The sequence below is a fragment of the Salmo salar genome, chromosome 12, assembly GCF_965601325.2.
Source record: "Salmo salar chromosome 12, fSalSal1, whole genome shotgun sequence".
Taxonomy (NCBI): Eukaryota; Metazoa; Chordata; class Actinopteri; order Salmoniformes; family Salmonidae; genus Salmo; species Salmo salar.
This window is the reverse complement of record NC_138302.1, coordinates 105844557-105988735: the sequence shown is the minus strand read 5'-3', so window position 1 is coordinate 105988735 and position 144179 is coordinate 105844557. Positions and strand designations below refer to the sequence as shown.

At 44.3% G+C, this 144179-nt stretch overlaps 1 protein-coding gene across 2 annotated transcripts; it reads left to right on the top strand.

Moving 5' to 3' along the window:
- The first annotated feature begins 26223 nt into the window (after positions 1-26223).
- znf831 (zinc finger protein 831) lies at positions 26224-133195 on the top strand. Of its 2 annotated transcripts, XM_045691999.2 has the most exons (5): positions 26224-26362; positions 26609-26732; positions 101815-109498; positions 128496-128692; positions 132250-133195. In XM_045691999.2, the coding sequence occupies exons 3-5, from the start codon at positions 101863-101865 to the stop codon at positions 133138-133140; spliced, it is 8724 nt and encodes a 2907-aa protein (XP_045547955.2). In that variant the 5' UTR covers positions 26224-26362; positions 26609-26732; positions 101815-101862; the 3' UTR covers positions 133141-133195. The 2 variants fall into 2 exon arrangements, with proteins under 2 accessions (XP_045547955.2, XP_045547956.2); XM_045692000.2 differs by lacking the exons at positions 26224-26362; positions 26609-26732 and adding an exon at positions 42554-43914.
- Positions 133196-144179: the final 10984 nt, after the last annotated feature.

Below are 144179 nucleotides of genomic sequence, written 5' to 3'. Positions count from 1 at the left end.
ATAAACGATTGTTGAATTTCGTATCTAGTAGACCAATGCCATTCACCTGAATATTGCTTACAATCGGAGATATTCCAAAATATGTATTATTCTGAAGTAAAGTTTTTATCCCACTAGGTATAGCTTTAATAACAGCGTCATTGTAACGGCCGTCGTAGTGAATGGTCCAAGGCGCAGCGGGTTGAGTGCTCATTTTATAAACTTTATTAAGACACTGACAAACCAAGACCACAAACAAACAGTGTTGTATGCTAACACATAGCAGTACAACCACAACCTCCCACAACAAACATACTCCTAATTATAGGACCTTCAATCAGAGGCAACGATACACAGCTGCCTCCAATTGAAGGCCCCAATCCCAATTACCTAAACATAGAATTAAACACCCTAGAATAGACGTAGAACTATACAACATAGAACTAAACCAAAAACCCCGGAATACATAAATCAAACGCCCCTCTACATAAACACACACCCAAAACCATATAAAACAAATACACCCTGTCACGTCCTGACCAAACTATAATAACAAATAACCCCTTTACTGGTCAGGACGTGACAGTCATAATCCTTGCTTGAAACCTGCCTGGTATTGTGTTGCAATACTTTCCATGGTATTTTGGAATGTTCTATCAACTGATGCTGTATTTACATGGTAATGTAGAATGTTCATTCAAATGATGCTAACCGATGGCTCATGCAATGAAATTTATGTTTGAAAATATCAATTGAGTTAACTCAACAAATCACACAGGACAGTTTGAAGGGTGCACTTCCTGTTTTTACTTTCATGCATGGGTACACTCAAAATGGCTGCCAGTCCACCATTATGCCGTCACTGACTTGAATGGACACGCCCTTTCTATTCATTCTTATTTCTGTTTTTGCAGTGTTCCAAACAACTGGCAACTCACGAAAAAAAAAACATCAGCCATCTCCAACTGGGAAAAATAGTTTTGAACGGTCATCCAACTTGGAGTTCCAAGTCGGAAACTCGGGCATCTTTCTAGCGCTCCGACTTTCCGACCTGAAGATCACTGACGTCATTATTTGACCTCAGGTTTTTTCAGAGTTCCCAGTTGTCTTGAAAGCACCATTTGTTCCCGAGCTTCCCCAGGTAACACGAATGTCTGGTCCACATTTGGCCTGATTCCGGCATGCCAGATCTAAATCTGCTGGCCTGGGTCTGGCAGCCGGATCCGGCCTGAGTCCGAAATGAATGACGGTACAGACTAGGCCCGATCTGGCAACCTGAAAGGAGACAGAATTGGCCCAGCAATGGCCTAAATCCACTCGATTCTATATTAAATGTAAGAAGTAAATTTATATTAAATGTAAGTAGTAATATTTTATTAAATGTAGGTAGTCATATTTATATTAAATATAAGTAGTCATATTTATATTAAATGTAGGTAGTAATATTTTATTAAATGTAGGTAGTCATATTTATATTAAATATAAGTAGTCATATTTATATTAAATGTAGGTAGTAATATTGCAGCTATCAACTGAACTATGAATGAACATAAAAAAGATATTCTCATTTTAAAACTTTTACTTAAATAGATGAAGTTGACTTTCTGTGGGTGTGAATACCTATCCTATATCCCTCCACAGGCGCTATCTGTGTACAGTAGCGTGGATGTATCCAAATAAATGTCACTAGAAAACAGCTTAAACAAATGCAGCTACTTTAATTTGATTCTATACGCAGAGTTGACACGACTATGTTAGCCATAGTTGACTAGCTAGCTAGCAAGGGATCAGAACATTGCCAGCCTGCCTAGCAATCAAATAAATAGAATGAACAACAAGTCTGCTCCTCTAGCAACCAAACCGATACAACTAACAACCAGGTATAGTGGAATGATGAAATAACATTTTTACCAGTAAATGTGTGATTGTTTTCTTTGGCAACGGTGGTATAAGATAAACCCCTCTGTTCTGTACATTATCTGCAACTAATAAACACGGAACCAAGTCGTCCATTATTTCCAGATAATGTACAAAGCGTCAGTGTTTATCCCTTACATGTATGTATGTGTAAATGTGTCTACAGTTGAAGTCTGAAGTTTACATACACTTAGGTTGGAGTCATTAAAACTCATATTTCAACCACTCCACAAATTTCTTGTTGATTTGTCAGTTAGGACATCTACTTTGTGCATGACACAAGTAATTTTTCCAACAATTGTTTACAGACGGATTATTTCACTTATAATTCACTGTATCACAAATCAAGTGGGTCAGAAGTTTACATACGCTAAGTTGACTGAGCCTTTAAACAGCTTGGAAAATTCCAGAAAATGATGTCATGGCTATAGAAGCTTCTGATAAGCAAATTGACATCATTTGAGTCAATTGGAGGTGTACCTGTGGACGTATTTCAAGGCCTACCTCCAAACTTAGTGCCTCTTTGCTTGACATTGTGGGAAAATCAAAAGAAATCAGCCAAGACCTCAGAATTCTTTTTTTTTCCGTCATACCGCTCAGGAAGGAGATGCGTTCTGTCTCCTAGAGATGAACGTACTTTGGTGCGAAAAGTTCAAATCAATCCCAGAACAGCAGCAAAGGACCTTGTGAAGATGCTGGAGGAAACAGGTACAAAAGTATCTATATCCACAGTAAAACGAGACCTATATCGACATAACCTGAAAGGCCGCTCAGCAAGGAAGAAGCCACTGCTCCAAAACCGCCATAAAAAAGCCAGACTACGGTTTGCAACTGCACACGGGGACAAAGATCATACTTTTTGGAGAAATGTCCTCTGGTCTGATGAAACAAAAATAGAACTGTTTGGCCATAATGACCATCGTTATGTTTGGAGGAAAAAGTGGGAGGCTTGCAAGCCGAAGAACACCATCCCAACCGTGAAGCACGGGGGTGGCAGCATCATGTTGTGGGGGTGCTTTTCTGCAGGAGGGACTGGTGCACTTCACAAAATAGATGGCATCATGAGGCAGGAAAATGATTTGCAAATATTGAAGCAACATCTCAAGACACCAGTCAGGAAGTTAAAGCTTGGTTGCAAATGGGTCTTTCAAATGGACAATGACCCCAAGCATACTTCCAAAGATGTGGCAAAATGGCTTAAGGACAACAAAGTCAAGGTATTGGAGTGGCCATCACAAAGCCCTGACCTCAACCCTATAGAACATTTGTTGGCAGAACTGAAAAAGCGTGAGAGCAAGGAGGCCTACAAACCTGACTCAGTTACACCAGCTCTGTCAGGAGGAATGGGCCAAAATTCACCCAAATTATTGTGGGAAGCTTGTGGAAAGCTACTCGAAACGTTTGACCCAAGTTAAACAATTTAAAGGCAATGCTACCAATACTAATTGAGTGTATGTAAACTTCTGACCCACTGGGAATGTGATGAAAGAAATAAAAGCTGAAATAAATCATTCTCTCTCCGTTTATTCTGACATTTCACATTCTTAAAATAAAGTAGTGATCCTAACTGACCTAAATGTATTTGGCTAAGGTGTATGTAAACGTCCGACTTCAAATGTATGTAAATAAGGTATTTCTGTTATTAACTTTGTATTACATTTGCAAAAATGTCTAAAAACATGTTTTCGCTTCGTTATTATTGGGCATTGTGTGTAGATAGAGGACATTTTTTTATTTATTCCATTATAGAATAAGTGTCACGTCCTGACCAGCAGAGGGAGGTATGGTATCAGTTTTGGGTCAGGATGTGGCAGGGGTTTGTATGTTAAGGGGTTTGTGTTGGTGATTAGACTCCCAACTGAAGGCAGGGAGTTGCCTTTGATTGGGAGTCTTATATAGTGGTGTGTGTTTTTCTTTGGGGTTGTGGGTAGTTGTTTGTGTGCACTGCGTTTGATTTAGCCTGCCACACTGTTGCCGTTGTGAGTATTGTTTATTTTTTATTTTTTTGGTTTTCCAGTGGATACTTTACTTGTTTTCATCAATAAACATGAGTGTCCACATTCCCGCTGCGCCTTGGTCCTCCTTTCCCAACGACGGTTGTGACAATAAGGCTGTAACGTAACAAAATGTGCAAAAAGTGAAGGGGTCTGAACACTTTTGGAATGCACTGTATATATGTGCCTGTGGTCAATCTGAATGTGATTGAATATGTTGAGTATCTGTGTACCAAGTTTGGTTACAATACAAATATCAGCGTCTGATTTATATGCATTTATGTACCAGACCCACATGAATGTTGTTTGCCATACTTGTCTGGAAAATATTGCGTTGAAAGACCTTGGTCCAAAAATGCCGTAGATGAAGTTTCATCCGAATAGGGCGAATAGAAATAAAGTGGTGATCCTAACTGACCTAACACAGGGATTTTTATGAGGATTAAATGTCAGGAATTGTGAAAAACTGAGTTTAAATGTATTTGGCTAAGGTGTATGTAAACTTCCGACTTCAACTGTATACTGTACATATGAGATGAGTAATGTGAGATAGGTAAACATTATTAAAGTGGCATTATTAAAGTGACTAGTGATCCATTTGTTAAAGTGGCCAATGATATCAAGTCTGCAGGTAGGTAGCCGCCTCTCTGTGCTAGTGGTGGCTGTTTAACAATCTGATGGCCTTGAGATAGAAGCTGCTTTTCAGTCTCTCTGTCCCAGCTTTGATGCACCCGTTCTGACTTCACCTTCTGGATAATAGCAGGGTGAACAGGCAGTGGCTCGGGTGGTTGTTGTCCTTGATGATCTTTTTGGCCTTTCTGTGACATCGGGAGCTGTAGGTGTCCTGGAGGGCAGGTAGTTTGCCCCGGGTGATGCGTTGGTTAGACCGCTGTCACGGCTGTTTGAAGGAGCGGACCAAAATGCAGCGTGTTCGTAGTTCCACATATTTATTAAACGTGAAACTGAATGCAATACACTTAAATTACTTAAACACAAAACAACAAACCGTGACGCAGAGAGGAAAACACACTACTCAAAAAAGAATAACCCACAAAACAGGAAGAGAAAAACCCCTACTTAAATATGATCTCTAATCAGAGGCAATGAGGATCAGCTGCCTCCAATTAGAGATCAACCCAAACAATCCCAACATAGAAATAGAAAAACTAGAACTTAAACATAGAAATAGAAAACATAGAACAACCCAAAACACCCCCTGTCACGCCCTGCCCTACTCTACTATAGAAAATGTCATCTTACTAGGGTCAGGACGTGACAACCGCACCACCCTCTGGAGAGCCCTGCGTTTGTGGGCGGTGCAGTTGCCTTACCAGGCGGTGATAAAGCCCGACAGGATGCTCTCGATTGTGCATCTGTAAAAGTTAAGTGAGGGTTTTAGGAGCCAAGACAAATTTATTCAGCCTCCTGAGGTTAAACGCTCTTGCGCTTTCTTCACCACACTGTCTGTGTGAGTGGACTATTTCAGTTTGTCGGTGATATGTACACAGAGGAACTTGTGGGGCCACAGTGATGAGGATCAGCGGAGATGGAGATGTTGTTTCCTACCTTCACCACCTGGGGGCGGCCCGTCAGAAAGTCCAGGACCCAGTTGCACAAGGCGGGGTCGAGACCCACGGTCTCAAGCTTAGTGATGAGTTTGGAGGGTACTATGGTGTTAAATGCTGAGCTGTAGTCAATGAACAGCATTCTTACATAGGTAATCATCTTGTCCAGATGGGACAGGGTAGGGTGGAGGTGATATGATCCTTGACTAGTCTCTCAAAGCACTTCATGATGACAGAAGTGAGTGCTACGGGGCGATAGTCATTTAGCTCAGTTACCTTTGCTTTCTTGGGTTCAGGAACAATGGTGGCCATCTTGAAGCATGTGGGGACAGCAGACTGGGATAGGGAGAGATTGAATATGTCTGTAAACACACCAGCCAGCTGGTCTGCGTATGCTCTGAGGACGCGGCCGGGGATGCCGTCTGGGCCGGCAGCCTTGCGAGGGTTAACGCGTTTAAATGTTTTACTCACGTCGGCCACGAAGAAGGAGAGCCCACAGTCCTTGGTGGCGGGCCAGGTCGGTGGCACTGTATTGTCCGCGCAGAAAGAAGTTGTTTAATTTGTCTGAGAGCAAGACGTCAATGTCCGCGACGGGGCTGGTTTTCTTTTTGTAATCCGTGATTGACTGGAGACCCTGACACATACGTCTCGTGTTTGAGCCGTTGAATTGCGACTCCACTTTGTTTCTATACTGACGCTTTGCCTGTTTGATTGCCTTGCGGAGGGAATAACTACACTGTTTGTATTCGGTCATGTTTCCAGTCGCCTTGCCGTAATTAAATGCGGTGGTATGTGCTTTCAGTTTTGCGTGATCAATCCATGGTTTCTGGTTAGGGAAGGTTTTAATAGTCACAGTGGGTACAACATCTCCTATACACTTCCTTATAAATTCGCTCACCGAGTCAGCGTATACGTCAATGTTGTTCTCTGAGGCTACCCGGAACATATCCCAGTCCACGTGATCAAAGCAATCTTGAAGCGTGGAATCCGATTGGTCAGACCAGCGTTGAATAGACCTAAGCACGGGCGCTTCATGTTTTAGTTTCTGCCTATAGGAGGGGAGCAACAAAATGGAGTCATGGTTGGATTTGCCAAAAGGAAGGCGGGGGAGGACCTATGCATCGCGGAAGTTAGAGCAGCAATGGTCGAGTGTGTTACTCGCTTGTTTTACTACAATCAATATGCTGATAGAATTTAGGTAGCCTTATTCTCAAATGAGCAGCTACAATAAATGCAGCCTTAGGATATATGGTTTCCAGTTTGCATAGAGTCCAGTGAAGTTCCTTGATGGCCATCTTGGTATCGTCTTGAGGGGGATGTACACGGCTGTGACAATAAACGAGGAGAGTTCTCTTGGGAGACAATACCGTCGGCATTTGATTGTGAGGAATTCTAGGTCAGGTGAACAAAAAGACTTGAGTTCTTGTATGTTGTTACAGTTACACCATGAGTCATTAATCATGAAACATTCCACCCCTGTCCTTCTTCTTACCGGATAGATGTTTATTCCTGTCGGCACGATGCACAGAAAATCCCGTTGGCTATACGGACTCCGACAGCATGTCCCCAACTAGCCATGTTTCCGTGAACCAGAGTATGTTACAATCCTGGAGGTCTCTTTGGAAAGAGACAGGACATAGTAGCCTATTGTTGACTTGGTGATGTGAGGTCTCAATCTTCAATTAAACTTTGTCTATGTTCAGGTTCAGCAAAAATGTGGCATGCAACCTTCGGTTATGACACAGAAAAAACATTGGCAAAGTTACAGCTTAGGTGATACAATTCATAACTTACCTGTGTAACTTCTGCTTCCAACTCACACTCTCAAACACCTAGATCCCTTGAACGCAGCTCACTTTCCAGATCCCAATCACCTGAATTCTAATCACCTGTTCACACACCTGTATGTCATTATCACACACTATTTAGTTCAGTTCTTTGCACCCCATTATTGTGAGGTGTTGTTTGTTTTGTGACACACATCTATTCGGAGTGCAGGTTTTCCTATAATTTAATCCTCCTGTGTATGGTCGTTTTTGCCTGCCTCACTAACGACTGTCACAACATCCACAGAAGGGGGCGCCTCTCCTCGGTCGAGCGGTGCTCGGCGGTCGTCGTCGCCGGCCTACTAGCTGCCACCGATCTGTGTTTCAGTGTCTATTAGTTATGTCTGGTTTTTGTTTGCACCTGTTTTGTGTTTTGTCATTAGTGGGGGGGTTATTTAGTCTGTCTGTGTTTAGCTAGGATTTTGTGCGGGATTGTTCGTTGTTACGTGTGGTGTTACTTTTATTTTCTAGGCATTAGGGTTGCCGGGCTGCGCCCCGTCTGCCCTTTGAACGGAGCTTCTTTTTGTCCATTTTTCTGACTTATGCTCCCAGCCGTATGTTAAACTTACCCGTGGATTTATTAAATTAAGATTGTTCCAACGGACCTCAGTCTCCTGCGTTTGACTCACTCCTTAAACTGTTCATTCCGCTCGTGACAGAATCCCGCACCACTTATGGAGTCAGCAGGGACAGGAACATTGTCAGTGGAGGAACATGTCGGCCAACATGCCAGTCTCCTCCAGCGACTGGGCACGGCCATGGACCAGGTGCTGACCCGACTGGAGAGCTGGGAGCGAGTCGCTCCATCACCCCCACCAGGACCAATTCATCGCCCTGCGCCCCTACCGAATCCAACCGAATCCAGTACAAGCGGGATATGGATAATGGCTCCCAGGGAGTTCGATGGGACGGCCGCTGGGTGCAAGGGGTTTTTGCTCCAGTTGGACCTGTACCTGGCGACCATCCGGCCCTCTCCCTCCGATGAAGAGAGGGTGAGCGTCCGCGTCTCGTGCCTCACGGGTAGAGCCCTGGAATGGGCCAACGCCGTCTGGGAGGGCCCAGACTCAGCAAAGGACAACTACCCAGAGTTCGCTCGCTGCTTCCGGGCGGTATTCGATCATCCCCCGGAGGGCAAGGCGCCGGGCGAGCGATTATTTCATCTGAGGCAGGAGACGAGGAGCGCTCAGGACTTTGCGCTGGAGTTTCGGACTCTAGCCGCCGGATCGGGGTGGAATGAGCGGGCCCTGATTGACCACTACAGGTGTAGTCTACGTGAGGACGTTCGCCGGGAACTGGCTTGCCGGGACCATACCATCACTCTGGACCAGCTGATTGATTTGTCCATCAGGCTGGACAACCTGCTAACTGCCCGGGGATGTTCCGATCGGGGCCTATTCATTCCACCTCCCATCCCTCCTGCTCCAACGCCCATGGAGCTTGGAGGGACCGCTGCGAGGAGGACCGGAGGGGGGGGCCTCTCCTGCACCCACTGTGGCCGTAGAGGACACACTGCGGACCGGTGCTGGAGAGGTTCTCCCGGGAACTCAGAGGGCAGGCAGAGCACTCCATCGACCCCCCCAGGTGAGTCCGCACCAGTCTCACCCAGACCCCCCTGTTGACCACATGTATGTCTCTGTTTTCTTCCCTGGTTTTTCCCCTCACTCCCAGTATAAGGCACTAGTCGATTCAGGCGCAGCTGGGAGTTTCATGGACCGAAGTGTTGCTGATAAGTTAGGGATCCCCCTGGTTAAACTGGACAAACCCTTCCCCGTGCACGCGTTAGATAGTCGACCACTAGGGTCTGGCCAAGTGAGGGAGGAAACAGTGCCACTGGTCATGGTAACGCAGGGGGGTCATGAGGAACGTATCAGCCTGTTCCTTATTGATTCCCCGGCGTTTCCGGTGGTGCTGGGACTTCCCTGGCTAGCCTCTCACAATCCTCTGATTTCGTGGGGGCAGAGGGCTCTTAAGGGGTGGTCGAGGGAGTGCTCAGGTAGGTGTATAGGAGTTTCCATCGGTGCAACCACGGTGGAGAGTCCAGACCAAGTCTCCACTGTACACATTCCCTCTGAATATGCCGGTTTGGCTATCGCCTTCAGTAAAATGAAGGCGACTCAATTACCACCCCATCGACAAGGGGATTGTGTGATAAACCTCCAGGCTGGCGCGGCCCTTCCTAAAAGTCACGTGTATCCTCTGTCGCAGGAGGAGACAGTGGCAATGGAGACATACGTCACTGAATCCTTGAGACAGGGATACATTCGGCCATCTAAATCACCCGTCTCCTCGAGTTTCTTTTTTGTGAAGAAGAAGGGGGGAGGCCTGCGCCCGTGCATTGACTGTAGAGGTCTAAATTCTATCACAGTGGGGTTCAGTTACCCACTACCTCTCATTGCTACGGCAGTGGAGTCATTTCACGGGGCGTGCTTTTTCACCAAATTAGATCTCAGGAGCGCTTATAACTTGGTGCGTATCCGAGATGGAGACGAGTGGAAGACCGCATTTAGTACCACATCGGGCCATTATGAGTACCTCGTCATGCCATATGGGTTAAAGAATGCTCCCGCTGTCTTCCAATCCTTTGTGGACGAGGTTCTCAGGGACATGCTCGGGCAGGGGGTGGTGGTGTACATTAATGACATCTTGATCTACTCCGCCACTCGCGCCGCGCATGTGGCTCTGGTGCGTAAAGTGCTTGGGCGGCTGCTGGAGCATGACCTATACGTCAAGGCTGAGAAATGTGAGTTCTTCCAACAAGCCGTTTCTTTTCTGGGATATCGCATTTCCACCACAGGGGTGGTGATGGAAGATGACCGCGTTACGGCTGTGCGTAATTGGCCGACCCCTACCACTGTGAAGGAGGTGCAGCGGTTCTTGGGGTTCGCCAATTATTACCGGAGGTTTATCCGGGGTTTTGGCCAGGTGGCAGCTCCCATTACCTCACTGATGAAGGGGGGTCCGGTGCAATTGCGGTGGTCGGCAGAGGCGGACAGAGCCTTCCGTCGTCTGAAGGTTCTGTTTACCAACGCTCCGGTGCTGGCGCATCCGGATCCCTCTTTGCCATTCATAGTGGAGGTGGACGCGTCCGAGGCTGGGGTGGGAGCTGTGCTTTCGCAGCGTTCGGGCGCTCCTCCGAAGCTCCGCCCCTGCGCTTTCTTTTCTAAGAAGCTGAGCCCGGCGGAGCGCAACTATGATGTGGGGGACAGGGAGTTGTTAGCCGTGGTCAAGGCTTTGACAGTGTGGAGACATTGGCTTGAGGGGGCACGTCACCCTTTTCTCATCTGGACCACTGTAGATAGTGGTTTTATTTTCTTCTGTCTTCTCAGAATGCGAAGGCAGCGCATATCTACTGTCAAAAGTTCCATGCAGGAAAATGTTGGATGTCTCACATATGAGGTGAAAATAATAAATGTGACATTAAGTTTTACTTTTTTATCCAAAGCGACAGGATCGTTTCATGTTCGTGGCCCCGGGAATCGAACCCCCGGGAATCGAACCCCCGGGAATCGAACCCACAATCATGACGTTTCGAGCACCCTGATTTCTTTTTTTAATTGACTGTCGTGGTCATTAGTTATTTTGCTATTTTAATAGGCTATAGACTAAATTTGTAACAGTTTAATAGGCTGTAGACTAAATTTGTAACAGTTTAATAGGCTAGAGACTAAATTTGTAACAGTTTAATAGGCTGTAGACTAAATTTGTAACAGTTTAATAGGCTGTAGACTAAATTTGTAACAGTTTAATAGGCTAGAGACTAAATTTGTAACAGTTTAATAGGCTATTGCAATAGTTCAACATGCATGGTTGTAGGCTGCATCACTCAGGCTAGGTTTTTATTTAACTAGATAAGTCAGTTAAGAATCAATTCTTATTTACTACGACGGCCTACCTGGCCAAACTCTAACCCGGACGACGCTGGGCCCTTTTGTGCGCCGCCCTATGGGACTCCCATTCACAGCCAGTTGTGATACAGCCTGGAATCAAACCAGGGTCTGTAGTGACGCCTCTTGCGCTGAGATGCAGTGCCTTATACCGCTGCGCCACTCTGGTTGCAGATTATCAAATGGAAGATAGGCGTACGTTTTTAGAAAATTTTATTATTCTACGTCTATGCTACAACAACACAGTGCAATGAGGAATGTATTGTTTGCTATTATTGTCTAAACTGCAGTGATGCAGGCTAATTTGAATAACCGCTCAAACGTCCTTTTGTGTTTCATGCCAAAATAAAGTCCAGATATATACAACCATTTGGGTCAGTTATAGGTTTACTCTCGACAGTTTACAAGGTCCAGGAAATGACATCAGGCCACTCATATGGTATATTTCGTCAGGATGTATCGGAGTTTAGTATTTTACCATTAGCCGGAACCAAGAGGATTCTGCTGGACTCGGAAAGAGTCGATGCCCGAGTCCCCTGAGTCTCTGACGGAACATGCCCGAATCCGCCGTGTTGACTCGGTCAGTTAAAAGCGCTGCTCACGAAGTCAACTTCGAACAGAACAAGAGTAGAAAACTATGGCTGCAGTTGACGAGCCGCTCTCATCGGACTGTGTGACGGGGCAAAGGCCAAAGGCTCATCCGACGTCTTACTTGACGTACAGAATTGGGGACGGACCGGACAACCTTTAAATGATTGCATGGCAACATCTCCTCTGTGATCTGGTGCACGTGTACTGCTCCCTAGCGGCGACTCCCTACCCCCCGCACCCTGAATGTGTTCGCCTGCCCTGAGCCTCAGTTCAGCGGACAGCCTGCGAGATGGACAGCCTGCGAGATGGACGGTTCTGCGTTCTCAGTGTCTGGAATCAGAGGTCAGAACCAACAACCCTTTTGGTCCAGCCGTCAGGCCACGCCCTGGTTAATGGGGTGACGGGCTTATGACAGGGACGAGGAGGAGGACGGGACAAGGCCCAAGACCAGAAAGAGGTAGTGGACCCTGAGACTCTCCTACCAACCGGGACCTCCTCTGAGCTGGATGTGAGTGGCAGGCTCCAGAGACTCGGTCTGGAGGGAGGAGAGGCTCCAGGAAGGAGAGGGAGGTTCAGGGTAACATCCCCACCATCAGTGTGGAGGAGAATACAGACCTAGAGACTGCTGAGAGCCAACTGAGAGAGGATGAACAGATTCAGAATGTTTAATAGTCACATGTACAGGGTTACAGGTGATATTACAGTGTTAATAGGTACAGGGTTACAGGTGTTATTACAGTGTTAATAGGTACAGGGTTACAGGTGTTATTACAGTGTTAATAGGTACATGAACAGGGTTACAGGTGATATTACAGTGTTAATAGGTACATGAACAGGGTTACAGGTGATATTACAGTGTTAATAGGTACAGGGTTACAGGTGTTATTACAGTGTTAATAGGTACATGTACAGGGTTACAGGTGATATTACAGTGTTAATAGTTACAGGGTTACAGGTGTTATTACAGTGTTAATAGGTACATGAACAGGGTTACAGGTGATATTACAGTGTTAATAGGTACATGAACAGGGTTACAGGTGTTATTACAGTGTTAATAGGTACATGAACAGGGTTACAGGTGATATTACAGTGTTAATAGTCACATGAACAGGGTTACAGGTGTTATTACAGTGTTAATAGGTACATGAACAGGGTTACAGGTGATATTACAGTGTTAATAGGTACATGAACAGGGTTACAGGTGTTTAGGTTTTAATAGGTACATGAACAGGGTTACAGGTGTTATTACAGTGTACAGTGTTTAAGGATTGGCCCCTTTTAAAAATGTCCCCCCAAAATGACATACCCAAATCTAACTGCCTGTAGCTCAGGACCTGAAGCAAGGATATGCATATTCTTGGTACCATTTGAAAGGAAACACTTTGATTTTTATGGAAATGTGAAAGGAATGCAGGAGAATATAACACATTAGATCTGGTAAAAGATAATACAAAGTAAAAAACAACCCTTTTTATTGTACTATCATCTTTGAAATGCAAGAGAAAGGCCATAATGTATTATTCCAGCCCAGGTGCATTTTAGATTTTGGCCACTAGATGGCAGCAGCGTATGTGCAAAGTTTTAGACTGCTCCAATGAGCCATTGTATTTCTGTAAAAAATGTTGTATCAAGACTGCCCAAATGTGCCTAATTTGTTTATTAATAACTTTTCATGTTCAAAACTGTGCACCCTCCTCAAACAATAGCATGGTATTATTTCACTGTAATCGCTACTGTAAATTGGACAGTGCAGTTAGATTAACAAGAATTTAAGCTTTCTGCCAATATCAGATATGTCTATGTCCTGGGAAATGGTCTTGTTATTTACAGCCCTATGCTAATCGCATTAGCCTACGTTAGCTGAACCGTCCCGCAGGGGACCCACCTATATTTTTTACGTGTGTAGTCTGATTACTACATTATAGACTAGTGATCTATAGCGTATAGAATCCATATGAGGGCGCCGGAGTATCACAGCAGATGTTCATTCTACTGGGCTGTGAAGGATACTGTTAGAGTGGAGGGGCGGCAGCGTACATTTACATTTACATTTAAGTCATTTAGCAGACGCTCTTATCCAGAGCGACTTACAAATTGGTGCATTCACCTTATAATATCCAGTGGAACAACCACTTTACAATAGTGCATCTAAATCTTTTAAGGGGGGGGTTAGAAGGATTACTTTGTCCTATCCCAGGTATTCCTTGAAGAGGTGGGGTTTCAGGTGTCTCCGGAAGGTGGTGATTGACTCCGCTGTCCTGGCGTCGTGAGGGAGCTTGTTCCACCATTGGGGTGCCAGAGCAGCGAACAGTTTTGACTGGGCTGCGCGGGAACTGTGCTTCCTCAGAGGTAGGGAGGCGAGCAGGCCAGAGGTGGATGAACGGAGTGCCCTTGTTTGGGTGTAGGGCCTGATCAGAGCCTGAAGGTACGGAGGTGCCGTTCCCCTCACAGCTCCGTAGGCAAGCACCATGGTCTTGTAGCGGATGCGAGCTTCGACTGGAAGCCAGTGGAGAGAGCGGAGGAGCGGGGTGACGTGAGAGAACTTGGGAAGGTTGAACACCAGACGGGCTGCGGCGTTCTGGATGAGTTGTAGGGGTTTAATGGCACAGGCAGGGAGCCCAGCCAACAGCGAGTTGCAATAATCCAGACGGGAGATGACAAGTGCCTGGATTAGGACCTGCGCCGCTTCCTGTGTGAGGCAGGGTCGTACTCTGCGAATGTTGTAGAGCATGAACCTACAGGATCGGGTCACCGCCTTGATGTTGGTGGAGAACGACAGGGTGTTGTCCAGGGTCACGCCAAGGCTCTTAGCACTCTGGGAGGAGGACACAAGGGAGTTGTCAACCGTGATGGCGAGATCATGGAACGGGCAGTCCTTCCCCGGGAGGAAGAGCAGCTCCGTCTTGCCGAGGTTCAGCTTGAGGTGGTGATCCATCATCCACACTGATATGTCTGCCAGACATGCAGAGATGCGATTCGCCACCTGGTTGTCAGAAGGGGGAAAGGAGAAGATTAATTGTGTGTCATCTGCATAGCAATGATATGAGAGACCATGTGAGGATATGACAGAGCCAAGTGACTTGGTGTATAGCGAGAATAGGAGTGGGCCAAGAACAGAGCCCTGGGGGACACCAGTGGTGAGAGCACGTGGTGCGGAGACAGATTCTCGCCACGCCACCTGGTAGGAGCGACCTGTCAGGTAGGACGCAATCCACGCGTGGGCGGCGCCGGAGATGCCCAGCTCGGAGAGGGTGGAGAGGAGGATCTGATGGTTCACGGTATCAAAGGCAGCAGATAGGTCTAGAAGGATGAGAGCAGAGGAGAGAGAGTTAGCTTTAGCAGTGCGGAGAGCCTCTGTGACACAGAGAAGAGCAGTCTCAGTTGAATGCCCAGTCTTGAAACCTGACTGATTAGGATCAAGAAGGTCATTCTGAGAGAGATAGCAAGAGAGCTGGCCAAGGACGGCGCGTTCAAGAGTTTTGGAGAGAAAGGAAAGAAGGGATACTGGTCTGTAGTTGTTGACATCGGAGGGATCGAGTGTAGGTTTTTTCAGAAGGGGTGCAACTCTCGCTCTCTTGAAGACGGAAGGGACGTAGCCAGCGGTCAAGGATGAGTTGATGAGCGAGGTGAGGTAGGGGAGAAGGTCTCTGGAAATGGTCTGGAGAAGAGAGGAGGGGATAGGGTCAAGTGGGCAGGTTGTTGGGCGGCCGGCCGTCACAAGACGCGAGATTTCATCTGGAGAGAGAGGGGAGAAAGAGGTCAAAGCACAGGGTAGGGCAGTGTGAGCAGGACCAGCAGTGTCGTTTGACTTAGCAAACGAGGATCGGATGTCGTCAACCTTCTTTTCAAAATGGTTGACGAAGTCATCCGCAGAGAGGGAGGAGGGGGGGGAGGGGGAGGAGGATTCAGGAGGGAGGAGAAGGTAGCAAAGAGCTTCCTAGGGTTAGAGGCAGATGCTTGGAGTTTAGAGTGCTAGAAAGTGGCTTTAGCAGCAGAGACAGAAGAGGAAAATGTAGAGAGGAGGGAGTGAAAGGATGCCAGGTCCGCAGGGAGGCGAGTTTTCCTCCATTTCCGCTCGGCTGCCCGGAGCGTAGCCTAGTGGTTAGAGTGTAGGGACGGCAGGTAGCCTAGTGGTTAGAGTGTAGAGGCGGCAGGTAGCCTAGTGGTTAGAGTGTAGGGCGGCAGGTAGCCTAGTGGTTAGAGTGTAGAGGAGGCAGGTAGCCTAGTGGTTAGAGTGTAGAGGAGGCAGGTAGCCTAGTGGTTAGAGTGGAGGGGCGGCAGCGTAGCCTAGTGGTTAGAGTGGAGGGACGGCAGGTAGCCTAGTGGTTAGAGTGGAGGGGCGGCAGGTAGCCTAGTGGTTAGAGTGGAGGGACGGCAGGTAGCCTAGTGGTTAGAGTGGAGGGACGGCAGGTAGCCTAGTGGTTAGAGTGGAGGGGCGGCAGGTAGCCTAGTGGTTAGAGTGGAGGGGCGGCAGCGTAGCCTAGTGGTTAGAGTGTAGGGGCGGCAGGTAGCCTAGTGGTTAGAGTGTAGGGGCGGCAGGTAGCCTAGTGGTTAAAGTGGAGGGACGGCAGGTAGCCTAGTGGTTAGAGTGGAGGGGGGGCAGGTAGCCTAGTGGTTAGAGTGTAGGGGAGGCAGGTAGCCTAGTGGTTAGAGTGTAGGGACGGCAGGTAGCCTAGTGGTTAGAGTGTAGGGGCGGCAGGTAGCCTAGTGGTTAGAGTGTAGAGGAGGCAGGTAGCCTAGTGGTTAGAGTGTAGAGGTGGCAGGTAGCCTAGTGGTTAGAGTGGAGGGACGGCAGGTAGCCTAGTGGTTAGAGTGGAGGGGCGGCAGGTAGCCTAGTGGTTAGAGTGGAGGGGCGGCAGCGTAGCCTAGTGGTTAGAGTGGAGGGACGGCAGGTAGCCTAGTGGTTAGAGTGGAGGGACGGCAGGTAGCCTAGTGGTTAGAGTGGAGGGGCGGCAGGTAGCCTAGTGGTTAGAGTGGAGGGGCGGCAGCGTAGCCTAGTGGTTAGAGTGTAGGGGCGGCAGGTAGCCTAGTGGTTAGAGTGTAGAGGAGGCAGGTAGCCTAGTGGTTAGAGTGTAGAGGTGGCAGGTAGCCTAGTGGTTAGAGTGGAGGGACGGCAGGTAGCCTAGTGGTTAGAGTGGAGGGGCGGCAGGTAGCCTAGTGGTTAGAGTGGAGGGGCGGCAGCGTAGCCTAGTGGTTAGAGTGGAGGGACGGCAGGTAGCCTAGTGGTTAGAGTGGAGGGACGGCAGGTAGCCTAGTGGTTAGAGTGGAGGGGCGGCAGGTAGCCTAGTGGTTAGAGTGGAGGGGCGGCAGCGTAGCCTAGTGGTTAGAGTGTAGGGGCGGCAGGTAGCCTAGTGGTTACAGTGTAGGGGCGGCAGGTAGCCTAGTGGTTAGAGTGGAGGGGCGGCAGGTAGCCTAGTGGTTAGAGTGGAGGGGCGGCAGCGTAGCCTAGTGGTTAGAGTGGAGGGGCGGCAGGTAGCCTAGTGGTTAGAGTGGAGGGACGGCAGGTAGCCTAGTGGTTAGAGTGGAGGGGGGGCAGGTAGCCTAGTGGTTAGAGTGTAGGGGCGGCAGGTAGCCTAGTGGTTAGAGTGTAGGGGGCGGCAGGTAGCCTAGTGGTTAGAGTGTAGGGCAGGCAGGTAGCCTAGTGGTTAGAGTGTAGAGGAGGCAGGTAGCCTAGTGGTTAGAGTGGAGGGGAGGCAGGTAGCCTAGTGGTTAGAGGGGGGACGGCAGGTAACCTAGTGGTTAGAGTGGGAGGAAGGTAGCCTAGTGGTTAGAGTGTAGAGGCGGCAGGTAGCCTAGTGGTTAGAGTGGGAGGCAGGTAGCCTAGTGGTTAGAGTGGAGGGGAGGCAGGTAGCCTAGTGGTTAGAGTAGAGGGGCGGCAGGTAGCCTAGTGGTTAGAGTGTAGGGGAGGCAGGTAGCCTAGTGGTTAGAGTGTAGGGACGGCAGGTAACCTAGTGGTTAGAGTGTAGAGGCGGCAGGTAGCCTAGTGGTTAGAGTGTAGGGGCGGCAGGTAGCCTAGTGGTTAGAGTGGAGGTGCGGCAGGTAGCCTAGTGGTTAGAGTGAAGGGGAGGCAGGTAGCCTAGTGGTTAGAGTGTAGGGACGGCAGGTAGCCTAGTGGTTAGAGTGTAGGGGCGGCAGGTATCCTAGTGGTTAGAGTGTAGGGACGGCAGGTAGCCTAGTGGTTAGAGTGTAGAGGTGGCAGGTAGCCTAGTGGTTAGAGTGGAGGGGCGGCAGGTAGCCTAGTGGTTAGAGTGTAGAGGTGGCAGGTAGCGTAGTGGTTAGAGTGTAGAGGTGGCAGGTAGCCTAGTGGTTAGAGTGTAGAGGTGGCAGGTAGCCTAGTGGTTAGAGTGTAGAGGTGGCAGGTAGCCTAGTGGTTAGAGTGTAGGGGGGGCAGGTAGCCTAGTGGTTAGAGTGGAGGGGCGGCAGGTAGCCTAGTGGTTAGAGCGTTGGGGTGGCAGGTAGCCTAGTGGTTAGAGTGTAGAGGTGGCAGGTAGCCTAGTGGTTAGAGTGTAGGGATGGCAGGTAGCCTAGTGGTTAGAGTGTAGGGGGGGCAGGTAGCCTAGTGGTTAGAGTGTAGGGGCGGCAGGTAGCCTAGTGGTTAGAGTGTAGGGACGGCAGGTTAGAGGCAATCAACACTGAGACATGCATGAGAGCATCAGCTGTACCGGACGACTGTGTGATCACGCTCTCCGCAGCCGATGTGAGCAATACCTTTAAACATGTCAACATTCACAAGGCTGCAGGGCCAGACGGATTACCAGGACGTGTACTCAGAGCATGCGCTGACCAACTGGCAAGTGTCTTCACTGACATTTTCAACCTCTCCCTGTCCGAGTCTGTAATACCAACATGTTTTAAGTAGACCATCATAGTCCCTGTGCCCAAGAATACTAAGGTAACCTGCCTAAATGACTACAGACCCGTAGCACTCACGTCTGTAGCCAGGAAGTGCTTTGAAAGGCTGGTCATGGCTCACATCAACACCATTATCCCAGAAACCCTGGACCCACTCCAATTTGCATACCGCACCAACAGATCCACAGATAATGCAATCTCTATTGCACTCCACACTGCCCTTTCCCACCTGGACAAAAGGAACACCTATGTGAGAATGCTATTCATTGACTACAGCTCAGCGTTCAACACATTTACATTTACATTTAAGTCATTTAGCAGACACTCTTATCCAGAGCGACTTACAAAATGGTGCATTCACCTTATGATATCCAGTGGAACAACCACTTTACAATAGTGCATCTAAATATTTTAAGGGGGGGGGGGGGGGGTTAGAAGGATTACTTTATCCTATCCTAGGTATTCCTTAAAGAGGTGGGGTTTCAGTTGTCTCCGGAAGGTGGTGATTGACTCCGCTGTCCTGGCGTCGTGAGGGAGCTTGTTCCACCATTGGGGTGCCAGAGCAGCGAACAGTTTTGACTGGGCTGAGCGGGAACTGTGCTTCCTCAGAGGTAGGGGGGCCAGCAGGCCAGTGGTGGATGAACGCAGTGCCCTTGTTTGGGTGTAGGGCCTGATCAGAGCCTGAAGGTATGGAGGTGCCGTTCCCTTCACAGCTCCGTAGGCAATCACCATGGTCTTGTAGCGGATGCGAGCTTCAACTGGAAGCCAGTGGAGAGAGCGGAGGAGCGGGGTGACGTGAGAGAACTTGGGAAGGTTGAACACCAGACGGGCTGCGGCGTTCTGGATGAGTTGTAGGGGTTTAATGGCACAGGCAGGGAGCCCAGCCAACAGCGAGTTGAAATAATCCAGACGGGAGATGACAAGTGCCTGGATTAGGACCTGCGCCGCTTCCTGTGTGAGGCAGGGTCGTACTCTGCGAATGTTGTAGAGCATGAACCTACAGGATCGGGTCACCGCTTTGATGTTGGTGGAGAACGACAGGGTGTTGTCCAGGGTCACGCCAAGGCTCTTAGCACTCTGGGAGGAGGACACAAGGGAGTTGTCAACCGTGATGGCGAGATCATGGAACGGGCAGTCCTTCCCCGGGAGGAAGAGCAGCTCCGTCTTGCCGAGGTTCAGCTTGAGGTGGTGATCCGTCATCCACACTGATATGTCTGACAGACATGCAGAGATGCGATTCGCCGCCTGGTTATCAGAAGGGGGAAAGGAGAAGATTAATTGTGTGTCGTCTGCATAGCAATGATAGGAGAGACCATGTGAGGATATGACAGAGCCAAGTGACTTGGTGTATAGCGAGAATAGGAGAGGGCCTAGAACAGAGCCCTGGGGGACACCAGTGGTGAGAGCGCATGGTGCGGAGACAGATTCTCGCCACGCCACCTGGTAGGAGCGACCTGTCAGGTAGGACGCAATCCAAGCGTGGGCCGCGCTGGAGATGCCCAACTCGGAGAGGGTGGAGAGGAGGATCTGATGGTTCACAGTATCAAAGGCAGCAGATAGGTCTAGAAGTATGAGAGCAGAGGAGAGAGAGTTAGCTTTAGCAGTGCGGAGAGCCTCCGTGACACAGAGAAGAGCAGTCTCAGTTGAATGCCCAGTCTTGAAACCTGACTGATTAGGATCAAGAAGGTCATTCTGAGAGAGATAGCAGGAGAGCTGGCCAAGGATGGCACGTTCAAGAGTTTTGGAGACAAAAGAAAGAAGGGATACTGGTCTGTAGTTGTTGACATCGGAGGGATCGAGTGTAGGTTTTTTCAGAAGGGGTGCAACTCTCGCTCTCTTGAAGACGGAAGGGACGTAGCCAGCGGTCAAGGATGAGTTGATGAGCGAGGTGAGGAAGGGGAGAAGGTCTCCGGAAATGGCCTGGAGAAGAGAGGAGGGGATAGGGTCAAGTGGGCAGGTTGTTGGGCGGCCGGCCGTCACAAGATGCGAGATTTCATCTGGAGAGAGAGGGGAGAAAGAGGTCAAAGCACAGGGTAGGGCAGTGTGAGCAGGACCAGCGGTGTCGTTTGACTTAGCAAACGAGGATCGGATATCGTCAACCTTCTTTTCAAAATGGTTGACGAAGTCATCCGCAGAGAGGGAGGAGGGGGGGGGGGAGGGGGAGGAGGATTCAGGAGGGAGGAGAAGGTAGCAAAGAGCTTCCTAGGGTTAGAGGCAGATGCTTGGAATTTAGAGTGGTAGAAAGTGGCTTTAGCAGCAGAGACAGAAGAGGAGAATGTAGAGAGGAGTGAGTGAAAGGATGCCAGGTCCGCAGGGAGGCGAGTTTTCCTCCATTTCCGCTCAGCTGCCCGGAGCCCTGTTCTGTGAGGTCGTAGTGAGTCGTCGAGCCACGGAGCAGGAGGGGAGGACCGAGCCGGCCTGGAGGATAGGGGACAGAGAAAATCAAAGGATGCAGAAAGGGAGGAGAGGAGGGTTGAGGAAGCAGAATCAGGAGATTGGTTGGAGAAGGTTTGAGCAGAGGGAAGAGATGATAGGATGGAAGAGGAGAGAGTAGCGGGAGAGAGAGAGCGAAGGTTGGGACGGCGCAATACCATCCGAGTAAGGGCAGAGTGAGAAGTGTTAGATGAGAGCAAGAGGGAAAAGGATACAAGGTAGTGGTCGGAGATTTGGAGGGGAGTTGCAATGAGATTAGTGGAAGAACAGCATCTAGTAAAGATGAGGTCAAGCGTATTGCCTGCCTTGTGAGTAGGGGGGGAAGGTGAGAGGGTGAGGTCAAAAGAGGAGAGGAGTGGAAAGAAGGAGGCAGAGAGGAATGAGTCAAAGGTAGACGTGGGGAGGTTAAAGTCACCCAGAACTGTGAGAGGTGAGCCATCCTCAGGAAAGGAACTTATCAAGGCGTCAAGCTCATTGATGAACTCTCCAAGGGAACCTGGAGGGCGATAAATGATAAGGATGTTAAGCTTGAAAGGGCTGGTAACTGTGACAGCATGGAATTCAAATGAGGAGATAGACAGATGGGTCAGGGGAGAAAGAGAGAATGTCCACTTGGGAGAGATGAGGATTCCAGTGCCACCACCCCGCTGGCTCGATGCTCTAGGGGTATGCGAGAACACGTGGGCAGACGAAGAGAGAGCAGTAGGAGTAGCAGTGTTATCTGTGGTAATCCATGCTTCCGTCAGCGCCAGGAAGTCTAGGGACTGGAGGGTAGCATAGGCTGAGATGAACTCAGCCTTGTTGGCTGCAGACCGGCAGTTCCAGAGGCTGCCGGAGACCTGGAACTCCACGTGGGTCGTGCGCGTTGGGACCACCAGGTTGGAGTGGCAGCGGCCACGCGGTGTGAAGCGTTTGTATGGCCTGTGCAGAGAGGAGAGAACAGGGATAGACAGACACATAGTTGACAAGCTACAGAAGTGTTGTTTCTTGTATTATTGTCTCTTGTGTCTTTAGAGAACTGTTTCACTTAGATATCCTTTTTCTTCTGTCCTGATTTTCTCTTTCTTTTCTTCTGTTAACTAGATATTCTTTGTTGTTCTTCGTTAGCTAGCTAGCTTCTTCCAAAAGAGTCCCTACACCAACACCATAGTGCCCTCAAAGCTCATCACTAAGCTAAGGATCCTGGGACTAAACACCTCCCTCTGCAACTGGATCCTGGACTTCCTGACGGATGGCCTGACATTCTCCTGAATAATTCTCTGATACAGAGCAGAATTCATGGTTTCTTCTATTAAGGCAAGTCGTCCAGGTCCTGAGGCAGCAAAGCATCCCATCACACTACCACCACCATGCTGGACCGTTGGTATGAGGTTCTTACCGTAGAATGCAGTGTATGTTTTTCACTAGACATAATGGGACCCATCTCAACCAGAAAGTTGACTCCAGTTTGCTAAAAAGCACCTGGATGATCATCAAGACTCTGGGAAGAATGTTCTATGGACGGATGAGTCAAAAGTAAAACCTTTTGGACGACATGGGTCCCCATATCCTCAAAAAATGTATACAGCTGCACCATCGAGAGCATCCTGACCGGTTGCATCATCGCTTGGTATGGCAACAGCTAGGCATTCGACCGTAAGGCACTACAGAGGGTAGTGCGTACAGCCCAATACACCACCGGGGCCAAGCTTCCTGACATCCAGGACCTCTATACCAGGCGGTGTCAGAGGAAGGCCCAAAAGTAGGTCAAAGACTCCAGTCACCCTAGTCATAGACTGTTCTCTCTGCTACCGCACGGCAGGCGGTACCGGAGTCTAGGTCCAAAAGGCTCCTTAACAGCCTCTAGCCACAAGCCATCAGACTGCTGAACAATTAATCAAATGGCCACCCGGACTATTTACATTGCCCCCCCCCCCCCCCATTTGTTTTGTACCCTGCTGCTACTCGCTGTTTATTATCTATGCATAGTCACTTCACCCCTACCTACATGTACGAATTACCACGACTAACCTGTATCCTCTCACGTTGACTCAGTCCTGGTACCCCCTGTATACAGCCTCCACATTACCTCTGTACCGGTACCCCCTGTATATAGCCTCCACATTGACTCTGTACCGGTACCCCCTGTATATAGTCTCCACATTGACTCTGTACCGGTACCCCCTGTATATAGCCTCCACATTGACTCTGTACCGGTACCCCCTGTATATAGCCTCCACATTGACTCTGTACCGGTACCCCCTGTATATAGCCTCCACATTGACTCTGTACCGTAATACCCTGTATATAGCCTCCACATTGACTCTGTACCGGTACCCCCTGTATATAGCCTCCACATTGACTCTGTACCGTAATACCCTGTATATAGCCTCCACATTGACTCAGTCCTGGTACCCCCTGTATATAGCCTCCACATTGACTCTGTACCGGTACCCCCTGTATATAGCCTCCACATTGACTCAGTACCGGTACCCCCTGTATATAGCCTCCACATTGACTCTGTACTGGTACCCCCTGTATATAGCCTCCACATTGACTCTGTACTGGTACCCCCTGTATATAGCCTCCACATTGACTCTGTACCGTAATACCCTGTATATAGCCTCCACATTGACTCTGTACCGTAATACCCTGTATATAGCCTCCACATTGACTCTGTACTGGTACCCCCTGTATATAGCCTCCACATTGACTCTGTACCGTAATACCCTGTATATAGCCTCCACATTGACTCTGTACCGGTACCCCCTGTATATAGCCTCCACATTGACTCTGTACCGGTACCCCCTGTATATAGCCTCCACATTGACTCTGTACCGTAATACCCTGTATATAGCCTCCACATTGACTCTGTACCGGTACCCCCTGTATATAGCCTCCACATTGACTCTGTACTGGTACCCCCTGTATATAGCCTCCACATTGACTCTGTACTGGTACCCCCTGTATATAGCCTCCACATTGACTCTGTACCAGTACCCCCTGTATATAGCCTCCACATTGACTCTGTACCGTAATACCCTGTATATAGCCTCCACATTGACTCTGTACCGGTACCCCCTGTATATAGCCTCCACATTGACTCTGTACCGGTACCCCCTGTATATAGCCTCCACATTGACTCTGTACCGGTACCCCCTGTATATAGCCTCCACATTGACTCTGTACCGGTACCCCCTGTATATAGCCTCCACATTGACTCTGTACCGGTACCCCCTGTATATAGCCTCCACATTGACTCTGTACCGGTACCCCCTGTATATAGCCTCCACATTGACTCTGTACCGTAATACCCTGTATATAGCCTCCACATTGACTCTGTACCAGTACCCCCTGTATATAGCCTCCACATTGACTCTGTACTGGTACCCCCTGTATATAGCCTCCACATTGACTCTGTACTGGTACCCCCTGTATATAGCCTCCACATTGACTCTGTACCGGTACCCCCTGTATATAGCCTCCACATTGACTCTGTACCGGTACCCCCTGTATATAGCCTCCACATTGACTCTGTACTGGTACCCCCTGTATATAGCCTCCACATTGACTCTGTACTGGTACCCCCTGTATATAGCCTCTACATTGACTCTGTACCGGTACCCCCTGTATATAGCCTCCACATTGACTCTGTACCGGTACCCCCTGTAAATAGCCTCCACATTGACTCTGTACCGGTACCCCCTGTATATAGCCTCCACATTGACTCTGTACCGGTACCCCCTGTATATAGCCTCCACATTGACTCTGTACCGGTACCCCCTGTATATAGCCTCCACATTGACTCTGTACCGGTACCCCCTGTATATAGCCTCCACATTGACTCTGTACCGTAACACCCTGTATATAGCCTCCACATTGACTCTGTACCGGTACCCCCTGTATATAGCCTCCACATTGACTCTGTACCGGTACCCCCCTGTATATAGCCTCCACATTGACTCTGTACCGGTACCCCTGTATATAGCCTCCACATTGACTCTGTACCGGTACCCCCTGTATATAGCCTCCACATTTACTCTGTACCGGTACCCCCTGTATATAGCCTCCACATTGACTCTGTACCGGTACCCCCTGTATATAGCCTCCACATTGACTCTGTACCGGTAGCCCCTGTATATAGCCTCCACATTGACTCTGTACCGGTACCCCCTGTATATAGCCTCCACATTGACTCTGTACCGGTACCCCCTGTATATAGCCTCCACATTTACTCTGTACCGGTACCCCCTGTATATAGCCTCCACATTGACTCTGTACCGGTACCCCCTGTATATAGCCTCCACATTGACTCTGTACCGGTAGCCCCTGTATATAGCCTCCACATTGACTCTGTACCGGTACCCCCTGTATATAGCCTCCACATTGACTCTGTACCGGTACCCCCTGTATACAGCCTTGTTATTGTTATTTTAGTGTGCTACTTTTTATTTACATTTTTTGTTTATTTAGTAAGTATTTTCTTAACTCTATTTATTGAACTGCATTGTTGGTTAAGGTCTTGTAAGTTAGCATTTCACTGTGAGGTCTACTACACCTGTTGTATTCAGCATTTCACTGTGAGGTCTACTACACCTGTTGTATTCAGCATTTCACTGTGAGGTCTACTACACCTGTTGTATTCAGCATTTCACTGTGAGGTCTACTACACCTGTTGTATTCAGCATTTCACTGTAAGGTCTACTACACCTGTTGTATTCAGCATTTCACTGTGAGGTCTACTACACCTGTTGTATTCAGCATTTCACTGTGAGGTCTACTACACCTGTTGTATTCAGCATTTCACTGTGAGGTCTACTACACCTGTTGTATTCGGAGCTTGTGACTAATAAACTTTAATCTGATTATTTTCTGGCGAAAACCAAACTGCTCAATGTCCACAATGTCATCAAGCAGAAGGTGTGTGGTAAAGATTTTGATGTCAATTTTAATATGATAGTTGTGACTTGAATTCACACCGGATTCAAATATTATTTTGATATTTTTTTTTTTTTAAGAGTTAATTCAAACAGGATTTATTAAAGAGCCTTTTAAATGTTGTTTTTAAAGTTTGATCTTTCTGACAGCTTGTTGTTGCACCATGTGCAGCTTGCAGCACCCACCCACACATCTGAGCTCTCACTTCCTGCATGTGGCTTCCCACATGATTTACAGCTTGCAGAATCTCTGCCAACTGCCATTGCACAGAGCACCCTCTAATACACAGCACAACTAGGCAGCTAGGCAGTTTCACGTGATTTACCTATCACTGTAGCCACTGCAAGGAAGCGTTTCCACCTAACGGCTCTGCTTGTAAGAGATACAGGATAATCTTTGGAAAAGTAAGAAAATAAATACTATTTAATATATGAAGTGTGTCAAAATAGGTTGAATATTTGTTCGTATAATTTGATGTGCCACTTTACAAGAAAGTGTTGTTCCCTAATTATAGTACTACATTATAATCGCAGTGGTTGTAAAGAAAATACGGTATAATGTTTGAAAAAAATGCAAATAAAGGCTGTGTAATATAGGAAGTTCGCTTGTAATCCATTTGTTCATGATTCCATCTTCTGCCCAAACTCCAGAGCGGACTGAGATTGTTGGTTACCATGCCAACACTAACCATGGTTCCTCGGAGCAGCAGGCCGTTGTCGTGGAGACCAGAATCTAACAAGAGGCTTCAACCACCCAGGGAGAATAATATGAAAAGTAACTGTCTTGTCTGTCTCTCTCTGTCTCTCTCTGTCTTTCCCCATCTCTCTGTCTCCCTGTCTCTCTCTGTCTTTCTCTGTCTCTCTCTCTCCCCGTCTCTCTCTGTCTCCCTGTCTCTCTCTGTCTTTCTCTGTCTCTCTCTCTCCCCGTCTCTCTCTGTCTCCCTGTCTCTCTCTGTCTTTCTCTCTCTGTCTCCCTGTCTCTCTCTGTCTTTCTCTCTTTGTCTCTCTCTCTCCCCTTCTCTGTCTTTCTCCATCTCTCTGTCTCTCTCCACCTCTCTCTCTCCCCGTCTCTCTCTGTCTTTCCCTGTCTCCCTGTCTCTCTCTGTCTTTCTCTGTCTCTCTCTCTCCCCATCTCTGTCTTTCTCCATCTCTCTCTCTCTCCATCGCTCTCTCTCTCCCCGTCTCTCTCTGTCTTTCTCCATCTCTCTGTGTCCCTTCTGTGTCTCTCTCTATCCCCCTGTGTCTTTCCCCATCTCTCTCTCTATCTATTTCCATCTCCCTGTCTCTCCTCATCTCTCTCTGTCTTTCTCCATCTCTCGGTGTCTCTGTGTCTCTCTCCATCTCTCTCTGTCTTTCTCCATCTCTCTCTGTCTTTCTCCATCTCTCTGTGTCTCTCTCTGTCTTTCTCCATCTCTCTGTGTCTCTCTCTGTCTTTCTCCATCCCGGCCTCCGTCCCCCCCCCGTGCTCTCTCTTTCTCTCCTCCCCCTGTGTCTCTCCCCCCGTGCTCTCCCCGTCCCCGTCCCCCCCGTCTCCCACTCCGGGCCCATCTCTGGCTCTCCCCTCTCTCGGCCACCCACCCCCCAAAGATAACAATGAGTCATCCAATGGTCAAATGTAATGTAGTAGTCTAGGATGGGTCATAAAGTAACACGGAATGACATGGATCATCATTAGACAGTTGGTTCCTGTGGACAAACAAGGACACAGAGAGAGAGAAAGGGAGCGAGAAAAAGATAGTGAGAGCGAGTTAACATGTAGGATCATTCGGGCGGCAGGTAGTCTAGTGGTTAGAGCGTTGGGCCAGTAACTACAAAGTTGCTAGATTGAATCCCCTGAGCTGACAAGGTAAAAAATTGTCATTCTGCCCCTGAACAAGGCAGTTAACTCACCGTTCCTAGGCCGTCATTGTAAATAAGAAATTGTTTTTAACTGACTTGCCTAGTTAAATAAAGGTAAAATCAAATTATACAGTTGGGCGGGGGGCGGGGGGCGGGGGGCAGGGGGGGGGCAAGAATTATACCGAAAAAAAATATTAGCATGTAAAGTGTTGGTCCATGTTTCATGAGCTGAAATAAAAGATCCCAGAAATGTTCCATGTGCACAAAAAGCTTATTTTGCTTAAATTTTGTGCACAAATTTGTTTACATTCCTGTTAGTGAGCATTTCTACTTTGCCAAGATAATCCATCCACCTGACAGTTGTGGCATATCAAGAAGCTGATAAAACAGCATGATCATTACACAGGTGCACCTTGTTCTGGGGACAATAAAAGGACATTCTAACTTGTGCAGTTTTGTCACACAACACAATGCCACAGATGCTTGTTGAGGGAGCGTGCAGTTGGCATGCTGACTGCAGGAATGTCCACCAAAGCTGTTGCCAAATAATTTAATGTTAATTTCTCTACCATAAGCCCCCTCCAATTTCGTTTTAGAGAATTTTGCAGTACGTCCAACCGGCCTCACAACCGCAGACTACGTGTAACCACGCCAGCCCAGGACCTCCACATCCGGCTTCTTCACCGGCGGGATCATCTGAGACCAGCCACTCGGACAGCTGATGAAACTGTGGGTTGGCACAATCGAAGAATTTCTGCACAAACTGTCAGAAACCATCTCAGAGAAGCTCATCTGCGTGCTCGTTGTCCTAACCAGAATATTGACCTGACTGCAGTTTGGAGTGTTAACTGACATCAGTGGGCAAATGCTCACCTTCGACGGCCACTGGCAGGCTGGAGAGGTGTGCTATTCTCGGATGAATCTCAATTTCAATGCACAAAGATACCGTGACGAGATCCTGAGGCCCGTTGTCGTGCCATTCATCCGCCGCCATCGGGAGTGTACAATCAAATCAAATAAAATGTTATTTGTCACAAGCGCCGAATACAAATAGTCTGGGTAACCATTTGATTAGCTGTTCAGGAGTCCTATGGTTTGGGGGTAGAAGCTGTTTAGAAGGCTCCTGAACCTAGACTTGGCTGTACGGTACAGCTTGCCGTGCGGTAGCAGAGAGAACAGTCTATGACTAGGGTGGCTGGAGTCTTTGACAATTTTTAGGGCCTTCCTCTGACACCGCCTGGTATAGAGGTCCTGGATGGCAGGTAGCTTGGCCCCAGTGATATACTGGGCCGTTCGCACTACCCTCTGTAGTGCCTTGTGGTCGGAGGCCGAGCAGTTGCCATACCAGGCAGTGATGCAACCGGTCAGGATGCTCCTATGGTGCAGCTGTAAAACCTTTTGAGGATCTGAGGACCCATGACAAATCTTTCCAGTCTCCTGAGGGGGGATATGTTTTTTCATGCCCTCTTCACGACTGTCTTGGTGTGCTTGGACCATAGTTTGTTGGTGATGTGGACACCAAGGAACTTGAAGCTCTCAACCTGCTCCACTACAGCCCCGTCGATGAGAATGGGGCCGTGCTTTTCCTGTAATCCACAATCATCTCTTTTGTCTTGATCACGTTGAGGGAAAGGTTGTTGTCCTTGCACCACACTGTCAGGTCTTTGACCTCCTCGCTATAGGCTGTCTCATCGTTGTCAGTGATCAGGCCTACCACTGTTGTGTCTTCGGCAAACTTGATGATGGTGTTGGAGTCGTGCCTGGCCATGCAGTCGTGAGTGAACAGGGAGTACAGCAGGGGACTGAGCATGCACCCATGAGGGGCCCCTGTGTTGAGGATCAGCATGGCGGATGTGTTGTTACCTACCCTTACCACCTGGGGGTGACCCATCAGGAAGTCCAGGATCCAGTTGCAGAGGGAGGTGTTTAGTCCCAGGGTCCTTAGCATAGTGATGAGCTTTGAGGGCACTATGGTGTTGAATGTTGAGCTGTAGTCAATGAACAGCATTCTCACATAGGTGTTCCTTTTGTCCAGGTGGGAAAGGGCAGTGTGGAGTGGCAATAGAGATTGCATCATCTGTGGATCTGTTGAGGCGGTATGCAAATTGGAGTGGGTCTAGGGTTTCTGGGATAATGGTGTTGATGTGAGCCATGACCAGCCTTTCAAAGCACTTCATGGCTACAGACGTGAGTGCTACGGGTCGGTAGTCATTTAGGCAGGTTACCTTAGTGTTCTTGGGCACAGGGACTATGCTTAAAACATGTTGGTATTACAGACTCAGACAGGGAGAGGTTGAAAATGTCAGTGAAGACACTTGCCAGTTGGTCAGCGCATGCTCAGAGTACACATACTGGTAATCCATCTGGCCCTGCGGTCTTGTGAATGTTGACCTGTTTAAAGGTCTTACTCACATCGGCTGCGGAGAGCGTGATCACACAGTCGTCCAGAACAGCTGATGCTCTCATGCATGTTCCAGTGTTACTTGTCTCGAAGCGAGCATAGAAGTTATTTAGCTCGTTTGGTAGGCTTGTGTCACTTCCCTTTGTGGTCTGTAATAGTTTGCACGCCTACTCTAATCTTAAAGGGTGAATGAGAATATGTACATATAAGTATATGGACGAGCGATGGCCGAGCGGCATAGGCAAGGTGCAGTAGATGGCATAAAATACAGTATATACATGTGATATGAGTAATGTAAGATATGCAAACAATATTAAAGTGACTAGTGATCTATTTATTAAGTGTCCAGTGATTGGGTCTCAATGTAGGCAGCAGCCTCTCTGAGTTAGTGATGGCTGTTTAGCAGTCTGATGGCCTTGAGATAGAAGCTGTTTCTCAATCTCTCGGTCCCTGCTTTGATGCACCTGTACTGATCTCGCCTTTGATGGTAGCGGTGTGAACAGGCAGTGGCTCGGGTGGTTGTTGTCCTTGATGATCCTTTTGGTCTTCCTGTGACATCGGGTGGTGTAGGTGTCCTGGAGGGCAGGTAGTTTGCCCCCGGTGATGCGTTGTGCAGACCTCACTACCCTCTGGAGAGCCCTGCGGTTGAGGGCGGAGCAGCTGCCGTACCAGGATGTGATACAGCCAGACAGGATGCTCTCGATTGTGCATCTGTTAAAGTTAGTCAGGGTTTTGAGTGACAGCCTCCTGAGGTTGAAGAGGCGCTGTTGCGCTTTCTTCACCACACTGTCTGTGTGGGTGGACCATTTCAGTTTGTCTGTGATGTGTACCCCCAGGTATTTTCCACCTTCTCCGCTGCTGTCCCTTCGATGTGGATAGGGGTGTGCTCCCTCTGCTGTTTCCTGAAGTCCACGATTGTCTCCATTGTTTTGTTGATGTTGAGTGAGAGGTTGTTTTCCTGATACCACACTCTGAGTGCCCTCACCTCCTCCCTCTGGCTGTCTCGTCATTGTTGGTAATCAAGCCTACTACTGTTGTGTCGTCTGCAAACTTGATGATTGAGTTGGAGGCGTGCATGGCCACGCAGTCGTGGGTGAACAAGGAGTACAGGAGAGGGCTGAGCACGCACCCTTGCGGGGCCCCAGTGTTGAGGGTCAGCGAAGTGGAGATGTTGTTTCCTACCTTCACCACCTGGGGGCGGCCCGTCAGAAAGTCCAGGACCCAGTTGCACAGGGAGGGGCAGAGACCCAGGGCCTCCAGCTTAACCTCTTACATCTAGATGTTCCGCTAGCGGAACACCTGCTCCAATATCCAATGATGGGCGTGGCGCGAAATACAAATTCCTCTAAAATCCGAAAACTTCAATTTTTCAAACATATGACTATTTTACAGCATTTTATAGACAAGACTCTCGTTAATCTAACCACACTGTCCGATTTCAAAAAGGCTTTACAGCGAAAGCAAAACATTAGATTATGTCAGCAGAGTACCCAGCCAGAAATAATCAGACTACCCATTTTTCAAGCTAGCATATAATGTCACAAAAAACAAAACCACAGCTAAATGCAGCACTAACCTTTGATGATCTTCATCAGATGACAACCCTAGGACATTATGTTATACAATGCATGCATGTTTTGTTCAATCAAGTTCATATTTATATCAAAAACCAGCTTTTTTACATTAGCATGTGACGTTCAGAACTAGCATACCCCCCGCAAACCTCCGGTGAATTTACTAAATTACTCACGATAAACGTTCACAAAAAACATAACAATTATTTTAAGAATTATAGATACAGAACTCCTCTATGCACTCGATATGTCCGATTTTAAAATAGCTTTTCGGTGAAAGCACATTTTACAATATTCTCAGTAGATAGCCCAGCCATCACGGCTAGCTATTTAGACACCGACCAAGTTTAGCCCTGACCAAAGTCAGATTTACTATTACAAAAGTTTCATTACCTTAGTTGTCTTCGTCAGAATGCACTCCCAGGACTGCTACTTCAATAACAAATGTTGGTTTGGTCCAAAATAATCCATCGTTATATCCAAATAGCGGCGTTTTGTTCGTGCGTTCCAGACACTATCCGAATGGTAAATAAGGGTGACGAGCATGGCGCAATTCGTGACAAAAGATTTCTAAATATTTCATGACCGTACTTCGAAGCATGTCAACCGCTGTTTAAAATCAATTTTTATGCCATTTTTCTCGTAAAAAAGCGATAATATTCCGACCGGGAATCTGAGTTTCGGTAAATAGAGGGAAAAACAGAAAGACGGGGGCGGCCAGTGCACGCGCCTAAGCCCACTGTCCGCTGATCGGCCACTTGACAAACGCGATAATGTGTTTCAGCCAGAGCTTTGAATTACGTCATTCAGATTTTTCCCGGGCTCTGAGAGCCCATTGGAGCCGTAGGAAGTGTCACGTAACAGCAGAGATCCCCTGTAATGGATAGAGATGATCAAGAAGGCTAAGAAACGGTCAGACAGGGTACTTCCTGCACGGAATCTTCTCAGGTTTTGGCCTGCCAAATGAGTTCTGTTATACTCACAGACACCATTCAAACAGTTTTAGAAACTTTGGAGTGTTTTCTATCCAAAGCTAATAATTATATGCATATTCTAGTTTCTGGGCAGGAGTAATAATCAGATTAAATCGGGTACGTTTTTTATCCAGCCGTGAAAATACTGCCCCCTAGCCATAACAGGTTAATGATGAGTTTGGAGGGTACTATGGTGTTGAATGCTGAGCTGTAGTCAATGAACAGCATTCTTACATAGGTCCTCCTCTTGGCCACCGTCTCCAGAGGCTGCTGCTCTATCCTGCTGATAGAGTGTATAACTCGCCTTCTGTATTTTCTTAATGTCGTCGTTCAGCAACGAATCGGTGAAACATAAGATATTACAGTTTTTAATGTCCCGTTGGTAGGATATACGTGCTTTCAGTTCGTCCCTTTTTTTTCTCCCAGTGATTGAACTTTGGCGATCAGTACGGATGGCAAAGGCAGATTAGCCACTCGTCGCCTGATCCTCACAGGGGCACCCCGATCTCTTTCCGCAAAATCTCTGTTTGTTTCTCCAGTGAATGACGTGGATAAGGGCCTGTTCGGGTGTTTGGAGTTCCGACTCTTTTTAAAGAACAATTCTTAGGCCAATTCGAGGTGAGTAATCACTGTTCTGACTTTCAGAAGCTCTTTTCGGTCATAAGAGACGGTAGCAGAAACATTACGTACAAAATAAGTTACAAACAATGAGAAAAAACAAACAAAATAGTACGGTTGGTTATTTATAGGCAGGGGAGAGATCAGGTGGTAGACGGGGAGAGATCAGGTGATAGGCAGGGGAGAGGTCAGGTGGTAGGCAGGGGAGAGGTCAGGTGGTAGGCAGGGGAGAGGTCAGGTGATAGACAGGGGAGAGATCAGGTGGTAGGCAGGGGAGAGGTCAGGTGATAGACAGGGGAGAGATCAGGTGGTAGACAGGGGAGAGATCAGGTGATAGGCAGGGGAGAGGTCAGGTGGTAGGCAGGGGAGAGGTCAGGTGATAGACAGGGGAGAGGTCAGGTGATAGACAGGGGAGAGGTCAGGTGATAGGCAGTGGAGAGGTCAGGTGATAGGCAGGGGAGAGGTCAGGTGGTAGGCAGGGGAGAGGTCAGGTGATAGGCAGGGGAGAGGTCAGGTGGTAGGCAGGGGAGAGGTCAGGTGATAGGCAGGGGAGAGGTCAGGTGGTAGGCAGGGGAGAGATCAGGTGATAGGCAGGGAGAGATCAGGTGATAGGCAGGGGAGAGGTCAGGTGATAGACAGGGGAGAGGTCAGGTGATAGGCAGTGGAGAGGTCAGGTGATAGGCAGTGGAGAGGTCAGGTGATAGGCAGGGGAGAGGTCAGGTGGTAGGCAGGGGAGAGGTCAGGTGATAGACAGGGGAGAGGTCAGGTGATAGGCAGTGGAGAGGTCAGGTGATAGGCAGGGGAAAGGTCAGGTGATAGGCAGGGGAGAGGTCAGGTGGTAGGCAGGGGAGAGGTCAGGTGATAGACAGGGGAGAGATCAGGTGATAGGCAGGGGAGAGATCAGGTGATAGGCAGGGGAGAGGTCAGGTGGTAGGCAGGGGAGAGGTCAGGTGATAGACAGGGGAGAGGTCAGGTGATAGACAGGGGAGAGGTCAGGTGATAGGCAGTGGAGAGGTCAGGTGATAGGCAGTGGAGAGGTCAGGTGATAGGCAGGGGAGAGGTCAGGTGATAGGCAGGGGAGAGGTCAGGTGATAGGCAGGGGAGAGGTCAGGTGGTAGGCAGGGGAGAGGTCAGGTGATAGGCAGTGGAGAGGTCAGGTGATAGACAGGGGAGAGATCAGGTGATAGGCAGGGAGAGATCAGGTGATAGGCAGGGGAGAGGTCAGGTGATAGGCAGGGGAGAGATCAGGTGATAGGCAGGGAGAGATCAGGTGATAGGCAGGGGAGAGGTCAGGTGATAGACAGGGGAGAGGTCAGGTGATAGGCAGTGGAGAGGTCAGGTGATAGGCAGGGGAGAGGTCAGGTGGTAGGCAGGGGAGAGGTCAGGTGATAGGCAGTGGAGAGGTCAGGTGATAGACAGGGGAAAGGTCAGGTGATAGGCAGGGGAGAGGTCAGGTGATAGGCAGTGGAGAGGTCAGGTGATAGGCAGGGGAGAGGTCAGGTGGTAGGCAGGGGAGAGGTCAGGTGATAGGCAGTGGAGAGGTCAGGTGATAGACAGGGGAGAGATCAGGTGATAGGCAGGGGAGAGGTCAGGTGGTGGAGAGGTCAGGTGGTAGGCAGGGGAGAGGTCAGGTGATAGACAGGGGAGAGATCAGGTGATAGGCAGGGGAGAAGTCAGGTGGTGGAGAGGTCAGGTGGTAGGCAGGGGAGAGGTCAGGTGATAGACAGGGGAGAGATCAGGTGATAGGCAGCAGATCACACTGTTTTCAAGTGAGTACAAAATTCTAATCTAGGCTGTGAACTGCATGAGAATGTTATTTGAATAATGACGCTAAAGCCCTGAACATTGGGCATCTATTCAACAATGTTGAATGTTTCATTCCATTTGGATCAGTAGTGGGTTTACTCTGGACATTTTACAAGGTTTACAAAGACACAGAGGCAAAAGATTTAACTTCTGATATTGAGATGTGCTGTCTGTTGCAGATCATCAAGTCCTCCTATAATAATCTGGCCGCATACAGTTGAAGTCGGAAGTTTACATACACCTTTGCCAAATACATTTAAACTCCGTTTTTCACAATTCCTGACATTTAATCCTAGTAAAAATGCACTGTTTTAGGTCAGATAGGATCACCACTTTATTTTAAGAATGTGAAATGTCAGAATAATAGTAGAGAAAATGATTTATTTCAGCTTTTATTTCTTTCATCACATTCCCAGTGGGTCAGAAGTTTACATACACTCAATTAGTATTTGGTAGCGTTGCCTTTAAATTGTTTAAACTTTGGTCAAACGTTTCGGGTAGCTTTCCACAAGACAGAGCTGGTGTAACTGAGTCAGGTTTGTAGGCCTCCTTGCTCGCACACGCTTTTTCAGTTCTGCCCACACATTTTCTATAGGACTGAGGTCAAGGGTTTATGATGGCAACTCCAATACCTTTACTTTGTTGCCCTTAAGCCATTTTGCCACAACTTTGGAAGTATGCTTGGGGTCATTGTCCATTTGGAAGACCCATTTGCGACCAAGCTTTAACTTCCTGACTGATGTCTTGAGATGTTGCTTCAATATATCCACATAATTTTCCTTCCTCATGATGCCATCTATTTTGTGAAGTGCACCAGTCCCTCCTGCAGCAAAGCACTCCCACAACATGATGCTGCCACCCCCGTGCTTCACGGTTGGGATGGTGTTCTTCAGCTTGCAAGCCTCCCACTTTTTCCTCCCACTTTTTCCTCCAAACATAACGATCTTTGTCCCCATGTGCAGTTGCAAACCATAATCTGGCTATTTTATGGCGGTTTTGGAGCAGTGGCTTCTTCCTTGCTGAGCGGCCTTTCAGGTTATGACGATATAGGACTCGTTTCACTGTGGATATAGATACTTTTGTACCTGTTTCCTCCAGCATCTTCACAAGGTCTTTTGCTGTTGTTCTGGGATTGATTTGCACTTTTTGCACCAAAGTACGTTCATCTCTAGGAGACAGAACGCGTCTCCTTCCTGAGCGGTATGACGGCTGCGTGGTCCCATGGTGTTTATACTTGCGTACTATTGTTTGTACAGATGAACGTGGTACCTTCAGGCGTTTGGAAATTGCTCCCAAGGATGAACCAGACTTGTGGAGGTCTACAATTTTTTTCTGAGGTCTTGGCTGATTTCTTTTGATTTTCCCATGATGTCAAGCAAAGAGGCACTGAGTTTGAAGGTAGGCCTTGAAATACATCCACAGGTACACCTCCAATTGACTCAAATTATGTCAATTAGCCTATCAGAAGCTTCTAAAGCCATGACATCATTTTCTTGAATTTTCCATGCTGTTTAAAGGCACAGTCTACTTAGTGTATGTAAACTTCTGACCCACTGGAATTGTGATACAGTGAATTATAAGTGAAATAATCTGTAAACAATTGTTGGAAAAATTACTTGTGTCATGCACAAAGTAGATGTCTTAACCGACTTGCTAAAACTATAGTTTGTTAACAAGAAATTTGTGGAGTGGTTAAAAAACGAGTTTAATGACTTCAACCTAAATGTATGTAAACTTCCCACTTCAATTGTAGTTCTATGATCCCAGCAGGCCCAGTTATTCAGGAAAGCTTATGCTCCCTGCAGGCCCAGTTATTCAGGAAAGCTTATGCTCCCTGCAGGCCCAGATATTCAGGAAAGCTTATGCTCCCTGCAGGCCCAGTTATTCAGGAAAGCTTATGCTCCCTGCAGGCCCAGTTATTCAGGAAAGCTTATGATCCCAGCAGGCCCAGTTATTCAGGAAAGCTTATGCTCCCTGCAGGCCCAGTTATTCAGGAAAGCTTATGCTCCCTGCAGGCCCAGTTATTCAGGAAAGCTTATGCTCCCTGCAGGCCCAGATATTCAGGAAAGCTTATGCTCCCTGCAGGCCCAGTTATTCAGGAAAGCTTATGCTCCCTGCAGGCCCAGTTATTCAGGAAAGCTTATGCTCCCTGCAGGCCCAGTTATTCAGGAAAGCTTATGCTCCCTGCAGGCCCAGTTATTCAGGAAAGCTTATGCTCCCTGCAGGCCCAGTTATTCAGGAAAGCTTATGCTCCCAGCAGGCCCAGATATTCAGGAAAGCTTATGCTCCCTGCAGGCCCAGTTATTCAGGAAAGCTTATGCTCCCAGCAGGCCCAGATATTCAGGAAAGCATAAGGTGCGCTCTGCCACCGATCCAAGCGGCTATTCCTCGCTCACCTAGAACCATAACGCTTCAATATAGCCTAAATATTAGTCATTTTACTTTAAAAATGTATTACCTTTTATGTGTGGCATGAACACAGCCAGTCACAATGTTTTAATCTGATTAGGCTCCTTCAACAGTCTCCTGTAGGCATGTTCGTCCACTCCACTCTGATATAATTCCAGCATCCAAACCGTGCTCAGGCCATTTGAGGAATGGAAAGAGAAAAGTTGAATGACAGAGATTGTCAAGCCTTCGATACTGGGTCCAGGGTAGGGAGCAATGCATTTTGTCTTTATCAAGATTGACATAATCTATTTGATTGTGGTGTTGAAAACACAAACTCTGATGTTAATAATTCTGAAGTCGTTAACCAACACAGTTATGCTTATTGGTTGTGTGGTGTATTGGCACAGAAACCTGTTGGTGGAAAATTTGTTGCATATATTTTATATAATTACAAACATAGCATCAACATTTTTAAAATCGGTTTTCTCCCTAGCTGATCATTGTCTACAGCCCCCTCTGATTGTAGTGTAATGAGACAGACATGGAACCCAAGTGGGGAAAAAAAACATATTTTAAATATACTTAAGTCATACTTCATTCATATATTTTAATATATTTAACTATGTTTGTGATAAATATACTTCATGATGACAGAAGTGAGTGCTACGGGGCTATAGTCATTTAGTTCAGTTACCTTTGCTTTCTTGGGTACAGGAACAATGGTGGACATCTTGAAGCATGTGGGGACAACAGACTGGGATAGGGAGAGAGTGAATATGTCCGTAAACACTCCAGCCAGCTGGTCTGCGCATGCTAGGGATGGCGGTACATTATATTACCAATCAAAACTTCAGCTGCAATTAAGTTAAATATGCTTTTTTGAAAGTATACTGAAGTCAATTTTCTTGAGACATAAAAAAAAGTATACTTTCAGGAAGCATGTTCCTCAGCTGTGCATGTTCCCTTATGTGGAATAAACATTCATTATTATTATTGTCAACATTTTCTGCGCTCTTCTGAACAGGAATTCAGAAAGTACATCAGAACTCTATGCTTCAACTGAAAAACCACTCCATGTGTATTTTGAATGAATATACTAAATTATAACGAAAGCGTATGAAATTGAAATGCACTTTCAATGAGTGTGTTTAAGTGTAATGATAGTGAACATGTAGTATACTTAAACAATGAGAAACTATTCATTTAAAGGACAACTTTTAATAATTGTGTTGATAGTATGATAGTATATTTATAGTATACTTAAGATATACTAGAAAAGCACATCTCCTATTTGAAGTATATTATTTGAAGTATATTTGTAGTATATTTAAGTTTACTTTAGTATACTTGTTTTCCCTTGGGAAGGGTCCTCCTTGGAGGTCAGCGAACCCTCAACCTTTTGGCATCGAGTGGTGACATTAATATTCACCTTTATAAACACAGGGGAGTTACAGTTATTGTTATTTGTTGGGGAATGTGTGCTATTCGTTTACAGTGGAAAGGGATGATCAAAAATATGTTTTACGCTGCGGAACGGGGGGTGCATTCTTTATGACACCTCGAGTTAGACCCCCCCCGGAGATATATGCTGTCGTCGTTACTCTAGCCTGCAGATATTTCCTGTTTTCTACAGAGTCCTCTAGTCATATTCCCTGCAATGTGAAAAAGGAATAGTGATGTTTCAGAGAGAACTGTTGTTTATCAGAGAGAGAGAGAGAGAGAGAGGGGGCAGCAGGTTGCTCTGCCCACTCAGTCACACACACACACACACACACACACACACACACACACACACACACACACACACACACACACACACACACACACACACACACACACACATACACACACACACACACACACACACACACACACACACACACACACACACACACACACACACACACACACACACACACACACACACAGACTGCCTCCTGCCTCCTGCCTCCTGCCCACAAAGTCACACATCAGCCGGCCAGGCAGATGGAAGTTTGCACGCGCTGGACAACATGGTTGCACGGTGTGTGTGTCACTTCAAGCTTAATTAATAACTTACATTTTGAGCTATTGTTCTTTTTGTCTGGAGGGATCATAACATTACGGAGCAGAGATATTTCCCCCATAGCCTTGACGACACACCGCAGGAGGCTGCTGAAGGAAGGACGGTTCACACCATGTATTTCATACCATTCCACTATTCTGCACCATCTATTACCATGAGCCCATCCTCCCCGAGAGGGAGAGAGGGAGAGGGAGAGAGGGAGAGAGAGGGCGAGGGTGAGAGAGGGTGAGAGGGAGAGATGGAGGGAGAGGGAGAGAGAGAGGGCGAGGGTGAGAGAGGGTGAGAGGGAGAGATGGAGGGAGAGGGAGAGAGAGAGGATGAGAGAGGGAGAGGGAGAGAGGGCGAGAGAGGGAGAGGGAGGGAGGGAGAGGGAGAGGGCGAGAGTGAGAGGGAGAGAGAGGGTGAGAGTGAGAGAGGGAGAGAGGATGAGAGGATGAGAGAGGGAGAGGGAGAGAGAGAGGGCGAGAGAGGGAGAGGGAGGGAGAGAGGGCGAGAGAGGGAGGGAGAGGGAGGGAGAGAGAGAGGGCGAGAGAGGGAGAGGGAGGGAGAGAGAGAGGGTGAGAAAGGGAGAGAGAGAGGGCGAGAGAGGGAGAGGGAGGGAGAGAGGGCGAGAGAGGGAGAGAGAGAGGGCGAGAGAGGGAGAGGGAGGGAGGGAGGGAGAGAGGGAGGGAGAGGGAGAGAGAGAGGGCGAGAGAGGGAGGGAGAGAGGATGAGAGAGGGAGAGGGAGAGAGAGAGGGCAAGAGAGGGAGAGGGAGGGAGGGAAGGCGAGAGAGGGAGAGGGAGGGAGAGAGGGCGAGAGTGAGAAGGTGTTATGGAGGTAGAGTAGGCTGAAACAGGATGGGTACTGAGTCATTGCAGAGTTATATAGAGGTACCTACTGTAGAATGAGGTAGAGTTATATAGAGGTAGATACTGTAGAATGAGGTAGAGTTATAGAGGTAGATACTGTAGAATGAGTTAGAGGCAGAGTTATATAGAGGTAGATACTGTAGAATGAGGTACAGTTATGGAGGTAGATACTGTAGAATGAGTTAGAGGCAGAGTTATATAGAGGTAGATACTTTAGAATGAGGTAGAGTTATAGAGGTAGATACTGTAGAATGAGTTAGAGGCAGAGTTATATAGGGGTAGATACTGTAGAATGAGGTAGAGTTATGGAGGTAGATACTGTAGAATGAGTTAGAGGTATAGTTAAATAGAGGTAGATACTGTAGAATGAGGTAGAGTTATATAGAGGTAGGTACTGTAGAATGAGGTAGAGGTACAGTTATATAGAGGTACCTACTGTAGAATGAGGTAGAGGTACAGTTATATAGTGGTACCTACTGTAGAATGAGTTAGAGATAGAGTTATATAGAGGTACCTACTGTAGAATGAGGTAGAGTTATAGAGGTAGATACTGTAGAATGAGGTAGAGGTAGAGTTATATAGTGGTAGATACTGTAGAATGAGTTAGAGGCAGAGTTATATAGAGGTACCTACTGTAGAATGAGGTAGAGTTATATAGAGGTAGATACTGTAGAATGAGGTAGAGTTATATAGAGGTAGATACTGTAGAATGAAGTAGAGGTAGAGTTATATTGAGGTACCTACTGTAGAATGAGGTAGAGTTATAGAGGTAGATACTGTAGAATGAGGTAGAGGTACAGTTATATAGTGGTACATACTGTAGAATGAGTTAGAGCTAGAGTTATATAGAGGTACCAACTGTAGAATGAGGTAGAGTTATAGAGGTAGATACTGTAGAATGAGGTAGAGGTAGAGTTATATAGAGGTACCTACTGTAGAATGAGGTAGAGGTACAGTTATATAGTGGTACCTACTGTAGAATGAGTTAGAGCTAGAGTTATATAGAGGTACCTACTGTAGAATGAGGTAGAGTTATAGAGGTAGATACTGTAGAATGAGGTAGAGGTAGAGTTATATAGAGGTACCTACTGTAGAATGAGGTAGAGGTAGAGTTATATAGAGGTACCTACTGTAGAATGAGTTAGAGGCAGAGTTATATAGAGGTACCAACTGTAGAATGAGGTAGAGTTATATAGAGGTAGATACTGTAGAATGAGGTAGAGTTATAGAGGTAGATACTGTAGAATGAGGTAGAGGTAGAGTTATATAGAGGTACCTACTGTAGAATGAGTTAGAGGCAGAGTTATATAGGGGTACCAACTGTAGAATGAGGTAGAGTTATATAGAGGTACCTACTGTAGAATGAAGTAGAGATATATAAAAAAAAGTATACTAATTGTAAATAATAAATTGTTCATAACTGACTTGCCTAGTTAATAAAGGTTAAATAAAAAATACAAATAAATAAATATAGATGTAGCTATTGTACAATGGGTTAGAGATTGCTTCTGTAGCGAGGTTAGCTGAGATGGCTGGGAGAGATGTAGTTACTGTTAAAGGTAAGCCTACCTCAGAGCCTGCCACTTTACTCTACTCTGCACTTCCTCATTTTGTCAGGGTTGTTGTTGACATTTTCTCTGTCTTTTAAAATCTCTCCTGCATTTCATACTCTACCTGTCTATCTATGTTTCTCCTCTCCTGATTCTGAGCATATTGTCAACTTCTGCTCTGAAACTCTTTGTCTAACAATGCTATCATACTATCCCCCACCCTTCCGCTCTCTCTTTTTCTCTCTCTCTCTCTCTCTCTCGCTCTCACACTGTCTACTCCTGTCTCCGTCTCTCTCTCTCTCTCTCTCTCTCTCTCTCTCTCTCACACTGTCTACTCCTGTCTCCGTCTCTCTCTCTCTCTCTCTCTCTCTCTCTCTCTCTCTCTCTCTCTCTCTCGCTCTCACACTGTCTACTCCTGTCTCCGTCTCTCTCTCTCTCTCTCTCTCTCTCTCTCTCTCTCTCTCTCTCTCTCTCTCTCTATCCTTGTTCTCTAATTTGCATGAGTGCTGCTGGCTACAGGCTGTGTGTTTCCTCATCTCAGTAGCAGTTCCTCAGTTAGACCTGATCAAACAGACTACAGAGAGGAGCACAACAGAACCAGTTTGTCTGTAATACCTGATCTAACAAACTACAGAGATGAGCATAACAGAACAGCACAGAACAGATCAGCAGCTCTGAAAAGCACCATCATTGGAGAGAGAGAGTTAGCTCTGGAGGAAGAGCTGTTGTTACAGAACCCCGGTGTCTGATACCTTCATCTGGTTCTGGAGGAAGAGCTGTTGTTACAGAACCCTGGTGTCTGATACCTTCATCTGGTTCTGGAGGAAGAGCTGTTGTTACAGAACCCTGGTGTCTGATACCTTCATCTGGTTCTGGAGGAAGAGCTGTTGTTACAGAACCCTGGTGTCTGATACCTTCATCTGGTTCTGGAGGAAGAGCTGTTGTTACAGAACCCCGGTGACTGATACCTTCATCTGGTTCTGGAGGAAGAGCTGTTGTTACAGAACCCTGGTGTCTGATACCTTCATCTGGTTCTGGAGGAAGAGCTGTTGTTACAGAACCCTGGTGTCTGATACCTTCATCTGGTTCTGGAGGAAGAGCTGTTGTTACAGAACCCCGGTGTCTGATACCTTCATCTGGTTCTGGAGGAAGAGCTGTTGTTACAGAACCCTGGTGTCTGATACCTTCATCTGGTTCTGGAGGAAGAGCTGTTGTTACAGAACCCTGGTGTCTGATACCTTCATCTGGTTCTGGAGGAAGAGCTGTTGTTACAGAACCCTGGTGTCTGATACCTTCATCTGGTTCTGGAGGAAGAGCTGTTGTTACAGAACCCTGGTGTCTGATACCTTCATCCGGTTCTGGAGGAAGAGCTGTTGTTACAGAACCCTGGTGACTGATACCTTCATCTGGTTCTGGAGGAAGAGCTGTTGATACAGAACCCTGGTGTCTGATACCTTCATCTGGTTCTGGAGGAAGAGCTGTTGTTACAGAACCCTGGTGACTGATACCTTCATCTGGTTCTGGAGGAAGAGCTGTTGATACAGAACCCCGGTGTCTGATACCTTCATCTGGTTCTGGAGGAAGAGCTGTTGTTACAGAACCCTGGTGACTGATACCTTCATCTGGTTCTGGAGGAAGAGCTGTTGATACAGAACCCTGGTGACTGATACCTTCATCTGGTTCTGGAGGAAGAGCTGTTGTTACAGAACCCTGGTGTCTGATACCTTCATCTGGTTCTGGAGGAAGAGCTGTTGTTACAGAACCCCGACTCTGTTCTGCTGTTCTGCTGAGCACCTCCAGGACCTGGAATGTGAACAGAGGCAGTAACAGCAACATGAACAGAGGGATAACTCTGGTAGAACAGCAGGTCAGAGAACCTCAGTGGATAGGTGAGTGATCTGATATGATGACCTCTGTCCAGGGTTACTCATGTAGTCTGTGATGTTTAGCATGATAGTGATGGTATTTCTCTGAGAACGTAGTATTTACCATTTCATCTGAACAGTTTCAACAGTCTTAAACTTCAGCACTGTAATGTCTGATTTGATTTTACAGTGATATCAAGAAAACACAACTGATCAGACTTTACCCAGTCAGTAACATATCTGTCTATAGAGACTTTACCCAGTCAGTAACATATCTGCCTATAGAGACTTTACCCAGTCAGTAACATATCTGTCTATAGAGACTTTACCCAGTCAGTAACATATCTGTCTATAGAGACTTTACCCAGTCAGTATCTGTCTATAGAGACTTTACCCAGTCAGTAACATATCTGTCTATAGAGACTTTACCCAGTCAGTAACATATCTGTCTATAGAGACTTTACCCAGTCAGTATCTGTCTATAGAGACTTTACCCAGTCAGTAACATATCTGTCTATAGAGACTTTACCCAGTCAGTAACATATCTGCCTATAGAGACTTTACCCAGTCAGTAACATATCTGTCTATAGAGACTTTACCCAGTCAGTAACATATCTGTCTATAGAGACTTTACCCAGTCAGTATCTGTCTATAGAGACTTTACCCAGTCAGTATATGTCTATAGAGACTTTACCCAGTCAGTAACATATCTGTCTATAGGGACTTTACCCAGTCAGTATCTGTCTATAGAGACTTTACCCAGTCAGTAACATATCTGTCTATAGAGACTTTACCCAGTCAGTAACATATCTGTCTATAGAGACTTTACCCAGTCAGTAACATATCTGTCTATAGAGACTTTACCCAGTCAGTAACATATCTGTCTATAGAGACTTTACCCAGTCAGTATCTGTCTATAGAGACTTTACCCAGTCAGTAACATATCTGTCTATAGAGACTTTACCCAGTCAGTAACATATCTGTCTATAGAGACTTTACCCAGTCAGTAACATATCTGTCTATAGAGACTTTACCCAGTCAGTAACATATCTGTCTATAGAGACTTTACCCAGTCAGTAACATATCTGTCTATAGAGACTTTACCCAGTCAGTATCTGTCTATAGAGACTTTACCCAGTCAGTATCTGTCTATAGAGACTTTACCCAGTCAGTAACATATCTGTCTATAGAGACTTTACCCAGTCAGTAACATATCTGTCTATAGAGACTTTACCCAGTCAGTAACATATCTGCCTATAGAGACTTTACCCAGTCAGTAACATATCTGTCTATAGAGACTTTACCCAGTCAGTATCTGTCTATAGAGACATTACCCAGTCAGTAACATATCTGTCTATAGAGACTTTACCCAGTCAGTATCTGTCTATAGAGACTTTACCCAGTCAGCATATGTCTATAGAGACTTTACCCAGTCAGTAACATATCTGTCTATAGGGACTTTACCCAGTCAGTATCTGTCTATAGAGACTTTACCCAGTCAGTAACATATCTGTCTATAGAGACTTTACCCAGTCAGTAACATATCTGTCTATAGAGACTTTACCCAGTCAGTAACATATCTGTCTATAGAGACTTTACCCAGTCAGTAACATATCTGTCTATAGAGACATTACCCAATCAGTATCTGTCTATAGAGACTTTACCCAGTCAGTAACATATCTGTCTATAGAGACTTTACCCAGTCAGTATCATATCTGTCTATAGAGACTTTACCCAGTCAGTATCTGTCTATAGAGACTTTACCCAGTCAGTATCTGTCTATAGAGACATTACCCAGTCAGTAACATATCTGTCTATAGAGACTTTACCCAGTCAGTATCTGTCTATAGAGACATTACCCAGTCAGTAACATATCTGTCTATAGAGACTTTACCCAGTCAGTATATGTCTATAGAGACTTTACCCAGTCAGTAACATATCTGTCTATAGGGACTTTACCCAGTCAGTATCTGTCTATAGAGACTTTACCCAGTCAGTAACATATCTGTCTATAGAGACTTTACCCAGTCAGTAACATATCTGTCTATAGAGACTTTACCCAGTCAGTAACATATCTGTCTATAGAGACATTACCCAATCAGTATCTGTCTATAGAGACTTTACCCAGTCAGTAACATATCTGTCTATAGAGACTTTACCCAGTCAGTATCATATCTGTCTATAGAGACTTTACCCAGTCAGTATCTGTCTATAGAGACTTTACACAGTCAGTATCTGTCTATAGAGACTTTACCCAGTCAGTAACATATCTGTCTATAGAGACTTTACCCAGTCAGGAACATATCTGCCTATAGAGACTTTACCCAGTCAGTATCTGTCTATAGAGACTTTACCCAGTCAGTAACATATCTGTCTATAGAGACTTTACCCAGTCAGTAACATATCTGCCTATAGAGACTTTACCCAGTCAGTATCTGTCTATAGAGACTTTACCCAGTCAGTAACATATCTGTCTATAGAGACTTTACCCAGTCAGTAACATATCTGTCTATAGAGACTTTACCCAGTCAGTAACATATCTGTCTATAGAGACTTTACCCAGTCAGTAACATATCTGTCTATAGAGACTTTACCCAGTCAGTAACATATCTGTCTATAGAGACTTTACCCAGTCAGTAACATATCTGTCTATAGAGACTTTACCCAGTCAGTAACATATCTGTCTATAGAGACTTTACCCAATCAGTATCTGTCTATAGAGACTTTACCCAGTCAGTAACATATCTGTCTATAGAGACTTTACCCAGTCAGTATCATATCTGTCTATAGAGACTTTACCCAGTCAGTATCTGTCTATAGAGACTTTACACAGTCAGTATCTGTCTATAGAGACTTTACCCAGTCAGTAACATATCTGTCTATAGAGACTTTACCCAGTCAGGAACATATCTGCCTATAGAGACTTTACCCAGTCAGTATCTGTCTATAGAGACTTTACCCAGTCAGTAACATATCTGTCTATAGAGACTTTACCCAGTCAGTAACATATCTGCCTATAGAGACTTTACCCAGTCAGTATCTGTCTATAGAGACTTTACCCAGTCAGTAACATATCTGTCTATAGAGACTTTACCCAGTCAGTAACATATCTGTCTATAGAGACTTTACCCAGTCAGTAACATATCTGTCTATAGAGACTTTACCCAGTCAGTAACATATCTGTCTATAGAGACTTTACCCAGTCAGTAACATATCTGTCTATAGAGACTTTACCCAGTCAGTAACATATCTGTCTATAGAGACTTTACCCAGTCAGTAACATATCTGTCTATAGAGACTTTACCCAGTCAGTATCTGTCTATAGAGACTTTACCCAGTCAGTATCTGTCTATAGAGACTTTACCCAGTCAGTAACATATCTGTCTATAGAGACTTTACCCAGTCAGTAACATATCTGCCTATAGAGACTTTACCCAGTCAGTAACATATCTGTCTATAGAGACTTTACCCAGTCAGTATCATATCTGTCTATAGAGACTTTACCCAGTCAGTAACATATCTGTCTATAGAGACTTTACCCAGTCAGTAACATATCTGTCTATAGAGACTTTACCCAGTCAGTAACATATCTGTCTATAGAGACTTTACCCAGTCAGTAACATATCTGTCTATAGAGACTTTACCCAGTCAGTAACATATCTGTCTATAGAGACTTTACCCAGTCAGTAACATATCTGTCTATAGAGACTTTACCCAGTCAGTAACACATCTGTCTATAGAGACTTTACCCAGTCAGTAACATATCTGTCTATAGAGACTTTACCCAGTCAGTAACATATCTGTCTATAGAGACTTTACCCAGTCAGTATCTGTCTATAGAGACTTTACCCAGTCAGTAACATATCTGTCTATAGAGACTTTACCCAGTCAGTAACATATCTGTCTATAGAGACTTTACCCAGTCAGTAACATATCTTCCTATAGAGACTTTACCCAGTCAGTAACACATCTGTCTATAGAGACTTTACCCAGTCAGTATCTGTCTATAGAGACTTTACCCAGTCAGTATCTGTCTATAGAGACTTTACCCAGTCAGTAACATATCTGTCTATAGAGACATTACCCAGTCAGTAACATATCTGTCTATAGAGACTTTACCCAGTCAGTAACATATCTGTCTATAGAGACTTTACCCAGTCAGTAACATATCTGTCTATAGAGACTTTACCCAGTCAGTAACATATCTGTCTATAGAGACTTTACCCAGTCAGTAACATATCTGTCTATAGAGACTTTACCCAGTCAGTAACATATCTGTCTATAGAGACTTTACCCAGTCAGTATCTGTCTATAGAGACTTTACCCAGTCAGTAACATATCTGTCTATAGAGACTTTACCCAGTCAGTAACATATCTGTCTATAGAGACTTTACCCAGTCAGTAACATATCTGCCTATAGAGACTTTACCCAGTCAGTAACATATCTGTCTATAGAGACTTTACCCAGTCAGTAACATATCTGTCTATAGAGACTTTACCCAGTCAGTAACATATCTGTCTATAGAGACTTTACCCAGTCAGTAACATATCTGTCTATAGAGACTTTACCCAGTCAGTATCTGTCTATAGAGACTTTACCCAGTCAGTAACATATCTGTCTATAGAGACATTACCCAGTCAGTAACATATCTGTCTATAGAGACTTTACCCAGTCAGTAACATATCTGTCTATAGAGACTTTACCCAGTCAGTAACATATCTGTCTATAGAGACTTTACCCAGTCAGTAACATATCTGTCTATAGAGACTTTACCCAGTCAGTAACATATCTGTCTATAGAGACTTTACCCAGTCAGTAACATATCTGTCTATAGAGACTTTACCCAGTCAGTAACATATCTGTCTATAGAGACTTTACCCAGTCAGTATCTGTCTATAGAGACTTTACCCAGTCAGTAACACATCTGTCTATAGAGACTTTACCCAGTCAGTAACATATCTGTCTATAGAGACTTTACCCAGTCAGTAACATATCTGTCTATAGAGACTTTACCCAGTCAGTATCTGTCTATAGAGACTTTACCCAGTCAGTAACATATCTGCCTATAGAGACTTTACCCAGTCAGTAACATATCTGTCTATAGAGACTTTACCCAGTCAGTATCATATCTGTCTATAGAGACTTTACCCAGTCAGTAACATATCTGTCTATAGAGACTTTACCCAGTCAGTAACATATCTGTCTATAGAGACTTTACCCAGTCAGTAACATATCTGTCTATAGAGACTTTACCCAGTCAGTAACATATCTGTCTATAGAGACTTTACCCAGTCAGTAACATATCTGTCTATAGAGACTTTACCCAGTCAGTAACATATCTGTCTATAGAGACTTTACCCAGTCAGTATCTGTCTACAGAGACTTTACCCAGTCAGTAACATATCTGTCTATAGAGACTTTACCCAGTCAGTAACATATCTACCTATAGAGACTTTACCCAGTCAGTAACATATCTGCCTATAGAGACTTTACCCAGTCAGTATCATATCTGTCTATAGAGACTTTACCCAGTCAGTATCTGTCTATAGAGACTTTACCCAGTCAGTATCTGTCTATAGAGACTTTACCCAGTCAGTAACATATCTGTCTATAGAGACTTTACCCAGTCAGTAACATATCTGCCTATAGAGACTTTACCCAGTCAGTAACATATCTGTCTATAGAGACTTTACCCAGTCAGTATCATATCTGTCTATAGAGACTTTACCCAGTCAGTAACATATCTGTCTATAGAGACTTTACCCAGTCAGTAACATATCTGTCTATAGAGACTTTACCCAGTCAGTAACATATCTGTCTATAGAGACTTTACCCAGTCAGTAACATATCTGTCTATAGAGACTTTACCCAGTCAGTAACATATCTGTCTATAGAGACTTTACCCAGTCAGTAACATATCTGTCTATAGAGACTTTACCCAGTCAGTATCTGTCTACAGAGACTTTACCCAGTCAGTAACATATCTGTCTATAGAGACTTTACCCAGTCAGTAACATATCTGCCTATAGAGACTTTACCCAGTCAGTAACATATCTGCCTATAGAGACTTTACCCAGTCAGTAACATATCTGTCTATAGAGACTTTACCCAGTCAGTAACATATCTGTCTATAGAGACTTTACCCAGTCAGTATCTGTCTATAGAGACTTTACCCAGTCAGTAACATATCTGTCTATAGAGACTTTACCCAGTCAGTAACATATCTGTCTATAGAGACTTTACCCAGTCAGTAACATATCTGTCTATAGAGACTTTACCCAGTCAGTAACATATCTGTCTATAGAGACTTTACCCAGTCAGTAACATATCTGTCTATAGAGACTTTACCCAGTCAGTATTTGTCTATAGAGACTTTACCCAGTCAGTAACATATCTGTCTATAGAGACTTTACCCAGTCAGTAACATATCTGCCTATAGAGACTTTACCCAGTCAGTAACATATCTGTCTATAGAGACTTTACCCAGTCAGTATCTGTCTATAGAGACTTTACCCAGTCAGTAACATATCTGTCTATAGAGACTTTACCCAGTCAGTAACATATCTGCCTATAGAGACTTTACCCAGTCAGTAACATATCTGTCTATAGAGACTTTACCCAGTCAGTAACATATCTGTCTATAGAGACTTTACCCAGTCAGTAACATATCTGTCTATAGAGACTTTACCCAGTCAGTAACATATCTGTCTATAGAGACTTTACCCAGTCAGTAACATATCTGTCTATAGAGACTTTACCCAGTCAGTAACATATCTGTCTATAGAGACTTTACCCAGTCAGTAACATATCTGTCTATAGAGACTTTACCCAGTCAGTATCTGTCTATAGAGACTTTACCCAGTCAGTAACATATCTGTCTATAGAGACTTTACCCAGTCAGTAACATATCTGTCTATAGAGACTTTACCCAGTCAGTAACATATCTGTCCTATAGAGACTTTACCCAGTCAGTAACACATCTGTCTATAGAGACTTTACCCAGTCAGTATCTGTCTATAGAGACTTTACCCAGTCAGTATCTGTCTATAGAGACTTTACCCAGTCAGTGACATATCTGTCTATAGAGACTTTACCCAGTCAGTAACATATCTGTCTATAGAGACTTTACCCAGTCAGTAACATATCTGTCTATAGAGACTTTACCCAGTCAGTAACATATCTGTCTATAGAGACTTTACCCAGTCAGTAACATATCTGTCTATAGAGACTTTACCCAGTCAGTAACATATCTGTCTATAGAGACTTTACCCAGTCAGTAACATATCTGTCTATAGAGACTTTACCCAGTCAGTATCTGTCTATAGAGACTTTACCCAGTCAGTAACATATCTGTCTATAGAGACTTTACCCAGTCAGTAACATATCTGTCTATAGAGACTTTACCCAGTCAGTAACATATCTGTCTATAGAGACTTTACCCAGTCAGTAACATATCTGTCTATAGAGACTTTACCCAGTCAGTAACATATCTGTCTATAGAGACTTTACCCAGTCAGTAACATATCTGTCTATAGAGACTTTACCCAGTCAGTAACATATCTGTCTATAGAGACTTTACCCAGTCAGTATCTGTCTATAGAGACTTTACCCAGTCAGTAACATATCTGTCTATAGAGACTTTACCCAGTCAGTAACATATCTGTCTATAGAGACTTTACCCAGTCAGTAACATATCTGTCTATAGAGACTTTACCCAGTCAGTAACATATCTGTCTATAGAGACTTTACCCAGTCAGTAACATATCTGTCTATAGAGACTTTACCCAGTCAGTAACATATCTGTCTATAGAGACTTTACCCAGTCAGTAACATATCTGTCTATAGAGACTTTACCCAGTCAGTAACATATCTGTCTATAGAGACTTTACCCAGTCAGTATCTGTCTATAGAGACTTTACCCAGTCAGTAACATATCTGTCTATAGAGACTTTACCCAGTCAGTAACATATCTGTCTATAGAGACTTTACCCAGTCAGTAACATATCTGTCTATAGAGACTTTACCCAGTCAGTAACATATCTGTCTATAGAGACTTTACCCAGTCAGTAACATATCTGTCTATAGAGACTTTACCCAGTCAGTAACATATCTGTCTATAGAGACTTTACCCAGTCAGTAACATATCTGTCTATAGAGACTTTACCCAGTCAGTAACATATCTGTCTATAGAGACTTTACCCAGTCAGTATCTGTCTATAGAGACTTTACCCAGTCAGTATCTGTCTATAGAGACTTTACCCAGTCAGTAACATATCTGTCTATAGAGACATTACCCAGTCAGTAACATATCTGTCTATAGAGACTTTACCCAGTCAGTAACATATCTGTCTATAGAGACTTTACCCAGTCAGTAACATATCTGTCTATAGAGACTTTACCCAGTCAGTAACATATCTGTCTATAGAGACTTTACCCAGTCAGTAACATATCTGTCTATAGAGACTTTACCCAGTCAGTAACATATCTGTCTATAGAGACTTTACCCAGTCAGTATCTGTCTATAGAGACTTTACCCAGTCAGTAACATATCTGTCTATAGAGACTTTACCCAGTCAGTAACATATCTGTCTATAGAGACTTTACCCAGTCAGTAACATATCTGCCTATAGAGACTTTACCCAGTCAGTAACATATCTGTCTATAGAGACTTTACCCAGTCAGTAACATATCTGTCTATAGAGACTTTACCCAGTCAGTATCTGTCTATAGAGACTTTACCCAGTCAGTAACATATCTGTCTATAGAGACATTACCCAGTCAGTAACATATCTGTCTATAGAGACTTTACCCAGTCAGTAACATATCTGTCTATAGAGACTTTACCCAGTCAGTAACATATCTGTCTATAGAGACTTTACCCAGTCAGTAACATATCTGTCTATAGAGACTTTACCCAGTCAGTAACATATCTGTCTATAGAGACTTTACCCAGTCAGTAACATATCTGTCTATAGAGACTTTACCCAGTCAGTAACATATCTGTCTATAGAGACTTTACCCAGTCAGTATCTGTCTATAGAGACTTTACCCAGTCAGTAACATATCTGTCTATAGAGACTTTACCCAGTCAGTAACATATCTGTCTATAGAGACTTTACCCAGTCAGTAACATATCTGCCTATAGAGACTTTACCCAGTCAGTAACATATCTGTCTATAGAGACTTTACCCAGTCAGTATCTGTCTATAGAGACTTTACCCAGTCAGTAACATATCTGTCTATAGAGACTTTACCCAGTCAGTAACATATCTGCCTATAGAGACTTTACCCAGTCAGTAACATATCTGTCTATAGAGACTTTACCCAGTCAGTAACATATCTGTCTATAGAGACTTTACCCAGTCAGTATCTGTCTATAGAGACTTTACACAGTCAGTAACATATCTGTCTATAGAGACTTTACCCAGTCAGTAACATATCTGCCTATAGAGACTTTACCCAGTCAGTAACATATCTGTCTATAGAGACTTTACCCAGTCAGTATCTGTCTATAGAGACTTTACCCAGTCAGTATCTGTCTATAGAGACTTTACCCAGTCAGTATCTGTCTATAGAGACTTTACCCAGTCAGTAACATATCTGTCTATAGAGACATTACCCAGTCAGTAACATATCTGTCTATAGAGACTTTACCCAGTCAGTAACATATCTGTCTATAGAGACTTTACCCAGTCAGTAACATATCTGTCTATAGAGACTTTACCCAGTCAGTAACATATCTGTCTATAGAGACTTTACCCAGTCAGTAACATATCTGTCTATAGAGACTTTACCCAGTCAGTAACATATCTGTCTATAGAGACTTTACCCAGTCAGTAACATATCTGTCTATAGAGACTTTACCCAGTCAGTATCTGTCTATAGAGACTTTACCCAGTCAGTAACATATCTGTCTATAGAGACTTTACCCAGTCAGTAACATATCTGTCTATAGAGACTTTACCCAGTCAGTAACATATCTGTCTATAGAGACTTTACCCAGTCAGTAACATATCTGTCTATAGAGACTTTACCCAGTCAGTATCTGTCTATAGAGACTTTACCCAGTCAGTAACATATCTGTCTATAGAGACTTTACCCAGTCAGTAACATATCTGTCTATAGAGACTTTACCCAGTCAGTAACATATCTGTCTATAGAGACTTTACCCAGTCAGTAACATATCTGTCTATAGAGACTTTACCCAGTCAGTAACATATCTGTCTATAGAGACTTTACCCAGTCAGTAACATATCTGTCTATAGAGACTTTACCCAGTCAGTATCTGTCTATAGAGACTTTACCCAGTCAGTAACATATCTGTCTATAGAGACTTTACCCAGTCAGTATCTGTCTATAGAGACTTTACCCAGTCAGTAACATATCTGTCTATAGAGACTTTACCCAGTCAGTATCTGTCTATAGAGACTTTACCCAGTCAGTATCTGTCTATAGAGACTTTACCCAGTCAGTAATCTGTCTATAGAGACTTTACCCAGTCAGTAACATATCTGTCTATAGAGACTTTACCCAGTCAGTAACATATCTGTCTATAGAGACTTTACCCAGTCAGTAACATATCTGTCTATAGAGACTTTACCCAGTCAGTAACATATCTGTCTATAGAGACTTTACCCAGTCAGTAACATATCTGTCTATAGAGACTTTACCCAGTCAGTAACATATCTGTCTATAGAGACTTTACCCAGTCAGTAACATATCTGTCTATAGAGACTTTACCCAGTCAGTAACATATCTGTCTATAGAGACTTTACCCAGTCAGTAACATATCTGTCTATAGAGACTTTACCCAGTCAGTAACATATCTGTCTATAGAGACTTTACCCAGTCAGTATCTGTCTATAGAGACTTTACCCAGTCAGTAACATATCTGTCTATAGAGACTTTACCCAGTCAGTAACATATCTGTCTATAGAGACTTTACCCAGTCAGTAACATATCTGTCTATAGAGACTTTACCCAGTCAGTAACATATCTGTCTATAGAGACTTTACCCAGTCAGTAACATATCTGTCTATAGAGACTTTACCCAGTCAGTATCTGTCTATAGAGACTTTACCCAGTCAGTAACATATCTGTCTATAGAGACTTTACCCAGTCAGTAACATATCTGTCTATAGAGACTTTACCCAGTCAGTAACATATCTGTCTATAGAGACTTTACCCAGTCAGTAACATATCTGTCTATAGAGACTTTACCCAGTCAGTAACATATCTGTCTATAGAGACTTTACCCAGTCAGTATCTGTCTATAGAGACTTTACCCAGTCAGTAACATATCTGTCTATAGAGACTTTACCCAGTCAGTAACATATCTGTCTATAGAGACTTTACCCAGTCAGTAACATATCTGTCTATAGAGACTTTACCCAGTCAGTATCTGTCTATAGAGACTTTACCCAGTCAGTAACATATCTGTCTATAGAGACTTTACCCAGTCAGTAACATATCTGCCTATAGAGACTTTACCCAGTCAGTAACATATCTGTCTATAGAGACTTTACCCAGTCAGTAACATATCTGTCTATAGAGACTTTACCCAGTCAGTAACATATCTGTCTATAGAGACTTTACCCAGTCAGTAACATATCTGTCTATAGAGACTTTACCCAGTCAGTAACATATCTGTCTATAGAGACTTTACCCAGTCAGTAACATATCTGTCTATAGAGACTTTACCCAGTCAGTATCTGTCTATAGAGACTTTACCCAGTCAGTAACATATCTGTCTATAGAGACTTTACCCAGTCAGTAACATATCTGTCTATAGAGACTTTACCCAGTCAGTAACATATCTGTCTATAGAGACTTTACCCAGTCAGTAACATATCTGTCTATAGAGACTTTACCCAGTCAGTAACATATCTGTCTATAGAGACTTTACCCAGTCAGTAACATATCTGTCTATAGAGACTTTACCCAGTCAGTAACATATCTGTCTATAGAGACTTTACCCAGTCAGTAATCTGTCTATAGAGACTTTACCCAGTCAGTAACATATCTGTCTATAGAGACTTTACCCAGTCAGTAACATATCTGTCTATAGAGACTTTACCCAGTCAGTAACATATCTGTCTATAGAGACTTTACCCAGTCAGTAACATATCTGTCTATAGAGACTTTACCCAGTCAGTAACATATCTGTCTATAGAGACTTTACCCAGTCAGTAACATATCTGTCTATAGAGACTTTACCCAGTCAGTAACATATCTGTCTATAGAGACTTTACCCAGTCAGTAACATATCTGTCTATAGAGACTTTACCCAGTCAGTAACATATCTGTCTATAGAGACTTTACCCAGTCAGTAACATATCTGTCTATAGAGACTTTACCCAGTCAGTAACATATCTGTCTATAGAGACTTTACCCAGTCAGTAACATATCTGTCTATAGAGACTTTACCCAGTCAGTATCTGTCTATAGAGACTTTACCCAGTCAGTAACATATCTGTCTATAGAGACTTTACCCAGTCAGTAACATATCTGTCTATAGAGACTTTACCCAGTCAGTAACATATCTGTCTATAGAGACTTTACCCAGTCAGTAACATATCTGTCTATAGAGACTTTACCCAGTCAGTATCTGTCTATAGAGACTTTACCCAGTCAGTATCTGTCTATAGAGACTTTACCCAGTCAGTAACATATCTGTCTATAGAGACTTTACCCAGTCAGTAACATATCTGTCTATAGAGACTTTACCCAGTCAGTAACATATCTGTCTATAGAGACTTTACCCAGTCAGTAACATATCTGTCTATAGAGACTTTACCCAGTCAGTAACATATCTGTCTATAGAGACTTTACCCAGTCAGTAACATATCTGTCTATAGAGACTTTACCCAGTCAGTAACATATCTGTCTATAGAGACTTTACCCAGTCAGTATCTGTCTATAGAGACTTTACCCAGTCAGTAACATATCTGTCTATAGAGACTTTACCCAGTCAGTAACATATCTGTCTATAGAGACTTTACCCAGTCAGTAACATATCTGTCTATAGAGACTTTACCCAGTCAGTAACATATCTGTCTATAGAGACTTTACCCAGTCAGTAACATATCTGTCTATAGAGACTTTACCCAGTCAGTATCTGTCTATAGAGACTTTACCCAGTCAGTAACATATCTGTCTATAGAGACATTACCCAGTCAGTAACATATCTGTCTATAGAGACTTTACCCAGTCAGTAACATATCTGTCTATAGAGACTTTACCCAGTCAGTAACATATCTGTCTATAGAGACTTTACCCAGTCAGTAACATATCTGTCTATAGAGACTTTACCCAGTCAGTAACATATCTGTCTATAGAGACTTTACCCAGTCAGTAACATATCTGTCTATAGAGACTTTACCCAGTCAGTAACATATCTGTCTATAGAGACTTTACCCAGTCAGTATCTGTCTATAGAGACTTTACCCAGTCAGTAACATATCTGTCTATAGAGACTTTACCCAGTCAGTAACATATCTGTCTATAGAGACTTTACCCAGTCAGTAACATATCTGTCTATAGAGACTTTACCCAGTCAGTAACATATCTGTCTATAGAGACTTTACCCAGTCAGTATCTGTCTATAGAGACTTTACCCAGTCAGTAACATATCTGTCTATAGAGACTTTACCCAGTCAGTAACATATCTGTCTATAGAGACTTTACCCAGTCAGTAACATATCTGTCTATAGAGACTTTACCCAGTCAGTAACATATCTGTCTATAGAGACTTTACCCAGTCAGTAACATATCTGTCTATAGAGACTTTACCCAGTCAGTATCTGTCTATAGAGACTTTACCCAGTCAGTAACATATCTGTCTATAGAGACTTTACCCAGTCAGTAACATATCTGTCTATAGAGACTTTACCCAGTCAGTAACATATCTGTCTATAGAGACTTTACCCAGTCAGTAACATATCTGTCTATAGAGACTTTACCCAGTCAGTAACATATCTGTCTATAGAGACTTTACCCAGTCAGTAACATATCTGTCTATAGAGACTTTACCCAGTCAGTAACATATCTGTCTATAGAGACTTTACCCAGTCAGTAACATATCTGTCTATAGAGACTTTACCCAGTCAGTATCTGTCTATAGAGACTTTACCCAGTCAGTAACATATCTGTCTATAGAGACTTTACCCAGTCAGTAACATATCTGTCTATAGAGACTTTACCCAGTCAGTAACATATCTGTCTATAGAGACTTTACCCAGTCAGTAACATATCTGTCTATAGAGACTTTACCCAGTCAGTAACATATCTGTCTATAGAGACTTTACCCAGTCAGTAACATATCTGTCTATAGAGACTTTACCCAGTCAGTAACATATCTGTCTATAGAGACTTTACCCAGTCAGTAACATATCTGTCTATAGAGACTTTACCCAGTCAGTAACATATCTGTCTATAGAGACTTTACCCAGTCAGTAACATATCTGTCTATAGAGACTTTACCCAGTCAGTAACATATCTGTCTATAGAGACTTTACCCAGTCAGTAACATATCTGTCTATAGAGACTTTACCCAGTCAGTAACATATCTGTCTATAGAGACTTTACCCAGTCAGTATCTGTCTATAGAGACTTTACCCAGTCAGTAACATATCTGTCTATAGAGACTTTACCCAGTCAGTAACATATCTGTCTATAGAGACTTTACCCAGTCAGTAACATATCTGTCTATAGAGACTTTACCCAGTCAGTAACATATCTGTCTATAGAGACTTTACCCAGTCAGTATCTGTCTATAGAGACTTTACCCAGTCAGTATCTGTCTATAGAGACTTTACCCAGTCAGTAACATATCTGTCTATAGAGACTTTACCCAGTCAGTAACATATCTGTCTATAGAGACTTTACCCAGTCAGTAACATATCTGTCTATAGAGACTTTACCCAGTCAGTAACATATCTGTCTATAGAGACTTTACCCAGTCAGTAACATATCTGTCTATAGAGACTTTACCCAGTCAGTAACATATCTGTCTATAGAGACTTTACCCAGTCAGTAACATATCTGTCTATAGAGACTTTACCCAGTCAGTAACATATCTGTCTATAGAGACTTTACCCAGTCAGTAACATATCTGTCTATAGAGACTTTACCCAGTCAGTAACATATCTGTCTATAGAGACTTTACCCAGTCAGTATCTGTCTATAGAGACTTTACCCAGTCAGTAACATATCTGTCTATAGAGACTTTACCCAGTCAGTAACATATCTGTCTATAGAGACTTTACCCAGTCAGTAACATATCTGTCTATAGAGACTTTACCCAGTCAGTAACATATCTGTCTATAGAGACTTTACCCAGTCAGTAACATATCTGTCTATAGAGACTTTACCCAGTCAGTATCTGTCTATAGAGACTTTACCCAGTCAGTAACATATCTGTCTATAGAGACTTTACCCAGTCAGTAACATATCTGTCTATAGAGACTTTACCCAGTCAGTAACATATCTGTCTATAGAGACTTTACCCAGTCAGTAACATATCTGTCTATAGAGACTTTACCCAGTCAGTAACATATCTGTCTATAGAGACTTTACCCAGTCAGTATCTGTCTATAGAGACTTTACCCAGTCAGTAACATATCTGTCTATAGAGACTTTACCCAGTCAGTAACATATCTGTCTATAGAGACTTTACCCAGTCAGTAACATATCTGTCTATAGAGACTTTACCCAGTCAGTATCTGTCTATAGAGACTTTACCCAGTCAGTAACATATCTGTCTATAGAGACTTTACCCAGTCAGTAACATATCTGTCTATAGAGACTTTACCCAGTCAGTAACATATCTGTCTATAGAGACTTTACCCAGTCAGTAACATATCTGTCTATAGAGACTTTACCCAGTCAGTAACATATCTGTCTATAGAGACTTTACCCAGTCAGTAACATATCTGTCTATAGAGACTTTACCCAGTCAGTAACATATCTGTCTATAGAGACTTTACCCAGTCAGTAACATATCTGTCTATAGAGACTTTACCCAGTCAGTAACATATCTGTCTATAGAGACTTTACCCAGTCAGTATCTGTCTATAGAGACTTTACCCAGTCAGTAACATATCTGTCTATAGAGACTTTACCCAGTCAGTAACATATCTGTCTATAGAGACTTTACCCAGTCAGTAACATATCTGTCTATAGAGACTTTACCCAGTCAGTAACATATCTGTCTATAGAGACTTTACCCAGTCAGTATCTGTCTATAGAGACTTTACCCAGTCAGTAACTCTGTCTATAGAGACTTTACCCAGTCAGTAACATATCTGTCTATAGAGACTTTACCCAGTCAGTAACATATCTGTCTATAGAGACTTTACCCAGTCAGTAACATATCTGTCTATAGAGACTTTACCCAGTCAGTAACATATCTGTCTATAGAGACTTTACCCAGTCAGTAACATATCTGTCTATAGAGACTTTACCCAGTCAGTAACATATCTGTCTATAGAGACTTTACCCAGTCAGTAACATATCTGTCTATAGAGACTTTACCCAGTCAGTATCTGTCTATAGAGACTTTACCCAGTCAGTAACATATCTGTCTATAGAGACTTTACCCAGTCAGTAACATATCTGTCTATAGAGACTTTACCCAGTCAGTAACATATCTGTCTATAGAGACTTTACCCAGTCAGTAACATATCTGTCTATAGAGACTTTACCCAGTCAGTAACATATCTGTCTATAGAGACTTTACCCAGTCAGTAACATATCTGTCTATAGAGACTTTACCCAGTCAGTAACATATCTGTCTATAGAGACTTTACCCAGTCAGTATCTGTCTATAGAGACTTTACCCAGTCAGTAACATATCTGTCTATAGAGACTTTACCCAGTCAGTAACATATCTGTCTATAGAGACTTTACCCAGTCAGTAACATATCTGTCTATAGAGACTTTACCCAGTCAGTAACATATCTGTCTATAGAGACTTTACCCAGTCAGTATCTGTCTATAGAGACTTTACCCAGTCAGTAACATATCTGTCTATAGAGACTTTACCCAGTCAGTAACATATCTGTCTATAGAGACTTTACCCAGTCAGTAACATATCTGTCTATAGAGACTTTACCCAGTCAGTAACATATCTGTCTATAGAGACTTTACCCAGTCAGTATCTGTCTATAGAGACTTTACCCAGTCAGTATCTGTCTATAGAGACTTTACCCAGTCAGTAACATATCTGTCTATAGAGACTTTACCCAGTCAGTAACATATCTGTCTATAGAGACTTTACCCAGTCAGTAACATATCTGTCTATAGAGACTTTACCCAGTCAGTAACATATCTGTCTATAGAGACTTTACCCAGTCAGTAACATATCTGTCTATAGAGACTTTACCCAGTCAGTAACATATCTGTCTATAGAGACTTTACCCAGTCAGTAACATATCTGTCTATAGAGACTTTACCCAGTCAGTAACATATCTGTCTATAGAGACTTTACCCAGTCAGTAACATATCTGTCTATAGAGACTTTACCCAGTCAGTAACATATCTGTCTATAGAGACTTTACCCAGTCAGTATCTGTCTATAGAGACTTTACCCAGTCAGTAACATATCTGTCTATAGAGACTTTACCCAGTCAGTAACATATCTGCCTATAGAGACTTTACCCAGTCAGTAACATATCTGTCTATAGAGACTTTACCCAGTCAGTAACATATCTGTCTATAGAGACTTTACCCAGTCAGTAACATATCTGTCTATAGAGACTTTACCCAGTCAGTATCTGTCTATAGAGACTTTACCCAGTCAGTAACATATCTGTCTATAGAGACTTTACCCAGTCAGTAACATATCTGTCTATAGAGACTTTACCCAGTCAGTAACATATCTGTCTATAGAGACTTTACCCAGTCAGTAACATATCTGTCTATAGAGACTTTACCCAGTCAGTAACATATCTGTCTATAGAGACTTTACCCAGTCAGTATATCTGTCTATAGAGACTTTACCCAGTCAGTAACATATCTGTCTATAGAGACTTTACCCAGTCAGTAACATATCTGTCTATAGAGACTTTACCCAGTCAGTAACATATCTGTCTATAGAGACTTTACCCAGTCAGTATCTGTCTATAGAGACTTTACCCAGTCAGTAACATATCTGTCTATAGAGACTTTACCCAGTCAGTAACATATCTGTCTATAGAGACTTTACCCAGTCAGTAACATATCTGTCTATAGAGACTTTACCCAGTCAGTAACATATCTGTCTATAGAGACTTTACCCAGTCAGTAACATATCTGTCTATAGAGACTTTACCCAGTCAGTAACATATCTGTCTATAGAGACTTTACCCAGTCAGTAACATATCTGTCTATAGAGACTTTACCCAGTCAGTAACATATCTGTCTATAGAGACTTTACCCAGTCAGTAACATATCTGTCTATAGAGACTTTACCCAGTCAGTATCTGTCTATAGAGACTTTACCCAGTCAGTAACATATCTGTCTATAGAGACTTTACCCAGTCAGTAACATATCTGTCTATAGAGACTTTACCCAGTCAGTAACATATCTGTCTATAGAGACTTTACCCAGTCAGTAACATATCTGTCTATAGAGACTTTACCCAGTCAGTATCTGTCTATAGAGACTTTACCCAGTCAGTATCTGTCTATAGAGACTTTACCCAGTCAGTAACATATCTGTCTATAGAGACTTTACCCAGTCAGTAACATATCTGTCTATAGAGACTTTACCCAGTCAGTAACATATCTGTCTATAGAGACTTTACCCAGTCAGTAACATATCTGTCTATAGAGACTTTACCCAGTCAGTAACATATCTGTCTATAGAGACTTTACCCAGTCAGTAACATATCTGTCTATAGAGACTTTACCCAGTCAGTAACATATCTGTCTATAGAGACTTTACCCAGTCAGTATCTGTCTATAGAGACTTTACCCAGTCAGTAACATATCTGTCTATAGAGACTTTACCCAGTCAGTAACATATCTGTCTATAGAGACTTTACCCAGTCAGTAACATATCTGTCTATAGAGACTTTACCCAGTCAGTAACATATCTGTCTATAGAGACTTTACCCAGTCAGTAACATATCTGTCTATAGAGACTTTACCCAGTCAGTAACATATCTGTCTATAGAGACTTTACCCAGTCAGTAACATATCTGTCTATAGAGACTTTACCCAGTCAGTATCTGTCTATAGAGACTTTACCCAGTCAGTAACATATCTGTCTATAGAGACTTTACCCAGTCAGTAACATATCTGTCTATAGAGACTTTACCCAGTCAGTAACATATCTGTCTATAGAGACTTTACCCAGTCAGTAACATATCTGTCTATAGAGACTTTACCCAGTCAGTAACATATCTGTCTATAGAGACTTTACCCAGTCAGTAACATATCTGTCTATAGAGACTTTACCCAGTCAGTAACATATCTGTCTATAGAGACTTTACCCAGTCAGTAACATATCTGTCTATAGAGACTTTACCCAGTCAGTATCTGTCTATAGAGACTTTACCCAGTCAGTAACATATCTGTCTATAGAGACTTTACCCAGTCAGTAACATATCTGTCTATAGAGACTTTACCCAGTCAGTAACATATCTGTCTATAGAGACTTTACCCAGTCAGTATCTGTCTATAGAGACTTTACCCAGTCAGTAACATATCTGTCTATAGAGACTTTACCCAGTCAGTAACATATCTGTCTATAGAGACTTTACCCAGTCAGTAACATATCTGTCTATAGAGACTTTACCCAGTCAGTAACATATCTGTCTATAGAGACTTTACCCAGTCAGTATCTGTCTATAGAGACTTTACCCAGTCAGTATCTGTCTATAGAGACTTTACCCAGTCAGTAACATATCTGTCTATAGAGACTTTACCCAGTCAGTAACATATCTGTCTATAGAGACTTTACCCAGTCAGTAACATATCTGTCTATAGAGACTTTACCCAGTCAGTAACATATCTGTCTATAGAGACTTTACCCAGTCAGTAACATATCTGTCTATAGAGACTTTACCCAGTCAGTAACATATCTGTCTATAGAGACTTTACCCAGTCAGTAACATATCTGTCTATAGAGACTTTACCCAGTCAGTAATCTGTCTATAGAGACTTTACCCAGTCAGTAACATATCTGTCTATAGAGACTTTACCCAGTCAGTAACATATCTGTCTATAGAGACTTTACCCAGTCAGTAACATATCTGTCTATAGAGACTTTACCCAGTCAGTAACATATCTGTCTATAGAGACTTTACCCAGTCAGTAACATATCTGTCTATAGAGACTTTACCCAGTCAGTATCTGTCTATAGAGACTTTACCCAGTCAGTAACATATCTGTCTATAGAGACTTTACCCAGTCAGTAACATATCTGTCTATAGAGACTTTACCCAGTCAGTAACATATCTGTCTATAGAGACTTTACCCAGTCAGTAACATATCTGTCTATAGAGACTTTACCCAGTCAGTAACATATCTGTCTATAGAGACTTTACCCAGTCAGTAACATATCTGTCTATAGAGACTTTACCCAGTCAGTAACATATCTGTCTATAGAGACTTTACCCAGTCAGTAACATATCTGTCTATAGAGACTTTACCCAGTCAGTATCTGTCTATAGAGACTTTACCCAGTCAGTAACATATCTGTCTATAGAGACTTTACCCAGTCAGTAACATATCTGTCTATAGAGACTTTACCCAGTCAGTAACATATCTGTCTATAGAGACTTTACCCAGTCAGTAACATATCTGTCTATAGAGACTTTACCCAGTCAGTATCTGTCTATAGAGACTTTACCCAGTCAGTAACATATCTGTCTATAGAGACTTTACCCAGTCAGTAACATATCTGCCTATAGAGACTTTACCCAGTCAGTAACATATCTGTCTATAGAGACTTTACCCAGTCAGTAACATATCTGTCTATAGAGACTTTACCCAGTCAGTATCTGTCTATAGAGACTTTACCCAGTCAGTAACATATCTGTCTATAGAGACTTTACCCAGTCAGTAACATATCTGCCTATAGAGACTTTACCCAGTCAGTAACATATCTGTCTATAGAGACTTTACCCAGTCAGTATCTGTCTATAGAGACTTTACCCAGTCAGTAACATATCTGTCTATAGAGACTTTACCCAGTCAGTATCTGTCTATAGAGACTTTACCCAGTCAGTATCTGTCTATAGAGACTTTACCCAGTCAGTAACATATCTGTCTATAGAGACATTACCCAGTCAGTAACATATCTGTCTATAGAGACTTTACCCAGTCAGTAACATATCTGTCTATAGAGACTTTACCCAGTCAGTAACATATCTGTCTATAGAGACTTTACCCAGTCAGTAACATATCTGTCTATAGAGACTTTACCCAGTCAGTAACATATCTGTCTATAGAGACTTTACCCAGTCAGTAACATATCTGTCTATAGAGACTTTACCCAGTCAGTAACATATCTGTCTATAGAGACTTTACCCAGTCAGTATCTGTCTATAGAGACTTTACCCAGTCAGTAACATATCTGTCTATAGAGACTTTACCCAGTCAGTAACATATCTGTCTATAGAGACTTTACCCAGTCAGTAACATATCTGTCTATAGAGACTTTACCCAGTCAGTAACATATCTGTCTATAGAGACTTTACCCAGTCAGTATCTGTCTATAGAGACTTTACCCAGTCAGTAACATATCTGTCTATAGAGACTTTACCCAGTCAGTAACATATCTGTCTATAGAGACTTTACCCAGTCAGTAACATATCTGTCTATAGAGACTTTACCCAGTCAGTAACATATCTGTCTATAGAGACTTTACCCAGTCAGTAACATATCTGTCTATAGAGACTTTACCCAGTCAGTAACATATCTGTCTATAGAGACTTTACCCAGTCAGTAATCTGTCTATAGAGACTTTACCCAGTCAGTAACATATCTGTCTATAGAGACTTTACCCAGTCAGTATCTGTCTATAGAGACTTTACCCAGTCAGTAACATATCTGTCTATAGAGACTTTACCCAGTCAGTATCTGTCTATAGAGACTTTACCCAGTCAGTATCTGTCTATAGAGACTTTACCCAGTCAGTATCTGTCTATAGAGACTTTACCCAGTCAGTAACATATCTGTCTATAGAGACTTTACCCAGTCAGTAACATATCTGCCTATAGAGACTTTACCCAGTCAGTAACATATCTGTCTATAGAGACTTTACCCAGTCAGTAACATATCTGTCTATAGAGACTTTACCCAGTCAGTAACATATCTGTCTATAGAGACTTTACCCAGTCAGTAACATATCTGTCTATAGAGACTTTACCCAGTCAGTAACATATCTGTCTATAGAGACTTTACCCAGTCAGTAACATATCTGTCTATAGAGACTTTACCCAGTCAGTAACATATCTGTCTATAGAGACTTTACCCAGTCAGTAACATATCTGTCTATAGAGACTTTACCCAGTCAGTATCTGTCTATAGAGACTTTACCCAGTCAGTAACATATCTGTCTATAGAGACTTTACCCAGTCAGTAACATATCTGCCTATAGAGACTTTACCCAGTCAGTAACATATCTGTCTATAGAGACTTTACCCAGTCAGTAACATATCTGTCTATAGAGACTTTACCCAGTCAGTAACATATCTGTCTATAGAGACTTTACCCAGTCAGTATCTGTCTATAGAGACTTTACCCAGTCAGTAACATATCTGTCTATAGAGACTTTACCCAGTCAGTAACATATCTGTCTATAGAGACTTTACCCAGTCAGTAACATATCTGTCTATAGAGACTTTACCCAGTCAGTAACATATCTGTCTATAGAGACTTTACCCAGTCAGTAACATATCTGTCTATAGAGACTTTACCCAGTCAGTATTCTGTCTATAGAGACTTTACCCAGTCAGTAACATATCTGTCTATAGAGACTTTACCCAGTCAGTAACATATCTGTCTATAGAGACTTTACCCAGTCAGTAACATATCTGTCTATAGAGACTTTACCCAGTCAGTATCTGTCTATAGAGACTTTACCCAGTCAGTAACATATCTGTCTATAGAGACTTTACCCAGTCAGTAACATATCTGCCTATAGAGACTTTACCCAGTCAGTAACATATCTGTCTATAGAGACTTTACCCAGTCAGTAACATATCTGTCTATAGAGACTTTACCCAGTCAGTAACATATCTGTCTATAGAGACTTTACCCAGTCAGTAACATATCTGTCTATAGAGACTTTACCCAGTCAGTAACATATCTGTCTATAGAGACTTTACCCAGTCAGTAACATATCTGTCTATAGAGACTTTACCCAGTCAGTATCTGTCTATAGAGACTTTACCCAGTCAGTAACATATCTGTCTATAGAGACTTTACCCAGTCAGTAACATATCTGTCTATAGAGACTTTACCCAGTCAGTAACATATCTGCCTATAGAGACTTTACCCAGTCAGTAACATATCTGTCTATAGAGACTTTACCCAGTCAGTAACATATCTGTCTATAGAGACTTTACCCAGTCAGTAACATATCTGTCTATAGAGACTTTACCCAGTCAGTAACATATCTGTCTATAGAGACTTTACCCAGTCAGTATCTGTCTATAGAGACTTTACCCAGTCAGTAACATATCTGTCTATAGAGACTTTACCCAGTCAGTAACATATCTGTCTATAGAGACTTTACCCAGTCAGTAACATATCTGTCTATAGAGACTTTACCCAGTCAGTAACATATCTGTCTATAGAGACTTTACCCAGTCAGTAACATATCTGTCTATAGAGACTTTACCCAGTCAGTAACATATCTGTCTATAGAGACTTTACCCAGTCAGTAACATATCTGTCTATAGAGACTTTACCCAGTCAGTAACATATCTGTCTATAGAGACTTTACCCAGTCAGTATCTGTCTATAGAGACTTTACCCAGTCAGTAACATATCTGTCTATAGAGACTTTACCCAGTCAGTAACATATCTGTCTATAGAGACTTTACCCAGTCAGTAACATATCTGTCTATAGAGACTTTACCCAGTCAGTATCTGTCTATAGAGACTTTACCCAGTCAGTAACATATCTGTCTATAGAGACTTTACCCAGTCAGTAACATATCTGTCTATAGAGACTTTACCCAGTCAGTAACATATCTTCCTATAGAGACTTTACCCAGTCAGTAACATATCTGTCTATAGAGACTTTACCCAGTCAGTATCTGTCTATAGAGACTTTACCCAGTCAGTATCTGTCTATAGAGACTTTACCCAGTCAGTAACATATCTGTCTATAGAGACATTACCCAGTCAGTAACATATCTGTCTATAGAGACTTTACCCAGTCAGTAACATATCTGTCTATAGAGACTTTACCCAGTCAGTAACATATCTGTCTATAGAGACTTTACCCAGTCAGTAACATATCTGTCTATAGAGACTTTACCCAGTCAGTAACATATCTGTCTATAGAGACTTTACCCAGTCAGTAACATATCTGTCTATAGAGACTTTACCCAGTCAGTATCTGTCTATAGAGACTTTACCCAGTCAGTAACATATCTGTCTATAGAGACTTTACCCAGTCAGTAACATATCTGTCTATAGAGACTTTACCCAGTCAGTAACATATCTGCCTATAGAGACTTTACCCAGTCAGTAACATATCTGTCTATAGAGACTTTACCCAGTCAGTAACATCTCTGTCTATAGAGACTTTACCCAGTCAGTATCTGTCTATAGAGACTTTACCCAGTCAGTAACATATCTGTCTATAGAGACATTACCCAGTCAGTAACATATCTGTCTATAGAGACTTTACCCAGTCAGTAACATATCTGTCTATAGAGACTTTACCCAGTCAGTAACATATCTGTCTATAGAGACTTTACCCAGTCAGTAACATATCTGTCTATAGAGACTTTACCCAGTCAGTAACATATCTGTCTATAGAGACTTTACCCAGTCAGTAACATATCTGTCTATAGAGACTTTACCCAGTCAGTAACATATCTGTCTATAGAGACTTTACCCAGTCAGTATCTGTCTATAGAGACTTTACCCAGTCAGTAACATATCTGTCTATAGAGACTTTACCCAGTCAGTAACATATCTGTCTATAGAGACTTTACCCAGTCAGTAACATATCTGCCTATAGAGACTTTACCCAGTCAGTAACATATCTGTCTATAGAGACTTTACCCAGTCAGTATCTGTCTATAGAGACTTTACCCAGTCAGTAACATATCTGTCTATAGAGACTTTACCCAGTCAGTAACATATCTGCCTATAGAGACTTTACCCAGTCAGTAACATATCTGTCTATAGAGACTTTACCCAGTCAGTAACATATCTGTCTATAGAGACTTTACCCAGTCAGTATCTGTCTATAGAGACTTTACACAGTCAGTAACATATCTGTCTATAGAGACTTTACCCAGTCAGTAACATATCTGCCTATAGAGACTTTACCCAGTCAGTAACATATCTGCCTATAGAGACTTTACCCAGTCAGTATCTGTCTATAGAGACTTTACCCAGTCAGTAACATATCTGTCTATAGAGACTTTACCCAGTCAGTATCTGTCTATAGAGCCTTTACCCAGTCAGTATCTGTCTATAGAGACTTTACCCAGTCAGTAACATATCTGTCTATAGAGACATTACCCAGTCAGTAACATATCTGTCTATAGAGACTTTACCCAGTCAGTAACATATCTGTCTATAGAGACTTTACCCAGTCAGTAACATATCTGTCTATAGAGACTTTACCCAGTCAGTAACATATCTGTCTATAGAGACTTTACCCAGTCAGTAACATATCTGTCTATAGAGACTTTACCCTGTCAGTAACATATCTGTCTATAGAGACTTTACCCAGTCAGTAACATATCTGTCTATAGAGACTTTACCCAGTCAGTATCTGTCTATAGAGACTTTACCCAGTCAGTAACATATCTGTCTATAGAGACTTTACCCAGTCAGTAACATATCTGTCTATAGAGACTTTACCCAGTCAGTAACATATCTGCCTATAGAGACTTTACCCAGTCAGTAACATATCTGTCTATAGAGACTTTACCCAGTCAGTATCTGTCTATAGAGACTTTACCCAGTCAGTAACATATCTGTCTATAGAGACTTTACCCAGTCAGGAACATATCTGTCTATAGAGACTTTACCCAGTCAGTATCATATCTGTCTATAGAGACTTTACCCAGTCAGTAACATATCTGTCTATAGAGACTTTACCCAGTCAGTAACATATCTGTCTATAGAGACTTTACCCGGTCAGTAACATATCTGTCTATAGAGACTTTACCCAGTCAGTATCTGTGTATAGAGACTTTACCCAGTCAGTAACATATCTGTCTATAGAGACTTTACCCAGTCAGTATCTGTCTATAGAGACTTTACCCAGTCAGTAACATATCTGTCTATAGAGACTTTACCCAGTCAGTATCTGTCTATAGAGACTTTACCCAGTCAGTATCTGTCTATAGAGACTTTACCCAGTCAGTATCTGTCTATAGAGACTTTACCCAGTCAGTAACATATCTGCCTATAGAGACTTTACCCAGTCAGTAACATATCTGTCTATAGAGACTTTACCCAGTCAGTAACATATCTGCCTATAGAGACTTTACCCAGTCAGTAACATATCTGTCTATAGAGACTTTACCCAGTCAGTAACATATCTGCCTATAGAGACTTTACCCAGTCAGTAACATATCTGTCTATAGAGACTTTACCCAGTCAGTATCTGTCTATAGAGACTTTACCCAGTCAGTAACATATCTGTCTATAGAGACTTTACCCAGTCAGTAACATATCTTTCTATAGAGACTTTACCCGGTCAGTAACATATCTGCCTATAGAGACTTTACCCAGTCAGTATCTGTCTATAGAGACTTTACCCAGTCAGTAACATATCTGCCTATAGAGACTTTACCCAGTCAGTAACATATCTGTCTATAGAGACTTTACCCAGTCAGTATCATATCTGTCTATAGAGACTTTACCCAGTCAGTAACATATCTGTCTATAGAGACTTTACCCAGTCAGTATCATATCTGTCTATAGAGACTTTACCCAGTCAGTAACATATCTGCCTATAGAGACTTTACCCAGTCAGTAACATATCTGTCTATAGAGACTTTACCCAGTCAGTATCTGTCTATAGAGACTTTACCCAGTCAGTAACATATCTGTCTATAGAGACTTTACCCATGGCATTGAATAGGGATGCCCATTGAATAGGGATGCCCATTGAATAGTGATGCCCATTGAATAGGGATGCCCATTGAATAGGGATGCCCATTGAATACCTTTCTGTGGTTGAAACCTACTGATGTGAAATGAAAATAGATTACAGATTAAAGGAACACCATGACAACATTATTATGTCTGTTCTGTCTCTATGGGAACACTGTTCTGTCTCTATGGGAACACTGTTCTGTCTCTATGGGAACACTGTTCTGTCTCTATGGGAACACTGTTCTGTCTCTATGGGAACACTGTTCTGTCTCTATGGGAACACTGTTCTGTCTCTATGGGAACACTGTTCTGTCTCTATGGGAACACTGTTCTGTCTCTATGGGAACACTGTTCTGTCTCTATGGGAACACTGTTCTGTCTCTATGGGAACACTGTTCTGTCTCTATGGGAACACTGTTCTGTCTCTATGGGAACACTGTTCTGTCTCTATGGGAACACTGTTCTGTCTCTATGGGAACACTGTTCTGTCTCTATGGGAACACTGTTCTGTCTCTATGGGAACACTGTTCTGTCTCTATGGGAACACTGTTCTGTCTCTATGGGAACACTGTTCTGTCTCTGTGGGAACACTGTTCTGTCTCTATGGGAACACTGTTCTGTCTCTATGGGAACACTGTTCTGTCTCTGTGGGAACACTGTTCTGTCTCTATGGGAACACTGTTCTGTCTCTATGGGAACACTGTTCTGTCTCTATGGGAACACTGTTCTGTCTCTGTGGGAACACTATTCTGTTCTGTTTCTATGGGAACACTATTCTGTCTCTGTGGGAACACTGTTCTGTCTCTGTGGGAACACTGTTCTGTCTCTATGGGAACACTGTTCTGTCTCTGTGGGAACACTATTCTGTTCTGTTTCTATGGGAACACTATTCTGTCTCTGTGGGAACACTGTTCTGTCTCTGTGGGAACACCGTTCTGTCTCTATGGGAACAATGTTCTCTCTCTATGGGAACACTGTTCTGTCTCTATGGGAACAGGTTAGAGTAATAGAAAGGCCATGGGTGTGTCTGAACTGTCAGCCTGTTCACTATGGGCCCTGGCCAGAAGTGGTACATTATAAAGGGAATAGGTTGCCTTTTGGGAGACAACCCATGACAACATCACGTCTGTTCTGTCTCTGGGTCACCAGGTATTCTCCTGTATTGTGGCTGAAGGACGACATCAATAACATACAGCTGGCGAGTTTTAAGCTTTTTCGGCAGGATAGAACAGCAGCCTGTGGTAAGACGAGGGGTGAAGGTGTATGTATATTTGTAAACAACAGCTGGTGCACAAAATCTAAGGAAGTCTCAAGGTTTTGCTCGCCTGAGGTAGAGTATCTCATGATAAGCTGTTGACCACACTATTTACCAAGAGAGTTTATCTATATTTTTCGTAGCTGTCTATTTACCACTACAAACCAATGCTGGGCATTAAGACCGCACTCAACCAGCTGTATAAGGCCATAAGCAAACAGGAAAATGCTCATCCAGGAGCGGCGCTCCTAGTGGCCGGGGATTTTAATGCAGGGGAACTGAAATCAGTTTTACCAGATTTCTATCAGCATGTTAAATGTGCAACCAGAGGGAAAAACAACTCTAGACCGCCTTTACTCCACACACAGAGACACATACAAAGCTCTATATCTCATGTCAGAGTTAGTGATCTGCTGTAACTTAGACCTGGGTGTATTTCTACAGTGCTGATATCTACCAGCCTTATGACAGACAGTGCTCTAACAACCCTGTGGCTGAAACAACCATTATGCAAAACTAAGAGTTAGTCCCAAATAGCACCCTATTCCCTATATAGTGCACTACTGTTGGCCAGTGCCCTATGGAACCCTATTCCCTATATACAGTTGAAGTGGGAAGTTTACATACACCTTAGCCAAATACATTTAAACTCCGTTTTTCACAATTCCTGACATTTAATCCTAGTAAAAATTCCCTGTTTTAGGTCAGTTAGGATCACCAGTTTATTTAAGAATGTGAAATGTCAGAATAATAGGAGAGAGAATGATTTATTTCAGCTTTTATTTCTTTCATCACATTCCCAGTGGGTCAGAAGTTTACATACACTCAATTAGTATTTGGTAGCATTGTCTTTAAAATTGTTTAACTTGGGTCAAACGTTTCGGGTAGCCTTCCACAAGCTTCCCACAATAAGTTGGGTGAATTTTGTGACCAAGCTCCATTTGCGACCAAGCTTTAATTTCCTGACTGTTGTCTTGAGATGTTGATTCAATATATCCACATCATTTTCTTGCCTCATGATGCCATCTATTCTGTGAGTAGTAAGAAATAGTAGTCATGGTTACTGCTCCAGAGTCTATACATCCATACTAGTAGTCATGGCTCCAGAGTCTATACATCCATACTAGTGGTAGTCATGGTTACTGCTCCAGAGTCTATACATCCATACTAGTAGTAGTCATGGTTACTGCTCCAGAGTCTATACATCCATACTAGTAGTCATGGCTCCAGAGTCTATACATCCATACTAGTGGTAGTCATGGTTACTGCTCCAGAGTCTATACATCCATACTAGTAGTAGTCATGGTTACTGCTCCAGAGTCTATACATCCATACTAGTAGTAGTCATGGTTACTGCTCCAGAGTCTATACATCCATACTAGTAGTAGTCATGGCTCCAGAGTCTATACATCCATACTGGTAGTAGTCATGGCTCCAGAGTCTATACATCCATACTAGTAGTAGTCATGGCTCCTGAGTCTATACATCCATACTAGTGGTAGTCATGGTTACTGCTCCAGAGTCTATACATCCATACTAGTAGTAGTCATGGTTACTGCTCCAGAGTCTATACATCCATACTAGTAGTAGTCATGACTCCAGAGTCTATACATCCATACTAGTAGTAGTCATGGCTCCTGAGTCTATACATCCATACTAGTGGTAGTCATGGTTACTGCTCCAGAGTCTATACATCCATACTAGTAGTAGTCATGGTTACTGCTCCAGAGTCTATACATCCATACTAGTAGTAGTCATGGCTCCAGAGTCTATACATCCATACTAGTAGTAGTCATGGCTCCATAGTCTATACATCCATACTAGTAGTAGTCATGGCTCCTGAGTCTATACATCCATACTAGTGGTAGTCATGGTTACTGCTCCAGAGTCTATACATCCATACTAGTAGTAGTCATGGCTCCTGCTCCAGAGTCTATACATCCATACTAGTAGTAGTCATGGTTACTGCTCCAGAGTCTATACATCCATACTAGTAGTAGTCATGGTTACTGCTCCAGAGTCTATACATCCATACTAGTAGTAGTCATGGCTCCAGAGTCTATACATCCATACTAGTAGTAGTCATGGCTCCTGCTCCAGAGTCTATACATCCATACTAGTAGTAGTCATGGTTACTGCTCCAGAGTCTATACATCCATACTAGTAGTAGTCATGGTTACTGCTCCAGAGTCTATACATCCATACTAGTAGTAGTCATGGTTACTGCTCCAGAGTCTATACATCCATACTAGTAGTAGTCATGGTTACTGCTCCAGAGTCTATACATCCATACTAGTAGTAGTCATGGCTCCAGAGTCTATACATCCATACTAGTAGTAGTCATGGCTCCATAGTCTATACATCCATACTAGTAGTAGTCATGGCTCCTGCTCCAGAGTCTATACATCCATACTAGTAGTAGTCATGGTTACTGCTCCAGAGTCTATACATCCATACTAGTAGTAGTCATGGTTACTGCTCCAGAGTCTATACATCCATACTAGTAGTAGTCATGGCTCCAGAGTCTATACATCCATACTAGTAGTAGTCATGGCTCCATAGTCTATACATCCATACTAGTAGTAGTCATGGCTCCTGCTCCAGAGTCTATACATCCATACTAGTAGTAGTCATGGTTACTGCTCCAGAGTCTATACATCCATACTAGTGGTAGTCATGGTTACTGCTCCAGAGTCTATACATCCATACTAGTAGTAGTCATGGTTACTGCTCCAGAGTCTATACATCCATACTAGTAGTAGTCATGGTTACTGCTCCAGAGTCTATACATCCATACTAGTAGTAGTCATGGTTACTGCTCCAGAGTCTATACATCCATACTAGTAGTAGTCATGGCTCCAGAGTCTATACATCCATACTAGTAGTAGTCATGGCTCCAGAGTCTATACATCCATACTAGTAGTAGTCATGGTTACTGCTCCAGAGTCTATACATCCATACTAGTAGTAGTCATGGTTACTGCTCCAGAGTCTATACATCCATACTAGTAGTAGTCATGGTTACTGCTCCAGAGTCTATACATCCATACTAGTAGTAGTCATGGTTACTGCTCCAGAGTCTATACATCCATACTAGTAGTAGTCATGGTTACTGCTCCAGAGTCTATACATCCATACTAGTAGTAGTCATGGTTACTGCTCCAGAGTCTATACATCCATACTAGTAGTAGTCATGGCTCCAGAGTCTATACATCCATACTAGTAGTAGTCATGGTTACTGCTCCAGAGTCTATACATCCATACTAGTGGTAGTCATGGTTACTGCTCCAGAGTCTATACATCCATACTAGTGGTAGTCATGGTTACTGCTCCAGAGTCTATACATCCATACTAGTAGTAGTCATGGTTACTGCTCCAGAGTCTATACATCCATACTAGTAGTAGTCATGGTTACTGCTCCAGAGTCTATACATCCATACTAGTAGTAGTCATGGCTCCAGAGTCTATACATCCATACTAGTAGTAGTCATGGTTACTGCTCCAGAGTCTATACATCCATACTAGTAGTAGTCATGGTTACTGCTCCAGAGTCTATACATCCATACTAGTAGTAGTCATGGTTACTGCTCCAGAGTCTATACATCCATACTAGTAGTAGTCATGGCTCCAGAGTCTATACATCCATACTAGTAGTAGTCATGGTTACTGCTCCAGAGTCACCTAATTCACCTTCCAAACAGAAGATAATTTACATTTTACTCCATACAGTGGGGGAAAAAAGTATTTGATCCCCTGCTGATTTTGTACGTTTGCCCACTTACAAAGAAATGATCGGTCTATAATTTTCATGGTAGGTTTATTTGAACAGTGAGAGACAGAATAACAACAAAAATATCCAGAAAAACGCATGTCAAAAATCTTATAAAATGATTTGCATTTTAATGAGGGAAATAAATATTTGACCCCTCTGCAAAACATGTCTTAGTACTTGGTGGCAAAACCCTTGTTGGCAATCACAGAGGTCAGACGTTTCTTGTAGTTGGCCACTAGGTTTGCACACATCTCAGGAGGGATTTTGTCCCACTTCTCTTTGCAGATCTTCTCCAAGTCATTAAGGTTTCAAGGCTGGCGTTTGGCAACTCGAACCTTCAGCTCCCTCCACAGATTTTCTATGGGATTAAGGTCTGGAGACTGGCTAGGCCACTCCAGGACCTTAATGTGCTTCTTCTTGAGCCACTCCTTTGTTGCCTTGGCCGTGTGTTTTGGGTCATTGTCATGCTGGAATACCCATCCACGACCCATTTTCAATGCCCTGGCTGAGGGAAGGAGGTTCTCACCCAAGATTTGACAGTTCATGGCCCCGTCAAATAATGCGGTGAAGTTGTCCTGTCTCCTTAGCAGAAAAACACCCCCAAAGCATAATGTTTCCACCTCCATGTTTGACGGTGGGGATGGTGTTCTTGGGGTCATAGGCAGCATTCCTCCTCCTCCAAACACGGCGAGTTGAGTTGATGCCAAAGAGCTCCATTTTTGTCTCATCTGACCACAACACTTTCACCAGTTGTCCTCTGAATCATTCAGATGTTCATTGGCAAACTTCAGACGGGCATGTATATGTATTCTTGAGCAGGAGGACCTTGCGGGCACTGCAGGATTTCAGTCCTTCACGGCGTAGTGTGTTACCAATTGTTTTCTTGGTGACTATGGTCCCAGCTGCCTTGAGATCATTGACAAGATCCTCCCGTGTAGTTCTGGGCTGATTCCTCACCGTTCTCATGATCATTGCAACTCCACGAGGTGAGATCTTGCATGGAGCCCAAGGCCGAGGGATATTGACAGTTCTTTTGTGTTTCTTCCATTTGCGAATAATGGCATCAAATGTTGTCACCTTCTCACCAAGCTGCTTGGCGATGGTCTTGTAGCCCATTCCAGCCTTGTGTAGGTCTACAATCTTGTCCCTGACATCCTTGGAGAGCTCTTTGGTCTTGGCCATGGTGGAGAGTTTGGAATCTGATTGATTGATTGCTTCTGTGTACAGGTGTCTTTTTTCTAGGTAACAGTGTGCTCCTAATCTCAGCTCGTTACCTGTATAAAAGACACCTCGGAGCCAGAAATCTTTCTGATTGAGAGGGGGTCAAATACTTATTTCCCTCATTAAAATGCAAATCAATTCATAACATTTTTGACATGCGTTTTTCTGGATATTTTTTTTTTTCCCCCACTGTACATTTTCCTTGACACCTAAACCCTAAACACCCTAAAAGTACTCATTACATTTTTAATGTGTAGCAGGACAGGAAAATCGTCCAATTCACACTTATCAAGATAACATCCCTGGTCATCCCTACTCCCTCTGATCTGGAGGACTCACTAAACAGAGAACATCCCTGGTCATCCCTACTGCCTCTGATCTGGAGGACTCACTAAACAGAGAACATCCCTGTTCATCCCTACTGCCTCTGATCTGGAGGACTCACTAAACAGAGAACATCCCTGGTCATCCCTACTCCCTCTGATCTGGAGGACTCACTAAACAGAGAACATCCCTGGTCATCCCTACTGCCTCTGATCTGGAGGACTCACTAAACACAAATGTATGGTTGTAAATGATTTCTGAGTGTTGGAACGTTTACTTTTGATACTTCAGTATATTTAAAACCAAATACTTTTAGACTTTTACTCAAGTAGTATTTTACTGGGTGACTTCTACTTTTACTTGAGTAACTTTCTATTAAGGTATCTATACTTTTACTCAAGTATGACCATTGGGTTCTTTTTCGCTGTTGATGCGAGTGTGTTTGTTGACTTCATTTTCTAGCTAGCAAAGGAGTAGAAGCAACCCTGCATAGCCACCTTGCATTTGCTTCGATGGACGACCAGTCCACTTGGCAAGCAAATTGTCTAGCAAATTGTCTAGCAACTTGGGAATCTCAGAAATAGAGACATGCTTAGAGAGACATTACTATATTGCCTGGTGGAAAAGATGAAAACATATCGTTAATATGTTTTTAATATGTTGGCAAGTGTTTTATAAAAGCAATAAGGCTCTGGAACCTGTGGATTATGGTGAGGAACAGACATCTAAGGGCTGTTTCCCCGGTCCTCTCATTTCCCTCGGGCCTAAGAACAGCCCTCAGTCAGGAGTTAACCTATTCAGGATAATCCTCAGGTTCTCATGCCTTATTGCTTCAATGGACACGGAGGACCTGATCCTCCATCAGCACTCCTAATCTGAGGCGCTTGCTACATATAAACTGCTCCAAAGCCCAGCGCAGCATCGGAAAAGCATAGAGGGAGGGAGAACTGAACAGAGCTGGAACAGAAGAACAGGAAAAAGCTCAGGCAGGTTCATAATGTCAGAGAAACAGAGAAGTACCGGAGAAATAGAGTAGAACAGTGTAGTAGTGGTGTAGTAACAGTAGTGGTGTAGTAACAGTAGTGTAGTAGTGGTGTAGTAACAGTAGTGTAGTAGTGGTGTAGTAACAGTAGTGGTGTAGTAACAGTAGTGTAGTAGTGGTGTAGTAACAGTAGTGTAGTAGTGGTGTAGTAACAGTAGTGTAGTAGTGGTGTAGTAACAGTAGTGTAGTAGTGGTGTAGTAACAGTAGTGTAGTAGACAGGTAGCAGTATAGTAGTGGTGTAGTAACAGTAGTGTAGTAGTGGTGTAGTAACAGTAGTGTAGTAGTGGTGTAGTAACAGTAGTGTAGTAGTGGTGTAGTAACAGTAGTGTAGTAGTGGTGTAGTAACAGTAGTGTAGTAGACAGGTAGCAGTATAGTAGTGGTGTAGTAACAGTAGTGTAGTAGTGGTGTAGTAACAGTAGTGTAGTAGTGTAGTAGTGGTGTAGTAACAGTAGTGTAGTAGTGGTGTAGTAACAGTAGTGTAGTAGTGGTGTAGTAACAGTAGTGTAGTAGTGGTGTAGTAACAGTAGTGTAGTAGTGGTGTAGTAACAGTAGTGTAGTAGACAGGTAGCAGTATAGTAGTGGTGTAGTAACAGTAGTGTAGTAGTGGTGTAGTAACAGTAGTATAGCAGTGGTGTAGTAACAGTAGTGGTGTAGTAACAGTAGTATAGTAGTGGTGTAGTAACAGTAGTGTAGTAGTGTAGTGGTGGTGTAGTAACAGTAGTGTAGTAGTGGTGTAGTAACAGTAGTGTAGTAGTGGTGTAGTAACAGTAGTGGTGTAGTAACAGTAGTATAGTAGTGGTGTAGTAACAGTAGTGTAGTAGTGGTGTAGTAACAGTAGTGTAGTAGTGGTGTAGTAACAGTAGTGTAGTAGTGGTGTACTAACAGTAGTGTAGTAGTGGTGTAGTAACAGTAGTGTAGTAGTGGTGTAGTAACAGTAGTGTAGTAGACAGGTAGCAGTATAGTAGTGGTGTAGTAACAGTAGTGTAGTAGTGGTGTAGTAACAGTAGTGTAGTAGTGTAGTAGTGGTGTAGTAACAGTAGTGTAGTAGTGGTGTAGTAACAGTAGTGTAGTAGTGGTGTAGTAACAGTAGTGTAGTAGTGGTGTAGTAACAGTAGTGTAGTAGTGGTGTAGTAACAGTAGTGTAGTAGACAGGTAGCAGTATAGTAGTGGTGTAGTAACAGTAGTGTAGTAGTGGTGTAGTAACAGTAGTATAGCAGTGGTGTAGTAACAGTAGTGGTGTAGTAACAGTAGTATAGTAGTGGTGTAGTAACAGTAGTGTAGTAGTGTAGTGGTGGTGTAGTAACAGTAGTGTAGTAGTGGTGTAGTAACAGTAGTGTAGTAGTGGTGTAGTAACAGTAGTGGTGTAGTAACAGTAGTATAGTAGTGGTGTAGTAACAGTAGTGTAGTAGTGGTGTAGTAACAGTAGTGTAGTAGTGGTGTAGTAACAGTAGTGTAGTAGTGGTGTAGTAACAGTAGTGTAGTAGTGGTGTAGTAACAGTAGTGTAGTAGTGTAGTAGTGGTGTAGTAACAGTAGTGTAGTAGTGCTGTAGTAACAGTAGTATAGTAGTGGTGTAGTAACAGTAGTGTAGTAGACAGGTAGCAGTATAGTAGTGGTGTAGTAACAGTAGTGTAGTAGACAGGTAGCAGTATAGTAGTGGTGTAGTAACAGTAGTGTAGTAGTGGTGTAGTAACAGTAGTGTAGTAGTGGTGTAGTAACAGTAGTGTAGTAGACAGGTAGCAGTATAGTAGTGGTGTAGTAACAGTAGTGTAGTAGACAGGTAGCAGTATAGTAGTGGTGTAGTAACAGTAGTGTAGTAGTGGTGTAGTAACAGTAGTGTAGTAGTGGTGTAGTAACAGTAGTGTAGTAGTGGTGTAGTAACAGTAGTGTAGTAGTGGTGTAGTAACAGTAGTGGTGTAGTAACAGTAGTGTAGTAGTGGTGTAGTAACAGTAGTGTAGTAGTGGTGTAGTAACAGTAGTGTAGTAGTGGTGTAGTAACAGTAGTGTAGTAGTGGTGTAGTAACAGTAGTGTAGTAGACAGGTAGCAGTATAGTAGTGGTGTAGTAACAGTAGTGTAGTAGTGGTGTAGTAACAGTAGTGTAGTAGTGTAGTAGTGGTGTAGTAACAGTAGTGTAGTAGTGGTGTAGTAACAGTAGTGTAGTAGTGGTGTAGTAACAGTAGTGTAGTAGTGGTGTAGTAACAGTAGTGTAGTAGTGGTGTAGTAACAGTAGTGTAGTAGTGGTGTAGTAACAGTAGTGTAGTAGACAGGTAGCAGTATAGTAGTGGTGTAGTAACAGTAGTGTAGTAGTGGTGTAGTAACAGTAGTATAGCAGTGGTGTAGTAACAGTAGTGGTGTAGTAACAGTAGTATAGTAGTGGTGTAGTAACAGTAGTGTAGTAGTGTAGTGGTGGTGTAGTAACAGTAGTGTAGTAGTGGTGTAGTAACAGTAGTGTAGTAGTGGTGTAGTAACAGTAGTGGTGTAGTAACAGTAGTATAGTAGTGGTGTAGTAACAGTAGTGTAGTAGTGGTGTAGTAACAGTAGTGTAGTAGTGGTGTAGTAACAGTAGTGTAGTAGTGGTGTAGTAACAGTAGTGTAGTAGTGGTGTAGTAACAGTAGTGTAGTAGTGGTGTAGTAACAGTAGTGTAGTAGACAGGTAGCAGTATAGTAGTGGTGTAGTAACAGTAGTGTAGTAGTGGTGTAGTAACAGTAGTGTAGAAGTGTAGTAGTGGTGTAGTAACAGTAGTGTAGTAGTGGTGTAGTAACAGTAGTGTAGTAGTGGTGTAGTAACAGTAGTGTAGTAACAGTAGTGTAGTAGTGGTGTAGTAACAGTAGTGTAGTAGTGGTGTAGTAACAGTAGTGTAGTAGTGGTGTAGTAACAGTAGTGTAGTAGTGGTGTAGTAACAGTAGTGTAGTAGTGGTGTAGTAACAGTAGTGTAGTAGACAGGTAGCAGTATAGTAGTGGTGTAGTAACAGTAGTGTAGTAGTGGTGTAGTAACAGTAGTATAGCAGTGGTGTAGTAACAGTAGTGGTGTAGTAACAGTAGTATAGTAGTGGTGTAGTAACAGTAGTGTAGTAGTGTAGTGGTGGTGTAGTAACAGTAGTGTAGTAGTGGTGTAGTAACAGTAGTGTAGTAGTGGTGTAGTAACAGTAGTGGTGTAGTAACAGTAGTATAGTAGTGGTGTAGTAACAGTAGTGTAGTAGTGGTGTAGTAACAGTAGTGTAGTAGTGGTGTAGTAACAGTAGTGTAGTAGTGGTGTAGTAACAGTAGTGTAGTAGTGGTGTAGTAACAGTAGTGTAGTAGTGGTGTAGTAACAGTAGTGTAGTAGACAGGTAGCAGTATAGTAGTGGTGTAGTAACAGTAGTGTAGTAGTGGTGTAGTAACAGTAGTGTAGAAGTGTAGTAGTGGTGTAGTAACAGTAGTGTAGTAGTGGTGTAGTAACAGTAGTGTAGTAGTGGTGTAGTAACAGTAGTGTAGTAGTGGTGTAGTAACAGTAGTGTAGTAGTGGTGTAGTAACAGTAGTGTAGTAGACAGGTAGCAGTATAGTAGTGGTGTAGTAACAGTAGTGTAGTAGTGGTGTAGTAACAGTAGTATAGCAGTGGTGTAGTAACAGTAGTGGTGTAGTAACAGTAGTATAGTAGTGGTGTAGTAACAGTAGTGTAGTAGTGTAGTGGTGGTGTAGTAACAGTAGTGTAGTAGTGGTGTAGTAACAGTAGTGTAGTAGTGGTGTAGTAACAGTAGTGGTGTAGTAACAGTAGTATAGTAGTGGTGTAGTAACAGTAGTGTAGTAGTGGTGTAGTAACAGTAGTGTAGTAGTGGTGTAGTAACAGTAGTGTAGTAGTGGTGTACTAACAGTAGTGTAGTAGTGGTGTAGTAACAGTAGTGTAGTAGTGTAGTAGTGGTGTAGTAACAGTAGTGTAGTAGTGCTGTAGTAACAGTAGTATAGTAGTGGTGTAGTAACAGTAGCTGTAGTAGACAGGTGAGGCAGTAGTAGTAGTGGTGTAGTAACAGTAGTGTAGTAGACAGGTAGCAGTATAGTAGTGGTGTAGTAACAGTAGTGTAGTAGACAGGTAGCAGTATAGTAGTGGTGTAGTGTAGTAGTGGTGTAGTAACAGTAGTGTAGTAGACAGGTAGCAGTATAGTAGTGGTGTAGTAACAGTAGTGTAGTAGTGGTGTAGTAACAGTAGTGTAGTAGACAGGTAGTAGTATAGTAGTGGTGTAGTAACAGTAGTGTAGTAGTGGTGTAGTAACAGTAGTGTAGTAGTGGTGTAGTAACAGTAGTGTAGTAGTGGTGTAGTAACAGTAGTGTAGTAGTGGTGTAGTAACAGTAGTGTAGTAGACAGGTAGCAGTATAGTAGTGGTGTAGTAACAGTAGTGTAGTAGTGGTGTAGTAACAGTAGTATAGTAGTGGTGTAGTAACAGTAGTGGTGTAGTAACAGTAGTATAGTAGTGGTGTAGTAACAGTAGTGTAGTAGTGCAGTAGTGGTGTAGTAACAGTAGTGTAGTAATGGTGTAGTAACAGTAGTGGTGTAGTAACAGTAGTATAGTAGTGGTGTAGTAACAGTAGTGTAGTAGTGGTGTAGTAACAGTAGTATAGTAGTGGTGTAGTAACAGTAGTGTAGTAGACAGGTAGCAGTATAGTAGTGGTGTAGTAACAGTAGTGTAGTAGTGGTGTAGTAACAGTAGTGTAGTAGACAGGTAGCAGTATAGTAGTGGTGTAGTAACAGTAGTGTAGTAGTGGTGTAGTAACAGTAGTGTAGTAGTGGTGTAGTAACAGTAGTGTAGTAGACAGGTAGCAGTATAGTAGTGGTGTAGTAACAGTAGTGTAGTAGACAGGTAGCAGTATAGTAGTGGTGTAGTAACAGTAGTGTAGTAGTGGTGTAGTAACAGTAGTGTAGTAGTGGTGTAGTAACAGTAGTGTAGTAGTGGTGTAGTAACAGTAGTGTAGTAGACAGGTAGCAGTATAGTAGTGGTGTAGTAACAGTAGTGTAGTAGTGGTGTAGTAACAGTAGTGTAGTAGTGGTGTAGTAACAGTAGTATAGTAGTGGTGTAGTAACAGTAGTATAGTAGTGGTGTAGTAACAGTAGTGTAGTAGTGGTGTAGTAACAGTAGTGTAGTAGTGGTGTAGTAACAGTAGTGTAGTAGACAGGTAGCAGTATAGTAGTGGTGTAGTAACAGTAGTGTAGTAGACAGGTAGCAGTATAGTAGTGGTGTAGTAACAGTAGTGTAGTAGTGGTGTAGTAACAGTAGTGTAGTAGTGGTGTAGTAACAGTAGTGTAGTAGTGGTGTAGTAACAGTAGTGTAGTAGTGGTGTAGTAACAGTAGTGGTGTAGTAACAGTAGTGTAGTAGTGGTGTAGTAACAGTAGTGTAGTAGTGGTGTAGTAACAGTAGTGTAGTAGTGGTGTAGTAACAGTAGTGTAGTAGTGGTGTAGTAACAGTAGTGTAGTAGACAGGTAGCAGTATAGTAGTGGTGTAGTAACAGTAGTGTAGTAGTGGTGTAGTAACAGTAGTGTAGTAGTGTAGTAGTGGTGTAGTAACAGTAGTGTAGTAGTGGTGTAGTAACAGTAGTGTAGTAGTGGTGTAGTAACAGTAGTGTAGTAGTGGTGTAGTAACAGTAGTGTAGTAGTGGTGTAGTAACAGTAGTGTAGTAGACAGGTAGCAGTATAGTAGTGGTGTAGTAACAGTAGTGTAGTAGTGGTGTAGTAACAGTAGTATAGCAGTGGTGTAGTAACAGTAGTGGTGTAGTAACAGTAGTATAGTAGTGGTGTAGTAACAGTAGTGTAGTAGTGTAGTGGTGGTGTAGTAACAGTAGTGTAGTAGTGGTGTAGTAACAGTAGTGTAGTAGTGGTGTAGTAACAGTAGTATAGTAGTGGTGTAGTAACAGTAGTGTAGTAGTGGTGTAGTAACAGTAGTGTAGTAGTGGTGTAGTAACAGTAGTGTAGTAGTGGTGTACTAACAGTAGTGTAGTAGTGGTGTAGTAACAGTAGTGTAGTAGTGTAGTAGTGGTGTAGTAACAGTAGTGTAGTAGTGCTGTAGTAACAGTAGTATAGTAGTGGTGTAGTAACAGTAGTGTAGTAGACAGGTAGCAGTATAGTAGTGGTGTAGTAACAGTAGTGTAGTAGACAGGTAGCAGTATAGTAGTGGTGTAGTAACAGTAGTGTAGTAGTGGTGTAGTAACAGTAGTGTAGTAGTGGTGTAGTAACAGTAGTGTAGTAGACAGGTAGCAGTATAGTAGTGGTGTAGTAACAGTAGTGTAGTAGACAGGTAGCAGTATAGTAGTGGTGTAGTGTAGTAGTGGTGTAGTAACAGTAGTGTAGTAGACAGGTAGCAGTATAGTAGTGGTGTAGTAACAGTAGTGTAGTAGTGGTGTAGTAACAGTAGTGTAGTAGACAGGTAGTAGTATAGTAGTGGTGTAGTAACAGTAGTGTAGTAGTGGTGTAGTAACAGTAGTGTAGTAGTGGTGTAGTAACAGTAGTGTAGTAGTGGTGTAGTAACAGTAGTGTAGTAGTGGTGTAGTAACAGTAGTGTAGTAGACAGGTAGCAGTATAGTAGTGGTGTAGTAACAGTAGTGTAGTAGTGGTGTAGTAACAGTAGTATAGTAGTGGTGTAGTAACAGTAGTGGTGTAGTAACAGTAGTATAGTAGTGGTGTAGTAACAGTATTGTAGTAGTGTAGTAGTGGTGTAGTAACAGTAGTGTAGTAATGGTGTAGTAACAGTAGTGGTGTAGTAACAGTAGTATAGTAGTGGTGTAGTAACAGTAGTGTAGTAGTGGTGTAGTAACAGTAGTATAGTAGTGGTGTAGTAACAGTAGTGTAGTAGACAGGTAGCAGTATAGTAGTGGTGTAGTAACAGTAGTGTAGTAGTGGTGTAGTAACAGTAGTGTAGTAGACAGGTAGCAGTATAGTAGTGGTGTAGTAACAGTAGTGTAGTAGTGGTGTAGTAACAGTAGTGTAGTAGTGGTGTAGTAACAGTAGTGTAGTAGACAGGTAGCAGTATAGTAGTGGTGTAGTAACAGTAGTGTAGTAGACAGGTAGCAGTATAGTAGTGGTGTAGTAACAGTAGTGTAGTAGTGGTGTAGTAACAGTAGTGTAGTAGTGGTGTAGTAACAGTAGTGTAGTAGTGGTGTAGTAACAGTAGTGTAGTAGACAGGTAGCAGTATAGTAGTGGTGTAGTAACAGTAGTGTAGTAGTGGTGTAGTAACAGTAGTGTAGTAGTGGTGTAGTAACAGTAGTATAGTAGTGGTGTAGTAACAGTAGTATAGTAGTGGTGTAGTAACAGTAGTGTAGTAGTGGTGTAGTAACAGTAGTGTAGTAGTGGTGTAGTAACAGTAGTGTAGTAGACAGGTAGCAGTATAGTAGTGGTGTAGTAACAGTAGTGTAGTAGTGGTGTAGTAACAGTAGTGTAGTAGTGTAGTAGTGGTGTAGTAACAGTAGTGTAGTAGTGGTGTAGTAACAGTAGTGTAGTAGTGGTGTAGTAACAGTAGTGTAGTAGGGTGAGTAAGTAGTGGTGTAGTAACAGTAGTGTAGTAGTGGTGTAGTAACAGTAGTGTAGTAGACAGGTAGCAGTATAGTAGTGGTGTAGTAACAGTAGTGTAGTAGACAGGTAGAGTGTAGTAGACAGTAGTAGTAGCAGTGGTGTAGTAACAGGTAGAGTATAGTAGTGGTGTAGTAACAGTAGTATAGTAGTGGTGTAGTAACAGTAGTGTAGTAGTAACAGTAGTGTAGTAGTGGTGTAGTAACAGTAGTGTAGTAGTGGTGTAGTAACAGTAGTGTAGTAGTGGTGTAGTAACAGTAGTGTAGTAGTGGTGTAGTAACAGTAGTGTAGTAGACAGGTAGCAGTATAGTAGTGGTGTAGTAACAGTAGTGTAGTAGTGGTGTAGTAACAGTAGTATAGTAGTGGTGTAGTAACAGTAGTGGTGTAGTAACAGTAGTATAGTAGTGGTGTAGTAACAGTAGTGTAGTAGTGCAGTAGTGGTGTAGTAACAGTAGTGTAGTAATGGTGTAGTAACAGTAGTGGTGTAGTAACAGTAGTATAGTAGTGGTGTAGTAACAGTAGTGTAGTAGTGGTGTAGTAACAGTAGTATAGTAGTGGTGTAGTAACAGTAGTGTAGTAGACAGGTAGCAGTATAGTAGTGGTGTAGTAACAGTAGTGTAGTAGTGGTGTAGTAACAGTAGTGTAGTAGACAGGTAGCAGTATAGTAGTGGTGTAGTAACAGTAGTGTAGTAGTGGTGTAGTAACAGTAGTGTAGTAGTGGTGTAGTAACAGTAGTGTAGTAGACAGGTAGCAGTATAGTAGTGGTGTAGTAACAGTAGTGTAGTAGACAGGTAGCAGTATAGTAGTGGTGTAGTAACAGTAGTGTAGTAGTGGTGTAGTAACAGTAGTGTAGTAGTGGTGTAGTAACAGTAGTGTAGTAGTGGTGTAGTAACAGTAGTGTAGTAGACAGGTAGCAGTATAGTAGTGGTGTAGTAACAGTAGTGTAGTAGTGGTGTAGTAACAGTAGTGTAGTAGTGGTGTAGTAACAGTAGTATAGTAGTGGTGTAGTAACAGTAGTATAGTAGTGGTGTAGTAACAGTAGTGTAGTAGTGGTGTAGTAACAGTAGTGTAGTAGTGGTGTAGTAACAGTAGTGTAGTAGACAGGTAGCAGTATAGTAGTGGTGTAGTAACAGTAGTGTAGTAGTGGTGTAGTAACAGTAGTGTAGTAGTGTAGTAGTGGTGTAGTAACAGTAGTGTAGTAGTGGTGTAGTAACAGTAGTGTAGTAGTGGTGTAGTAACAGTAGTGTAGTAGTGGTGTAGTAACAGTAGTGTAGTAGTGGTGTAGTAACAGTAGTGTAGTAGACAGGTAGCAGTATAGTAGTGGTGTAGTAACAGTAGTGTAGTAGTGGTGTAGTAACAGTAGTATAGCAGTGGTGTAGTAACAGTAGTGGTGTAGTAACAGTAGTATAGTAGTGGTGTAGTAACAGTAGTGTAGTAGTAGCAGTGGTGGTGTAGTAACAGTAGTGTAGTAGTGGTGTAGTAACAGTAGTGTAGTAGTGGTGTAGTAACAGTAGTGGTGTAGTAACAGTAGTATAGTAGTGGTGTAGTAACAGTAGTGTAGTAGTGGTGTAGTAACAGTAGTGTAGTAGTGGTGTAGTAACAGTAGTGTAGTAGTGGTGTAGTAACAGTAGTGTAGTAGTGGTGTAGTAACAGTAGTGTAGTAGTGGTGTAGTAACAGTAGTGTAGTAGACAGGTAGCAGTATAGTAGTGGTGTAGTAACAGTACTGTAGTAGTGGTGTAGCAACAGTAGTGTAGTAGACAGGTAGCAGTATAGTAGTGGTGTAGTAACAGTAGTGTAGTAGACAGGTAGCAGTATAGTAGTGGTGTAGTAACAGTAGTGTAGTAGTGGTGTAGTAACAGTAGTGTAGTAGACAGGTAGTAGTATAGTAGTGGTGTAGTAACAGTAGTGTAGTAGACAGGTAGCAGTATAGTAGTGGTGTAGTAACAGTAGTGTAGTAGACAGGTAGCAGTATAGTAGTGGTGTAGTAACAGTAGTGTAGTAGACAGGTAGCAGTATAGTAGTGGTGTAGTAACAGTAGTGTAGTAGACAGGTAGCAGTATAGTAGTGGTGTAGTAACAGTAGTGTAGTAGACAGGTAGCAGTATAGTAGTGGTGTAGTAACAGTAGTGTAGTAGACAGGTAGTAGTATAGTAGTGGTGTAGTAACAGTAGTGTAACAGTAGTGTAGTAGACAGGTAGTAGTGGTGTAGTAGTGGTGTAGAAATTTATATATTACCTGTCTACTACCCACCACTGGGACCTGTATGCTCTCGTTGGTTGGCCCTCGCTACCCACCACTGGGACCTGTATGCTCTCGTTGGTTGGCCCTCGCTACCCACCACTGGGACCTATATGCTCTCGTTGGTTGGCCCTCGCTACCCACCACTGGGACCTGTACGCTCTCGTTGGTTGGCCCTCGCTACCCACCACTGGGACCTGTATGCTCTCGTTGGTTGGCCCTCGCTACCCACCACTGGGACCTGTATGCTCTCGTTGGTTGGCCCTCGCTACCCACCACTGGGACCTGTATGCTCTCGTTGGTTGGCCCTCGCTACCCACCACTGGGACCTGTATGCTCTCGTTGGTTGGCCCTCGCTACCCACCACTGGGACCTATATGCTCTCGTTGGTTGGCCCTCGCTACCCACCACTGGGACCTATATGCTCTCGTTGGTTGGCCCTCGCTACCCACCACTGGGACCTGTATGCTCTCGTTGGTTGGCCCTCGCTACCCACCACTGGGACCTATATGCTCTCGTTGGTTGGCCCTCGCTACCCACCACTGGGACCTGTATGCTCTCGTTGGTTGGCCCTCGCTACCCACCACTGGGACCTATATGCTCTCGTTGGTTGGCCCTCGCTACCCACCACTGGGACCTGTATGCTCTCGTTGGTTGGCCCTCGCTACCCACCACTGGGACCTGTATGCTCTCGTTGGTTGGCCCTCGCTACCCACCACTGGGACCTATATGCTCTCGTTGGTTGGCCCTCGCTACCCACCACTGGGACCTATATGCTCTCGTTGGTTGGCCCTCGCTTCCCACCACTGGGACCTATATGCTCTCGTTGGTTGGCCCTCGCTACCCACCACTGGGACCTGTATGCTCTCGTTGGTTGGCCCTCGCTACCCACCACTGGGACCTGTACGCTCTCGTTGGTTGGCCCTCGCTTCATATTCGGCTCCAAACCCACTGGCTCCAGGTCATCTACAAGTCTCTGCTAGGTAAAGCCCCGCCTTATCTCAGCTCACTGGTCACCATAGCAGCACCCTCTCGTAGCACGCGCTCCAGCAGGTATATTTCACTGCTCACCCCCAAAGCCAATTTTTACTTTGGCCGGACTTTCCTTCCAGTTCTCTGCTACCAATGACTGGAACGAATTGCAAAAATCACTGAAGCTGGAGACTCATATCTCCCTCACTAACTTTAAGCATCCGCTGTCTGAGCAGGTCACAGATCACTCCACCTGTACATAGCCCATCCAACTACCTCATCCCCATACTGTATTTATTTATTTATTTTGCTCCTTTGCACCCCAGTGTCTCTACTTGCACATTCATCTTCTGCACATCTATCAGTCCAGTGTTTACTTGCTATATTGTAATTACTTCGCCATCATGGCCTATTTATTGCCTTACCTCCCTTATCTTACCTCATTTGCACTCACTGTATATAGATTTTCTTACTGTATTATTGACTGTACGCTTGTTTATTCCATGTGTAACTCTGTGTTGTTGTTTGTGTCGCACTGCTTTACTTTATCTTGGCCATGTCGCAGTTGTAAATGAGAACTTGTTCTCAACTGGCCTACCTGGTTAAATAAAGGGTTAGGGTTATATATATAATATATAAATACCTGGTTAAATAAAGGGTTATATATATATAATATATAAATACCTGGTTAAATAAAGGGTTATATATATATAATATATAAATACCTGGTTAAATAAAGGGTTATATATATATATATATATATATATATATATATATATATATATATATATATATATATATATATATATAATATATAAATACCTGGTTAAATAAAGGGATATATATATAATATATAAATACCTGGTTAAATAAAGGGTTATATATATATATATAATATATAAATACCTGGTTAAATAAAGGGTTATATATATAATATATAAATACCTGGTTAAATAAAGGGTTATATATATAATATATAAATACCTGGTTAAATAAAGGGTTAGGGATATATATATAATATATAAATACCTGGTTAAATAAAGGGTTAGGGTTATATATATAATATATAAATACCTGGTTAAATAAAGGGTTATATATACAATATATAAATACCTGGTTAAATAAAGGGTTATATATATAATATATAAATACCTGGTTAAATAAAGGGTTAGGGTTATATATATAATATTTAAATACCTGGTTAAATAAAGGGTTAGGGTTATATATATATATATATATAAATACCTGGTTAAATAAAGGGTTATATATATAGAATATATAAATACCTGGTTAAATAAAGGGTTATATATATAATATATAAATACCTGGTTAAATAAAGGGTTATATATATAATATATAAATACCTGGTTAAATAAAGGGTTATATATATAATATATAAATACCTGGTTAAATAAAGGTGAAATAAAAAAAAAATTTAAACTCTTAAGGAGCCGCCCCTTTTTTTTCAATTTTCTCCTAAAATGACATACCCAAATCTAACTGCCTGGAGCTCAGGCCCTGAAGCAAGGATATGCATATTCTGATACCATTTGAAAGGAAACACTTTGAAGTTTGTGGAAATGTGAAATGAATGTAGGAGAATATAACACATTAGATCTGGTAAAAGATAATACAAAGAAAAACGTTTTTCTGTATTTTTTTGTACCATCATTTTGAAATGCAAGAGAAAGGCCATAATGTATTATTCTAGCCCAGGTGAAATGTAGATTTTGGCCACTAGATGGCAGCAGCGTATGTGCAAAGCTTTAGACTGATCCAATGAACCATTGTATTTCTGTTCAAAATGTTGTATCAAGACTGCTCAAAGGTGCATAGTTGTTTTATTAATGCATTTTCAAGTTCGTAATTGTGCACTCTCCTCAAACAATAGCCTGGTATTCTTTCACTGTAATAGCTACTGTAAATTGGACAGTGCAGTGTGGATTAACAAGAATTTACGCGTTCTGCCAAAATCAGATATGTCTATGTCCTGGGAAATTTTCTTGTTACTTACAACCTCATGATAATCTCATTAGCCTAGGTGAGCTCAACTGTCCTGTGGGGGACACACCAATCCCTTAACAGTATATGATGGTGAGTTGAGAATACAATCAGAAATCCTCTGACAATAATTTGCAACTGACAGCCCCAATTGAAAACTGAAACATTGGCAGTTCATTACATAATTTGTCGCAAGAATTTTCAGATATCAAAATGGGACAAAAAAAAGTTTGGGAACTATGGTGAGTCAAGGTCTTATTGATCTCTCTCTCTCTCTCTCTAGGGTGAGTCACGCTCTTACCTGCTTCTCTCTCTCTCTCTCTCTCTCTCTCTCTCTCTCTCTCTCTCTCGCTCCTCTCTCTCTCTCTCTCTCTCTCTCTAGGGTGAGTCACGCTCTTACTGCTTTCTCTCTCTCTCTCTCTCTCTCTCTCTCTCTCTCTCTCTCTCTCTCTCTCTCTCTCTCTCTCTCAGGGTGAGTCACTCTCTTACCGACCGTGCTCTCTCTCTCTCTCTCTTTAGGGTGAGTCACGCTCTTCCGACCTGCTCTCTCTCTCTCTCTCTGTTCGCTCTCTGCTTTCTCTCGCTCTCTCTCTCTCTCTCTCTCTCTCTCTCTCTCTCTCTCTCTCTCTCTCTCTCTCCTCTCTCTCTCTCTCTCTAGGGTGAGTCATGCTCTTACAGACCTCTCTCTTTCCCTCCATAGTAACCTGTGAATGTGTTGTCTGCAGCATTCGGTCACATGACAGCTCGATCAGCTGTTCGATTTCACTTACTGGCATGTGAACTGAGCCAGGAACACAGTCAAATGGATTTCGCTGATTCGGTCACTCATCTGTACAATGTTGTTGTATTTCCCCTGCATGCCGTTCAGTTCATTCAGTTTCCCAAATACAACAGTTACAAAGGCAAGGAGACACATTTTCTTTTCATTACACAGAAAGTCAGTTCCTCTCTAAATTAAAAATTTAAAAACCAACACTTCCCCTCGATAACACCCAAGCCTCTGTGTGAAGTAAAACATTGTCATGCCCTGATCTCGTATCTCCAGATAGTTTTGTGAACAGGCGTGCGCGATGTAGTTTACAAGCTGAGTCCTGCGCTCAGCTCTTTAGCCATGGCAGATGGACACAGATTCATTACTAAAGTGTAGAGGCTCGTGGCAGATGGAGACAGATTCATTACTAAAGTGTAGAGGCTCGTGGCAGATGGAGACAGATTCATTACTAAAGTGTAGAGGCTCGTGGCAGATGGAGACAGATTCATTACTAAAGTGTAGAGGCTCGTGGCAGATGGAGACAGATTCATAACTAAAGTGTAGAGGCTCGTGGCAGATGGAGACAGATTCATAACTAAAGTGTAGAGGCTCGTGGCAGATGGAGACAGATTCATTACTAAAGTGTAGAGGCTCGTGGCAGATGGACACAGATTCATAACTAAAGTGTAGAGGCTCGTGGCAGATGGACACAGATTCATAACTAAAGTGTAGAGGCTCGTGGCAGATGGAGACAGATTCATAACTAAAGTGTAGAGGCTCGTGGCAGATGGAGACAGATTCATAACTAAAGTGTAGAGGCTCGTGGCAGATGGAGACAGATTCATAACTAAAGTGTAGAGGCTCGTGGCAGATGGACACAGATTCATAACTAAAGTGTAGAGGCTCGTGGCAGATGGAGACAGATTCATAACTAAAGTGTAGAGGCTCGTGGCAGATAGACACAGATTCATAACTAAAGTGTAGAGGCTCGTGGCAGATGGACACAGATTCATAACTAAAGTGTAGAGGCTCGTGGCAGATGGAGACAGATTCATAACTAAAGTGTAGAGGCTCGTGGCAGATGGAGACAGATTCATAACTAAAGTGTAGAGGCTCGTGGCAGATGGACACAGATTCATAACTAAAGTGTAGAGGCTCGTGGCAGATGGAGACAGATTCATAACTAAAGTGTAGAGGCTCGTGGCAGATGGAGACAGATTCATAACTAAAGTGTAGAGGCTCGTGGCAGATGGAGACAGATTCATAACTAAAGTGTAGAGGCTCGTGGCAGATGGAGACAGATTCATAACTAAAGTGTAGAGGCTCGTGGCAGATGGAGACAGATTCATTACTAAAGTGTAGAGGCTCGTGGCAGATGGAGACAGATTCATAACTAAAGTGTAGAGGCTCGTGGCAGATGGAGACAGATTCATTACTAAAGTGTAGAGGCTCGTGGCAGATGGAGACAGATTCATAACTAAAGTGTAGAGGCTTGCCCAACGTCCCGTGGTAGATCGATCCCATGGAATCTGTTTTTCATCAATATAGCCACGCAGCACACTGAACATCCCCTGTGCTGTCTCTCTCTCTCTCTACGGTGAGTCACGCTCTTATCGACCTCTCTATCGCTCTCTCTCTGTCTCGCTCAATTCAATTCAATTCAATTCAATTCAAGGGGTTTTATTGGCATGGTAAACATATGTTAACATTGCAAAAGCAAGTGGAGTAGATAATATACAAAAGTGAAATAAACAATAAAAATGGACAGTAAACATTACACTCACAGAAGTTCCAAAAGAATAAAGACATTTCAAATGTCATATTGTGTCTATATACAGTGTTGTAACGATGTGCAAATAGTTAAAGTACAAAAGGGAAAATAAATACATATAAATATGGGTTGTATTTACAATGGTGTTTGTTCTTCACTGGTTGACCTTTTCTTGTGGCAACAGGTCACACATCTTGCTGCTGTGATGTCACACTGGGGTATTTCACCCAGTAGATATGGGAGTTCATCACAATTGATTTGTTTTCTAATTCTTTGTGGGTCTGCGACATCTGAGGGAAATATGTGTCTCTAATATGGTCATACATTGGACAGGAGGTTAGGAAGTGCAGCTCAGCAATAGCAAGGCTATTCTCACTGAGTCTGTACATAGTCAAAGTTTTCCTTAAGTTTGGGTCAGTCACAGTGGTCAGGTATTCTGCCACTGTGTACTCTGTTTAGGGCCAAATAGCATTATTGTTTTCTGTTAGCATTCTGCATTTGTTTGTTAATTCTTTACTGTGTGTCAAGTAATTATCTTTTTGTTTTCTCATGATTTGGTTGGGTCTAATTGTGTTGTTGTCCTGGGGCTCTATAGGACGAGCTTGCTTAGGAGACTCTTCTCCAGGTTCATCTCTCTGTAGGTGATGGCTTTGTTATGGAAGGTTTGGGAATCGCTTCCTTTTAGGTGGTTGTAGAATTTAACGTCTATTTTCTGGATTTTGATAATTAGGCGATATCGGCCTAATTCTGCTCTGTATGCATTATTTGGTGTTTTACGTTGTACACAGAGGATATTTTTGCAGAATTCTGCATGCAGAGTCTCAATTTAATGTTTGTCCCATTTTGTGAATTCTTGTTTGGTGAGCGGACCCCAGACCTCACAACCATAAAGGGCAATGGGTTCTATAACTGATTCAAGTATTTTTAGCCAGATCCTAATTGGTATGTCGAATTTATGTTCCTTTTGATGGCATAGAAGGCCCTTCTTGCCTTGTCTCTCAGATCGTTCACAGCTTTGTGGAAGTTACCTGTAGCGCTGATGTTTAGGCCGAGGTATGTATCGTTTTTGTGTGCTCTAGGGCAACGGTGTCTAGATGGAATTTGGATAAAGTAATCCTTCTAACCCCCCCCCCCCCCTTAAAAGATTTAGATGCACTTTTGTAAAGTGGTTGTTCCACTGGATATTATAAGGTGAATGCACCAATTTGTAAGTCGCTCTGGATAAGAGCGTCTGCTAAATGTCTTAAATGTAAATGTAAATTTGTATTTGTGGTCCTGGCGACTGGACCTTTTTTGGAACACCATTATTTTTGTCTTACTGAGAGTTACTGTCAGGGCCCAGGTCTGACAGAATCTGTGCAGAAGATCTAGGTGCTGCTGTAGGCCCTCCTTGGTTGGGGACAGCAGCACCAGATCATCAGCAAACAGTAGACATTTGACTTCAGATTCTAGTGGGGTGAGGCCGGGTGCTGCAGACTGTTCTAGTGCCCTCGCCAATTCATTGATAAATATGTTGAAGAGAGTGGGGCTTAAGCTGCATCCCTGTCTCACCCCACGGCCCTGTGGGAAGAAATGTGTTTTTTTGCCTATTTTAACCGCACACTTATTGTTTGTGTACATGGATTTTATAATGTCGTATGTTTTTCCCCCAACACCACTTTCCATCAATTTGTATAGCAGACCCTTATGCCAAATTGAGTCGAAGGCTTTTTTTAAATCAACAAAGCATGAAGACTTTGCCTTTGTTTTGGTTTATTTGCTTGTCAATTAGGGTGTGCAAGGTGAATACGTGGTCTGACGTACAATAATTTGGTAAAAGCCAATTTCACATTTGCTCAGTGCATTGTTTTCACTGAGTAAATGAACTAGTCTGCTGTTAATGATAATGCAGAGGATTTTCCCATGGTTTCTGTTGACGCATATCCCACGGTAGTTATTGGGGTCAAATTTGTCTCCACTTTTGTGGATTGGGGTGATCAGTCCATTTGTTCCAAATATTGGGGAAGATGCCAGAGCTGAGGATGATGTTAAAGAGTTTAAGCATAGCCAATTGTAATTTATTGTCTGTATATTTGATCGTTTCATTGAGGATACCATCAACACCACAGGCCTTTTTGAGTTGGAGGGTTTGTATTTTGTCCTGTAGTTCTTTCAATGTAATTGGAGAATCCAGTGGGTTCTGGTCGTCTTTAATAGTTGATTCTAAGATTTGTATTTGATCATGTATATGTTTTTGCTCTTTGTTCTTTGTTATAGAGCCAAAAAGATTGGAGAAGTGGTTTACCCATACATCTCCATTTTGGATAGATAACTCTTCATGTTGTTGTTTGTTTAGTGTTTTCCAATTTTCCCAGAAGTGGTTAGATTCTATGGATTCTTCAATCACATTGAGCTGATTTCTGACGTGCTGTTCCTTCTTTTTCCGTAGTGTATTTCTGTATTGTTTTAGTGATTCACCATAGTGAAGGCGTAGACTCAGGTTTTCTAGGTCTCTGTGTTTAAGTTTTTGCATTCTTCATCAAACCATTTGTCATTGTTGTTCATTTTCTTCGGTTTTCTGTTTGAAATGTTTTGATTTTATCGGGAAGCTGAGAGGTCAAATATACTGTTTAGGTTTTCTACTGCCAAGTTTACACCTTTACTATTACAGTGGAACGTTTTGTCCAGGAAGTTGTCTAAAAGGGACTGAATATGTTGTTGCCTAATTGTTTTTTGGTAGGTTTCCACACTACTTTCCTTCCATCTATAGTATTTCTTAATATTATTCAGTTCCTTTGGCTTTGATGCCTCATGATTGAGTATTGCTCTGTTCCAGTAGAGTGTGATTTGTTGTGATCTGATAGGGGGGTCAGTGGGCTGACTGAACGCTCTGAGAGACTCTGGGTTGAGGTCAGTGATAAAGTAGTCTACAGTACTACTGCCAAGAGATGAGCTATAGGTGTACCGACCATAGGAGTCTCCTCCAAGCCTACCATTGACTATGTACATACCCAGAATGCAACAGAGCTGCAGGAGTTGTGACCTGTTTTTGTTGGTTATGTTGTGTCTAGGGGAGCATATGGGGGAGGGAATGCTGTCACCTCCAGGTAGGTGTTTGTCCCCCTGTGTGCTGAGGGAATGCTGTCACCTCCAGGTAGGTGTTTGTCCCCCTGTGTGCTGAGGGAATGCTGTCACCTCCAGGTAGGTGTTTGTCCCCCTGTGTGCTGAGGGAATGCTGTCACCTCAAGGTAGGTGTTTGTCCCCCTGTGTGCTGAGGGAATGCTGTCACCTCCAAGTAGGTGTTTGTCCCCCTGTGTGCTGAGGGAATGCTGTCACCTCCAGGTAGGTGTTTGTCCCCCTGTGTGCTGAGGGAATGCTGTCACCTCCAGGTAGGTGTTTGTCCCCCTGTGTGCTGAGGGAATGCTGTCACCTCCAGGTAGGTGTTTGTCCCCCTGTGTGCTGAGGGAATGCTGTCACCTCCAGGCAGGTGTTTGTCCCCCTGTGTGCTGAGGGAATGCTGTCACCTCCAGGCAGGTGTTTGTCCCCCTGTGTGCCGAGGGTGTCAGGTTCTTGTCCGGTTCTGGAATTTAGGTCACCACAGACTAGTACATGTCCCTGGGCCTGGAAATGATGGATTTCCCCCTCCAGGATGGAGAAGCTGTCTTCATTAAAATATGGGGATTCTAGTGGGGGGATATAGGTAGGATGGAGAAGCTGTCTTCATTAAAGTATGGGGATTCTAGTGGGGGGATATAGTTAGGATGGAGAAGCTGTCTTCATTAAAGTATGGGGATTCTAGTGGGGGGATATAGGTAGGATGGAGAAGCTGTCTTCATTAAAGTATGGGGATTCTAGTGGGGGGATATAGGTAGGATGGAGAAGCTGTCTTCATTAAAGTATGGGGATTCTAGTGGGGGGATATAGGTAGGATGGAGAAGCTGTCTTCATTAAAGTATGGTGATTCTAGTGGGAGATATAGGTAGGATGAGAAGCTGTCTTCATTAAAGTATGGGGATTCTAGTGGGGGGATATAGGTAGGATGGAGAAGCTGTCTTCATTAAAGTATGGGGATTCTAGTGGGAGATATAGGTAGGATGGAGAAGCTGTCTTCATTAAAGTATGGGGATTCTAGTGGGGGGATATAGGTAGGATGAGAAGCTGTCTTCATTAAAGTATGGGGATTCTAGTGGGGGGATATAGGTAGGATGGAGAAGCTGTCTTCATTATAGTATGGGGATTCTAGTGGAGGGATATAGGTAGGATGGAGAAGCTGTCTTCATTATAGTATGGGGATTCTAGTGGGGGGATATAGGTAGGATGGAGAAGCTGTCTTCATTAAAGTATGGGGATTCTAGTGGGGAGATATAGGTAGGATGGAGAAGCTGTCTTCATTATAGTATGGGGATTCTAGTGGAGGGATATAGGTAGGATGGAGAAGCTGTCTTCATTATAGTATGGGGATTCTAGTGGAGGGATATAGGTAGGATGGAGAAGCTGTCTTCATTAAAGTATGGGGATTCTAGTGGGGGGATATAGGTGGCACACAGGAGGAAATATTTCTCTGTTGAGATCATTTCCTTTAGAATTTCTAGCCAAATGTAAAATGTTCCTGTTTTGATTAATTTAATGGAGTGAGTTAGGTCTGCTCTATACCAAATTACCATAGCCCCTGAGTCCCTTCCCTGTTTCACACCTGGTAGTTTGGTGGATGGAAGTACCAGCTCTCTGTAACCTAGAGGACAACCAGTGGGTCCATCTCCTCTATACCACCCACCTGGTAGTGTGGTGGATGGGACTACCAGCTCTCTGTAACCTAGAGGACAACCAGTGGGTCCATCTCCTCTATACCACCTGGTAGTGTGGTGGATGGGACTACCAGCTCTCTGTAACCTAGAGGGCAACCAGTGGGTCCATCTCCTCTATACCACCTGGTAGTGTGGTGGATGGGACTACCAGCTCTCTGTAACCTAGAGGGCAACCAGTGGGTCCGTCTCCTCTATACCACCTGGTAGTGTGGTGGATGGGACTACCAGCTCTCTGTAACCTAGAGGACAACCAGTGGGTCCATCTCCTCTATACCACCTGGTAGTGTGGTGGATGGAACTACCAGCTCTCTGTAACCTAGAGGGCAACCAGTGGGTCCATCTCCTCCATACCATGTTTCTTGTAGGATGACAATGTCTGTATTTAAGATTTCTTTGAAGTCCAGGTTCCTGCTCTTTAGTCCAAAGGCAGATGACCTCAGGCCTTGGATATTCCAGGATGAAATGGTGAAGGCTTTGTGTTCCATAAAGTTTCCAATGTTGTTGGCCGTGTGGTTTGGCCTCGGGCCAGTAAGTGTGAGCAGAGCCTGCTGAGCATCTGATACATTCCATTGGCTTGGGCTAGTGTAAGAGTGGAGGTTGGGCCTGTTTGCTTGCTTACGGCCTGGGCGTATGTGTGACTTCCATGTTTATGCCCTCTTTGTGGGAGTGGGGGGGCTTGGGGTGGGCAGGAGGGGCATAGGTCTGATCTGAGGGGGCCTAAATGGGGTGTGGGCATGGTTGACTTGGGGGGGGTGTTGATTGGTTGAGGTGGGGGCGTGGATGTGTCTGGTGGTGTTGTGGTCTGGATGTAGGTCCTCTATGTGTAGGTCCGGGGGGGGGGGGGGGGGGGTCCTGCAGGTCCGGGGGGGGGGGTCCTGTAGGTCCAGAGGGGGTCCCGCAAGTCTGGGCGGGGAGTCTATTGGTCTGTTGGTCCTGTGTGAAGTGTTGGGGCTGCGTTTGAGGGCGATGTCCTTTAGAGTCCGGGCGAAGGTGGGCACTGCTGCCTTGTATAGGTGGACCTGGTCGAAAAGGCTGTTCAAGTCCAAGGTAGAGTGGAGGGCCAGGTAAACATTTGGTTTTGAGGCACAGTCACAGGAAATACTTGCATTTACCCGCTGTATGGTAGCAGGGTGGAAGTCTTTATGTGGTAGCAGGGTGGAGATAACCACTGGTGCGTTGGGGAATGTAGAAGAAGCTTTTTCAATCACTCCCTTCAGTGCTGTGGCCACCGTTTCCTGCTGGGCTCTCAGGTCGTTGGTGCCTGTGTGTATTATTATGTGGCTGGGTGACCCTAGTCGGTCCTCAGACAGAAGGTCTAGGGTGCTGGGTGAAGCCAGTTGGTCCTCAGACAGAAGGACTAGGGCGCTGGGTGACCCTAGTTGGTCCTCAGACAGAAGGTCTAGGGCGCTGGGTGACCCTAGTTGGTCCTCAGACAGAAGGTCTAGGGCGCGCTGGGTGAACCTAGTTGGTCCTCAGACAGAAGGTCTAGGGCGCGCTGGGTGAACCTAGTTGGTCCTCAGACAGAAGGTCTAGGGGGCGCTGGGTGAACCTAGTTGTTCCTCAGACAGAAGGTCTAGGGCGCTGGGTGACCCTAGTTGGTCCTCAGACAGAAGGTCTAGGGTGCTGGGTGAACCTAGTTGTTCCTCAGACAGAAGGTCTAGGGTGCGCTGGGTGAACCTAGTTGGTCCTCAGACAGAAGGTCTAGGGAACGCTGGTGAACCTAGTTGGTCCTCAGACAGAAGGTCTAGGGTGCGCTGGGTGACCCTAGTTGGTCCTCAGACAGAAGGTCTAGGGCACGCTGGGTGAACCTAGTTGGTCCTCAGACAGAAGGTCTAGGGCGCTGGGTGAACCTAGTTGGTCCTCAGACAGAAGGTCTAGGGTGCGCTGGGTGAACCTAGTTGGTCCTCAGACAGCAGGTCAGGGGCGCGCTGGGTGAACCTAGTTGGTCCTCAGACAGCAGGTCAGGGGCGCGCTGGGTGAACCTAGTTGGTCCTCAGACAGAAGGTCTAGGGCACGCTGGGTGACCCTAGTTGGTCCTCAGACAGAAGGTCTAGGGCGCTGGGTGTTTGGGCACCAGAGTTTAGACACTTGTATATATTTCCAGTTTGAGTCCATAAGGAGTACAATCTGTGTCTTGTGTATGTCCTCACACTCTCCTCCATCCCCCCTCTCCCTCTCCTCCATCCACCTCTCCCTCTCCTCCATCCCCCTCACCCTCTCCTCCATCCCCCCTCACCCTCTCCTCCATCCCCCTCACCCTCTCCTCCATCCCCCCCCTCCCCCACCCCCCTCCCCTCCCCTCCCTCCATCCCCCTCACCCTCTCCTCCATCCCCCTCACCCTCTCTCCTCCATCCCCCTCACCCTCTCCTCCAGCAGTCTGATCCTCTCCTCTAGTGCCCCTCCCCTGTCCTGCTCCCCCCTCCCCTCTCCCTCTCCTCCTCGCCCTCCCCTCTCCTCCTCCCCCTCCCTTCTCTCCTGCTCCCCCTCCCCTCTCCTCCATCCCCTCTCCCTCTCCTCCATCCCCCTCTCCCTCTCCTCCATTCTCCTCTCCCTCTCCTCCTGCGTCTGCTCCTCTCCTCTCGTGCTCTGCTCTCATCTCTCTCTCTCTCTCATCTCTCTCTCTCTCTCTCTGCTCTGCTCTGCTCTGCATGTGATTTCATCTCCATTCATCTGTATTTTCCACACCACTCTCTTCAGAAAATTATGTCCCCTTTAATCGTCGACATTTGTAAGCTAGCAGCTAGCCAGTTGCAGCACTCCTTTTTCAGACACCTTAGAGTTGATCCTGGTTAGCCGATTTATCTTGTTATCCTGGCTGCTGCGATTATGGACAGCACGAGTGTAGTTATTCTAAGACGCTGGTTAGTCGGTCAGCCAGCCAACCAGTAAAGCCAGTTATTCTGTGATCTTGGTAATCACCAATAGAATGCTGAGTAGATCCTGTGATCCTGAAAACTGTTTCTTTTTCCAGGTAATTAAACGACAGACCTTGTGTCGGAACATTGGCAGCGCTGTTACCATGGAGACTGGCAAGCGAGGCTCGGTGAATGTGATAGGGCCTGGCAGCGGCTCCGTCTCAGAGCAGAGAGAGAACAGCATCAACAACAGCATGCCACTCCGGGCTCCTCTAACCACCTTGTTCCTTCACACAGTGCCAGGCTTTTCTTCACACCACCAGGCTCAGCCAGCTGCCTCCTTGGACTCCACGGCCCTCCGTCTGTCCATCCCTCAGCAGGGTTCCACAGACTCCCTTCCCTTCCTGACTCTCCACCTACCAGCCAGGCTGCAGCTGCACCAGCAGGCCCCACAATCAGGCCTGGGGCCGCATGTGTCCCTGAGGGCCTCTGTGTCTGCGGCCAGACCCTCGAGGTCCGCTGGGAAGCACCTTTGTCCTCACTGCGGCCGGGACTGCATGAAACCCAGTGTCCTGGAGAAGCACCTGCGGTGCCACACCGGGGAACGGCCCTACCCATGCACCACCTGCGGCATTTCTTTCAAAACCCAGAGCAACCTCTACAAGCACCGCCGCACACAGGCCCACGCACGCCTCGACTCCGGCTCAGGGCAGAGGTCGCTCGGATCTCTGGGCAGTCTACAAGGTCACTCATCCCTGGGATCGATGGACAGTCTGCAGGGACACCAAGCCAGTCTGCAAGGTCACTCATCCCTGGGATCGATGGACAGTCCGGGCAGTCTACAGGGCCATTCCTCAGTGAGCAGTCTGGGCAGTCTACAGGGCCATTCCTCAGTGAGCAGTCTGGGCAGTCTACAGGGCCATTCCTCAGTGAGCAGTCTGGGCAGTCTACAGGGCCATTCCTCAGTGAGCAGTCTGGGCAGTCTACAGGGCCATTCCTCAGTGAGCAGTCTGGACAGTCTACAGGGCCATTCCTCAGTGAGCAGTCTGGGCAGTCTACAGGGCCATTCCTCAGTGAGCAGTCTGGGCAGTCTACAGGGCCATTCCTCAGTGAGCAGTCTGGGCAGTCTACAGGGCCATTCCTCAGTGAGCAGTCTGGGCAGTCTACAGGGCCATTCCTCAGTGAGCAGCTTGGACAGTCTACAGGGCCATTCCTCAGTGAGCAGCTTGGACAGTCTACAGGGCCATTCCTCAGTGAGCAGCTTGGACAGTCTACAGGGCTATTCTTCCCTGGGCAGTCAGGACAGTCTGCAGGGACATCGTCTGCAAGGTCACCAGGACAGTCTATTCAGTTTACATGGTTCCAGGGATGCCCTCACCTCCAGCCCCTCTCTAGATACCCTCAGCCAGGACCCAGGCAGTCTGGAGAATGGCAGCTCTCTCTCTGCTACCACCACCACCCTCTCCCCCAGCCCTGGCCAGAGGAGTGGGACAGAAGCAGGTAGAGACACAGACACAGGCTGGGCCCTGCAGCAGGCTGGGTTAGAGGGTCTCCTCCTGGCTGCTGGGAACCAGAGTTTAGAGTTATCCAAGAGGAGGAGAGAAGCGGAGGATACGAGGGATGAACGGAGAGAGAGCAGGAAGGATAAAGATAGAGAGAAGTCAGTGTTGACCCTGTCCCGCCACCTCCCGCTGCGGAGACAGCAGGCTGCCATCTTGTCTCAGTGGGAGGGTTCTCTGGCTAGGGGGATGGCCCAGAACCAAGACAACTTCCTGTCTAGAGGGAAGTCCCAGAGCCACGACAGCACAGACTCCGGCTATAGCGAGACCTCCAGCCCTGGGTCTGGACCCCACAACCCTGGGTCTGGACCACACAACCACAGCCCTGGGTCTGGACCACACAACCCTGGGTCTGGACCACACAACCACAGCCCTGGGTCTGGACCACACAACCACAGCCCTGGGTCTGGACCACACAACCACAGCCCTGGGTCTGGACCACACAACCACAACCCTGGGTCTGGACCACACAACCACAGCCCTGGGTCTGGACCACACAACCACAGCCCTGGGTCTGGACCACACAACCACAGCCCTGGGTCTGGACCACACAACCACAACCCTGGGTCTGGACCACACAACCACAGCCCTGGGTATGGACCACACAACCACAGCCCTGGGCCTGGACCACATAACCACAGCCCTGGGTCTGGACCACACAACCACAACCCTGGGTCTGGACCACACAACCACAGCCCTGGGTCTGGACCACACAACCACAGCCCTGGGTCTGGACCACACAACCACAACCCTGGGTCTGGACCACACAACCACAGCCCTGGGTCTGGACCACACAACCACAGCCCTGGGTATGGACCACACAACTACAGCCCTGGGTCTGGACCACACAACCACAGCCCTGGGCCTGGACCACACAACCACAACCCTGGGTCTGGACCACACAACCACAGCCCTGGGTATGGACCACACAACCACAGCCCTGGGCCTGGACCACACAACCACAGCCCTGGGTCTGGACCACACAACCACAGCCCTGGGTCTGGACCACACAACCACAGCATGGAGTCAGTGGCAGAGTCTATTATGGAGATACACGACCAGCCGGACACTTTCCACAGACAGCCTGATCAAACTAACACCACACAGCTAAACGCCACACATACACTCACACAGCCTTCACACACACCCACACAGCTAAACGCCACACACACACCCACACAGCCAAAACTCACAGTGTCTCAGCCCAGGAGCACAGTTTCAGTCCTGGCCCAGCAGAGTCTTGAAGAGAGAATCTCCAAGCTGATCTCAGAGAATGATGCCGTGGTGGAGGACAAACACCTGAACACAGTCCGACCCAGGAAGACCCTCCTGTCTAAACAGGGCAGCATTGACCTGCCAATGCCCTACACCTACAAAGATTCCTTCCACTTCGATATGAAGACCAGCAACAGGCCTCCTACAACCAGCGCTGGGATGGCCTGGCAGAGAGGGGATAGGGGAGGAGGGTGGCCAGGTCTGTATAGTTCGGTACATACCCAGACCTCCACCAGCCTGGAGCAGGGGCATCATGCCCCCCTGACCCGCAGTAGCTCCCTGCCCCACAGTGTGGGTCTTCAGGGTACAGACAGAGCCAGCTCAGCCTCTCCTCACAACCCCCATCCTCACCAAAGAGACTGGCTACACCTGGGCCGTAAGGGCAGCTCTGGACTACTTTACCCAGTAGGCTTTGCCACCAAGTCTGTGGACCATCGTGCATCAGGCCACCGCATGCTGGTCAGACAGGCGGCCGTGGACAATCTCCCGACGGACGGACCGTTGACGTTAGCAGCAGGCGACAATGTCATTCCCTGCGGTCTTGGCTCGGACGGAGACGTAGGCGCGGATGGAGAGCTGAGTAGAAAGAGTCGTAGGAAGAAGTCCCAGAAGTTTGCCTACAGTAAGTGGTACAAGTATGGAGGAGGAGGAGGAGGGACGTTCACAAAGCTCTACAGCCCAGAGAAGGTAGCTGATCCGGGTGTGTTGAAGACTAAAAGGTCGTTAGCTGGTCTGGAGCCAGAGAGGGTCCTGGGGGTTCAGAGAGGCCCAGATCTGGTGACATCACACGTCTCAAGTAGTGCCACTGTGTGTCTTCCATCCTGCCTCCAAGACAACCTTTCACCTGTCAATCATGTCCACTCATATCAAACACCTAGTCATCTCCATACCGCACCCACTTCCTGTCTCACACCCAGTCATCTCCATGCCGCACCCACTTCCTGTCTCACACCCAGTCATCTCCATGCCGCACCCACTTCCTGTCTCACACCCAGTCATCTCCATAACACACCCACTTCCTGTCTCACACCCAGTCATCTCCATAACACGCCCACTTCCTGTCTCACACCCAGTCATCTCCATACCGCACCCACTTCCTGTCTCACACCCAGTCATCTCCATACCGCACCCACTTCCTGTCTCACACCCAGTCATCTCCATGCCGCACCCACTTCCTCTCTCACACCCAGTCATCTCCATAACATGCCCACTTCCTGTCTCACACCCAGTCATCTCCATAACACACCCACTTCCTGTCTCACACCCAGTCATCTCCATACCCCACCCACTTCCTGTCTCACACCCAGTCATCTCCATACCCCACCCACTTCCTGTCTCACACCCAGTCATCTCCATACCACACCCACTTCCTGTCTCACACCCAGTCATCTCCATGCCGCACCCACTTCCTCTCTCAAACATCCCCTCCAGAGAACCCAGTCAGTCTCAAAAGAAGCGTTTTCTAACAGGACTGACTGTGTGTCTCAACGATGTGGAAGCCATGTTCCCTCAGAGAGGAAGAAGCAGAAAATTGAGAATAACGTTTGTCTTCTGGAGAGAGGAGGAGGAGGAGGAGGCCTAAACAGCAGCATTAAACTGAACCAACTCTCATCCTCAGTCAGAGGTGGGATAGCCAAGCCCTTCTCCTCCTCGTCCTCCTCGGATTCAGCCAAGACCAGTTTCCTCCCCAAGTACCAGTTAATGATTCCTACAGACTCAGGGCCTACGGGCCTCACCCCAACACAACCTACGGGCCTCACCCCAACACAACCTACGGGCTTCACCCCAACACAACCTACGGGCCTCACCACAACACAACCTACGGGCCTCACCCCAACACAACCTACGGGCCTCACCCCAACACAACCTACGGGCCTCACCCCAACACAACCTACGGGCCTCACTCCAACACAAGCTAGAGGCCCTGTCAGTGTTTCATCAGTCACAGGCTTAGGACAGGCTCAGCGCAGGTCTGCTACACCTGTTTCTGTTCAGAGTCAACATGCCAAACCATCCATAGCATCGGTTCAAAGCCGGTTTGCTACCATCACAGCCACAGCGGAGAAGCAATCTGCCACACCACCCACAGCCTCAGTACAGAGCATGCCCTGGAAACCATCAGTATATGGTCAATGTGTTACACTCAACACCACTTCCACAACAACCCTCCACCCTGCTCTCACAGTAGCAGACCATGTCAACCCTCTAACCGATGTTACTGCAGAGGTCAACCCAGAGGTCAACCCTCTAACCGATGTTACTGCAGAGGTCAACCCTCTAACTGATGTTACTGCAGAGGTCAACCCAGAGGTCAACCCTCTAACCGATGTTACTGCAGAGGTCAACCCAGAGGTCAACCCAGAGGTCAACCCTCTAACCGATGTTACTGCAGAGGTCAACCCTTCGTGCCATACGATAGCAGCTTTAGCATGCCATGCCATTCCATTCACTGAAACCCAGTCGTCCCCATACCATACATCCATAGCATACCCTGCTATACCGTTCACTGTTAGTCACAGCGGGCAGTCAGAGGGTCAGAAAGTGTTCCATGTGAGGACAGCGGACCTCCACATCTGTCTCCAGCTCATCTCAGACGAACAGCTGGCGCTCATAGAGCCTCAGATAGAACGGCAGGATATGACATCGGAGCCTCAGACGGAACGGCAGGATATGACATCAGAGACAGGGCCTTCTCATGGTCGCGTCCACGGAGCGATGGATCCAGGAGGAACCACAACGATAAAGGAAGCACTCCAAACCAGTTCATGTATTCTACCTGATGCTGAAACACAGGAGGGGGCAGTAAAGGATGTGACACAGGAAGTCACTGAACCTATGCACCCAGTAGAACCTTCTTCAACACAACATGAGAACAACAGAGGTTTCTCTGGCGATGAAGAGTGGCAGCATTCAGAAGCAGTATGTTGTCATGACCAGGAGCATCGCTCAACAGACACCCTCTCTAGTCCTGGAGCTCCTCTTACTCAGACTGACAGATCAGAGAGGATGGAAGCTGATCCTCTAACCAACACAGAGCAGCAACTGTCTCGTAATGATCCACCTGACCCAGGACTATTTCCTCAGAACCACCCAGACTCCGTCCTAGAGACTCCAGGACTATTTCCTCAGAACCACCCAGACTCCGTCCAGGAGACTCCAGGACTATCTCCCCAGAACCACCCAGACTCCGTCCAGGAGACTCCAGGACTATTTCCTCAGAACCACCCAGACTCCGTCCAGGAGACTCCAGGACTATCTCCTCAGAACCACCCAGACACCAACACCGTCCAGGAGACTCCAGGACTATTTCCCCAGAACCACCCAGACTCCGTCCAGGAGACTCCAGGACTATTTCCCCAGAACCACCCAGACTCCGTCCTAGAGACTCCAGGACTATTTCCCCAGAACCACCCAGACTCCGTCCTAGAGACTCCAGGACTATTTCCTCAGAACCACCCAGACTCCGTCCTAGAGACTCCAGGACTATTTCCTCAGAACCACCTAGACTCCAACACCAACCTAGAGACTCCAGGACTATTTCCCCAGAACCACCCAGACACCGTCCAGGAGACTCCAGGACTATCTCCCCAGAACCACCCAGACACCGTCCAGGAGACTCCAGGACTATCTCCCCAGAACCACCCAGACACCGTCCAGGAGACTCCAGGACTATTTCCCCAGAACCACCCAGACTCCGTCCTAGAGACTCCAGGACTATATCCTCAGAACCACCCAGACTCTGTCAACATGACTCCAGCTCTGCCTCACAACCTGGTTGCCCAGTCTAGAACTCTCCAGAACCACCCAGACACCAACACGGTCACAATGCTTCTTCAGAACCACATAGACACTGGCAACGTGGCTCCAGTGAGTCTATCTCTGCCTCAGAACCACACCCCCCTGGCTCCACTGAGTCTATCGCTGCCTCCATTTCTCCCTCCGAGGACACCAGGCGGTGCAGCTTCTGCCTCTCTGGGAGGTGTGGAACCAGCCAGGAGTCTGACAGACAGAGGAGAAGAACAAGGCCTTCCTCTGCACCTCCTCCTTTCTTCAGACAGGACAGTCAGTGAAGTAGTCAGCCCCTCTCATCGGGGCTGGTCTGAACAGGGCGTCAGTGAAGTAGTCAGCCCCCTGGTCTGTACTGGACTGCTAGCTGGGGAACCCAACTCAGCTGGACCGCCGGTCTGTACTGGACTGCTAGCTGGAGAACCCAACTCAGCTGGACCGCCGGTCTGTACTGGACTGCTAGCTGGGGAACCCAACTCAGCTGGACCGCCGGTCTGTACTGGACTGCTAGCTGGGGAACCCAACTCAGCTGGACCGCCGGTCTGTACTGGACTGCTAGCTGGAGAACCCAACTCAGCTGGACCGCTGGTCTGTACTGGACTGCTAGCTGGGGAACCCAACTCAGCTGGACCGCCGGTCTGTACTGGACTGCTAGCTGGAGAACCCATCTCAGCTGGACCGCCGGTCTGTACTGGACTGCTAGCTGGAGAACCCAACTCAGCTGGACCGCCGGTCTGTACTGGACTGCTAGCTGGAGAACCCAACTCAGCTGGACCGCCGGTCTGTACTGGACTGCTAGCTGGAGAACCCAACTCAGCTGGATCGCCGGTCTGTACTGGACTGCTAGCTGGAGAACCCATCTCAGCTGGACCGCCGGTCTGTACTGGACTGCTAGCTGGAGAACCCAACTCCGCTGGACCGCCGGTCTGTACTGGACTGCTAGCTGGAGAACCCAACTCAGCTGGACCGCCGGTCTGTACTGGACTGCTAGCTGGAGAACCCAACTCAGCTGGACCGCTGGTCTGTACTGGACTGCTAGCTGGTGAACCCATCTCAGCTGGACCGCCGGTCTGTACTGGACTGCTAGCTGGGGAACCCAACTCAGCTGGACCGCCGGTCTGTACTGGACTGCTAGCTGGAGAACCCAACTCACCTGCAGTCAACCACAGCTTCACAGCAGGTAGGAACACCTCATATTCATTTCTATGTTCTAATATAACACTGATTCTTGGTCAAGTTAAAATATTCATTTTGTAAATGTTCAAAATGTAATATTATTGTCAATACTATTGTGAACTGTAAAGACGTTTCTGAAATCTTTGTTTGCTCCACAAGGTGTCAGTAAGTGGTTCCTTTGAGATCCTCTCTAGATGTTATCACATGTTCTCAGATGTAAAAAGGTCTCATCAGCGTCAACAAAACACAACCATGTTAAAGTAAAAACCCAACTCATATAAAACCTTTTTTAGTTTTGGATAAATGTTTTACCTTCTGTAAGTTTAAGAAAAATGTCCATGTGCCTTGTCATTCCATTGCCAAAAACCCACATTTCTTTAAGATATTGTCTAATCGCTCTCCCTCATGATGACGGAGGATAATGAAAGTTTACAGAAGTAGGAAGTAATGGTAGACCTACCAATTAGTTGAAGTGATTTTACTGATATACATTTGTTTATTCATTATTAAATAATTAAAACTTGTAATTCCATTACCAAATTGGAAACAGAATTACCAAACAATCTGCAGCAGAATCACTGCAACTGAATTGGCTACAACAGGAAATCACAGTAGTCGCTAACCACAGCTGGGTTACCTGTTACTGTCCTCTCTTCCACTGTTATGTTCAGCTCATAGTGTCTCCTGTTACTATACATGGAATAAACAAACATACAGTCAATAATACAGTAGAAAAATCTATATACAGTGTGTGCAAATGGAGTAAGGAGGTAAGGCGAGAGCATACAGGTTGCAGTGGTGGGTAGTATGTGGGACTTTGGTGATAAAACGGATGGCACTGTGATAGACTGCATCCAATTTGCTGAGTAAAGTGTTGGAGGCTATTTTGTAAATGACATCGCCGAAGTCGAGGATCGGTAGGATGGTCAGTTTTACGAGGGTATGTTTGGCAGCATGAGTGAATGATGCTTTGTTGCGAAATAGGAAGCCGATTCTAGATTTAATTTGGATTGGAGATGCTTAATATGAGTCTGAAAGGAGAGATTTCAGTTTAGCCAGACACCTAGGTATTTGTAGTTGTCCACATATTCTAAGTCAGAACCGTCCAGAGTAGTGATGCTAGTCTGGCGGGAGGGTGCGGGCAGCGATCGGTTGAAGAGCATGCACTTAGTTTTACTAGCGTTTAAGAGCAGTTGGAGGCCACGGAAGGAGTGTTGTATGGCATTGAAGCTCATCTGGAGGTTTGTTACCACAGTGTCCAAAGAAGGGCCAGAAGTATACAGAATTGTGTCGTCTGCGTAGAGGTGGATCAGAGACTCACCAGCAGCAAGAGCGACATCATTGATGTATACAGAGAAAAGAGTCGGCCCGAGAATTGAACCCTGTGGCACCCCCATAGAGACTGCCAGAGGTTCGGACAACAGGCCCTCCGATTTGACACACTGAACTCTGTCTGAGAAGTAGTTGGTGAACCAGGCGAGGCAGTCATTTGAGAAACCAAGGCTGTTGAGTCTGCTGATAAGAATACAGTGATTGACAGAGTCGAAAGCCTTGACCAGATTGCATAGCGAGAAGGTACGGTGGGATTTGAAATGGTCGGTGAGCTGTTTGTTAACTTGGCTTTCGACGACCGTAGAAAGGCAGGGTAGGATAGATATAGGTCTGTAACAGTTTGGGTCTAGAGTGTCCCCCCCTTTGAAGAGGGGTATGACCGCGGCAGCTTTCCAATCTTTTTAAGAGAGGTTGAACAGACTAGTAATAGGGGTTGCAACAATTTCGGCAGATAATTTTAGAAAGAGAGGGTCCAGATTGTCTAACCCAGCTGATTTGTAGGGGTCCAGGTTTTGCAGCTCTTTCAGAACATCAGCTGTCTGGATTTGGGTGAAGGAGAAGCTGGGGAGGCTTTGGCAAGTAGCTGCGGGGGTGCGGAGCTGTTGGCCGGGGTAGGGGTAGCCAGGAGGAAAGCATGGCCAGCCATAGAGAAATGCTTATTGAAATTCTCAATTATCGTGGATAATCGTTTTTCCTAGCCACAGTGCAGTGGGCAGCTGGGAGGAGGTGCTCTTATTCAAATCAAATCAAATGTATTTTTATATAGCCCTTCGTACATCAGCTGATATTCTCAAAGTGCTGTACAGAAACCCAGCCTAAAACCCCAAACAGCAAGCAAAGCATGTGAAAGAAGCACGGTGGCTAGGAAAAACTCCCTAGGAAAAACTCCCTAGAAAGGCCAAAAACCTAGGAAGAAACCTAGAGAGGAACCAGGCTATGAGGAGTGGCCAGTCCTCTTCTGGCTGTGCAGGGTGGATATTATAACAGAACATAGTCAAGATGTTAAAATGTTAAAATGTTCATAAATGACCAGCATGGTCAAATAATAATAATCATAGTAGTTGTCGAGGGTGCAACAAGCACGTCCGGTGAACAGGTCAGGGTTCCATAGCCGCAGGCAGAACAGTTGAAACTGGAGCAGCAGCACGGCCAGGTGGACTGGGGACAGCAAGAAGTCATCATACCAGGTAGTCCTGAGGCATGGTCCTAGGGCTCAGGTACTCCGAGAGAAAGACAGAAAGATAGAAAGAGAGAATTAGAGAGAGCATATTTAAATACACACAGGACACCGGATAAGACAAGAGAAATACTCCAGATGTAACAGACTGACCCTAGCCCCCCGACACATAAACTACTGCAGCATAAATACTGGAGGCTGAGACAGGAGGGATCAGAAGACACTGTGGCCCCATCCGATAATACCCCCGGACAGGGCCAAACAGGCAGGATATAACCCCACCCACTTTGCCAAAGCACAGCCCCCACACCACTAGAGGGATGTCTCCAACCACCAACTTACCGTCCTAAGACAAGGCCGAGTATAGCCCACAACGATCTCCGCCATGGCACAACCCAAGGGGGGGGCGCCAACCCAGACAGGAAGACCACGTCAGTGACTCAACCCACTCAAGTGACGCACCCCTCCCATGGACGGCATGGAAGAACACCAGTAGGCCAGTGACTCAGCCCCTGTAAAAGGGTTAGAGGCAGAGAATGCCAGTGGAAAGAGGGGAACCGGCAAGGCAGAGACAGCAAGGGCGGTTCGTTGCTCCAGCCTTTCCGTTCACCTTCACGCTCCTGGGCCAGACTATACTTAATCATAGGACCTACTGAAGAGATAAGTCTTCAGTAAAGACTTAAAGGTTGAGACTGAGTCTGCGTCTCTCACATTGGTAGGCAGACCATTCCATAAAAATGGAGCTCTATAGGAGAAAGCCCTACCTCCAGCCGTTTGCTTAGAAATTCTAGGGACAATTAGGAGGCCTGCGTCTTGTGACCGTAGCGTACGTGTAGGTATGTAGGGCAGGACCAAATCGGAAAGATAAGTAGGAGCAAGCCCATGTAATGCTTTGTAGGTTAGCAGTAAAACCTTGAAATCAACCCTTGCCTTAACAGGAAGCCAGTGTAGGGAGGCTAGCACTGGAGTAATATGATCAAATTTTTGGGTTCTAGTCAGGATTCTAGCAGCCGTATTTAGCACTAACTGAAGTTTATTTAGTGCTTTATCCGGGTAGCCGGAAAGTAGAGCATTGCAGTAGTCCAGCCTAGAAGTAACAAAAGCATGGATTAATTTTTCTGCGTCATTTTTGGACAGAAAATTTCTGATTTTTGCAATGTTACGTAGATGGAAAAAAGCTGTCCTTGAAACAGTCTTGATATGTTCTTCAAAAGAGAGATCAGGGTCCAGAGTAACGCCGAGGTCCTTCACAGTTTTATTTGAGACGACTGTACAACCATCCAGATTAATTGTCAGATTCAACAGAAGATCTCTTTGTTTCTTGGGACCTAGAACAAGCATCTCTGTTTTGTCCGAGTTTAAAAGTAGAAAGTTTGCAGCCATCCACTTCTTTATGTCTGAAACACAGGCTTCTAGTGAGGGCAATTTTGGGGCTTCACCATGTTTCATTGAAATGTACAGCTGTGTGTCGTCCGCATAGCAGTGAAATTTAACATTATGTTTTCGTATGACATCCCCAAGAGGTAAAACATATAGTGAAAACAATAGTGGTCCTAAAACGGAACCTTGAGGAACACCGAAATTTACAATTGATTTGTCAGAAGACAAACCATTCACAGAGACAAACTGATATCTTTCCGACAGATAAGATCTAAACCAGGCCAGAACTTGTCCATGTAGACCAATTTGGGTTTCCAATCTCTCCAAAAGAATGTGGTGATCGATGGTATCAAAAGCAGCACTAAGATCTAGGAGCACGAGGACAGATGCAGAGCCTCGGTCTGACGTCATTAAAAGGTCATTTACCACCTTCACAAGTGCAGTCTCAGTGCTATGATGGGGTCTAAAACCAGACTGAAGCGTTTCGTATACATTGTTTGTCTTCAGGAAGGCAGTGAGTTGCTGTGCAACAGCTTTTTCAAATTTTTTTGAGAGGAATGGAAGATTCGATATAGGCCGATAGTTTTTTATAATTTCTGGATCAAGATTCGGCTTTTTCAAGAGAGGCTTTATTACTGCCACTTTTAGTGAGCTTGGTACACATCCGGTGGATAGAGAGCCGTTTATTATGTTCAACATAGGAGGGCCAAGCACAGGAAGCAGCTCTTTCAGTAGTTTAGTTGGAATAGGGTCCAGTATGCAGCTTGAGGGTTTGGAGGCCATGATTATTTTCATCATTGCGTCAAGAGATATAGTACTAAAACACTTTAGTATCTCCCTTGATCCTAGGTCCTGGCAGAGTTGTGTAGACTCAGGACAATGGAGCTTTGGAGGAATACCCAGATTTAAAGAGGAGTCTGTAATTTGCTTTCTAATGATCATGATCTTTTCCTCAAAGAAGTTCATAAATGTATTACTGCTGAAGTGAAAGCCATCCTCCATTTGCGAAGGCTGCTTTTTAGTTAGCTTTGCGACAGTATCAAAAATAAATTATTTTCCTCAATTAAGTTGGAAAAATAGGATGATCGAGCAGCAGTGAGGGCTCTTCGATACTGCACGGTACTGTCCTTCCAAGCTAGTCGGAAGACCTCCAGTTTGGTGCGGCGCCATTTCAGTTCCAATTTTCTGGAAGCTTGCTTCAGAGCTCGTGTATTTTCTGTATACCAGGGAGCTAGTTTCTTATGACAGATGTTTTTAGTTTTTAGGGGTGCAACTGCATCTAGGGTATTGCGCAAGGTTAAATTGAGTTCCTCGGTTAGGTGGTTAACTGATTTTTGTCCTCTGACGTCCTTGGGTAGGCAGAGGCAGTCTGGAAGGGCATCAAGGAATCTTTGGGTTGTCTGAGAATTTATAGCACGACTTTTAATGCTCCTTGGTTGGGGTCTGAGCAGATTATTTGTTGCAATTGCAAACGTAATAAAATGGTGGTCCGATAGTCCAGGATTATGAGGAAAAACATTTAGATCCACAACATTTATTCCATGGGACAAAACTAGGTCCAGAGTATGACTGTGGCCAGAGACATGTTGGACAAAACCCACTGAGTCGATGATGGCTCCGAAAGCCTTTTGGAGTGGGTCTGTGGACTTTTCCATGTGAATGTTAAAGTCACCAAAAATTAGAATATTATCTGCTATGACTACAAGATCCGATAAGAATTCAGGGAACTCAGTGAGGAACACTGCATATGGCCCAGGAGGCCTGTAAACAGTAGCTATAAAAAGTGAGTGAGTAGGCTGCATAGATTTCATGACTAGAAGCTCAAAAGACGAAAACGTCATTGTTTTTTTTTGGTAAATTGAAATTTGCTATCGTAAATGTTAGCAACACCTCCGCCTTTGCCGGATGCACGGGGGGTATGGTCACTAGTGTAACCAGGGGGTGAGGCCTCATTTAACACAGTAAATTCATCAGGCTTAAGCCATGTTTCAGTCAGGCCAATCACATCAAGATTATTATCAGTGATTAGTTCATTGACTATAACTGCCTTGGAAGTGAGGGATCTAACATTAAGTAACCCAATTTTGAGATGTGAGGTATCACAATCTCTTTCAATAATGGCAGGAATGGAGGAGGTCTTTATACTAGTGAGATTGCTAAAGCGAACACCGCCATTTTTAATTTTGCCCAACCTAGATCGAGGCACAGACACCGTCTCAATGGGGAAAGCTGAGCTGACTACGCTGACTGTGCTAGTGGCAGACTCCACTAAGCTGGCAGGCTGGCTAACAGCCTGCTGCCTGGCCTGCACCCTATTTCATTGTGGAGCTAGAGGAGTTAGAGCCCTGTCTATGTTCGTAGATAAGATGAGAGCACCCCTCCAGCTAGGATGGAGTCCGTCACTCCTCAACAGGCCAGGCTTGGTCCTGTTTGTGGGTGAGTCCCAGAAAGAGGGCCAATTATCTACAAATTCTATCTTTTGGGAGGGGCAGAAAACAGTTTTCAACCAGCGATTGAGTTGTGAGACTCTGCTGTAGAGCTCATCACTCCCCCTAACTGGGAGGGGACCAGAGACAATTACTCGATGCCGACACATCTTTCTATCTGATTTACACGCTGAAGCTATGTTGCGCTTGGTGACCTCTGACTGTTTCATCCTAACATCGTTGGTGCCGACATGGATAACAATATCTCTATACTCTCTACACTCGCCAGTTTTAGCTTTAGCCAGCACCGTCTTTAGATTAGCCTTAACGTCAGTAGCCCTGCCCCCTGGTAAACAGTGTATGATCGCTGGATGATTAGTTTTAAGTCTAATACTGCGGGTAATGGAGTCGCCAATGACTAGGGTTTTCAATTTGTCAGAGCTAATGGTGGGAGCCGTCGGCGTCTCAGACCCCACAACGGGAGGAGTAGAGACCAGAGAAGTCTCGGCCTCCGACTCCGACTCGCTTAATGGGGAGAACCGGTTGAAAGTTTCTGTCGGCTGAATAAGCGACACCGGTTGAGCATTCCTACAGCGTTTCCCTCCAGAAGCCATGAGAAAGATGTCCGGCTGCGGGGACCGTGCGAGGGGGTTTATACTAACGTTACTATCTGTACTTACTGGTGGCACAGACGCTGTTTCCTCCTTTCCTACACTGAAATTACCCTTGCCTAACGATCGCGTCTGAAGCTGGGCTTGCAGCACAGCTATCCTTGCCGTAAGGCGATCGTTCTCCTGTATATTATAAGTACAACGACTGCAATTAGAAGGCATCATGTTAATGTTACTTAGCTTCGGCTGTTTGAAGTCCTGACGAACCATGTCCAGATAAAACGTCCGGGGTGAAAAAGTTGAATTAAAAAAGTTGAGTGAGGGAAAAAGTAAAAATATACGGTAATGAAAAAGTAAAAGGTAGCAAAGTAAGATCGGCAACAAAACGCACAGCAGCGTAAACAAGTCTGCAAGTTGTGACTTTACAGGACTAGTGGACTTTAGTGAACTTTTAGGAGTTTGTGGAAGTCCTTCGTCCAAAGTTTATTTTTTATTTGTTATTAACATGATTTAGAGCTTGTAAAGCTGTTCTGAGTCAATGTGGAGGCTATATACAGGGGGTACCGGTACAGAGTCAATGTGGAGACTATATACAGGGGGTACCGGTACAGAGTCAATGTGCATGCGGGGATTCAGGTTAGTCGAGGTAATGTGTACAATAGATAGATAATAAACGGCGAGTAGCAGCAGGGTACGAACTCTGAATCCCGAGTCGCGCAGCGGTCTAAGGCACCGTATCTCAGTGCTAGAGGCGTCACTACAGACCCTGGTTCAATTCCAGGCTGTATCACAACTGGCCGTGATTGGGAGTCCCATATGGCGGTGCACAATTGGCCCAGCGTCGTCCGGGGAAGGCAGTCATTGTAAATAACAATTTGTTCTTATTGACTGACTTGCCTAGTTAAATAGAAAACAAAAGGGGGGGGGGTCAATGTAAATAGTCCGTTGGTCATTTGATTCAGCAGTCTGATGGTTTGGGGGTAGAAGCTGTTAAGGAGCCTTTTGGACTTAGACTTGGCAGAGAGGAGAGTCTATGATTTGGGTGACTGGAGTCTCTGACGATGTTTTGGACCTTCCTCTCCTTGAAAGCGGCAACTCTAGCCTTTTAGCTCGGTGCGGATGTTACCTGTAATCCATGGCTTCTGGTTGGGATATCAGCTTGTTAATGATATTGTCTCGATATCAGTAGCATGTTTGTTTCTATCCTAAATATAACTACAGTAACTCCCATGGAAGTGTTTCGGTTTAGTGCCAGGCTCGCTAGTCTAGTGTTGTCTGCCTGGCTGGAATCACTAACACTACATCATAATGTAATGTCATAGTAATGACATAAGGCTGTTATTAACATGATTTAGAGCTTGTAAAGCTGTTCTGAACCATGTCTGTCAGATCTGCTATTTGTATTTATTATTGATCCCCGTTAGTTCCTGCCAAGGCAGCAGCTACTCTTCCTGGGGTTTATTATGGATCCCCGTTAGTTCCTGCCAAGGCAGCAGCTACTCTTCCTGGGGTTTATTATGGATCCCCATTAGTTCCTGCCAAGGCAGCAGCTACTCTTCCTGGGGTTTATTATGGATCATCATTAGTTCCTGTCAAGGCAGCAGCTACTCTTCCTGGTGTTTATTATGGATCCCCATTAGTTCCTGCCGAGGCAGCAGCTACTCTTCCTGGGGTTTATTATGGATCCCCATTAGTTCCTGCCGAGGCAGCAGCTACTCTTCCTGGGGGTTTATTATTGATCCCCATTAGTTCCTGTCAAGGCAGCAGCTACTCTTCCTGGGGTTTATTATGGATCCCCATTAGTTCCTGCCAAGGCAGCAGCTACTTTTCCTGGGGTCCAGAAAAACTAAGGCCGTTTATACAATTTTAACAACATTACAATACCTTCAGACTGTGTGCCCTCAGACCACTCCACTATCACATATGTACAATTCAAAATCTATGTGTACGTGTGTGTGTGTGTGTGTGTGTGTGTGTGTGTGTGTGTGTGTGGGTGTGTGTGTGTGTGTGTGTGTGTGTGTGTGTGTGGTGTATGCTCCTATGTTTGTGTTGCTTCTCAGTCCCCACTGATCCATAAGGTGTATTTTTCTCTGTTTTTTAAATCTGATTTTACTGATGGCATGAGTTACTTGATGTGGAATAGAGTTCCATGTAGTCATGGCACCTTCCATAGTCTGTTCTGGACTTGGGGACTGTGAAGAGACCTCTGGTGGCATGTCTTGTGGGGTATGCATGGGTGTCTGAGCTGTGTGCCAGTAGTTTAGATAGACAGCTCGGTGCATTCAGCATGTCAATACCTCTCACAAATACAAGTAGTGATGAAGTCAATCTCTCCTCCACTTTGAGCCAGGAGAGATTGACATGCATATTAATGTTTGCAATGTGGGTACATCCATCCAAGGGCCAGCCGTGCTGCCCTGTTCTGGGCCAATTGCAATTTTCCTAAGTCCCTCTTTGTAGCACCTGACCACACGACTGAACATTATTCCAGGGGCGACAGAACTAGGGTCTGTTGGACCTGCCTTGTTGATAGTGTTGTCAAGAAGGTAGAAACTAGGGCTTGTAGGACCTGCCTTGTTGATAGTGTTGTCAAGAAGGTAGAAACTAGGGCCTGTAGGACCTGCCTTGTTGATAGTGTTGTTAAGGAGGTAGAAACTAGGGCCTGTAGGACCTGCCTTGTTGATAGTGTTGTCAAGAAGGTAGAAACTAGGGCCTGTAGGACCTGCCTTGTTGATAGTGTTGTTAAGGAGGTAGAAACTAGGGCCTGTAGGACCTGCCTTGTTGATAGTGTTGTTAAGAAGGCAGAGCAGCACTTTATCATGGACAGACTCCTCCCCATCTTAGCTACTGTTGTATCAATATGTTTTGACCAAGACAGTTTACAATCCAGGGTTACTCCAAGCAGTTTAGTCACCTCAACTTGCTCAATTTCCACATTATTTATTACAAGATTTAGTTGAGGTTTAGGATTTAGTGAATGATTTGAAAGACTGAAAAAAATCTGAAAACAAAACAAATTTTGGAAACTGAAAACATTTACTGCAAACAATTTCTATTATCCCATCTTAGAAGGTAGAAATTGAGTTATTACTATGGCAATTCATATTATTTTTCCAAAATGAATGATTGTTATATAGTGTGTTAAAAATAACCCCATTTTAGTAATTTCGACAATCCAGCACTGGGTCAATATTGGAAAAACACAGCATTGGGTTAATTCAACCAAGTGGGTTTGGGTTGTGCTCCTTTGGATTAAACACTTCACCCAACTGCTGTAGAGATGGTTGTCCTTCTGGAAGGTTCTCTCATCTCCACAGAGGAACTCTGGAACTCTGTCAGAGTGACCATTGGGTTCTTGGTCACCTCCCTGACCAAGGTCCTTCTCCCCTGATTGCTCAGTTTGGCCGGGCGGCCAGCTCTAGGAAGAGTCTTGGTGGTTCCAAACTTCTTCCATTTAAGAATGATGGAGGCCACTGTGTTCTTGGGGACCTTCAATGCTGCAGAAATGTTTTGGTACCCTTCCTCAGATCTGTGCCTCGACACCATCCTATATCGGAGCTCTGCGGAAAATTCCTTTGACCTCATGGCTTGGTTTTTGCACTGTCAACTGTGGGACTTTATATAGACTGGGTTCTTGGCGACCTTCAATGCTTCAGAAATGTTTTGGTACCCTTTCCAAATCAAATCAAATTGTATTTGTCACATGCGCAGAATACAAATGTCACATCCTGACCATAGAAAGCTTTTATTTTCTATGGTAGAGTAGGTCAGGGCATGACAGGGGGTTTTGTCTAGTTCATTTATGTCTATGTGGGGTTTCTAGTTTCTGTATTTCTATGTTGTTGTTTTTGGGGATGATCTCCAATTAGAGGCAGCTGGTCGTGTTGTCTCTAATTGGGGATCATATTTAAGTTGTTGTTTTTCCCACTAGGTTTTGTGGGAGATTATTTTGAGTGAGTGTATGTTGCACGTCTTCGTCACGGTTTGTTGTTTTGTTTATTAGTTTATTTGTATGTCTCGCATAGTTTCACAGTTATAATAAAATGTGGAACCTTGTTCCGCTCCTTCATGCGACAACCGTGACAACAAAAGGTGTAGACCTTACGGCGAAATGCTTACTTACAAGCCCTTAACCAATGCTTTAAGAAGTATTAAGAAAAAATAATTATTGTGTAAAAAATAGAAAATAAAAGTCACAAATAATTAAGCAGCAGCAGTAAAATAACAATAACGATGTTATATACAGGGGGTACCAGTATAGAGTCAATGTGCGGGGGCACCAGTTAGTCTAGGTAATTAAGGTAATATGTACATGTAGGTAGAGTTAAAGTGACTATGCATAGATAATAAACAGAGTAGCAGCAGCATAAAAGAGGGGTCTGGGTATCCCTTTGATTAGCTGTTCAGGAGTCATGTCTTGGTGGTAGAAGCTGGGACATGTGGGACGCTAGCGTCCCACGCGCGAGACACACTGGCAACAGCCAGTGAAATAGCAGGGGGGCAAATTCAAAACAACAAAAATCTCATAATTCAAATTTCTCAAACATACAATTATTATATCCCATTTTAAAGATAATCTTCTCATTAATCCAACCACATTGTCCGATTTCAAAAAGGCTTTACGGCGAAAGCATGATGTTAGGACAGCGCCTAAACAAGAAAAACCACACAGCCATTTTCCAAGCAAGGAGAGGCGTCACAAAAAACAGAAATACAGCTAAAATTAATCACTAACCTTTGATGATCTTCATCAGATGACACTCATAGGACTTCATGTTACACAATACATGTATGTTTTGTTCAATCAAGTTCATATTTATATCCATACACCGCATTTTACATTGGCGCGTGATGTTCAGAAATGTTTTGCCTCCCAAAACTTACGGTGAATGAGCACATCAATTTACAAAAATACTCATCATAAACGTTGATAAAATTTACAACAGTTATTGAAAGAATTATAGATACACTTCTCCTTAATGCAACTACTGTGTCAGATTTCAAAATTCGCTTTACGGCGAAAGCACATTGTTCAATATTCTGGGTACAGAGCTTAGCCATCAAAGCAAGCTATACAGTTACCCGCTAAGTTCTGGAGTCAACTAAACTCAGAAATAGTATTATAAATATTCACTTCCCTTTGCTGATCTTCATCGGAATGCACTCCCAGGACTCCCACTTCCACAAGAAATGTTTGTTTTGTTCGATAAACTCAATATTTATGTCCAAATACCTCCGTTTTGTTTGCGCGTTCAGATCACTAATCCAAAGGTATAATGCACGAGTGCAAAACCCGAGACGAAAAGTCAAATAGTTCCATTACCGTTTGTAGAAACATGTCAAACGATGTTTACAATCAATCCTTAGGGTCTTTTTAACATAAATCTTCGATAATATTCCAACCGGACAATAGCATATTCATTACAGAGGAAAAAGAAGGAGCGGCGCACCTGCGTGAGACCGCAGTAAACAACTCACTGGTCCCAGGCTTGAGACAGCTCTTATTCTCTGCCCGGTAACAGTAGAATCATGAAACAAGGTTCTAAAGACTGTTGACATCTAGTGGAAGCCTTAGGAAGTGCAAAATGACTCCACAGACACTGTAGTTTGGAAATGCAATCAGTTGAAAAAACTACAAACCACTTCCTGGTTGGAATTTGTCTCAGGTTTTTGCCAGCCATATGAGTTCTGTTATACTCAAAGACATCATTCAAACAGTTTTAGAAACTTCAGAGTGTTTTCTATCCAAATCTACTAATAATATGCATATCCTATCTTCTGGGCCTGAGTAGCAGGCAGTTTAATTTCGGCACGTCATTCATCTGAATTTCCAAATACTGCCCCCTGCCACTAAAAAGTTAAGAAACCTTTTGGACCTAGACTTGGCGCTCCGTTACCGCTTGCTGTGTGGTAGCAGAGAGAACAGTCTATAACTAGGTTGGCTGGAGTCTTTGACAATTTTAGGGCCTTTCACTGACACTGCCTGGTATAGAGGTCCTGGATGGCAGTCAGCTTAGCCCCAGTGATGTACTGGGCCGTACACACTACCCTCTGTAGTGCCTTGCGGTCAGAGGCTGAGCAATTGCCATACCAGGCAGGGATGCAACCAGTCAGGATGCTCTCGATGTTGCAGCTGTAGAACCTTTTGAGGATCTCAGGACCCATGCCAAATCTTTTCAGTTTCCTGAGGGGGAATAGGCTTTGTCGTGCCCTCATCACGACTGTTTTGGTGTGTTTGGACCATTCTAGTTTGTTGTTGATGTGGACACCAAGGAACTTGAAGCTCTCAACCTGCTCCACTACAGCCCCGTCTATGAGAATGGGGGCGTGCTCGGTTCTCCTTTTCCTGTAGTCCACAATCACCTCCTTATTCTTGGTTACGTTGAGGGATAGGTTGTTATTCTGGCACCACCTGGCCAGGTCTCTGACCTCCTCCCTATAGGCTGTCTCGTCGTTGTCGGTGATCAGGCTGTTGTGTCATCTGCTAACTTAATGATGGTGTTGGAGTCATGCCTGGCCATGCAGTCGTGGGTGAACAGGGAGTACAGGAGGGGACTGAGCATGCAACCCTGTGGAGCTCCAGTGTTGAGGATCAGCGAGGCAGATGTGTTGCTACCTACCCTCACCACCTGGGGGCGGCCCGTCAGGAAGTCCAGGATCCAGTTGCAGAGGGAGGTGTTCAGTCCCAGGATCCTTAGCTTATTGATGAGCTTTGAGGGCACTATGGTGTTGAACGCTGAGCTGTAGTCAATGGAGATTGCATCATCTGTGGATCTGTTTGGGCGGTATGCAAATTGGAGTGGGTCTAGTGTTTATGGGGTAATGGTGTCGATGTGAGCCATGACCAGCCTTTCAAAGCACTTCATGGCTACGGACGTGAGTGCTACGGGTCTGTAGTCATTTAGGCAGGTTGCCTTTGTGTTCTTGGGCATAGGGACTATGGTGGTCTGCTTAAAACATGTTGGTATTAGACTCAATCAGGGACATGTTGAAAATGTCAGTGAAGACACCTGCCAGTTGGTCAGTGCATGCTTTGAGCATACGTCCTGGTAATCAGTCTGGCCCCGCAGCCTTGTGTATGTTGACCTGTTTAAAGGTCTTACTCACGTCGGCTACGGAGAGCGTGATGACACAGTCGTCCTGATGCTCTCATGCATGCCTCAGGCTCCTGTCACTGGGCAGGTCGTGGCTGTGCTTCCCTCTGTAATAGTTTGCAAGTCCTGCCACATCTGACGAGCGTCAGAGCCGGTGTAGTATGACTCAGTCTTGGCCCTGTATTGACGCTTTGCCTGTTTGATGGTTCGTCGCAGGGCATAGCAGGATTTCTTGTAAGCTTCCGGGTTAGAGTCCCGCACCTTCAAAGCGGCAGCTCTACCCTTTAGCTCAGTGCGAATGTTGCCTGTAATCCATGGTTTCTGGTTGGGGTATGTACGTACAGTCACTGTGGGGACGACGTCATCGATATACTTATTGATGAAGCCAGTGACTGATGTGGTGTACTCCTCAATGCCATCGGAAGAATCCCAGAACATGTTCCAGTCTGTGCAAAACAGTCCTGTAGTTTAGCATCTGCTTCATCTGACCACTTTTTTATAGATCGAGTCACTGGTGCTTCATGCTTTAATTTTTGCTTGTAAGCCGGAATCAGTGTATATGTGTATATAGTCTGTGTGTCACTGTATATATGTTCGTCTGTGTGTCTGTATATATACTGCTCAAAAAAATAAAGGGAACACTTAAACAACAAATCTTAGATCTGAATGAAATAAATAATCTTATTAAATACTTTTTTCTTTACATAGTTGAATGTGCTGACAACAAAATCACACAAAAATAATCAATGGAAATCCAATTTATCAACCCATGGAGGTCTGGATTTGGAGTCACACTCAAAATTAAAGTGGAAAATCACACTACAGGCTGATCCAACTTTGATGTAATGTCCTTAAAACAAGTCAAAATGAGGCTCAGTAGAGTGTGTGGCCTCCACGGCCGGTATGACCTCCCTCCAACGCCTGGGCATGCTCCTGATGAGGTGGCGGATGGTCTCCTGAGGGATCTCCTCCCAGACCTGGACTAAAGCATCCGCCAACTCCTGGACAGTCTGTGGTGCAACGTGGCGTTGGTGGATGGAGCGAGACATGATGTCCCAGATGTGCTCAATTGGATTCAGGTCTGGGGAACGGGCGGGCCAGTCCATAGCATCAATGCCTTCCTCTTGCAGGAACTGCTGACACACTCCAGCCACATGAGGTCTAGCATTGTCTTGCATTAGGAGGAACCCAGGGCCAACCACACCAGCATATGGTCTCACAAGGGGTCTGAGGATCTCATCTCGGTACCTAATGGCAGTCAGGCTACCTCTGGCGAGCACATGGAGGGCTGTGCGGCCCCCCCAAAGAAATGCCACCCCACACCATGACTGACCCACTGTCAAACCGTTCATGCTGGAGGATGTTGCAGGCAGCAGAACGTTCTCCATGGCGTCTCCAGACTCTGTCACATGTGTCACATGTGCTCAGTGTGAACCTGCTTTCATCTGTGAAGAGCACAGGGCGCCAGTGGCGAATTTGCCAATCTTGGTGTTCTCTGGCAAATGCCAAACGTCCTGCACGGTGTTGGGCTGTAAGCACAACCCCCACCTGTGGACGTCGGACCCTCATACCACCCTCATGGAGTCTGTTTCTGACCGTTTGAGCAGACACATGCACATTTGTGGCCTGCTGGAGGTCATTTTGCAGGGCTCTGGCAGTGCTCCTCCTGCTCCTCCTTGCACAAAGGCAGAGGTAGCAGTCCTGCTGCTGGGTTGTTGCCCTCCTACGGCCTCCTCCACGTCTCCTGATGTACTGGCCTGTCTCCTGGTAGCGCCTCCATGCTCTGGACACTACACTGACAGACACAGCAAACCTTCTTGCCACAGCTCGCATTGATGTGCCATCCTGGATGAGCTGCACTACCTGAGCCACTTGTGTGGGTTGTAGACTCCGCCTCATGCTACCACTAGAGTGAAAGCACCGCCAGCATTCAAAAGTGACCAAAACATCAGCCAGGAAGCATAGGAACTGAGAAGTGGTCTGTGGTCCCTACCTGCAGAACCACTCCTTTATTGGGGGTGTCTTGCTAATTGCCTATAATTTCCACCTGTTGTCTATTCCATTTGCACAACAGCATGTGAAATTCATTGTCAATCAGTGTTGCTTCCTAAGTGGACAGTTTGATTTCACAGAAGTGTGATTGACTTGGAGTTACATTGTGTTGTTTAAGTGTTCCCTTTATTTTTTTGAGCAGTGTATGTTAGTTTGTGTGGGTGAGCAGTCAGCCACGGCAGGAAGGTGTCGTGTCCTGGCTGAGGGTATGTCCTAAATGACACCCCATTCCCTGTGTAGTGCACTAATTTTGACCCGGGGGGCCTTGGGAAATAAGGAATAGGGTTCCTAAAGGTTTGCGGGCATACTGTTTGTAGCAGTCTGTAGCAGTCTGTAGCAGTCTGTAGCAGTCTGTAGCAGTCTGTAGCAGTCTGTAGTAGTCTGTAGCAGTCTGTAGCAGTCTGTAGTAGTCTGTAGCAGTCTGTAGTAGTCTGTAGCAGTCTGTAGCAGTCTGTAGCAGTCTGTAGCAGTCTGTAGCAGTCTGTAGTAGTCTGTAGCAGTCTGTAGCAGTCTGTAGCAGTCTGTAGTAGTCTGTAGCAGTCTGTAGTAGTCTGTAGCAGTCTGTAGCTGTCTGTAGCAGTCTGTAGCAGTCTGCAGCAGTATGTAGCAGTCTGTAGCAGTCTGTAGTAGTCTGTAGCAGTCTGTAGCAGTCTGTAGTAGTCTGTAGCAGTCTGTAGCAGTCTGTAGTAGTCTGTAGTAGTCTGTAGCAGTCTGTAGCAGTCTGTAGTAGTCTGTAGCAGTCTGTAGCAGTCTGTAGTAGTCTGTAGCAGTCTGTAGCAGTCTGTAGTAGTCTGTAGCAGTCTGTAGCAGTCTGTAGTAGTATGTAGCAGTCTGTAGTAGTCTGTAGTAGTGTGTAGCCGTCTGTAGCCGTCTGTAGCAGTCTGTAGCAGTCTGTAGTAGTCTGTAGCAGTCTGTAGCAGTCTGTAGCAGTCTGTAGTAGTCTGTAGCAGTCTGTAGTAGTCTGTAGTAGTGTGTAGCCGTCTGTAGCAGTCTGTAGCAGTCTGTAGCAGTCTGTAGTAGTCTGTAGTAGTGTGTAGCCGTCTGTAGCAGTCTGTAGCAGTCTGTAGCAGTCTGTAGTAGTCTGTAGTAGTCTGTAGTAGTCTGTAACAGTCTGTAGTAGTCTGTAGTAGTCTGTAGTAGTCTGTAGTAGTCTGTAGTAGTCTGTAGTAGTCTGTAACAGTCTGTAGTAGTCTGTAGTAGTCTGTAGCAGTCTGTAGTAGTCTGTAACAGTCTGTAGTAGTCTGTAGTAGTCTGTAGCAGTAGTTGTCTGTGAACCTATGTGTTGAGACAGGAGGTGGGTGATAATATCAGTGTAGAGTATAGCCAGAGTATAGGGCTCTTTCAAACTAATATGAAATACAAGACTAATCCTACTGTCTCTAATGTCTAATCCTACTGTCTCTAATGTCTAATCCTACTGTCTCTAATGTCTAATCCTACTGTCTCTAATGTCTAATCCTACTGTCTCTAATGTCTAATCCTACTGTCTCTAATGTCTAATCCTACTGTCTCTAATGTCTAATCCTACTGTCTCTAATGTCTAATCCTACTGTCTCTAATGTCTAATCCTACTGTCTCTAATGTCTAATCCTACTGTCTCTAATGACTAATGCTACTGTCTCTAATGTCTAATCCTACTGTCTCTAATGTCTAATCCTACTGTCTCTAATGTCTAATCCTACGGTCTCTAATGTCTAATCCTACTGTCTCTAATGTCTAATCCTACTGTCTCTAATGTCTAATCCTACTGTCTCTAATGTCTAATCCTACTGTCTCTAATGTCTAATCCTACTGTCTCTAATGTCTAATCCTACTGTCTCTAATGTCTAATCCTACTGTCTCTAATGTCTAATCCTACTGTCTCTAATGTCTAATCCTACTGTCTCTAATGTCTAATCATACTGTCTCTAATGTCTAATCCTACTGTCTCTAATGTATAATCCTACTGTCTCTAATGTCTAATCCTACTGTCTCTAATGTCTAATCCTACTGTCTCTAATGTCTAATCCTACTGTCTCTAATGTCTAATCCTACTGTCTCTAATGACTAATCCTACTGTCTCTAATGTCTAATCCTACTGTCTCTAATGTCTAATCCTACTGTCTCTAATGTCTAATCCTACTGTCTCTAATGTCTAATCCTACTGTCTCTAATGTCTAATCCTACTGTCTCTAATGTCTAATCCTACTGTCTCTAATGTCTAATCCTACTGTCTCTAATGTCTAATCCTACTGTCTCTAATGTCTAATCCTACTGTCTCTAATGTCTAATCCGAATGTCTCTAATGTCTAATCCGAATGTCTCTAATGTCTAATCCGAATGTCTCTAATGTCTAATCCGAATGTCTCTAATGTCTAATCCTACTGTCTCTAATGTCTAATCCTACTGTCTCTAATGTCTAATCCTACTGTCTCTAATGTCTAATCCGAATGTCTCTAATGTCTAATCCGAATGTCTCTAATGTCTAATCCTACTGTCTCTAATGTCTAATCCTACTGTCTCTAATGTCTAATCCTACTGTCTCTAATGTCTAATCCTACTGTCTCTAATGTCTAATCCTACTGTCTCTAATGTCTAATCCTACTGTCTCTAATGTCTAATCCTACTGTCTCTAATGTCTAATCCTACTGTCTCTAATGTCTAATCCTACTGTCTCTAATGTCTAATCCTACTGTCTCTAATGTCTAATCCTACTGTCTCTAATGTCTAATCCTACTGTCTCTAATGTCTAATCCTACTGTCTCTTATGTCTAATCCTACTGTCTCTAATGTCTAATCCTACTGTCTCTAATGTCTAATCCTACTGTCTCTAATGTCTAATCCGAATGTCTCTAATGTCTAATCCTACTGTCTCTAATGTCTAATCCGAATGTCTCTAATGTCTAATCCGAATGTCTCTAATGTCTTACTAAACTGGTTTGTCCTAAAGGAGCCAAGAAGAGCTGTGACAGAGGAGGAGATGAGGAGGAGGAGGAAGACTCCAGAAGAACAAGCCTGAAAGATGAAGAGGAGAGGGAGGAGTGGGAGGAGAAGAGGGAGGAGAGAGAAGAGGTTTTGGAAGAGACAGAGGAGAGTGAGGAGACAACGGAAACACCTGGCCATACCTCTGATGGGTTTAGAGGAGAGGTAAGTCAAGAGATGTGTCTATCTGTCTGTCAATCAATAATACCTTCACTAGAACCTTCACTAGAACCTTCACTAGACCCTTCACTAGACCCTTCACTAGACCCTTCACTAGAACCTTCACTAGAACCTTCACTAGACCCTTCACTAGACCCTTCACTAGAACCTTCACTAGAACCTTCACTAGAACCTTCACTAGACCCTTCACTAGAACCTTCACTAGACCCTTCACTAGAACCTTCACTAGAACCTTCACTAGACCCTTCACTAGAACCTTCACTAGAACCTTCACTAGAACCTTCACTAGAACCTTCACTAGAACCTTCACTAGACCCTTCACTAGACCCTTCACTAGAACCTTCACTAGAACCTTCACTAGACCCTTCACTAGACCCTTCACTAGAACCTTCACTAGACCCTTCACTAGAACCTTCACTAGAACCTTCACTAGACCCTTCACTAGAACCTTCACTAGAACCTTCACTAGAACCTTCACTAGACCTTAACGCTGCTGACACCTGTATGAAACAAAAGCAACATCTGTCCCACACAGACACGCAGTATAATCAACAGACATCTCACAGACACGCAGTATAATCAACAGACATCTCACAGACACGCAGTATAATCAACAGACATCTCACAGACACGCAGTATAATCAACAGACATCTCACAGACACGCAGTATAATCAACAGACATCTCACAGACACGCAGTATAATCAACAGACATCTCACAGACACGCAGTATAATCAACAGACATCTCACAGACACGCAGTATAATCAACAGACATCTCACAGACACGCAGTATAATCAACAGACATCTCACAGACACGCAGTATAATCAACATACATCTCACAGACACGCAGTATAATCAACAGACATCTCACAGACACGCAGTATAATCAACAGACATCTCACAGACACGCAGTATAATCAACAGACATCTCACAGACACGCAGTATAATCAACAGACATCTCACAGACACGCAGTATAATCAACAGACATCTCACAGACACGCAGTATAATCAACAGACATCTCACAGACACGCAGTATAATCAACAGACATCTCACAGACACGCAGTACAATCAACAGACATCTCACAGACACGCAGTATAATCAACAGACATCTCACAGACACGCAGTATAATCAACAGACATCTCACAGACACGCAGTATAATCAACAGACATCTCACAGACACGCAGTATAATCAACAGACATCTCACAGACACGCAGTATAATCAACAGACATCTCACAGACACGCAGTATAATCAACAGACATTTCACAGACACGCAGTATAATCAACAGACATCTCACAGACACGGAGTTACATTTTCCATTACAACATGGGGACTGGCTGGTCTAGGGTTAAAGCTTCCATGATTTTCTCTATTTTTGCTGATTTTTGTATACTGAATGTTATCAGATCTTCAAATCAAATTTATTCATAAAGCCCTTCTTGCATCAGCTGATATCTCAAAGTGCTGTACAGAAACCCAGCCTAAAACCCCCCAAACAGCAAGCAATGCAGGTGTAGAAGCACGGTGGCTAGGAAAAACTCCCTAGAAAGGCCAGAACCTAGGAAGAAACCTAGAGAGGAACCAGGCTATGAGGGGTGGCTAGGAAAAACTCCCTAGAAAGGCCAGAACCTAGGAAGAAACCTAGAGAGGAACCAGGCTATGAGGGGTGGCCAGTCCTCCTCTGGTTGTGCCGGGTGGTGTAAGGCTCGGGCGTCGTAGTGAGGAATCAAACGCAGGAAGCAGCGAGCACAGGGTAGTGGCTTTTAATAGTTGAAACAGGCGAGCACACACAAGCCACCCCAAACAGCGAAATAATGCGCACACAGAGAGAGAGAGAGAGAGAGAGAGAGAGAGAGAGAGAGAGAGAGAGAGAGAGAGAGAGAGAGAGAGAGAGAGAGAGGAGAGAGAGAGAGAGAGAGAGAATTAGAGAGAGCATACTTAAATTCACACAGGACACCGGATAAGACAGGAGAAATACTCCAGATATAACAGACTGAACCTAGCCCCCCGACTCTACCCTTTCTGATATTTCTTAATTTTTATTTTTGGATTATGTTGGTTTTGTATTGTATTGTTTTCTAGGTATTATTCCTGCACTGTTGAAGCTAGAAACACAAGCATTTCACTGCACCTGCGATAACATCTGCAAATATGACCAACAAACTTTGACTTGATTTTGATAAAGAGATATGTTTGATATTTGGGACACATCTCTGGGTCAGTCTGGGTTAGTAGACTATCTATTTGGGACACAGCTCTGGGTCAGTCTGGGTTAGTAAACTATCTATTTGGGACACAGCTCTGGGTCAGTCTGGGTTAGTAAACTATCTATTTGGGACACAGCTCTGGGTCAGTCTGGGTTAGTAGACTATCTATTTGGGACACAGCTCTGGGTCAGTCTGGGTTAGTAGACTATCTATTTGGGACACAGCTCTGGGTCAGTCTGGGTTAGTAGACGATCTATTTGGGACACAGCTCTGGGTCAGTCTGGGTTAGTAGACTATCTATTTGGGACACAGCTCTGGGTCAGTCTGGGTTAGTAGACTATCTATTTGGGACACAGCTCTGGGTCAGTCTGGGTTAGTAGACGATCTATTTGGGACACAGCTCTGGGTCAGTCTGGGTTAGTAAACTATCTATTTGGGACACAGCTCTGGGTCAGTCTGGGTTAGTAAACTATCTATTTGGGACACAGCTCTGGGTCAGTCTGGGTTAGTAGACGATCTATTTGGGACACAGCTCTGGGTCAGTCTGGGTTAGTAGACGATCTATTTGGGACACAGCTCTGGGTCAGTCTGGGTTAGTAGACGATCTATTTGGGACACAGCTCTGGGTCAGTCTGGGTTAGTAGACTATCTATTTGGGACACAGCTCTGGGTCAGTCTGGGTTAGTAGACTATCTATTTGGGACACAGCTCTGGGTCAGTCTGGGTTAGTAGACGATCTATTTGGGACACAGCTCTGGGTCAGTCTGGGTTAGTAGACGATCTATTTGGGACACAGCTCTGGGTCAGTCTGGGTTAGTAGACGATCTATTTGGGACACAGCTCTGGGTCAGTCTGGGTTAGTAAACTATCTATTTGGGACACAGCTCTGGGTCAGTCTGGGTTAGTAAACTATCTATTTGGGACACAGCTCTGGGTCAGTCTGGGTTAGTAGACGATCTATTTGGGACACAGCTCTGGGTCAGTCTGGGTTAGTAGACGATCTATTTGGGAGACAGCTCTGGGTCAGTCTGGGTTAGTAGACGATCTATTTGGGACACAGCTCTGGGTCAGTCTGGGTTAGTAGACGATCTATTTGGGACACAGCTCTGGGTCAGTCTGGGTTAGTAAACTATCTATTTGGGACACAGCTCTGGGTCAGTCTGGGTTAGTAGACTATCTATTTGTCTATCTGATGGTCTGTCTGTTTGGTCCTTCTTAAACTATCCAAGACATTGTGGAGCTACTAGAATGACCGGGAACTGTTGCCCTTCCTCCTCATACCTACATACTAACTCTAAAACTCTGATACTTCTCTCTCTGACAGGATGAAGCAGATTCCCGTCACAGCATCTGGACATCGCTGCCACTTTACCGTCGTCTATATCAGACACCAACCAACGTGTCTCACACACTTTCGAAGGCCACTCAGCAACAGATCAACTTAACTTCAGGAAAAGATCCGTCGTATAACCTACAGACCAACTGTTCCAATGCCCCTGAACCCACCGTGTGCTGTAGCACCCCAGCCTTTAGTGATACCAGCATCTTCAGCAGATCACAGATTTTGCCTAAGACAGAGACAAACTGTGTCCTCCCCTCCAAACTACTTCAGAGCCACAGTGAGACTAACATGGTATATACGAATGTGAGTAGGGCAGGACAGACACACCCCTTCCCTACAGTAGACTGTTTGAGCAGGTTTAGGGCCCCTACAGCACAGTGTGTGAGCAGGTTTAGGGCCCCTACAGCACAGTGTGTGAGCAGGTTTAGGGCCCCTACAACAGAGTGTGTGAGCAAGTTTAGGGCCCCTACAGTAGACTGTTTGAGCAGGGTTAGGGCCCCTAGAGTAGACTGTGTGAGCAGGGTTAGGGCCCCTATAACAGAGTGTGTGAGCAGGGTTAGGGCCCCTACAGTAGACTGTGTGAGCAGGGTTAGGGCCCCTACAGCAGAGTGTGTGAGCAGGTTTAGGGCCCCTACAGTAGACTGTTGGAGCAGGGTTAGGGCCCCTACAATCGAGTGTGTGAGCAGGTTTAGGGCCCCTACAGTAGACTGTTTGAGCAGGGTTAGGGCCCCTACAGCAGAGTGTGTGAGCAGGGTTGGGGCCCCTATAGCAGACTGTGTGAGCAGGGTCGGGGGAGTGCAGAGTAGTAGCCTGGAGGACCAAGAGGACAGTAGCAGTAGTGATGATGAAGGGAAACTGATCATTGAGCTTTAGACAGTTAGATTTCCTAAATGGAATACAGACAGACTGGAAGAGGGGAGGAGGGGAGGAGGGGAGGAGGGAGGAGAGGTGGAGGGAGGAGAGGAGGGGAGGAGGGGAGGAGGGAGGAGGGAGGAGAGGAGGGGAGGAGGGGAGGAGGGGTGGAGGGAGGAGGGAGGAGAGGAGGGGAGGAGGGGAGGAGGGAGGAGGGGTGGAGGGGTGGAGGGAGGGAGGAGAGGAGGGGTGGAGGGGAGGAGGGGTGGAGGGAGGAGAGGGAGGACAGGAGGGGAGTAGGGGTGGAGGGGAGGAGGGGTGGAGGGAGGGAGGAGAGGGAGGACAGGAGAGGAGGGAGGGAGGAGAGAAGGGGAGGGTAGAGGGTAAAGGGAGGAGAGGAATGGAGGAGGGGAAGAGGGGAGGAGGAGAGGAGGGGAGGAGGGGAGGAGGGGAGGAGGAGAGGAACATGGAGAGGAACATGGAGAGGGAAGAAGAGGGGAGGAGAAGAAGAGGAGCTAGCCTGAGGAACACTGGCTGGGGTGGAGAACAGGACCATGGGTCATATACAGGACCAAGGGTCATATACAGGACCGTGGGTCATATACAGGACCGTGGGTCATATACAGGGCCGAGGGTCATATACAGGAACGTTGGTCATATACAGGACCGTGGGTCATATACAGGACCGTGGGTCATATACAGGGCCGTGGGTCATATACAGGGCCGTGGGTCATATACAGGGCCGTGGGTCACATACAGGACCGTGGGTCATATACAGGACCGTGGGTCATATACAGGGCCGTGGGTCATATACAGGGCCGTGGGTCATATACAGGACCGTGGGTCATATACAGGGCCGTGGGTCATATACAGGACCGTGGGTCATATACAGGGCCGTGGGTCACAGGAGAAACTGATAGAGGATCGAACTGTACATTAATAAACATCTTGTTTTATGGGAATTAACCTGGAGTGCCATATGTTGTATATAAGTGACAGAAAAGCATTTGATTTAATCAGTATAGTGTACATTGTTTGATGTTATTTTTCAGATGTTTTTCAGATGTTTTATAAAAAATAAAAGTTGGATAAAATTGTATCAGAAACCTCCTTCAGCTGCTCTAGACTCTCATTTACTGTCTTTATTGTATTTTTATTTCACCTTTATTTAACCAGGTATTTATATATTATATATATAAACCTTTATTTAACCAGGTATTTATATATTATATATATAACCCTTTATTTAACCAGGTATTTATATATTATATATATAACCCTTTATTTAACCAGGTATTTATATATTATATATATAACCCTTTATTTAACCAGGTATTTATATATTATATATATATAACCCTTTATTTAACCAGGTATTTATATATTATATATATAACCCTAACCCTTTATTTAACCAGGTATTTATATATTATATATATCCCTTTATTTAACCAGGTATTTATATATTATATATATAACCCTTTATTTAACCAGGTATTTATATATTATATATATATAACCCTTTATTTAACCAGGTATTTATATATTATATATATAACCCTAACCCTTTATTTAACCTGGTATTTATATATTATATATATAACCCTTTATTTAACCAGGTATTTATATATTATATATATATAACCCTTTATTTAACCAGGTATTTATATATTATATATATATATATATATAACCCTTTATTTAACCAGGTATTTATATATTATATATATATAACCCTTTATTTAACCAGGTATTTATATATTATATATATAACCCTTTATTTAACCAGGTATTTATATATTATATATATATATATAACCCTTTATTTAACCAGGTATTTATATATTATATATATAACCCTTTATTTAACCAGGTATTTATATATTATATATATAACCCTTTATTTAACCAGGTATTTATATATTATATATATAACCCTTTATTTAACCAGGTATTTATATATTATATATATAACCCTTTATTTAACCAGGTATTTATATATTATATATATATATAACCCTTTATTTAACCAGGTATTTATATATTATATATATAACCCTAACCCTTTATTTAACCAGGTATTTATATATTATATATATCCCTTTATTTAACCAGGTATTTATATATTATATATATAACCCTTTATTTAACCAGGTATTTATATATTATATATATATAACCCTTTATTTAACCAGGTATTTATATATTATATATATAACCCTAACCCTTTATTTAACCTGGTATTTATATATTATATATATAACCCTTTATTTAACCAGGTATTTATATATTATATATATATAACCCTTTATTTAACCAGGTATTTATATATTATATATATATATAACCCTTTATTTAACCAGGTATTTATATATTATATATATATAACCCTTTATTTAACCAGGTATTTATATATTATATATATAACCCTTTATTTAACCAGGTATTTATATATTATATATATATATATAACCCTTTATTTAACCAGGTATTTATATATTATATATATAACCCTTTATTTAACCAGGTATTTATATATTATATATATAACCCTTTATTTAACCAGGTATTTATATATTATATATATAACCCTTTATTTAACCAGGTATTTATATATTATATATATAACCCTTTATTTAACCAGGTATTTATATATTATATATATAACCCTAACCCTTTATTTAACCAGGTAGGCCAGTTGAGAACAAGTTCTCATTTACAACTGCGACCTGGCCAAGATAAAGCAAAGCAGTTCGACAACATACAACAACACAGAGTTACACATGGAATAACCAAAACATACAGTCAATAACACAATAGGAACGTCTATATACAGTGTGTGTAAATGGCGTGAGGAGGTAAAGGCAATAAATAGGACGTAGTAGCGAAGTGTATGAATGATATTAGTCCTTAATAACATTATTAGAGATTGAATGACGTTACATGTGAATAATCTGTCTCTCTCTAGACTGGTTTACATGAATCATTTCAATTATATGACATATTATGTTGCATATTATTAATACCGTTACAATAATGACTGGCTCTTCAAGATTAGTGTACTGACACATCCAGTCTTTAGTTCTGAAATGTCTTCCATGTCTTCCCTGTGGCTCAGTTGGTAGAGCATGGTGTTCGCAACGCCAGGGTTGTGGGTTCGATTCCCACGGGGGGGGCCAGTACAAAAAAATACATTTAAAATACATTTTAAAAAAGGTATGAAATGTATGCATTCACTACTGTAAGTCGCTCTAGATAAGAGCGTCTGCTAAAATGACTAAAATGTAAATGAAATCACTGCCGTTTATAAACTGAAGTTCTCTAAGTCCCACACACACAAATGTGATTTGGTCGCATGTAACTTGTTGTTTGAACAGTCAGCATTCCAATCACGGCTATAGAGCAAAATGTACTATTCATGTTTCAAAATATTCATTGATCATCTTTCAATAGACTTTCAGCGGACAGCTAATATACCCTTCTGGAGGGTTCTGTCAGGTCTGGACCTGGAGGGTTCTGTCAGGTCTGGAACTGGAGGGTTTCTGTCAGGTCTGGAACCCAGGAGGGTTCTGTCAGGTCTGGACCTGGAGGGTTCTGTCAGGTCTGGAACCCAGGAGGGTTCTGTCAGGTCTGGAACCCAGGAAGGTTCTGTCAGGTCTGGAACCCAGGAGGATTCTGTCAGGTCTGGAACTGGAGGGTTCTGTCAGGTCTGGAACCCAGGAGGATTCTGTCAGGTCTGGACCTGGAGGGTTCTGTCAGGTCTGGAACCCAGGAGGGTTCTGTCAGGTCTGGACCTGGAGGGTTCTGTCAGGTCTGGACCTGGAGGGTTCTGTAATGTCTGGAACTGGAGGGTTTGTCGTGGAAAATTGTCTTAAAAGTATCACTCTTACAAGAACTTGTAAATTCAATATAGACTTTAATACAAAGTAGCAAAGCCGAGCTGGTCCGCGGAACAACTGACTTTCTCAGGCCCCAGCTCTGCTTTTATGCACATACAATACATAGGTCCATCCTTTATGTAAATGAAGAAAAACCCTTTGTGCTTTCTGCCACCATTATCTTTCAACCCTATGGATAACGCTCATATCTGAGGATAACGCCCACATCTGCTCTTGTTTCTAACATAATGGTGGCCAAACTTTCCTTATATGGACATAAAATGAATGCATGCATCGCATGCTTAACCTTACTCATTTGTCCTGGTTAGGTGTTTATCTCCTCCTCCCTTCATTAATGTATCTCTGCTTTTCCTTCCCTCAGCACATTCTCTTTTCTCCCACAGGTTCTGTCAGGTCTGGAACCTAGGAGGGTTTCTGTCAGGTCTGGAACCCAGGAGGGTTCTGTCAGGTCTGGAACCCAGGAAGGTTCTGTCAGGTCTGGAACCCAGGAGGATTCTGTCAGGTCTGGAACTGGAGGGTTCTGTCAGGTCTGGAACCCAGGAGGATTCTGTCAGGTCTGGACCTGGAGGGTTCTGTCAGGTCTGGAACCCAGGAGGGTTCTGTCAGGTCTGGACCTGGAGGGTTCTGTCAGGTCTGGACCTGGAGGGTTCTGTAATGTCTGGAACTGGAGGGTTTGTCGTGGAAAATTGTCTTAAAAGTATCACTCTTACAAGAACTTGTAAATTCAATATAGACTTTAATACAAAGTAGCAAAGCCGAGCTGGTCCGCGGAACAACTGACTTTCTCAGGCCCCAGCTCTGCTTTTATGCACATACAATACATAGGTCCATCCTTTATGTAAATGAAGAAAAACCCTTTGTGCTTTCTGCCACCATTATCTTTCAACCCTATGGATAACGCTCATATCTGAGGATAACGCCCACATCTGCTCTTGTTTCTAACATAATGGTGGCCAAACTTTCCTTATATGGACATAAAATGAATGCATGCATCGCATGCTTAACCTTACTCATTTGTCCTGCCGGTTAGGTGTTTATCTCCTCCTCCCTTCATTAATGTATCTCTGCTTTTCCTTCCCTCAGCACATTCTCTTTTCTCCCACAGGTTCTGTCAGGTCTGGAACCTAGGAGGGTTTCTGTCAGGTCTGGAACCCAGGAGGGTTCTGTCAGGTCTGGAAGCCTGGAGGGTTTCTGTCAGGTCTGGAACCTAGGAGGGTTTCTGTCAGGTCTGGACCTGGAGGATTCTGTCAGGTCTGGAAGTGGAGGGTTCTGTCAGGTCTGGAACCCAGGAGGGTTTCTGTCAGGTCTGGAACTGGAGGGTTCTGTAATGTCTGGAACTGGAGGGTTCTGTAAGGTCTGGACCTGGAGGGTTCTGTAAGGTCTGGACCTGGAGGGTTCTGTCAGGTCTGGAAGTGGAGGGTTCTGTCAGGTCTGGAACTGGAGGGTTCTGTCAGGTCTGGAAGTGGAGGGTTCTGTCAGGTCTGGAAGTGGAGGGTTCTGTCAGGTCTGGAACTGGAGGGTTCTGTCAGGTCTGGAACCCTGGAGGGTTCTGTCAGGTCTGGACATGGAGGGTTCTGTCAGGTCTGGACATGGAGGGTTCTGTCAGGTCTGGAACTGGAGGGTTCTGTCAGGTCTGGAAGCCTGGAGGGTTCTGTCAGGTCTGGAAGTGGAGGGTTCTGTCAGGTCTGGAACTGGAGGGTTCTGTCAGGTCTGGAAGTGGAGGATTCTGTCAGGTCTGGACATGGAGGGTTCTTCGATGTAGCTCAGTTGGTAGAGCATGGTGTTTGCAACGCCAGGGTTGTGGGTTTGATTCCATAACCCTGGATTGTAAATTGTTATGGTCAAAACATGTTGATGCAACAGTAGCTAAGATGGGGAGAAGTCTGTCCATAATAAAGCGCTGCTCTGCCTTCTTAACAGCACTATCAACAAGGCAGGTCCTACAGGCCCTAGTTTCTACCTTCTTAACATCACTATCAACAAGGCAGGTCCTACAGGCCCTAGTTTCTACCTTCTTAACAACACTATCAACAAGGCAGGTCCTACAGGCCCTAGTTTCTACCTTCTCAACAACACTATCAACAAGGCAGGTCCTACAGGCCCTAGTTTCTACCTTCAACAACACTATCAACAAGGCAGGTCCTACAGGCCCTAGTTTCTACCTTCTTAACAACACTATCAACAAGGCAGGTCCTACAGGCCCTAGTTTCTACCTTCTTCTTAACAGCACTATGAACAGGGCAGGTCCTACAGGCCCTAGTTTTGATACACCTGGACTACAATTCAGTAATGTGGTCAGGTGGCACACAGAGTGATTTAGGAAAATTGCAGTTGGCTCAAAACAGGGCAGCACAGCTATCCCTTAAATGTACACAGGGAGCTAATATTAATGACATGCATGTTAATCTCCCATGGCTCAAAGTAGAAGAGAGATTGACTTCATCACGGCTTGTTTTTGTAAGCAGTGTTGACAAGCTGAATGTACCTACTCAAATGCTAGGCTAATATTAACCCCCACAGTAACAAACTAAATGCTAGGCTAATATTATCCCCCACAGTAACAAACTAAATGCTAGGCTAATATTATCCCCCACAGTAACAAACTAAATGCTAGGCTAATATTAACCCCCACAGTAACAAACTAAATGCTAGGCTAATATTATCCCCCACAGTAACAAACTAAATGCTAGGCTAATATTAATCCCCGCTGTACCAAACTAAATGCTAGGCTAATATTAACCCCCACGGTACCAAAAGAAATGCTAGGCTAATATTAACCCCCACAGTACCAAAAGAAATGCTAGGCTAATATTAACCCCCACGGTACCAAAATAAATGCTAGGCTAATATTAACCCCCACTGTACCAAACTAAATGCTAGGCTAATATTAACCCCAGCTGTACCAAACTAAATGCTAGGCTAATATTAACCCCCACAGTACCAAACGAAATGCTAGGCTAATATTAACCCCCACGGTACCAAACTAAATGCTAGGCTAATATTAACCCCCACTGTACCAAACTAAATGCTAGGCTAATATTAATCCCAGCTGTACCAAACTAAATGCTAGGCTAATATTAACCCCCGCTGTACCAAACTAAATGCTAGGCTAATATTATCCCCCGCTGTACCAAACTAAATGCTAGGCTAATATTATCCCCCGCTGTACCAAACTAAATGCTAGGCTAATATTATCCCCCACTGTACCAAACTAAATGCTAGGCTAAAATTATCCCCCACTGTACCAAACTAAATGCTAGGCTAATATTAACCCCCGCTGTACCAAACTAAATGCTAGGCTAATATTATCCCCCACAGTAACAAAAGAAATGCTAGGCTAATATTAACCACCACAGTACCAAACTAAATGCTAGGCTAATATTAACCCTCGCTGTACCAAACTAAATGCTAGGCTTATGTTAACCCCACAGTACCAAAAGAAATGCTAGGCTAATATTATCCCCCGCTGTACCAAACTAAATGCTAGGCTAATATTAACCCCCACAGTACCAAACTAAATGCTAGGCTAATATTATCCCCCGCTGTACCAAACTAAATGCTAGGCTAATATTAACCCCCGCTGTACCAAACTAAATGCTAGGCTAATATTAACCCCCGCTGTACCAAACTAAATGCTAGGCTAATATTAACCCCCGCTGTACCAAACTAAATGCTAGGCTAATATTAACCCCAGCTGTACCAAACTAAATGCTAGGCTATTATTAACCCCCACTGTACCAAACTAAATGCTAGGCTAATATTAATCCCCGCTGTACCAAACTAAATGCTAGGCTAATATTAACCCCGCTGTACCAAACTAAATGCTAGGCTAATATTAACCCCAGCTATACCAAACTAAATGCTAGGCTAATATTAACCCCCGCTGTACCAAACTAAATGCTAGGCTAATATTAACACCCACTGTACCAAACTAAATGCTAGGCTAATATTAACCCCCGCTGTACCAAACTAAATGCTAGGCTAATATTAACACCCCCTGTACCAAACTAAATGCTAGGCTAATATTAACCCCAGCTGTACCAAACTAAATGCTAGGCTAATATTAACCCCCGCTGTACCAAACTAAATGCTAGGCTAATATTAACCCCCGCTGTACCAAACTAAATGCTAGGCTAATATTAACCCCAGCTGTACCAAACTAAATGCTAGGCTATTATTAACCCCCACTGTACCAAACTAAATGCTAGGCTAATATTAATCCCCGCTGTACCAAACTAAATGCTAGGCTAATATTAACCCCGCTGTACCAAACTAAATGCTAGGCTAATATTAACCCCAGCTATACCAAACTAAATGCTAGGCTAATATTAACCCCCGCTGTACCAAACTAAATGCTAGGCTAATATTAACACCCACTGTACCAAACTAAATGCTAGGCTAATATTAACCCCCGCTGTACCAAACTAAATGCTAGGCTAATATTAACACCCCCTGTACCAAACTAAATGCTAGGCTAATATTAACCCCAGCTGTACCAAACTAAATGCTAGGCTAATATTAACCCCAGCTGTACCAAACTAAATGCTAGGCTAATATTATCCCCCGCTGTACCAAACTAAATGCTAGGCTAATATTAACCCCCACAGTACAAAACTAAATGCTAGGCTAATATTATCCCCCGCTGTACCAAACTAAATGCTAGGCTAATATTAACCCCCGGTGTACCAAACTAAATGCTAGGCTAATATTAACCCCCGCTGTACCAAACTAAATGCTAGGCTAATATTAACCCCCGCTGTACCAAACTAAATGCTAGGCTAATATTAACCCCAGCTGTACCAAACTAAATGCTAGGCTATTATTAACCCCCATGGTACCAAACTAAATGCTAGGCTAATATTAATCCCCGCTGTACTAAACTAAATGCTAGGCTAATATTAACCCCGCTGTACCAAACTAAATGCTAGGCTAATATTAACCCCAGCTATACCAAACTAAATGCTAGGCTAATATTAACCCCCGCTGTACCAAACTAAATGCTAGGCTAATATTAACACCCACTCTACCAAACTAAATGCTAGGCTAATATTAACACCCACTGTACCAAACTAAATGCTAGGCTAATATTAACCCCCGCTGTACCAAACTAAATGCTAGGCTAATATTAACACCCACTGTACCAAACTAAATGCTAGGCTAATATTAACCCCCGCTGTACCAAACTAAATGCTAGGCTAATATTATCCCCCGCTGTACCAAACTAAATGCTAGGCTAATATTAACCCCCGCTGTACCAAACTAAATGCTAGGCTAATATTAATCCCCGCTGTACCAAACTAAATGCTAGGCTAATATTAACCCCCGCTGTACCAAACTAAATGCTAGGCTAATATTAACCCCCGCTGTACCAAACTAAATGCTAGGCTAATATTAACACCCGCTGTACCAAACTAAATGCTAGGCTAATATTAACCCCCACTGTACCAAACTAAATGCTAGGCTAATATTAACCCCCGCTGTACCAAACTAAATGCTAGGCTAATATTAACCCCCGCTGTACCAACTCCATATTAATGCCCATGATTTTGGAATGAGACGTTCGACAAGCAGGTTTCCACATACCTTTGGTCATGTAGTGAACATCTATAATAGGTTCAGATTTGGTCCAGTGCGCTGAGGATGCTGCTTATAGTGAATGGAAAGAACGGGGCTCATGGGTACGTGTCAGTAGAAGGTGGGAGATGGGACATTAACTGGAGAGAGAGAGAGAACTCAGACTGTTTAACACTATTGGTCTGACCACCAGATAATATAAAGACAAAGAAAAACACAGCTATGAGCTGAACATAACAGCAGTGGAAGAGAGGACAGTAGCAGGAGACACTATGAGCTGAACATAACAGCCAGTGGAAGAGAGGACAGTAACAGGAGACACTATGAGCTGAACATAACAGTATGTCAGTGGAAGAGAGGACAGTAACAGGAGACACTATGAGCTGAACATAACAGCCAGTGGAAGAGAGGACAGTAACAGGAGACACTATGAGCTGAACATAACAGTATGTCAGTGGAAGAGAGGACAGTAACAGGAGACACTATGAGCTGAACATAACAGTATGCCAGTGGAAGAGAGGACAGTAACAGGAGACACTATGAGCTGAACATAACAGTATGTCAGTGGAAGAGAGGACAGTAACAGGAGACACTATGAGCTGAACATAACAGTATGTCAGTGGAAGAGAGGACAGTAACAGGAGACACTATGAGCTGAACATAACAGCCAGTGGAAGAGAGGACAGTAACAGGAGACACTATGAGCTGAACATAACAGTATGTCAGTGGAAGAGAGGACAGTAACAGGAGACACTATGAGCTGAACATAACAGTATGTCAGTGGAAGAGAGGACAGTAACAGGAGACACTATGAGCTGAACATAACAGTCAGTGGAAGAGAGGACAGTAACAGGAGACACTATGAGCTGAACATAACAGTATGTCAGTGGAAGAGAGGACAGTAACAGGAGACACTATGAGCTGAACATAACAGTATGTCAGTGGAAGAGAGGACAGTAACAGGAGACACTATGAGCTGAACATAACAGCCAGTGGAAGAGAGGACAGTAACAGGAGACACTATGAGCTGAACATAACAGTATGTCAGTGGAAGAGAGGACAGTAACAGGAGACACTATGAGCTGAACATAACAGTCAGTGGAAGAGAGGACAGTAACAGGAGACACTATGAGCTGAACATAACAGTATGTCAGTGGAAGAGAGGACAGTAACAGGAGACACTATGAGCTGAACATAACAGTATGTCAGTGGAAGAGAGGACAGTAACAGGAGACACTATGAGCTGAACATAACAGTATGTCAGTGGAAGAGAGGACAGTAACAGGAGACACTATGAGCTGAACATAACAGTATGTCAGTGGAAGAGAGGACAGTAACAGGAGACACTATGAGCTGAACATAACAGTCAGTGGAAGAGAGGACAGTAGCAGGAGACACTATGAGCTGAACATAACAGTATGTCAGTGGAAGAGAGGACAGTAACAGGAGACACTATGAGCTGAACATAACAGTATGTCAGTGGAAGAGAGGACAGTAACAGGAGACACTATGAGCTGAACATAACAGTATGTCAGTGGAAGAGAGGACAGTAACAGGAGACACTATGAGCTGAACATAACAGTATGT

Coding starts and splice junctions, on each gene's coding strand:
- znf831 (XM_045691999.2), top strand. CDS start 101,863: ATGGAGACTGGCAAGCGAGGCTCGGTGAATGTGATAGGGCCTGGCAGC. Junction 109,499..128,495: donor CAACCACAGCTTCACAGCAG/GTAGGAACACCT, acceptor TTTGTCCTAAAG/GAGCCAAGAAGAGCTGTGAC. Junction 128,693..132,249: donor CTGATGGGTTTAGAGGAGAG/GTAAGTCAAGAG, acceptor TCTCTCTGACAG/GATGAAGCAGATTCCCGTCA.